Consider the following 144179-nt stretch of genomic DNA (forward strand, 5'->3'; position numbering starts at 1 on the left):
TTGATGTAAGCTGCTTTTAAAATTCTTTACAGGTATGGAGGTGGCACATGAGAAATGAATATTTCAATTATTTATCTGCCATGAAGACAAACTGTAAGTGTTGCTTATATCTGCCTTATCATATCTGAAATCAACTCTAAACAAAAATAGAACAAGTCTAGATCTCTGAGAAACTGTCTTGATGAATAGCTCAATACAGTCATAAACCCATCAGACTTGATGTACTACTATTGGTTATATAAATCTTCTAGTTGCTATAGTGAAAAGGTTATGGATGATTGCTAGCTCTTGCAGATCAGTGGATTAATAACTTACATCCAAGTCCACCTTACAAGTTGAGATCTAAGATTATAAAAATGCAGTTCAGCCCTATATTTGTTACCATATATGAATCTGATGCCTTAATGACAGATCAAGCCTTTTGAGTAGAAGTCAGTGCTAATTTAGCCAAGGTGAGAACTTCAAACCTGGTGATGGTGTTCTTGCTACGTTAAAGAATAAATTCCTAATTTTGAAGTATTTGTATTTGATTGAATTGCTTTGATTAAATAATTTGATCGAACTCTTGCATAGGAACAGATATGTATGTATGCATGAAATTCCTGACCTGCTGTGTGTCTCAAAAGGATAATTCTTCCTGTCTTGTGATTCTGCAAGTCTGGGATTTGTTGTCAGAGAAATTGTTGCAGGCAAAGGCACCACCCAGTGTAGGGCTGGGCCAAGGATAGATCTGAAGAGCAGGCAATGAGCTGGAACAAGTTACCCTTCATTTGGGATGCATGGATTTCTGAGAATGACCCTGACTGAGGAAGAGTAACCTGCCAGTCTATGTACCCGTGCACAACTCCCAGAGGAGACGGTAGCAGTGACAGGAGACCCTGTTAGAGGAAAATGAGCATAAGCCTTTTCCACACAGCATTGATGCAAGGTATCAGTGGCATATTAATGAATAAGCACTCTGAACTTGGTTACAGTCCTTATTTTTATAGAGCTGCTATTTTCCCTCAATCATGTTTGCTTGGGTATCCCCATTAGGTGAAGCGATGAACTAAGGAGAAAATAGCTCACAAAACACATAGCTCTGATGCCATGGTTTCTGTAATTTATGGGATTCAATAATCTCTGAAGATTACTAGAAGGATGAACTATGGCTGTTAAGCATTTTTAAATTTGTAGATCTCCATTGTTTTAGCAGAAATTATCTTTGTAATGCAGGAATAAAAAACTAAGGTATCATAATTACCCTGATTGACCTTAGGATGGAAAAGATCTTCCTAAATCTGATTCTTATTCATTAATACCAAGTCACTAAGCAGCACAAATACAATCTGGATTAAGTGTCAAATTAAGCAGAACAGAGTGTTCTGCTTCAATTTGTGTTGGGATTGTGCCAGCTGTGGGAGAAAAGACAATACCTAATCCAGTGTAAGTATATAAGCTATGAGATGCCCCTTCAGATTTTAAGATTTTTTTTTTTTTTAGAACATGCTCGCATGGAATGAGTTTGCCATAACTCAGCACTATGCTTATGGATTTGATCCAACAGAAATTGCCTTAAAACCGAATGCTCTGCTATACAGTAGAGTGATCTTGGTCAGAAGCTCTGATCAAGACTTTTTAGTCATAGGAATGTCCTTGTGAGAAGAGCTGTGCCGTCTTCAGTTTTCGGAGGGATTTTCAGCTTCTCTTGCCAGTTGTGGAAGTGCAGGAAGTCAGGGGGTTTGTCAGCAGGGTTGCACCACTTGTATTCTTTAACTGGCTTTCTCACAATTAGTGATGACAGGTTCCTCTCCCTGCCTCAGGCTGTTGGGCAGGCATTGCCCATGGCTTATTTTGCTTACAGTAGTAGATCTAGCCCATGGTCTTGCGGGCACATCAAAGTGCTTGCAGGAGCTGTGGATACAGCTTGATTGTCCCTCCCTTAAATGTACGTAGCTAAACTTAATTAGTGCAATTAAATGTCAGCCTTCCAAACTCGGAATTGGAGATCAGGGAGGGCTGGAAAAGAGCGAAGTGATTTTACGAGTACTTGGCACCACCAGGTGCTCTGAGCTTCTGTGTGAACATAAAGCTGAAAGCCACTGCTCCGTACTGCCGGCCTTATCCTAATGAGTTGTGCCGCTGGCATAGATCCTGGACTGCTCTCGCTGCTACAGAAAATATGGAGTCATGTTGCTAAGCCTGCCTCTTCCCTTGCAATGGCAAGCTTGCCACGCAGGGACAAAAGTCCTCTCAAATCAATGATTTCTTCAGAAAGTGGATTGAGCACCCTTGTGAGTTTGTGCTATCACATGCCCCAATTCCCAAAACCTTCCCTGATGTTATAGAAAAGTATTTTTGATATGCCAGAGGCATGGATCAACTTCTCCAAGATGCAAACACTATGAAAGAAAGCTGCTGTCATTTGTTTGTGAGGTGTATTTACAAAGTAGGTATGAGATGTTGAATTTGCTTTATTTTACGGTGACAAAAAAGCACCCTTTTGACAAGTCATTTATATGAGGGATAGCTTCTGCATCCTAATGTCTGCAAGGTTAAAATTATTGCTCTTTTTAGCTGTGAAGGAAAACTGTAAAACTAATGATACAAGGACATTTTGTGTTGGTTTAGTTTCTCAAAAAATCTCGTCCTTTTCCAAATAGCACAAATACGTATATTGCACAAGTTCAGTTTCCAAAATAGGCTCTCATCTTAGATTTGGAGAGATGAGATTTGGCTGGGAGCAGGGAGAAAGAGCAGCTATATGTTGTTTCTATGGGATGTATTTATAGCTGTTTATGAATACAACTGCATTCCAATAGTTTAAAAAAGGCTTGCAGAACAGGATATACAATGTATCTCCTTATTTGAACGAGCTTTGAAAAAACTACTGCCATGCTCCTTTTTTAGCTTTTTTTCCTCAGGAAATATGGCTTAAGAGATCATGCTCCATGCTTGTCTGCGCATCTGCACACATCTCCTTTTACTCTTCTCAGTGCTTTCACTGTTTTTAACCTAATTTGACAGAAGTTCTAAAGATAATTAGTTCTTCCGAGCCTATAAAACTGCATGACTCATGGAAGTAAGTAGAGGAGATATATTGTTCACATCCACATTGACATACATGCAGCAACTTAACTGTGTTACTGGGCAGAGGAGAGTGATGTTATGAATGTCCTGAAAGCAGAGGGAAATCTGTGCCTCAAGCATAGACAGTATTAGACAGAGTGTCTGTGGAATCCTGATTGATAGGAAACCAACCAGTTTTCATTAGTTTTGCTTCTCAAGGAACTTTTGTGCTACTGAGAGTTAGTAGTAACAATATGTCAACAGATCCCATTACCATCTATTCACCAAATTAATGTTTTTATGTCTGCGTAGATCTGGAAAAATCAGCGCTGTATTTAAAATATATTTATGTCTTTAGCTCATGTTTTCTGATGAAGTGTCTTGTGTTTGTCCTCAAAAGAGCTATATAGCGCCCTACATGAAGACACAATATATATGAGTTTCCAGACTAATTGCACCCTAAAGTAATTCAGTTTAGCTAAAAAAAACCAGATAATTTTAATGAAAAATATAATTTATTTTTCCTCTGGAAAATGAGTATAATGAAAAAAAATCTGGATTGGTTTTAATCATCACAGTGTAATTCCATATTGGGCAGAGATACATATGGAACTTCACAGTAGGTTTCTATGACCCAGGGACTTGCTTCTTTTCTTCCCTGAGAAGAGTCAACTGCAACTCCTCAAATAAAACCAAGCATCACCTCCAAGTAGATCCAAAGAGCAGGTTTTTGACTATGCAACAGATACCCTGAGACCAGGGATAAGATTGCAAGAACTGGCAAGGCTGTATGGCAAACAATCCACTCTCTAGTCCCCTCCTGTGATTTGGCATGGCCAGCACAGATATATAAAAATATGGATTGTTCTCCCAGTCTTCCTTCCAGTGCTGTAACTGAAATTATAGTTACCTACTGCTAATTTGAGCAATAACGTAGTTTAATCACTTCTTGCTGCCTGACCAAAAGATCTAGGAAGATGAATTTTTTAAGACTTTTTAAGACTTCCTGGGACACCAATGAGCTTCTCATAGTTTCTCATTTTAAAACCAAAAAAGGAAAGACTTCTTACAGAAATAGAAACCTGACAGTGCCCAATTCTACCTCCAACTGAACTCCCCAGCCCCTTCTGTTTTCATTTCCTGAAATTCCTTTAATATGAAAGTGTTTGCCTTCTTTGCACACAGAAAGGCATCCCATTTTCATCTTGCTGGGTGCTGACACTGCATTCCTGTCTCTCTGCTGAGTTATTTTCTGGATTAATATTCATTAATTATGTTGCCTCAATGAGGCTGTGCTTTGTAAACCGCTTCTTGAGGACATTACACATTTTCCTGTGGATGGTGCTTAGCGTCCAGAAGATTAAAATGTTAGACTATAGCTATAATCCAAATCCAACAAATGCTAACCTTTCTTAGATGTTTTAGAGGCTAGCTAAGAGGAAGGGAAGAGGAAGAACTACAGAATTGCTCTCACATCTATAGCAGGGTCTGCCCTGTTGTGCTGAATGGCCAATGCAGACCAGCCCACAGCATCTGGTACTGATCAGCTATGGATAAAGGGAAGCATACCAAAACAACCTTTTCCTACTACAACTCAAAACACCAAGATATGTTTTTTAATGCTATTCATGTTCATCTGCATAATCAGTTTTTCTGAAAATGATTCAGGCATTAAGATGCATCTGAACAGGCCTCCTTCCTCCCTGAAAAGGTAAATCCCTCTGGTGAACTGAGCATTATAAATTTAAATCCAAGATGTGGGCTTGGTTGACGCATTGTACTTAGCAAGACAGGTACAAATAGATTGAGAAGAAAAACTTGCTCTGAATCTCTCTGTGTTCCTATACCCAAAGGGGTTTTCTTTAAAGAAGATTATGAATGTTTTAAGATTATCTTAAGGTAATATGTAAGCAATTAAGGAACCATGAGCAGAGGAAAGTTGGGGTTTTTTAGCACAAGTGTTGATTGACAGTAATCTTTAAAAAGAATAAAAAGGTCTTGAGGGTGATGAAAGTTCAAGCCAAACTTTCCTTCTCGAGTGGGAGATAACTCAGTAGGCAGCACTTGTTAGTATGAGTATGACTTCTTGCATGACAATCAAAGTTTACTTTGTAGCATGTGGAATCCAGGGATTTTAATGTCTACGTATAATTTAATGACTGTTAGAGGTACAGTATTTACATTTTTTTATGGAGAGAAAATGCTGCCTGGATCTTGCCTGGTTAAATTGACTTTGTCCATTCAGCAGACAGAGCTAGTTTTGTTTCATTTTTTAAAATATGCAAATTATATTTCTCTATTTGTTTAAAACAAAGCCTAGATATAAGCTCAGTTGTACTTTTAAGTCTTCTTTTAAAGTGTTTAAAAATACTAGCAGTAGTTAAAAGCAGCAGTACTTGTAAAAGTACTTTTATTTTCCTCTTCTTCAAATGTATCTCTCAAAAGATAGCTACTGCTGGGAGGTTGCAACCAAACTCTTGGAAAAGTTAATACCTTGCTCCATATTTGAAACTGTTGGTGCATTGCTTGATCCTGTGCCAGCTAGCCTCCTCCCAAATAGCAGTAGTCATAACTCTGTAAAATTCACTCAAAATTAGGCAAGCATTTTGAGCTGTGCTCAAGGATTCTGTATTGTCTTTAGCTGCATTTGACTTTTCAAGTGTACTAAAAGCACTACTCACAGAACAAACCTTTTGGCAGTAGCTGGCCTGGGGAAATGAGTTTCTGTAAGAAAAAGGACCTGAACAGGCCACCTCCCATTCTTTCCTGCACCTCCCATTCTTTCATTCTTTCAGCTCTGAGTAAGAAAAGATAGATGTCAAGAAAGCTCTCTGCTTACCCTGAAGAAGAAAGGGCATCAGCTAGCTACTGACAATCTTCATTTTCATGCAGTATTGTTTGTATTCAGCATGCATATGATGCAGCATCTTATTTGAGCTTTGTCCCATGCAGTGGCGTATGTTGTGTTGTGTGACCTTCCTTTGTGCTCTGATTTTAGGAAAAGGTAGCAACTTCTTTCACTTCAACCATGAAAGAGGTGCTCAGCAGAATGCTGCATAGCCTGGATTTACATTTAATGTGTTTGTGTTAGTAAGGGTTTGAGAAAACAAGGTAAGACAGGCAGGGTGAGTGTTTCTGCTGGCCAAGAGGCCTTCTTCTGGAGAGGCAGCTTGTGGGGACGGCAAGCCTTGATTCCGAGCAGCTGCAGCTGGGGAAAGCCTGCTCTGGTGAATTAGCCTGTATATGTAAGAGATTAAGTTTTTCATTGGACTTGGTTTCACTGTACATTTTTCTGTGGTTACTGAAATTCTTTACCAGTTTGGCATTACTGCAATTTTTACAAAGAGGTGACCTTGTTGTTCCATAGCTTTAGATACCCATCATGCTGCTTAAATGAGAAAGTGGTATCTTATGTTGTTATTTACTGTTCTTTAAATATTTTCTTTTACTTCAGTTCAAAAACCCTTCCATATTTGTAATATCTCTTGTGAACCTTAATGACTGAGGAAGAGTAGATGTGAAAAAACACAGAAAGTTTCACATTTGCATTTTGTGGGCCTGGAAGTGAGCAGTGTTTCAGGTGTAGCTTTGCAGGTGGAAGTTACTTGAAAAGGTACTTACTCAATTCATCCACTTATAGACCACAGGACTTGGCCTGTAGAACTTTAGCATGTTTATTGCTATTGATGTCAGGAGTATGCTTCACAGGTATTATAAAGCCTAGCATAAATGGCCAATCTAAGTTTTCCTTAAGGAGAGGGTAAAATTAATGTTCATTTTATGTTAACAATCAAATTCCTTAGGTAATTGTGTCAATTGCTGACCTTTTTTTTAATGTCCTTTTTTTTCCATTAGTAGCAAAAGAGTGAACTTTTCAATTATTTCTTGATCAAACTAAAATGAATGGAAATACATAAACAGAGTAAAAATATATCAGGGAGTTATGATGGATTACTGTTCTGAGAAGCCAGTTGGGAAACAGCAGCAGGAACCTAAGCTACAGTTAGTTCTGCTGAAACTAGTGTTCTGATGCCCTTTAAAAAAAAAAAAAAAAAAAAAAAAAAAGCAAAAACCCAAAAACCCAAAAGAAAACAAACCCCTAAACAAAACAAGAACAAAAAAATCCAAAATAAACCAACTGAAAACAAACAACAAAACAACAATAAAACCACAAAAAAACCCTAAAACAAAAACCCCCAGGAAAACAAAACCAAAACCCTACTCCATTTATGAGCTCATCAGGAAAAGGACTTGATATCCATGTGTTAATCTCCTTCAGAAGTAGTTTACATAGCTAAGATGCTTCCTAGGCTAGGCCAACTATGCTAAGGACCTTTTGTGGCTACAGTTTAGGATATAACAACTCTTCACAGTTTGCGTTTTAAGTGGCTAAAGCTACTTAGCTTTTGTGGGCAGATCCATTAACCCACACACCGTTTTGCCCAAGTAACAATAACAGAAACTTTAACTTTCCTCTGACAACAAAGTTCTTTTGTCTAATGCAAACAAAACAAATCCTTTTATAGATAAACTGAGTGTAACCATAGTTGTATGTATTCTGTACAGTAGTGCATACACTTGAGCATAAACCGTACAGAAAATTAACAAACATGCTACCAATGCCATTGGTTGCAAATAAAATTGTGCTTATAACCCGGGTTGCTCTTTTTCAGAAAGCTAGATCTCAGTTCAGTTAGACTATCAGGATAAGAGTCTATCTGCATGATCTCATCTTCTCAAAATAATACGGAGGAAAAACTTAAGTAATGGTGAGGGTGGGGATATGTATCCGCTGGGATCCTTTCCAGAATAAAATATTAGTTATTTTCTGCTTTGAACAGAGTTTCAGAAATGAACACTAATCTTCAGTAATAGTGTGAGTGCCTGCATAGAGTAAGCATCATAGTTAACTGACTCTGTGGCTGGAGCAGATGGAAGCTTTTGTAGCACCAGCTGAGACAAGGTGGGAGCTGAGGGTAACACTGCTTTTGCAGGCCTGGAAAGAAGGAAAGCACTCTTCTTTTGCTTCTGTAGAAGAGGGACTATTGTGTTCTCTATCATGTCACTCTCAGGCTCCACTTGAACTCCCAAAGGACTGTTTGGCAGTACAGAAGCTTTGGTTTATTTAATACAGAAGGACCTTTCTTCTTCACCAATAATGTTTTGATCTTAGCTGGGATTGAGAAGTGCTTCATTCATTACGACTGCTTGGCAGTGATATAAAGACATCCAGTGTTTAGCAGGTCTTCTGAATGTACATTGCTTGGAAAGAGAGCTGTGCTTCTTCATGTATAAACATCTCTTAGTCCTGTGATGCCTGGATGTCTGTGTGTGTTCAAGCTTCACCCCTTAATGTACCTCTTGACAAAAGTCAAATTGTACCACTTATGAAGGGTGGAATTGCTTTTATTTGACCATGCCACTTGGGTCTTGTACTCAGTTTTGTTCCACTGTTTATTTTTTGAAGATATTGGGAGCTGTAAACAGCACTAAGAATGGTCAAGGAACATGTCTACTCTGGTTCCTAGTTTTATGTCTGAGCTCAAGGGAGCAGGCTATTCTTGATGGGTCCATAAAGCATTTAGTCTATTTGGGTCACTTGCAGAAGTTAATAAAAAATAAAAACGTAATAAAGTGTTTGTGCATGTTTTGTTTTCATGTGCAGAGAGACAGATCTACACAGTGGTACTGTCTGCTTTTGCCAGTCCAGGCAGTAGGATGTTACTTTGTGCACTATGCTCTGGTCACTTAGCAGTCATCTCTGGAAACAGATATTAAATAGCCCAAATACAATTAGTATAATTCCATTTCTGGAAACCTTTTTCTAATTCTTGTTCAGGGCTTGCTGGAGGTGAAAGTCATTGTCTTAACAAGTGACATTAAGTAGCTGTGTCACTTTTTGAGAAGCTGCAGTTGCTCATTGTTGTCAAGAGGTGCATCCTATCAACATGTGTCCCCCTTCCTCCTATCCTACTTCTACTGGCAACTCTCAAATGTCCTAAACATCAGGGATTTATTTGAGCCTACTACTTTGATGGGATTACAAAAGACAGAGTATTGTGCATGTCCTCCCTGCACTTAGGGGCACCTCTCTATGTATCATACTAGCCATTTGTGATTTATAAATGAGGGGAAATACATAACTTGTCATTTCTTCACACTTTTTCCAAGGCTGCATTTAATTCTGTATAGAACTGCAGATCCATCTTGAGGGAGGGGATATGATACAGTATCTTTTCTGAGAGAACTACACGGAATTACCTGGAGGCTGCCTGCACAAGTACCTGCATGAAGCACTGCTGTCTGCTTCCTGGCAAGGGCATGCACTTCTGAGGCATGGTACTCCACTTGCAATGCACCTGATCCACAAAGGGTGCTTTAGCACACCTGCTGGACTGGACTTCTCAAACATCTTGGGGTTAATTTCTACACCATGTTGGCAATTGTGAGCACCTGAGGCAGAGGGTAATGAAAACCTGGGTGATTTTTGACAGGTGTGGTCTTTCATGGAGCAGTGCTTGTTTGTGGGTGCTAAAAAATGACATGAGTATCATGGTTGCCTAGGGTTTATGGACTTTTGGATTTTGGCTAAATCTTCTCTGCAGTTTCGCAGCTTCTCAAACCATACTAATGCCAGCTTTGAAGAATGCTCCAAAGTTTCTCTCTTCCTGCTTCTCACCCTTGGTGAGAGATTTTATTTTGGAACAATTTTGGATTAGGTGACATTTCCTTGCAAGTTCTAAAATAGTAGTAATTTCCTTTGAAGGAATGATGTCAGGATGTTTAACAGCAATTGGTAAATCTAATGACCTTTGATTAAAGCCTGCTGCTGTATGATAATACAGGAAAAGACAATTTTGAAGATGGATTCAGAAGCCAGGCATTTAGAAACCATTTTCAACATTTCAGCCTACACAGATTACTAAATAAAGGGTTTCAACAAGTGAGACAATGTTTTTGTTTGTAAAAGTGGGCGCTTAGTACAGTGGGGTGATGAATTAAGGACAGCCGGAATACATCAGAGTATACTTTCCCACACATTCAGTACGGTTGAGCATTAATACATTTTCATCCCTTTGTAATTATTTTCTCTTTGCAGCTATTTCTAGATTGTTACCATCTGCAACTGTGACACTTTTACAAGAAAATTAATTTAGTCAATTCAGTTTCTGTGATTTTTATTCTTGTTTTCATTGCTTCAAATCCAGAACCTTCTAACTTGGCTTGAATTCTTCAAACCTCTTATATTGTGCAACAAATAAACAACTTTTTTTTTTTTTCCAGAAACCTGAATTTTTGTTTGTTTGCTCTTATCACTTTAGATAGGCTCCCTAACAGACAATGGTCAAGTCCTCTGGTGATATTCCAATAAAGAGACGAGCAGTTTTGCAAATTAAAGAGATTGGGGACCAAGGAGGCAGCCATTTTATAGCTGTTTTTCAAAGTTATGTGCTGGACAATGGGAGAAATAGCTGGATTGTAAACATGTATTGTATGACTGAGACAGGCTTTGCGGCTGACTAAATTGAATTCTTTCAAGACAAAGGTAGTTTGAGAAACTGTCCTTTGAAAATCCAGTCATGTTGTTGTAGTTACCTCCTTATGAGATGCTAAAGTGTGTTGCTTCCATTGAATTCAAGGGAATTGGAGTCCATTAGCACATTCAGGGCTCTTGATAGAAATTATCTAGACAACCAGAAAATACAGATTTTTTTAAAAAAACAATCTAATACACGCTGTTTGAAATGGGTCTATTTCCAATGAATTTTTCTATGCAGTGTTACACTAAAAACTAGACTCCAAATAATTTTTGAATAATTTTAAAACAACTTTTGAAAATGCCAATTCACAGAAAACAGTAGGGGTTACATTCTTTTTTAGTGAAGGCTAAGAAAAGACTGCTTCTAATGAAATAAAAATGTCAGTGATTTTGAAAATTGCTTCAAAATTATGTGAACATTTAAAATAAAATAATGGGGAAACATTTCTTGTGAAAGATGAAAAAAGAATTAGTGACAATTTTCCAGTAATGCTGTTCAGTGACAAAAGTGATGTGGGGACTATTTAAAAGACAAATGTGTATTGGGTGTGTGGGGAGGGAAAACCTTTTCTGTGATGCAGAGTTGAGTTGTGTGATTGCTGTGCTTGCTGATGCACGTAGCATAGCGCCTTTAGAGATGTATTGTTATATGTCTGAGTTAAACGGATCTAGCTGCCTGTTGTAAAGTGGTTTTCTAAGCCTGTCTAAGCCACTATGCTGAACGAGTAGCTCACCTGCAAGCTCTGGATTGCAAAGAATCCCAGACTTTTGTGAACTTCCATGTTTGGGCTGGATGAGCATCCTTGCGGATTTGCAATTTCCCACAAGAGCTCTCCTGCGCGTGCTGGTATCTGTTCGGGGAAGTAAAAATGGGTTGACACTTATTCCGGAAGTACAGTCTGAGCACCAGAAGATTTTCAGCCACTGCAATCAGTTGTCTGATGGGTAAAGCAAAACTAGACATTCTCTTACACAAAGATATGACATAGCAGATGTCATCTGCTATGATAGGTGTTGTACTTTATGTACTGCGTGCGATGTACCGTCCTCTTACCAAGCAGCCTTCCCAGTAGGAGTGTGTGTTGGTTTTGCCCCATGGTGATATTCAAAGTAACAGTTTCAGTGGCAGGTGAGCATTATTCAGGTCATAAATGTTCAGATCAGGTGTTATATTTGTAGTGGCTGTACATGTAAAAGTAAAGCGCAAGAGCAAAGAGTGAAGTGATTTACAGAGAAGGCCTCGTGATGTTCTCAGCAGCTTCGGTGATGAAGCCATCGTGGTGCCTTAAAACAGTTGCTACGAGTGTATAGATGCCATCTTGAAGAAAAATTAGGACAAAAAGAAGTGCCTAGGAGGCAAGGAGGAAAGACAAGGAGGTAGCTCTTTGGCTGCCATGAAGGGGAAAAATGCATACTTGTAAAAGTCAGTTAAAGTTGTTTTGTTGATTTCAGAGACAAGGAAGATCATCCCCAAGTTCAGGCAATTAACATTGGCACCAAAAATTGTTTGAATGATGAGCCTTCCTGGAAGTGGTGAATGTAGAATGGCTGGCAGGCTAATGATTAATGCATATTTCATATTAATAAATCATATTAATTGTTCTCTTCTTCTCTCCCTTTGTGTTTTATTTCTCCCTGTATGGAAAAAGCACTCTATATGGGTCTGAAACCAAAACAATATCTGAGAAGAGGCTATTATGCTTAGGTCCAAAAAGCATTAAAGGAGATTTAGATGAAAATTTCATATTCATTGTAAAACTACCACTCTGAATTAGGTTGATATTTGAGATTATTGAGAGTGTTGGACTACAAGCTGGATGTTCACCAGTCTGGTTTTCTAAGGTGTGGCTTTTTCGTATTTCATGTTGTTACATGACATTGCATTATTTATGGCCAATAATTGCTATGGATATGAATCATGTATTCCAAGGGGACATAAAATGGAGGTAAATATGAAAAATATGAATCCTAAATAAATAAATAAATAAAACAAAAATAGAACATGAGCATATTTTCCACAATTCTTCTGAAACTGTAAAAAAGTTAACAGAAAAAGCTAGGATGAAAGTAGAAGAGGTATTTACAAACAGATAAAGTGAAATTGAGCAGAGTAATAAGATACATGAATAAAGTCTGAACATCTGTCTATTCATGCAGTCTCTGAATCAGGGAAATGCTTTAGCATGTCCTTGTCCCTTAAACTGTGAGGGTAGAATATGAGCAAACCCTTCAAATAATCTTTTGTTTTGGAAGTTCAGCATCTGCTGAGTACTCTAAAACTCATAAAAGCACAAGGGATACCTTTTGGGAAAAAGGAGGGTAAAGTAATTGCCATGTTAGCCTGCAGTGGCTTCAGATTTGTTCCTGTTTGTCCTCAACCTCTTAAGGGAAACAGTGCAAAGTGATTACACTTTCTCCTGCTTGTACCAACAGTGGATAAATGGCCCTGTCATCATCCCTCAAGTATTTTGAAGATGATTGTTGGGCATCAGGCAGTTGACATTTATGCTTTTGAAAATTATTTCCTTATATCTACTGCCATGGTAACACTCAAAAGACAACTTGAAAACCTGGTTTTCATCAGAAAACATTCCAGAGTACTGCAAAATATGCACAGTCTCCAAGCTGTTCCTTGTGTCCAATTTTACACAAAGTTCAAATACTCACATTATTAAGAACCACTTACCTGAGTAGGATGTTGCAGGATTAAGTCTTTAGTCCAGTCCTAACATTTGCAACTGCTTTTTTTTTTAGTTTTGTACAGCTCCCTTTAGTGGTTATCTTCAACTGCCTTAAGTTTCAGGCATGAAGTCTACAAAACTAGTAATTTGAGATACTAATAAACAAGAAAGAGGCAGATAAGAGTGTCTGATGTAGAACATATTTTCACCACATTTTTCTATTCCTTTATTAAGGAAAAGTGTTGCTGTGGAACCTGAAGACTGGGCCACATTATAGGTTTTAAAGTGGATCTTTTTTTTTTTGGGGGGGGGGGTGTGGAGGGGGTTTGGGTTTTTTTTGTTTGTTTGGTTTTTTGGGTTTTTTTTTAAATTGTTTTGCTGTTTCTGTGATGGCAAATCTGGAGATTATATCTCCAGCAATCCTATGAAGTCTAATTCTATAAAAAAATAGGAAAGCTTTTTTAGGAGGTACCTAATGATAAAACAGATGAAAATAAGCAAACTGTGGCCATTTCCTAGACATCTGATTCATTAAAGGAATATCCAGATTTGGAAGAGGAAAATTTCAAAGGGTAATAAGAATTCCATAGGAAAAAAAAAAAGTCTAATGTCTGAATAGTTTTTCCTGTGTCTTTTAAGCTCTCACTTCTCACAAGGAGTCTCCCATTCAAGGCCAAATAACACTTCATTCTTATTAGTCTTTGGCCTTTGGGATGATTACAACTGGAGGCAGCATAATGATGTCCTTAAAACAGTGAAGACCTATTTTATTCATAGTGGTGAAGCATTATTAGATGAAGTAATTTAGATTTTTCACTACTGACCTTCTCCTGGTACTGCCTCTTGATAATATGTTGACTACTGAAACTAACTTGCTGAAGGTGGTACTGAGGTGGTCTTGTGCATGTAGTAAAGTACCCAGTCATGTCTTGAGGCTGGCAGCAAGTGGTGGGATACTTTTTTTAGTAATGGTGATGATGATCGCAGCAAATTTATGAGTTTACTGATGCTGTTAAATATCACTTCTCTATAATCCAGAAGAAGGAGCATTATATAATCTACAAGTAGACTTTTCTTTTTGTTCATCTTACCATTTTTCCTTTTTGGCTCTGAAGTCAACCTTCAAGTTCTTAGAATCAATTAATCAAAAAAATTTTTGTTATTTAACTTTATATGGTTTTACTACTTCCAAAATAGATGTTATTGTAAATGTGTTCTGGGAAAGAAATCAGCACCCTGAATAATTTGTTGCAAATGAATTATACAATAAACAACCTACTTTCTATTGTTTGCAGACCATGCCTGTCATCTCTGTGTTGGTTGTAAGCAATAGGTGCATCTGTTTTGGTCTATGGATTATTCATGATGGGTTCACTTCAGCAAGACAATGCTTGTGATATATAATAGATTATCCAGTTCATATTCATTCTTTCCCCATTTCCTCATTGGGTGACTGAAACTTTTCTTGAAGAAATGAATATTTGTGAAATAATCATGAGCCAGAAATATTTTGCAAATGACCTGGCAATTATCTGTACACAATGAATAATGCAACTTGGTGAATAATATCAGAGCTAACTTATTTAATGACCTAGTTCTGAATTAGTTCATGGTTTGACCAGATCCACTTACTTTATCCAACTAGTAAGGAATGCAGATTGGTACTCTTTTCTCCCTCACTGACTCCACTGGTGCTGACAGAAGTCTAATTCCCTGCTCAAAGATGCAAATGATGAGAAGTATGTTCTCTACATGCAACTGACAAACGAGTGTGACCACACTCCGTACTGGATATTGCATTTATGCTCCTTTAGTGCAGTAATGACAGGTGAGACTGGCTCAAATCTTGCCCTAATATCACAGTGTTATCCCAGAGCTCAGTTATGTAGACTAGTTTACATGCAATCTTAATTTAAAAGAACATGAACAAATTTCCCGAAGGGTTTTGGTCTGCTAGGTATTAGTTCTTACTGACTAAAGTGCTGACATGGCAATCGGATGACCTACCAGATTCTATTTGACCCACCAGTTAACACTTGAGAGTTGAAGAATTTGAAGTTGTCTACTTTCTTGGCAGCTACCCCACAAGACTGAGATTTCAGAAAGCTTCTTGGTGAGAAAAACGTAAGCAATGGTTATATGAGAAGTGCCTGTCATGAAAAATCTTCAAGATTTTGGCTCGGTGGTCAGAAAACAAACCCGTTTCCTGTGAGTTTAGCAACTCTGTCATGAATTATCTCAGTTTGTTTAACACAGTTTTCAAAGGTGTGTTTTTTGTTAATACTGTGTATGATAAGTGCTACAATGTTCCTGACAGCTTGGATAAGAAGTGATGAACACAGTGAATAAGCTCCATCAAGTAAGGCCAGGAATTATATCTGTTCTAGTAATGTCAGCTTGTCTTAATGCTGCATTACTTGGCACTATACCTATATCACATTTCATAGCTTTCTTTGCCTCTTCAATCCCTGCCCCCAGTTAGGTTGTCTTCTGACACCTACATTTCTGTCACATTTCTGTATTTCTCTCGGTAGAATCCAAGGGAATAGCAGACCTGTTGAGGTATGAGATAGATGATCAAGTTACAGCATTTCTCAAGTTTGTTCCTTGTCAAAGCTTCATCTTTTGGAGATTTGCAGTAGATCTGCTTCTCTTTATGCTTTCTTTTTTTTTTTTTTTTTAATTCATCATTTCTTGGCAAGTCACTTGTTTTCCAGTGAAAGCTGTTGCCTTTACTGTAAATGACCATTCAGAACTTTGAGCACCGCAAGAATAATGTGTCTGTTTGGCTAGAAGACATGAGCTTGGGGATAATCTTCTACCTCTTCTCGTACAAAAAGATCTGTTAATGAGCCAGCACATTACTCAAGCACTGGCAGCAGACAGCCTGCATTTTAGAATGAGATCTAATTTTAAAAATATCCTTCAACTCAACAATGTGTCAGGTAACTGTACCTCATGGCAAATGAAAGTCCAGTTTTCTAGGTCATGAAGAATTAATTCTTCTAACACAGATTGTTCTGTAATTTCTATAGAGTTTTTTTAAACACAAAATAAAATGTCTTGCACCTTTCCTGCATTACTCTTCAAAATACTATTGGTAGAAAGGAAAAATTCAGTTTTGTTTTATCTTTTGTGAGCTATAATAGAATTTTTTTATCTCCCAAATGGACTAGTTCTGAATATTAGCAGAAACAAATATGGTCTCAGCCTGGCCTCACTGCTTATTTTTTCATGTGTGTATGGCAGGAGCACAGGCTGTGATATAAAACTGAAGAAACTTTCCACAATTTATATGTTCCCGTGGCTGTGGGCTAATTTCACTTTCTAGATCTTATCTGTTGATACTGGGCTGTTTTAAGATCGTTGTTAGTGCAGAGAGCTATTTAAATAAATGCATCTCTTTGTTTAGGCAAATCACAGGACAGAAGTACCTTGTAGAGTTTGGTATATATTTCAGAAGTAGTGTGTTCATTTGATTCCTATCCACAGTAGCACATGAACATCTCTATATGACTGACCCTGCTGATTGGGACAAGGACAGTAAAGAATCCACTAGAACTACAGTGGTTGTCTTTTGGAATTTGGGGGATATTTTTACTAATTTAAGTAAACTGTCTTGATTTTTGCTATTTTTAATAACAGGTGTCATATTTCAGATAAATTGCCCAGCTCAGCTCCATGCACATTCTACGCCAAAAAGGCAAGGACATTTTCCTTTTGTAAAGAGCCACATGAGGAGCAGAAGTCATGGAGGAATCCTCATAGAATTACTCTAAATTTTCTAAATTTCTAAATTACTCCACATTTTAATTTTCAAATACAACTGAATGAGACAGAGCTCTCATTCAGGTACCAAATGAGATGATGATTCAAGCAAGGCTGAGAGGTGCAGTCCCAGAAATCAAGAGGATGTTTTAATGGCATGTTATGCAGCTCTTCCTTCACAGTTTAGCCTATCTCCTTCTGTTATGAAGGTGAAACCAGAAGTGCTTTTGTAACTGAACTGGAATTCCTCTTTCCCTACGACTGACCTGTGTCATTCATATACAGCCATGTAGCACAGGTTCTGCCACCCCAGAAAGAGATTCAGCGTTTGTGTTAGCAGCCAGAAAGAGTCCAGGCGTCCACTGACAATTCAAATGGATCTTCTGGTTGGAGAACCTCCCAACACAGCTGAAAGAGTTATCTTTTATCTGAGCTGAAATCCTGTTCTCTTTGAATACGACTGTTCTCTGACTGTTGCAAAGTCCTTGCTGTTTTGGCTTTTTTCCTGGTGTTTTTATGGTACTTGTTTTAACATACTGCCCATTTTTCATTCTGGGACAGTGCTCAAAAATTTTCCCATAAATGCCACTTTAACTGAGTGAATGCTGCTTTTTATCACTGAATTGCTAAAGGCATTTCTGGTGTTTTTCCAGACCATTGCTTTAGTTTGTTGATGTTGAAACCAATTTGAGCACAGGCACAATGGGTTAACATTTTCCTGCTTGTTTGTGTAGTAATTGATTGTTTGTCCAGGTTGTGAGACCAACCTGTAGCAGGCAACAGAATACAGACATTTTATAAGAGAGACACGTGAAGATCTGCTCACATTTATGAGAGAAGCATTCTAGGGGACAGAGAGAGGAAAAAGACAGGAAAACAGAAAAACTATGGATGTTGTCTTATTAAAAACAATGGAACAGGATTAACATTCATTTTCCCATTTTATGCCCCCCCATGATTTTTCACTGTGCAGCTTTTTGTTATATGGGAAAGGCCTCTGTTTCAAGGTGCCTTGATAAGGGGTGCACAATTTTCAGTGCACTCAGCTGGGATACAGAGTTCAGGAGGCTTGAGGAGGGGGCAGTAGGAAAGGAGGCAGTGCACACCCATGTTGCACTATGAACAGAGTAATACTGAACCATTGATTGACTCATTGTTATTCTTGCTTTTAAAAATGAGAACTAAATGGCAACAGTCTTCTCTTTGGTCCCTTTAATTTCATCTCCTTTCCAGATTAGCTGGACTGAACAGTTATAGAGTCACAGAATGGCTTGGGTTGAAAGAAATCTTAAAGATCATCCAGTTCCAACCCCCTGCCATGGGCAGTGACACCTTCTATCAGACTATGTATACAAAAGGATGCAACATTCTCTCATCTGACCCTCCATTACAGGTGCCTGGGTAGCACAGGAGACTCAATCCCCTTGTTTCACAGTGGAAGCCTGTCAGTGAGATTAGTCCAGTGAGATTAGGAACAGCAAGACTGGTCCCTGACAGATGTAGTTCACGCCAGGGTTGCTTTCAACCCCAGGGGCTGCTGAGATTTTCTCTACAATCTACTGTAGGGAAAGCCTCATCACAAAATCCCTCTTTGTTTTTCAACCAGATCAAGCAGATATTTTAATTAAAAACTACCAGTGGCAGTACTGGTATAGTAGGGCACTAGGAATCCTTTCTCTGTGGCAGTTTCTCAGCACAAATGATTCTGTGTGGTTGTGGTCACATATTTGATTGACTTGGTTCCCAAGCTGATGTTCACAGTGCTGTATTCATCTTGTTCAGATGGCTGTGACATGCTGCCTGAATGCACTGATGCTGACAGTGAATGTGAGGAGAACCAGACAGTTGACAGCATCTCCATTTTTCAGAGCTGATGTAGGATGATCTATCACAGGATGCTAGGCCACAGCCTGTCATTTATGCAGCTACAGCTGTAATGTGGGTAAAATGAGCAGAAATGAGAGAGAAGTGATAAGAGGGGAGAAAAAAAAAGAGGGGAGATGGTGACACTCTTTTGCACAAACATATTTAAATGAAGACTATATTCATCCTACATCTCAGGTCTACCTGCTGTTTCTAAGGGTTGGAACAGCATTGGCAGCCCATCCTTGCCTGCTGTTTGGGGAAATGTGTCTGCCCAGGGGCAGGAATTGGAGATCTTTTGGGCTGGTCCCATGCCCCATCCATCATGGCTGTTAGGGAAGCCTCTCTCACTGTTGCTTGGAATGCACAAGCATCAGCCAGAAATGCAGGGGATTTAAAAAAATTCTCTTGAGCTAAATAACCACATGCTCAAGCTGAGACCTGTTACAACCTTGTATATAAGAGGTGTAGACGAGGGAGAACCCTAAGGATGCATTCAATGCTGCTATTGAGCATCTAAGATGGATATGGAGGCCTCTTCTGGAAGGAGATTAATAGGTGACTCAAGTCTCCCTTTGAGGTCAAGCATATCATCTCTGTGCAGGTACTGGGGAGATCAGCATAACTGTGTGTTTACAGTTCTTTACCTGGATTTTTTCTTGTGCATCAGCTAATGCTGTTCCTTGTTTTGCTGGCCTTCCATGTAATTTGGGAAGAATAGTTCTTGTAGCTCTGGACCTTCCGGAGCTGTCTAAGGGAAATGCTGCATTGTAAGGGCAGGATTCAGGAATGTCTTCCACTTGGTGACTGCCTGTTTGCCGACCTGTTCCCACATCAACCCTGAAACAAGAGGTTAAAACCTGTTGTCAAGTGGTGTGGCATGAGCTGGGACTGTCCCAGGCTTTGTGCTAAGAGCTGTGAGGCTGAATGGTATCTTGTGAGCCCCAGCTGACCCTCTAGTTCACTTTTTCTCTAGCACGTGTTATGAATTGCTGGTGGCCTAAATGTGCAGGGAATGTGACGTGCACTGGCTGCCACGCTGGGAGCTTAGAAGAGAAATAGAACAAAGCTCCTGCCCACTCCTCTCATTCTCTGATCACCTTCTCACAAGTGAATGGAAAGTCAGTGGCACTCAGCTTACTTGTGTCTGGTTATGTGGGTCACACCACTTGCAGAGGTGGGTGTGCGTGTGCAAGGAAGGTTGTTCCTGTGCATCTTTAAAGCCTTGCTTGGCTCTGTCAGTCGTATTCTTGTGCCTAGCTTGGGTTAAAAAGAAAGCCCCATAATGTCTGTGGTACTTCTGTGACAAATGTTACATTTTTCTTAGTATCACATGCTTCTGTTGAGATGACTGGAGCACCACACTTGACAATGATAAATTATTTACAGTAGACCGGCAGCCATTTATCCTATGGTACCATCTGCCATAAAGATCACATTTTTGTCTTTGCAGTTTTCTCCCTTTGTCATTCTTGGAAAGAATATCTGAAGATGTGGAGGCAGTGAGGAATGGATAACCACCTCTGGGCCATGGTTTCAGTGGTGTGTTCAGATGCTTCTGGACAACAGTGTTAAAGGTTAAATGCTCTTGGCATTTGATTGGGAAAACTCTAGCAAAGGTGAAGTGAATGATGCAAGCCTAGCATGAGCTTTAACTGTTTAGGATGTTTCCCATGTGCATCTTTTGCTGGTCTCCTTGGTATAAGGGTCATGTTGTGGGCAAGGAGGAGGTGTGACTGGAGCAGAACTGGCAGATGGTCCCTTGAAGGTCGTTTCTTGTTGCTATCTCCTGTAGTGCTGCCATATGCTGTGCAGGGGGATGTTTCCTTCCTCTTCATGGAGTGTAAACTCATCAAAACAGCAAGTGCAGCATGCCATCAACCCTCAGCTCTTGAAGTTTCTGAATAGGTCTGTGGCTTTAAGACATTTTTAGTATGCTGTCAAAGAGTATATAGAACAAGCATTTTTGAAAAGAAATTTTTAAAAATCTGTCCATTGTGTAGGTGGAGGTTTTCTTTTAATGATGTAACAGTTTTCTCCTGAAATTGTCTTTCTGCATATAAAAATTTATATTTTTATTTTTTTCCCCCTAAGATCTTTCTTGTGACCTGTGAACATCCAGAACATGGACAGTACTATGCAAGAATTTTGGGGGAATTGAATGCTACCACTGCTTCTGGAGTCAGAGCCACTCCTCTCAGCTGCTGGTAACAGCACAAATTTACAACAGAAAATATCTGAAGCAAACAGCCACACCAACTGGGGGGTAAGAAGTGCATCAAACAGAAGTTGTTGGTTATGTCTTGAATTGAGTTAGTATTTCTGAGCTACTTATGCAAATTTAAGTCCATTTCATGGTGGAGTTTTTCTAAAACTGGGAATGAAAGCACATGCAAACCATTGTTGCTCCATATAGAATGTGATCTTTAGATAATTTGTCCCTCCTTCCTTTTCTTTTCTTAGTTGTGATTAATAATATCAAGAGAAGTTGTTTATCCTGAAAGAATAGACAAAGGTATAAATGAGTTTGTAGAGGTACAAATCCTGCTGTAATCTTTCAAGGAAATTTATTACCAGAGTAAAAGGCAACAAGTCTGAGTAAAGCAGAAGAATCAGGATGTCTTTGCCCATTCAAATGACTTGAAACCTTTTAGAAAGGGCTTGACTATCTTAGTGTTAGGCCACCTTATGCCACTGGACTTAGTGTTTAATAATACTCAGTTATCAGTGCTGGCTATGACTGGGTTGACTCAGACGGTAACTATAATCCTGAACTTTACAGCTCTTAAGCGACTCAATCAACTGACTTAGAACTACAGTAAAGCCCAAGAGTTTCTTGTAGCCAGGCCACCAAGCCTCAGAGTGATACAACTTTTCTTTAGCTCCTTGGGGTTCATTGATATATGTGTGTCCGTCTGTTTACAGTTTGCTGTTAAAGTTATTTTTGAACACAGTATTTTAATGAGATGAATAGCAATAGGTGGGTTTAGGATTGTAAGGACTACACATGAAGTTAAAAAATCAGTTAGCAAACAATGACATTTGATACTGCTATTTAAAGCTGTAATATTTATCTGTGGGTTGTAATTGAGTACTACAGAATTACAGAATCAGTTAAGTTGGAAAAGACCTCTGAGATTATCGACAGAGTCCAACCTATGATCAAACACCACCATGTTAACTAGACCTTGGTACTGAGTACCACAGCCAGTCTTTCCTAAAACACCTCCAGGGATGGTGACTGCCACCTCCCTGGGCAGTGCATTCCAAAGTCTAATCACCTTTTCTGTGGAGAAATTCTTCCTAACGTCCAACCTAAACCTCCCCTGGCACACTTTATTTCTGTGTCCTCTTGTCCTGTCACTGATTGCCTGGTAGAAGAGACTGACCCCACCTGGCTGCAGCCTCCTTTTGGGCAGTTGTAGAGAGTGATAAAGTCCCCCCTGAGCCTCCTTTTCTCCAGACTAAACACACCCAGGTCTCTCTGACACTCCTCATCAGCTTGTGCCTCACAGCCTTCCCCATCTTTGTTGCCCTTCTCTGGACACACTCCAGCCCCTCAATGTCTTTCTTGTAGTGAGGGGCTCAGAAGTGAATACAGCACTTGAGGTGTGGCCTCACCAGAGCTGAGCACAGGGGAAGAATGACTGCCCTGGCCCTGCTGGCCACACTATTGCTGACACAGGCCAAGATGCTGTTTGCCTTCTTGGCCTCGTGACCACACTTTGGCTCATGTTCAGCTGCTTTCAACCAGCGCCCCCAGGTCCTTTTCTGCCAGGCAGCTTTCCAGTCACTTTGTCTCCTATAGTGCTGCATGAGGCTATTGTGGCCAACGTGTACAACCTTCTACTTGGTCTTGTTGAACCTCATACTTTTGGTCCCAGCCCATCCATCCAGCCTGTCCAGATCCCCCTGCAGAGCCCTCCTACCTTACAGCAGATCAACAATACCACCCATCTTAGTGATACTTCCAAATCCACTAAAGGTACAATCAATCCCCTCATCCAGATTATCAACAAAGCAGGACATATATAACAGAAATCCTGACAGTGTATGCAGTTATGCAATTTCTCTTTACATCAAATGCTTAGAATTAATTTACTGTATGTGTAAGTGTTAATCCAGTGATGGATATCATCCCATTGTACCAAATTACTAACCTTGTTAAACACCTACATTTTCTGGGGGGGTAGTGGTGGTGGTATATTTAACAAGCTGCGTAATTTATGTTGCTGAACTGACCCTTTATCTATGAGACTTTTCTTCTTTGTAGTCCAAAAAGCATATCCAAAGTTCATGTAGCTCCCTTGATCACTTCTGCCTCTGCAGCAAGGCAATACTTTTGTACCCTGGTAAGTTCAGACATGTGGAAACTGCAATGCTTAAAGGAAAATAATGATCATAATAAATTTTGCTTTCTTTATCCTTTGACATTGAAAGATAATTATCACACTGACTTGAAGGTATGAAAATTTAAAAATCATGGTCTGACTTATGTTTGTTTCACTCTCTTCTCTAGAATGGCAATTTGAAACACCAGTGTGTCTTCATTCCTGACCACTGAAAATACAACTTCTGCTACTACTTCTGACATGACTTATTGTCGTGTTGCTGTTGAGGAGAAAAGTTATCTCCTTCTTATGAAGAAAATGTGGTATGATATGGCCTGGCCTTCCTCTTTTTAGGGAAGAGGATTGTAGCCAATAGTTTTAGGTGTGTTGTTGGGCTTTCCTTAGGTCTCAGAAATTTTGTTACTTGGTGGAAGCAACACTTGTGTTTAATTTGGTTGGGATTGTTGTAGTAGTATAATTGGCATGGTGGTGGAGAAGGATTTTAGAAATATTCAGAGCACCCAGGTACAAAGTGTTGTGCAGGAAGCTGGGGAGATGTAATTCATCTTCAGGAGAAATGCAACTTCTCTGGTTGAGTGCACTGATGGAGCATCTCAATGTGAAAAGGCCACCTGTAGCAGCTGCTCCCCATGCCCATCTTCCACAGCAGCCAATTACGTCACTAAGAGTAAGTCTTTGTGTTAATGGGAGTGTGTGACAATGTAATGTGACTTTTGGAAGCGTTACAACAAGTTCTGAATGATAGATGAAATGAAAAATCCCTGTCTGGTGAAGAGAAAGCATGTACTGCTCTGGATGATATACTGCCAACAGTTCTAACAAGAGGCTCCTTCACAGATTTTCCACCTCAATCAGCAATGCAGTTGCTGTCCCCTGAGCAAAATCTCTCCTCTACTCTTTTTTTTTTTTTTCTGTTCCGTGCAAGCAAAGTAATATTCTTCAGCTTTATAGCTTACCTAGTGCCTAAAATATTCAATAATCTTTCTCTCCTTCCAGTAGTGACAGTCTCTATTGGAAGCATCCTCTCCCCCAAACTCATTCAGCTTTTTCAAGTACTTTTACAGTAGTTTTTCTCCATACACTGGGGGAGTGGGACAGGCAAACCTTCATCAGTCATATAGTCAGTAATATATAGCATCTGCTGATGTATAACATCAAGTCTGAGGAAAAGGTTAGCAAGAAAATAAACAATAAGGCCAAGTAATCACCTTTAAGATTTCTCGCCTTTTAAGATCTTAAGATTTCTTAAGATTTAAGGTTAAGTTTAAAATTTCTGTTGCAACAAAAAGGTGTTTTTTAATACAATTGAGCCTGGTATGTATTGGGTATATACCCTGTTATATACCTGGACCAGTATATATCGGTTTGGAGAACAGAGTAAATCACATTTTGGAAAATAGTCGTTTATGGGTGGACTTGGGTGGCATCACAGATAATTTCTTTGATTTTGTTTTTCCTCCTGTGTTGTGGCAAAAAAGGGATGGCAAGATCCATGAAAAAGAGAGACATTTAGTACTGTTTGTAGGCTTCTTTATCAGGTGATGTGTCCTGTTCTGTCTAAGCTGGGCTATAATGTGAGTTAAGGACTGGAAAACAAACATCAGGATGAGGGGTGTCAAGAATTCAGAGTATTCAGGTAATTTGAGAGCAGGGTGAGAGGTCAATCTGAACAAGACACCTGACAGCAGAGGCTTTTCCACCTGGCTGACAGAAGCTGAAGTTCAGCTAACTCAGTCTTGAAATAAGAAGCTGCTTTCTGGCTGCGAGGTCTCTTGATAATGAGACCTCAAGCCTGGCCTGGACTGCTTGCCTTTCTCATCCTTTTCCTTAATGGGAAAGCATTCAACTCAAAAGCTTGTAGACAGCAACTCCACATTTAGACAATTAAAAGACCCGAATTTCTCAGAAGATGATCAGGGCAGATTTCTTTTCATCTTCTCCCTTGCACAAGGAGCAAAGGTTTCTGTATGAGGCTTCTTTTCTTTGTTATTTTATTAACTGCTTTCCCCTGCAGCACAAGAGATTGGCCAGAGCAGGAGATCTCTTTGTAGGTGGCATAGAGAGTCATTATGGATTGCCTTGGTTGGTTTGGGAGGGAATTTTCCCTGGGTCAGGTTGGCAGGCTCTGTGGATCTTTCACCTCATATAGCATGAGGTGTGGTTCGTCTGCTAGGATCATTTGTGTACATCTCAGATGATTAATTCCTTGCCATTGCATTGCTTCCTCAGGTCTTGCCAGCTCTGTGCCTGTAGCAGATAATTTTCTAAGAGGAGAAATGCTTTTCCCTCACTAAAGTCTCTGAGCATCAACTAGATGTTTTGGTTAAAATTAATGGTCTGTGAATACACAGTAGGTGCATCTGGTATCCTTTTTGGCCTTAACTTTTAGGAAATGATATCTATATATGCTGTCTGATTGGTTAAGGGTGGGTAGTTTATTTAGGAAAGCCCTCTTTTCTGTTCTGAAAAATGGCCTGACTCCCTTAGATGTCTTGTTCTGACAGCCTGAGAAAATCTTACTCTCCACAGAGCAGAAGTCCAGCTTGCTTTAGTTTAATTTCAAACAACAGTGAACATAGTTCAAATGATGCATTTCCTTGTGTAAAACCCATGCAATTCTATACATGGAGCTCAACTGAATGTCTTACTGCCTGAAAGAATACCCTCTTCAAAAAGCTTTCTGACTTTGTGTGGAAGCTAGCAGTGCAAAAGTAAAGGTAGCTCATGTTAAATGGCGTTCTGGTAGTTAAAGTAGCTCAACAGCCAATGGATTTCTGTCTTGCTGTGCGCTGGCACCAGAGGATCAGCCTTTCTATGGTGACTTTTTCCATTTCAGTGAAGTAAAACTCAGGTATTCCTGAGTTTGAATTATTTTTTCAGAAAGAATTTGGCCCTTAAGTCTGTCTACTTCAGCAAAATAACAAATCCTACTTTCAAAATACAGACTTTCAAGCCTAAGGGGCCCTGTGATATATGTGACACAGAACCTGATCTTCTCTGTATTCAAGGAAGTATTTGTAAGTGTTTATGTGCATAGGATTGTAATATAATGTGTATTTTAAGAAAACTTTTGCTTCACTGGAGCTAGAATTTCACTATACAGGTATGTACAGGTGTGCAAAACCAATGCATGCATGAAATGTTAAGTTGAAGCTCTGCAATTTGTGAAATATGCAGCAGCACCACAGAAACAGATACTATATAAGCAGAGGTGTTTGATAGTTGTCTTTCACATTATGATCTAAACCAGAAATATTTCAGAAGGTTTTTTTTGTTTGTTTTGTTGTTGTTGTGGTGTTTTTTTTCTTTTTTTTTTTTTTTTTTCTTTTTTTTTTTTTTTTTGTGGAGGGGCCTTTGCAGAAACACCATAAGTAATCAAGATTCACTCTGTGCATATCAGGAGAAACAGTGCCACTTGCTCGTGTCTGGCTTCATCCCATAAAGTGGAAAACAGCAGCAATTGTGTGACTCTATTCAAGTGCTATCTGTTGTTCTGCATCTTTCTTCTCTGCACCCCAAATTAAAAACTTTCAAATAAAAATAACTGAAAACCAGAATACTGTATTTCTAAACTGAGTTGTCCTTAAAAATTTGAATGAGTCATTTAGATAACATTCACAATACCAGCAGCTCCAGGGCACTTCAGAGAATATGTTTCAGCACAGAGACATTTGAAACAAAAATTGTAATGTTCTAAATGGAATTAGATGAGCAAAACCGTGTCATACAGAGATGAAATATAAATAAGTGCTTTAGGCCCACTCCATGAAAAATGTATGTGCTTTTTTAAAAAGAATTTTTATTCTGCAATGGTTTAATTTCTGTAGAAAACAGTGGTTGGTTGTGAGTTGTTTTTATTGTGTTTTCTTTTTTTCTTCCAAGTGCATTCTCCCAGAATGTGCTTTTGCCACTCCATAAAGCCTTCTTTCTACTAAATGTCTGTCTCTCTATTAAGCCCCTAAGGAACTGTACAAGCCAAAGGCAGATGGAAACAATAGGCATTCCATGTTCAAATGTACAACCTACAGAAAGTTCATTTGTCAAAAGTCTGAGGAACACTTCCAAGGAGGCTGCTTCATAAACAACATCCACATGGGGCAGATCTGACTTGTGCTACCACTTTTCATGCACACATTCCATAAGAATTTAATAGGATGTTTACTCTTTAATTAATAGTTAAAGCCACATTTACAGAAGCTTTTTCCAAATCCCAGTCTCATATCTCCTTTCCTTCTCCTCCCACCCTACATTTTAAATCTCTTCATCTTTTATGTGCACCGACTACTTTCCTTCTTTTTACTTAGGACTTATCCAGCCCCTCTGTTAAGAACAAATCAGTCTCAGACTTCTTGAACTCTTTATTCTCTTAGACTTTTTGAACTCTATTTTTATACCTGTTGGAGTTGAGCTCCACCTTCACTGGTGAGCATGCAAATCCCACCACAGTATCAGTTTTTTAGATATCAATAACTAATGCCAGTATTGTAGTGTTGAAAGTTAATCTGACTTTCTGACTCATGCCTGGAAGAGAGAAGTTACTCTGGTTGGTGCTGTCTAGCAGACAGCATACCTGCTTTTTAAAGCTCTAATTACTTATGGTAAAGATTTGCCTTAATTCCTTAGCTTTGTATTAATTAAATATTTTTAAAGTGGTTAAGATGCTGATTCTTTACAGCTGTGAAATCACTTTGGCTCCCATAGACTTCAACAGCTTCCCTGATCAAACCCCAGATTAGGGGAAAGGAAAACAGGGAAGACTTTGTTGATACCTGAATATAGAGACCCTACTTTAAATACCATCAATACCTGAACTTGTTCAGGAGTAATCCAGAGCTAAGACTGGCAGAGCTGAAAAGATATCAGCCAGCTATTCTACCCAAGCACCTTCTGCCAAAATAGGCAGCTGATTCAGAGGACTCTCATCATACAAATGGTAGTAACCACCTTCTATATTAGGCCAATTTGAATTTACCTAGGAGACCCAAATCCTGTATCTGGTGCTTAAAATAGCATGTAGTAGTTTCTGGTGCCAAAGCAAGATGATTAAATTGTGATATTAGAAAATTAGTCACCCACCAAATGCAAGATTCAGTTTTGATTCTGTACTTAATCAATGGCCATATAATTGCTCTACAAAATAACGAAGTGTTGGAAGGTGACTTGAAACCAGAGGTACATTACATATATTTCTATACATAATCTAGCACTAAAAAATGCATAACCAATTCTTAGTCTCTGGACTTCAAAAGTGGCATTTGCAAATAATAGACCTGAAAAAGTGAAAACCACCCCTGAAGAGTGGAAGCTACTCAATGGCAGCTTTGCCATGTGCCAAAGAACATTGTAATTTCTGCCCAAGAGACACAAAATTCATTTGAATGAGCCATTACTCAGAATTTGGATTTCCCCCTTTCCTGAGCTGCATAGAGGTGCACCGGTGTGAATGAATATGAAGCCAACGGCATGTTGACAGCTTTGGGTAAGGTTTCTCCAGTGGAAGTACTTGCCTCAGACACTAAGGTCACCAGTAAATTTTTGTCTGTTAGGACTATGGAAGTTGTTGTCTTTCCAGGGTCTGACCAGCACAAGAAGAGAAGTTGCAGCCTGAGCCTTGTGTAATGTTGGGTAGAAGCGCAGAGTGGATGTGATTTTTAAATGGATCCAGATCTCTTCACTGGAGCTGCTAAGTGTGTTTATGGCTGCCACAGGAGCTTTCACCTGCCAGACTTGGGGCCAAAAATCTCCATCTGCAAGATGCTGACGCAGTCTATGTGTTTCATTGCCCTCTGGTGGCTTGTCCACCAGAGCAGGAGGCTGTTGCTGGGCCCAGGTGCAGGAGTCTGTGCTACTGGTGTAAGAGAAGCAGGTCCTACAGGAAGTGAAGAAAAATCCTACAAATATTGGTCAGGGCCTTATTTTTTAGGAATTGTTGTCTGCTGTTGCTTTAGTTTACTGCAAGAGTTTAAAAGAAGAACATTGGTCTAAAGTCTGCTACCAGTTATCCCGGTGCAAATCCAGACTTCTGCTGGAGCCAGACTCAGCAGTCAAGATTTATACCTGCACAAAAAAAGTTGGAATGTGGCTTGAAAAGACAGGGAAACCTTTAAACTGCTTGACTATTACAATAGCAAAGTTACGAGTTTGCTCTTGCAGCACATAGGTAGCCTCTTAAAGCACAAGAAAGAAAAGAAAATTCTCAGTGGTTATCCAAGTGTATTTAGTAATGTATGGTCTCTGAAGGCAATATTCAAGTAGACTGAATCTAGAAAATCTTCTGTAATAGTCACTGTCTGGACTCTGAGACTGGGCACCTCACCTCCAAGGTGCCACAGGCTTAAATCACCTACAGCCCTTGACACCTTACACTGGACTTTAGCAGATGAGGTCATCTGCTTCCTTCAGTTGTGCTGGTTCTAGTACAGTCAACCTGTATTTACAGCTGTGGATCTGTTTCTGTGGGAGATGTGGGAGAACAAGAGCATTATACTGTAAAACATCACTATTTCACTCTTGGTAGAAATGGTTCTGAGGAGAAAAATATTTTGAAAAGAAGTGACAGTCCCGGAATCAGATACTGCAGTTTTTGTTTATGTTGGTTCGTTGACTTCAGTGGCTGTCTGCGTATATGTTATGGATCATTTGCATGCCTGTGGTATTTTTATAGGTGGGGAAGAAATCAAATCTATTTAAGTGTGCTTCCAGGAATGGGTCTTTGCATCCCATGGCAAAAGCATGGTAGGAAGTAATCCAGAGAAACAATAGTTTTTCCATTTATGCTGCAAGTTCTTTGTCTCCCCAAGGTTATCTGTTAACAGAAAGAAGTCCAGATCAGGAGAGGCAATGGAGAATTTTCTTGGTGGATTGTTTGTATCTCAGCTACTTTTACTTGCATTTGTCATGGAATATATTAAAGTAGTCACATTGCAGAGTCCACACAGCATGTCAGCTTTGAGACAAACACTCTGAAATGTGCTCACAGATGATAAATTGCACACTATGTCAACTACATCTTTGTCATGAGATTCTGTTTTCTATTTATAGTTGAAATGAAACACTTGAGAAAATTCTAAACCAGACCAATTTCACAGAAATCTTGCAAATTTTTCCTTATGTGTATATCAGTGAAAAGACCCTCCTGTGCTATCTCTTTGCTCTGTGGGATTCCAACAATCAACTTCTGAGATCAAAGTAGAATGCTCTCAAGATTGTGAAATTTATAATGTGCCCATGTAATCTAGCGGGTGTGCCTTTGGAGTATGTTCCCTTTTAAACATGAAGGAGAAAGAGCATGTAACCAGAGCAGAGTGCAAATACATAAAAAGTTTGATACAGTTTTTGGGAATCAAAACCTATTATCTCCATAAGAGAAGAGATTATTTAGTTCCTTTGGCTTGTTATGCTAGTTTTGTTTGAAGCTGTCTGTGCAGCACTTTGCTTTTGTTTCACCCTCTTTCTAGGATGATTCTTTTTCACTTGTGCATCTTAAACACATAATCTGCTGCAATGGAGTAGTGGGTAGCAAAAATTGAAAGAAGGCACTAGGTATGCTTTGCATCTAGAAATGATGCTCTTATTTGTTGTGATTTGTTTTTATTTTTCTCTAATTAGCAGCCTACTTTATGAAAAGCGTATATTTACTGGATAGCAGTAATGGTGCACTTTGATGGGACAAAAGCTCACACTGCCCTAGACAGGGCAGGATATCCTGTAATCTACTGAATGAATATTTAAGTTAAGTAGGCCTTGTGATGGCTTCCTCCTACCTTGGGCACTCATATCTTCATGGAAAGAAAACACAAGGAAAATTTCTCTGAGAGAATCATCCAGGCAAGAACGGGCAAAGTACATGCAGGAGAGAAGAACTGGTCAGAATCCTATGGACGGGATGCAAACAACAGCTTGCTTGAGAAAGAACTTGTATCTCTCTGCATGGTGAACAGAGCATTTGCCCAGGAGGATCCAGGATCCAGATCTCTGAACCCCACATCCTGAGGAAGCCTGGAGCAAAAGCAAGTTACAGCCTCCTTGTAGTTGTGGAAATGGTTTTGTATGTGATACCAATAGAAGTGTTTTCATTTCTGTGGCCTTTGTGGCTTTCCCTTACTACTTCTGGGCTCCTCAAAGTATGCCTTCTACCCAGCTGTCCTTTGTTAAACCTAAGAGGAGATTTGGCAGTTTATTCCAGATTTGTGTGTGTGTGTATACACATATCTCTAAGTGATTTGAAAAGCAGCTCCAGCTAGAACACTAGAATGGCCTGTGAACCTGAAGATGTCGATACTTGTTCAAAATGTGTGTTCCTACTTCTGCCTCAGCTCTAAAGCTGTAGTTTTAGAAGAGAGAGGCCTTGGATTTAACGTCCTTTCTGCTCTGTAACCTCAGCCATCCATTGACCAGAGTGCCATGATGTACTTTAGAAGTGCATATGCGGGGCATTAATTGACAAAGAAACCATCACAACATCAATGTACCAATCTGGAAAGGTTAAGACAGTTACTGGAACTCAGTTTGACTAGAAAGGTAACTGACAGTATTTAGCAAAATTTTTACAACTAGTGAGCCAATACCTTGTGCCCTGTCTTTCAAAATGGTGCAACAAGTGTCTTTCTTTAAAAATTGTCTTATGGAGGAAGAGATCTTTAAAAGATACATAAAGAAAAAAAATCCTGACGCTAATAAGATCACCACGGAAAACATAAAATCCATTTTCCTTGTTTGGAGTCAGTATCATAAAAACAGTTTGGCCTTTTTTCATAATTTCTTTTCCCTCTTCCATCTATCCTTACTAATTTCTCTTTCCTTTTGTTCCTATTCAATACACTTGCTCTGTGCAATTTTCTTTCATATTTTGGATGACCTTAGAAAGTGAACCTCCCACCACGGCACATTGGGTTTGCTCATACTGCCAGTTTTCTGACAGCATTATGTTTAATCAGGCAGCTTCCTCCTCTGCAACAGGTCTGTCCTGTTTAACTAAATCTTTTCACCCAGAGCAGCAAAAATGTTTTTCTTAACTGGTGTGTTGGCAGAGATTACTGAAGGTATCTGTTTGGATGCTGATGTGATATGCACTTGGGTCAGCACCTTTAACTTTTACTACGTGGCTTTGTTGTTAGCTTGTTTCTTTAAAATACTTGATAGTTAAATTTGCAGTCATGAAAAATAAGCTAACTAGCATTGGGCTCCAAAACTGTTGTGGGGGGAGAGTTACCCACTTGAAAACAAGCAAGAAGTCTTACAAATATTTGGACTGATTAATTCACCAGCTTTTCTTTACAGAGCTCTATTGTGCTATAAAGCTATTCATTGACCAAGAGAGTACATTGTCCATTTAGTTACTGTTTTGTATCTTGTGTCAAACAAAAGACACTGCCTCCTACAACAGTAACAGCTGAATATTTTCACTGCTCATGCAGTTTCCTCTTCTAGCTGCTGGATCATCAAAAATTCTAATCAACTCTGATCTAACGCAACGTACTACATGGCATTCATCATCTGTTTTAGCCTTTAATGCACCATGCAGGTTTTAATCAAAGGTATGCAACCATTAGCAAAAAGAAAGACAAGAATTATGATGGTGTCCTAAGCAGAGCTCTTAAGCCAACATCACAGGCAGCAGATAAGTTCACCTCCCCCTGCTGAGTACAAATACAGGAGAATAAGATGGGTCTTTTTTTGAAATAATTGCAGGAGAGCACCACTGAGGTTTCAGGGCCATGACTTCTGTTGTTTTCTCTCAGTATAACTGCTGAGGCTTAGTTGCTTGGCTTTCCTGAATATTGAAAACAAATGTTGGCACTGTCGCCTTAGTGTGGGGGGGCTGCTGGATCATCTACTCAGTTCAGCCTATGCCTGTGTCTTCTGCTGTTGCCAGAGGGAGCCAAGGGCATTGGCATTGACTGGCAAAAGAGCCTAGAGTCTTCCTTGTGGCAGACAGGGCTTTGGGTCTCTCACCTCCTCCTAAGCAAATTTCATTAGTCACCTTTCCTCTTTTCCTTAAATGCAGGAGTCACTGTTGGATCCTGGGTAGAATTAGAACCGCATGCTCTTCTTTCATGCAAGCAGCAAACTTACCCTGTTTCTCCTGCATTTGGCCTCTATTCCAGCATCCTTTACTTCCCTGCTTGCTTAACCAGAGATAGCCATCCCTAGCAAGGTGGCAAGCAGCCCCCTCCTGCCTTTGCCCGACTCATTACTCACACAACACCAGAGTTTCATTTGACTTTAAGGATACACATTCTGTATCATGTCAAGCAGTTTCTCCTCCTGCTTCCCCACCCACACCAGCCCAGTAAATCAAAGCCAAGCAGCAACCAGCATGGTGTCAGGCTTTGAATCCAGATTGGCATGGGGACCAGGCACTGGTCCATACTGTAAAACTGTTTAATTTCTGCCTAACCAAGCAAAGGGTGAAAGTAGTCTTTTTGGGGAGGGGAGCAGGCTGTGGACACAGTAGTGTGATCTTTGTCCTGCCACATGAACTCATGAATGCCACCTTGCTGGAAGTGTCTCAGGTGGGGGTGGCAGACTTGACCCTCCTTCCCGTGTCCTGAGAAATCCCATCGGATTTGAGGATTCATTCCCCTAAGAAAACTGCTATTGTTTTATCAGCCTTCCCCATTGCCCACTTCTTCCTTGGTTCTGGTATTGGCAGCACGGTTTCAGGTCTTGGCTTAAGAATAAGTGGTCGTGACCTGTGCCAGCTTGTAGTGTTTCCTTGAAGCCATGATGGCGACACTGTGCCCACCTAGCTGGTATGGGCAGAGTGGGGAGCTGGCAATTACCCATGCAGTCACAATTTAACTGAGTGATCTGGAGGCCTTTGGGCTTGTGAATCCATGCAAATGGTGCGTGGGTGGAGTTCTTCCTCAGGCCAGCTGATGCGGGGTATGAACTTTGTAAATTATGTTGACTTTGGGGTATGCAAGAATTTCCCCATACCGTGGCAAAAGTAAAGTACTTTCTGTGGGCTCAAATCTCCCTTATAAATCATTACCACTAGCTCGAGCTGGCTCTGGTCAGACATTAAAAATCAGCTTTTCTAATGTGTTGTCTGGGGGCCGATTCTGCTCGTGTGCTTTGTTCATTGCGCAGCTGCCAGTGGGGGACAGGGCTCAGTAGGACTCAATGTGTGCTTGCCTGCATCAGCTCCTGTGTTCAGCCTCCTGCCAGATGGAGGTCCCAGGCGTGCCTGGGCTTTCACACTAGCAGAAACCCTATGTAAATTGCTGGCTTTGATTTCCACATGGCCTTTAATGTGCAACATGTGCGTCTTTTAATGACCACCTCTGGCAAAAGCTTAATTTGTTTGGGGGTGGGAGGAATGGATGCTTTAAAGATACCTGTGCTTCCTGTGTCTGGCCTGTACCCAGCTATGCATGGAAGCCAGAGATTTTCCACAGCACAAAACAGTGGATTATTTATCCAATTTCCTACTTAACTAGGCTAAAAAATAAACAAGTTTCTGTTGTTTTAACCCAGATAGGTCATTAGCTTTACCCAATTTCCAAGTATTGGTTCATCATTGCAGTGTATTGTTGTGAGTTCCAGAAGTGGATAATCAGCAGCACAGTGTTGTAAGGATCTGGTTCCAGGTCACAGACAAGTAATGAAAAAACAGCAGTCACTGAGGATTTGATTTACACACTGCAATGACTATGTGATAGCCCCTTTTGCGAGGAAGAAAGTGTCCCTCTGGAGACCTCATTCTAACCAGCAGCAAACATTCGAGCTCCCTGGTGCTTCAGATGTCAATTATACCAAAGCCTCTTATTGTATAATGCAGGTCTGTCATAATAATACTGTCTGAGGCAGCAATAATAATGTTGAATGAATTTTCAAACAGTGGAGATGGGAGGGAGAGGTTGATCAATACAGTACTAATGATGGCCTTGTCTTTCACTGAAATAATTGTGATAGGGTTTATAGCACTTCCTTCCTACACCATGCTGTGCAGCAGTGCTAGTTTACTACCTGCTGTTATTGCTTTTGTATAAAAAGGTGTTAAAAAGAAACGTCTGTCAAGTTTTAAGGCTCTGAGTCTTAATGCAGCAGGGTTGTTCTACCCAAGATGGTCTGAGGATATGAGAGGTACAGCACTCACAGGGAGAAGTGAAATCTTTTATTAGGCACACTGACACAGTGAAGAATAAAGAAGCTTTTGGGCTCAGGAACCTGTAGTAAGGTCCCAATTTTTATAGCGGATTACTCATATTTTATTATAAAGGTGTCATTGATGACAGATTTTTTTTTTCAAGTGAACTAATTCTGTTTGCTTGGATATACAAAGGTATCTGCTTTGAGAGGAAATGTGAATTCTTGAACACATAAGGGTACAAAAGAAAAGCTCTCAGGCACTCTAGGAATCTTTTCTGTGACCCTATTTCTCACCTGATAATTATGGGGTTTTCTCTGTTACTCTACCATGTGTGTAGCATGCATACTGAGACCTGCAGGACCTATAGCAAGTCATATCCTTGTGTGTTCCTGAATGTTGGGGGAGAAAGCGGAGAAAATCCTGTGAAGGAGGAGCAAAACAGTACATTGGAAATTTAATGTTGGGGGGGGCATTTTGTTTGTTTTGTTGTGTTTGTCTTTGGTTTTTGTGGGTTGTTGTTTTTGGTTTTTTTTTTTTTGTTATATAATAAGTTCTAATGCTTTCTGCAGTATTTCAGAGTTACTTTATTTCTCAATATGCTGGAATGATGAATTCCATACTTTTTTATTTTGGTGAAGTGAGAGAGATTGAAAGAAAATATACCAGAGTCTAATGATAAAAATCCTCTCTGTTGAAGCTCTTCATTACAGTACTTTTCAGAACAGAAAAGACAAACTGCTTTTGCAGTGGCACAAGTCCAATCTCAAACTAGAATCAATTGCTTTGCCAACGCTGAACACAAAGGATGTTCATTGTTTGCAAACTGAATTTTTCTTAGTGTGTGTGCACAAAACCAGTGATCATATTATTATTTTTTTCCTTTAGAGAAACCCCTGCAGTGAAAAACTGCAGCTGATTCTGTGCTCCCCATCCTGGTTTGCAGGAAGGCTTCTTGCTTCACAGTGTGATTTCTTCATAATAGCTTCATGACAACAATATGCCAATATTTTGAAAAAAACAACATCCAAAGTTATACCGTGGTTGCTTATGTTAGCTACTCACTGCTGAGGTTTGTTTTTTTTTTACCTTGAGGAAATAAATTTGCTTTTGTTCATATTGTTTAGAGGCTCACCTTGCTGTGTACAACCAACCTTTTTCTATGTCTGTCTCTCCTTCTAAGTACATAAATTTTGATAGGAGTAGAGGGACCTTCCCAGGCCTGTCCCTTCCTGCAACAAGTAACTGCATTGTGTTATGCTTAGCATCAACTATCTTAAAAATGAGGAAAGGATTTCTTCCCTTGTTATATTTATGCAATATCTGCCCCAGGGTCACTTTTTTCCCTGAAGCTTATGATCTTTTTTTCTAATATCTAAACATATTTCTGGCTGACTTCTCCTTATTGCTGTGCCAACATTGTTTCTACATTCTTTTTTCCTCCTATCATGTACTTTGTCCTTGGTATGTTTGCAGAGAGTAATCACATCCCTTTCCATGTCTTTTGACACTGAGCCAGCATCTGAAAATTTAAGGTCATTATGGGGTGGCAAAAACTCACCCAGACATTCATGCTTAAACCAGGCATTCATGTTTAATCCACACAGTGGATAGGGCATCTGCCTGGAGTCATCCTGACTCTGACTGCATCATTTTGTCTCTTAGGGACTGAATCCTGACTGAACACCAGCGATGCTAATTTTGCGAAGTTCTATTTATTTATTGGCCATATCCCTCCTGCATAGCATTGCCTGGGATTCCCTGATACAGAAAGCAGCTCTGTGTAAGAGCACAGGCTCTACATGATCCACGGAAAACAACAGTCCCACTTGCTGACAAGGGAGTGAAAGTAACGTAGATGCTGCATTGACTTATGTAAGTATTAAAGCTGCCTCATTTGCTTGTTTGAATCTCGCCTCTTTACGCAACACCTCCCAGTTGGCCGCCGTTTGCTCAGAAGTCTTTGCAGCTGACTGATATGTTGTAAATTATTCTGTGGTTTGTGGAGGTGTTCAATATTGGTAATTTAAGCTGTACAGCCTGTTTGTTATTGGTCATGTGGCACAGTTTTTCTTCCCTGAGCGAATGAGCTTAGCAGGTCAAAATTTTCTGTTGAATCCTCACAGGAAGTTATTTGAAAACTTTTTGCAGAATATGCAGAGTTAAAGATTTGCTGGCTCTTGCACATTTGCACTGGTATAACATGACCACAGAAATGCTGGTGGAAAGCTTAACGGGGGGCTCTGTATATAGTAGCACTAATTTGTTTCAGGGCACCCTACAGAAAATTACTTGCAGTATTCCTGAACAATTATGTCAATACATCAGCATAAAAGCTTCCCTTGACATTTGCTGATATGTATCTCAAGCTGACATGTCTCTTCTGAGAATATTTGCTAAATATTTAACCCAGGGCTGTAATGAGAATTTCTTTCCTATGTGTTATATATTCTCATATATTTTCTGATATCTAGTGTTACAGGATATTCCCTGGTTCTCTTGGTAAGATGTTTCACTGTATCAGTTATGACATTTTTCAAGTAAAAGAAGCAGCATACATTTTGTGAAGCGTTCTGCTTTGCCTGTATTTGCAGATTTTTTTGCCCTGCTTGTTCACTAATTGGCAGCGCTGAGTAATTTGTAATCTGTCTTCCCACTGAACCAGTGAGTGTTCTGTGTGTGCATGCATATGTTTACAAAGTCTTAGGATTCATCTATGTGGTAACAAGAACCAAAGGAAATAACTGCATTCTAATTAATAATATTTTGATTAAGGTCTATTTGTAAACCCTAGTTTTGATGTAATTTAAGCTGAAAAAAGAAATCACATTTAGCTGTACTAAAATGGCCCTGAAATCTCTGTCTCATGCTAACTACTGATGAAATGTTAAGAGTGTGATTTACAGCTGATTTAATTGGATTGGTTTCATTTACCATCTAAACAAGCCCTTAAATGTTGCAGTGTTTACCACCTGTTGTGACTCGTACCTTACAGAGATTTTTTGTTCACAGGCAGGAGAATGTGCACTGTATTGAGAGAGGAAAAGGAGGGCTATAAATGTTCATCTCAGTTTGTGCATGCTAGTAAACTTGGTCTTGGAAAATTGTGAAGATTTTTCTAGAATTTATGATAATTTTTAATATGTTGGTGGTGATTTCTTCTAGTTTCTGACAAGTAGTGCATTTACTTCTCATCAGCTGGGATAATTAATGTGGAATAAGGTTTCTTTGTTGCAGTTGTGTTATATAATGCTAGCTGCTCTTCTGCTGTTTCTGTACAGATCTAGGTCTCGTAACAGGTTGTGAGCAACTCTGATAAACAATCCTGAAAATTATGAAGGATTTTTTGAAATTTATTTGAGTTGGATTTTTGGTGTTGAGTCTTTGCCATAGTCTGAGAGAAAGATACGAGGCAGAAAGGTCTATGCCAGAGAAACCCCATGAGATATTTTGGTGTAACCAGGCTAGACTGTTGACACAAGCAGTTGCCCTGCTTTTCTCATAGTCTTCTTTGCAAATATAATAAGTTGAGTCTTCCTTTGCTAATCCCCTGCAATAGTTCTGTCTTATTTGCCATATTGCAGAACAGATGGGTCAAAGGAGATGATCCTTCCCTTCCCTCTCCTCAATCTGGGTTCCTCCAGAACCTGGAGTTCTGGATCCTGTTCTGGGCTCCCCAGTGTCCCAAAAAGGGCCATGAAGATGATTAAAGTACTGGAGTATCTGACATTGGGAGAGGATGAGAGAGCTGGAACTATTTACCCTAGACAAGTGAGAGTCTAGTGGGGCAGCTCTATTCAATGTGCAAAAATACGTGATGAGGCAGTGGTAAAGAAGACAAAACCAAACTCTTCTCGATAACACTCAGTGTAAGAACAAGGGGTAATGAGCACAAACTGAAACACAGGAAGCTCTGTGTAAACTTGAAAAGACAACTTTTGTCATATAAAACTGGTTGAATACTGTAACAAGTTGCCTAGAGAGATTGAGGAGCCTCCATCCTTTGAGTTACACAAAACCTTACTGGACCAACCTCTCTAGCTGTCCCTGCTTTGGACACAGATGTTGTATTAGACAATCTCCAGAGGCCTCTTCACACCTCAGCAGTTCCATGAATCCATCATTTTTGCGCTGTTGTCTACTTAAGGTAAATTTGATTGTAGACTCTGGTAGATACACACTTTAATGGGGAAACTAAACCAAAACAACAACAATGAAAAAATTAGTCTGAACTCAAACTGAGATAGCCCAGGTCACAACACCACCAGCCGACTTGGAGAAATATATGTAAAGAAATGCAGCAATCCAAAAGAGGAAGCTATCCTCCTTTCTCCAATGCATGTTTGCCCTACTTCTGCCATCTACTTCCTTCATCTTTGACTCCAGGTAACTCTTTACTTTGTCACTTCTCCTTTTTGATGTTTCACCTTCCACTGCATATTCTCTCTCTGCAATGTTAAATATAACCAGCCTATTAGGCTCACCATTTTCTGCTGGGCCAGCAATCGCAATTAAAATGTCCTACATTAGAGTCTGATTCAAGCAGAAAGCACTACTGGGACATGAGCTCAGTGGCAAAAGCAATGATCAAGGTTTCAAGAAGATTTTCTCACGACCTTGTTGCATTCCTGAGAAGCTGAGAAATTTGGTATCTTTAGGCACCAAATTCTGTCATCTTATTCAGACTTTTACTTCCTTCTTAGCTCCTTCTATTTCCCCTACTACTTAGCCCCAAATTCCCTGTGTTCTCTGGGATGCCATGATTTAATTACCACTTCCTTTACTATTTCCCAGAGTTTTTCAGAATTATGGATCTTTCTCTCTGCATACCACTTCTCAGCTCTTAACCACCTCCTTATTTCATCCAGACTCTAAATGTAAAAATGGAACATATTATTTGGGTGGAAGTCTCTGTTGCTCATATGCTGTAATCAGTGAGCATCTCAAATTTCTTCATACATCTTCATACATTGGTTTTCACTGCATTCTTCTTTAATGGCTTCAGCACCTCCATTTTCAAGCTTTAGTGGATTCAAGACGCCAGATTCAATCAAAAAATGGGTCTCTAAGACCCATGTGTTTACTGACTTTCATGCGCTCCCTCTCATTAAGGTTGTTTGTCTTCTTGTACTCAGAATTGTGTCTATTAGGTGAAGAGTAGCCTAGATCATATCTGCCTACCTTGGACATATCCTCTGTTCTCCCAGTCTATCCCTCCTCTCCTCTTCCATTCTTCTAACTCTGGATGCATCTATTATATATTTTCATTCACAATTTATATATATATTTTATATAACAACATAGTTTATATTTTGTAGTCTCTTTAAAATGCCTTATAATTTATTTTATTCCTCCGGAATGGACCCTCAGAATTTCAAAAAGCCAGACACAGCTTTTAGGACACCAACTTGAGTCTTTAATTGGATGACCCATTTGTGCCTGCAAGTAATCATGCTGATTCTCTGTACAAACAGGTACAGAGGTACAAACTCTTCTCATACATAGAGACTGACAAGCCTTTAGTAGCATTACTTGGCATTTTCGCTGTTTTTTGGTGGTACAGAGGCCATTAAGAAAGAAACCAATTCAGTTTATAAATAGATTATGAATTCTACTGAAAAATAATCTGTCCATGTCCTCCTAATTCTCAGAACTCTGAAGTTTTATGCTGTTTGTTGTATATTAAAATAATACTAATTAAAAAGAAAAGCACAAGTTTTTGGGTGAAAGACCTCATTGTGTTTGTAAACATGTGTGTATACTGCTGGCTTTAAGACACATCTTTCTCTAAGAGAATACGCTTACATTTTCATTCTTTTAAAGGTTTTATTAGTATTAGATAGGAAATTGTGCCTGGCAGTGTTGTTCTATTTTGTGAGCCTACTGAATCCTAGAATTATTAGAATGTTCTCCAAGCTGATGAGTAGCTTCCATCTACAACCAGAGCCCATCATCACAGACTCCCTTTGTGATGAATTTTCTAGAGCCATCTAGAAATAAAAACTATATTAGCTCAATCTCTTACTTGGAACCTAAAAGCAACTTGTTTGTCAAGGTAATAATGTGGAAGCCTTGGATATACTTTTCACTTGTCCTTTTTGGCAAAGAGGAGGCAGGAAAAGGTGGGATTTTTTTTTTCTGATGTTTCTAGAAATAGCAACATTTTTAGTTTCATTTGGTAACAGCAAGGATTTCTGCTTCTGAAAGTTGTACTGTGGGGAACGTGCCCACTGACTAAATTGAAGCTAAATTTGGGTTAGAGTATGCCACAGAAAATCATGGGGAGATTTGTGTTGTCTCAGAGACATGCAGGTGGAACATGCAGGTATGAGGGCATTGAAGGTAAAACCTGACGTGCCAACAAATCTTGGTGATAAAGCTCATAGAAAGAAATTACAAAGAATTTAAATTTACACAGTGGTTTGCATCAGGATACGGACAGCAATGAGATTTTGCAGGCCTACCACTTTATAACAGATTAATCCACTTTTTTTGGTCTTTTGAGTGGAAGGTGTAGTGTGAACTGAACTGAAATGCTATAATTCAGTCTTGGTAGGACTGAAGACCCTGGAGAGAGAAGAACACGGCTGTGGTGTGGCATGGTATATGTAGTTAGGTACATTTGGCCTTTCCACAAGCTTCCTTCTGAAATCCCTTTTGGCTTTTAGTTCTCCTCCACAGGAAACTTGTAAACATTTCAGCAGAGATTACATTGCAGTGAATCTCTTGAAAATTAAGTGTGATTTGACCAAGTTAAATTCTGTTTCCAGTACTGTTTTAGATTTAGGAAAATTAATTGCAGCAACGATAAAATCAATGGAAGTTGCATGCAAAATGGGAACACTAGAGCAAAGGAATGAACACTACTGCAAATAATGGAGTCATAATAATAATAATGGAGCAATAATCATTGCCTGGCAAATGTAGTCAGAATTCTTCTGGACTAGAACCTATTCTGAACAATGCACTTAAGTTGCTTAAATCTTAGTTAAATAAACAAATTTTGAAATTGCAGGGGAATCTGACTGTTTACATAATCTTTGTAGCCAATTGATTGTAACAGACTTCTTCTGAAAAAAAAAAAAAATCTGTCTAAAGGCTTCTCCCTTCCTCAAAACTCTTGTAATTCTATTGCTCTTAAAGCTATTTAAAGCTATTTAATCACTTTAGCATAATCGACATGGAAAAATGAATGAGGTCTGCCAATGGAAGAATGAGTTAGAAGGAACTGATCTATAGAGAATGCTTTTCTAAGAGGTATCATTTGTCTCATGACTGCTGTCCTCTGCTAAAAAAAGACAAACAGCCTACTTAAAATTTCTTTCTAAAGTGAAACAGAAATAACAATAACAACCAATGCTCTCTCAAATGTTTCTGTTTGTCAGTCTCATAATTATAGTATCATTATCTGGATTTTTTAAATGTTTTTGCAGTGCTGAAATAATCTTAAAATCGTGAACACACACCTGTGCACAAGGTAAATTACATTACCCAAGGTATATCTATACTTTGTGGGTTTAAATATCAGGTTAAAGCAAATAGGCAAAATACTTCTTGTGAGCATATGCCTCTTCAGATGTCAGTATGGTTGCTGGTGAATCTTCTGTTGGTATCTTCGCTAAAAATTGCTCCACTGCCAAGTTACACAGAAACATGAAGTCCTACACATGAGATGCAAAAAAGTGTTTAGAGGTTTTTGGGAATTTGGATTGCTTTTGTGGGTTGAGGTGTTTTTATTTTTTTTTGTTTGTTTTCTGAGGATAATTTCTGCTGATTCAGTGAAATTGTTGCTCTGGGTCAATGGTGTTGAGAATCTGAAAAATCCTTCTGATGGCTCTACTTTGTTCCTTTGTCCCTTCTATCTTCAAATCCATAAGTCACTCATGCTTCTGTTTTGTGAGGGGATTTATGGTTAAACAGTCTTTCAGGCTTGGAATTTGGCACATTAGACTCCTGTCCACTTGCATATGGGCAAGAGTTATGAGCTGCCTTTAATACCAGGTGGTCTTCAGACTTTTTAAGGTTACAAAACAAACCTAAATTGCTTGTTAATTTAAGGGAAGCTGTGGATAGCAAGGCTGTCTGCAATTTTACCGTTTCTTTTAGTAGGGCTAGTTGTGGCCAGGTAAAGAAACATTGCTACTTCAGGAACATATTTAAATCATCTAGTCCTTTTTTAGAAGCTGCCAGTTGCATAGTCAGTCTTGTGTTTCATGTACATCTAAATGCTTCATTGACTTGTGCCAAGAGATGGAAACTAGCCTGCTTGTTTTAATACATTCCTGATGATTTTGATGGAAAATCTAAATGTGTGAAGAACACAAGATCCTGCCCACTAGCAGCCAAAAGGATACCATTTCACATTTGTTACTCTTGGGAATCAGGGGAAAAACAAACAAACAAAAACCCCAAACAAACAAACAAACCCCAAACCCAACAAAACAAGTAGGAACAAGCTCTTGAAATTAGAAATAAACCAAGGAGGAAAAGCTGCAGTTAATGTGAGAGCCATGCATCATTGAGATCTTCCAATCTTATAGAATCACAGAGCAGCCCAGGCTGGAAGGAGTCTTGGAAGGTCCTTTTGTCCAGGCTTTCATGGAAGAGGGGGCCTAGATGAGATTATTCAGTACCCTGTTCAATCTTCTCACACAGCAAAGCTTTCTGGTTCCCATACCCTGTAAGGGGAGAGCTGAGTGGTGCTTCCTAGGCCACTTCTTCTGATTGTTGTGTTGGTGGCTTTTGATCTGGTAGTTATTCTTTTTTTACTGCATGTTTTTATATTAGATGCTTAGCTTTTCTTTGTAATTAGACATCGTGATTATAGTATCCTTTTATATTACACTGGAGTGTTCCTTTAATGCAGAAATCAAATAAACAAAACACTTAAAATACAGAAAAAAAAATTACAACAGTAATGCTTGGGTCCGAAGGAGCAAAGAATTGGGAAAAACCAAGTTGTAGTTATTGCTTTTGGCATTAGCAACACAGTTCATATTTTTTATTATCCTCCAAATTAGGTTTATTCATTTATTACAATTCAGTCAATGAATTAAATATAAAACCAATCCAGATTTTTAAAGGCAGACATGTGTTGTAGTTAAACACAACTTTTTTGTTCTTTTTCAAATGCTGCAAAACATTTTTCTTCTTAGTGTAAATGTTTTCTGAGGAAAGGGTTATGTGGGGTGAGGAGAGAACACTCAGGGCAGAAGAATCAGTAGTAGAGTATTTAATAGCACAGACAGGGCCGTGCTGTTCCTCCGTGGCAGCATCCACACAGGGATCAGCAGTCTAACGCCTTCCCTTTATCTAAGGAACAACACATTTATTCCACGTGGTCCCATCTGGGAGTTTGTTTCAGAACAGTATTACCTTCCTCATGATAAGAATCTCTGCTTGTGAAATTATTTTGGAAAAAGGCCATCTGCTAGGGAAAATAATAATAAAAAATATGAATCCATGATTCAGATAATAAAACTTTGATTACTGCTCTCTTAGGAGGATGGATGAGGAAGCAACGGTCCAAGGAGCTGTCCCTGGAACATGTTTTAGAACAAGCTGTTGGGATTGACTGTAATGTCATGCAGAGACTTGTTGTGTGGGGTACACCACTCAGTTGGCTCCCAGGGAATGAATCAGGTTTCCTTCACCAGCCTTGGCTCCAAGTGGTTCCTAAACAGGGTGTGAGTAGTGAGGAAAGAGATTCCTTCCTGACACAAAGACAATCAGCTCTTGGTGGCATCTAGTGGGTGGGATAATAGGGTGTAATAGAGCCGCCCTGAGGAGCTAAGTCCTCAGCTGTTTGTTGTACCCAAGATGGTTCAAACTAAAATGGTTTTACAGTAGTTCATTAGCTAATACATCAGTGGCTCCACAGAAGCAGTAGTGCAGAGATGACATCTTATCAGTCAGATATTTGTCCCACCTTCTACAAAATCCCTGATCCCATTCAGCATAGAATTCTAAGTAACAGAAGATTTCAGTCCAAAGAAACCTAAAATTTGAGTGGACTCTCATTCTTACTTTATTTTAAAAACTGGTTTGATTCTCCCAGTTGCTTAAACAAGTATAAATCAGGAATAACTTCTGGAGTGATTTCATTCCAGAGGAAGGTTAGCAAATGAAATAAATCCTCTACTTTGTTGGAGACCTGGGTGGAGGAGGACAATCATGCTGGTAAGTGCTGTGTTTGAAAGTGCACAGAAGATGAGATACACCAGCTGTGTTAAAACAAGCCATTTTCATCTCACACATACACCCTGCAATTCTACTTTTTAATTTCTAGGCAATCACACTGCTGGAATCTTTTCCAGCCGTTGAGTAAAATATATGTTTGTCTTGCAATTATGTAAATAAGGTAAGTGGTTAAGATTTAGATCTAGAATAATAATGTTAACATCATTGTCCCTTCAATAAACAGCAAGCAAGTTTTGGATGTAATGCTGTTTTTGCTCTGTATGTTCCATGCCACAGAAAAACACAGGCAGACACAGAGATGATGTCTTATTGTATTTAAAACAATATTTAGCAGTGTAGCTCCTATTGCCTTTTACATGTGTTTGAAGGAAAGCCCTGCTTCATCAATGGGAATGTGTCAGAATTTTGCAATAAAGCATGCTGTGTAATATATTTAAACACAGTCCAAATTAATTAAAGTGTAGTGGACGTGAAAGATACATACTCAATGTGACATTTCAAATAGGGAGAAAATATGATAATGAGCTATTTCCATGTGTTGCCATCCTTCTGGTTAAATAATACTTCTGTTTTCAATGAAGCCACTGAGCAATAACATTCATTTTTGGAGTTCCACAGCGGTTAGAACTGATTGTATACAGGCTGTAATCATTATCCTAATTCTGCCCAGGAAACCCTCTCTCCCCACCATGGAGAAATTTGGAATAAAAAGTCTCGTTCCAGGAAAAAGAATTTCCAAATAATCCTGGGCACCAGATCAAAATATGAGCTCCAAATCCGTTCCTTTTTCTTAATAAGAATCAGCACTTTGAAAAATGCTGCTCTGCAAGGAAATAATTGCATTAGTCAGCCTCTTGGCACTGGTGTGGGCTGGAGCCTTGTCTTAAAATGAGGCCCAGCCTCGCCCTGCAGTCCAAATCCCCCAAAGATGCAAATAGCCCCAAGACCCTTGGCTTTGTTCTTACAGGCAAAAAATTAAAACATGGGACAAAAGGAGAGAAAGCAACCTGGAAACACAGCCTGTCTAATGCTCAGGCAGTCTTGGGTAACACAGGCATCTTTTGTTTGCTGAAGAGTAGAAACCAAAACAGGAACTGGAAATAAGAGGTTACTGTTTTCATGCTATCCTTTCTTTCTGAAGGATCTGATCACACAAATGCAGGGCCTTTAGCTAACTGTATAGCCCAAAGGACTGGTGATATGTGATTATGTATTTGCCTTTTGACAGGATTATAGTGCTTATGATCAGGAGAACTCCAATGCTCAGGCCCTGACAAGCACTAGCAAGATTATTTTGGTTGCTCTATGCTGGAGAGATCTTGCATTTAGTCCAGAGAGTAAGCCTATGTGTCTTTCACTTGAAGGATTTTTAGAATCACACCAAAAAATTCTGTTTCATCTGATTTTCAATGGTGACAAGGCTGCACATCATTGGTAAGGGACAAAAGACTAACTGGACTGTTGGAACCCTGGACTCTTGGAACCCTGCATTATTTGATATCAAAAGTGCAATGCTGGAGCCTTGATCTACAGGAACAGAAAGAAGACTTGCCTGGCACTGAGACATTAACCCTCCAAAAAACCAACCAAACTGACCAACACCCTGGAATTCACCAGGAGGCAGGTGTTGAAGTGTTTTTCGCGTGCCTGTTTTGTCCTTATATTGTTTGAACTTTTGAGCCATCCACACCACCATCACCAGAACTATTTCCTTCCCAGCTGCTCTTCAAACAGAGCAGTTGTAAGCAATGTAGTACAGCCTGTAATGTAAATTATTAAGATGATGTGGAACAGAATGGACAACTCATTCCTTTGTTCAAAGACTACCAAGAAACAGATCTATTTCCTGCAATGCAGGAAGAGTACTTCATTTCCAAGATAGTTGTATGCAAAACTTTGCATGTTAGCTCTATTGGATAGATGAGTTCTACTGGGTACCCAGAAACTGAGTCCCTCAGTGAGGTGGATGAACAGGGCAGGCAGTCAGTACCCACCCCCGATGCTCCTGCTAATTGCTTTGTTGGCAGTGCATTTCAGGTGCTCTATATTCCTCCCTCTTTGGGCTAATATTGTACCAACTGTTTTCTCCTATTCAGCTAAAGAACCAGAAGCAAATGCTCCTTTGTTGGCTGATATTGACCTAATGGGAAAACACTATGAAGATGCAGCTTTCAGTCATCATCTGAATGTGGTAGAGGAGGTAGATACTTTAACCTGTTCATGTTAAAACTGAAGACAGGAATGTGCATGTGTCAGTAGGGAAAGCATGTGACCTCACTATGCCAAATCAGAGCTGGCCAGAGCCCTCACCACCTGGTAGAATCATGGATGGGTCAGACTTTGTGTGCTCAATCAAGATCATCTGCTCTGTGCATTAAATACCAGACTGTGCTGGGGTTTTCTGCATTTAGATTTAGCTCTTCTGCTGCTGGAGTGTTCTAGTATTGTGGTCTCAGGTGTTACTAGCTGTCTGAACAAAGAACCAACCTGCCTTGAAGATGGTTGCTTCAGAAAGAAACACAATGGATAAAGTTCAGACCAACAGCATCTAAACGAGCCTTGCTGCTCTGGTGCGCACCTGTCTGCCTGGAAGCCTGGCAGTGCCCAGCAAACACCCTGAGGGGAAGGAGCTGCTGGAAAATGGATTGCCATAGGGTGTCTTGTCCTGAAGAAGGCAGGGTTATCCTCAGATGAAATACACAAGCCGTGTGTTTGGGACTAGTGTGGGATAATGAGCCAATAATAAACCTAATTTCTTCTGTCACCAAAGAAAGAGTAGCTCAGGAAGAATCTGTAAATTGGCAGGGGCATTACAGATATCAGTGTGAGATGTTTATGGCATTAAGGGTGTGAGAGTTTAGTACTGGTCTGAAATTTTCCCCCAAGGTGTTTTTTTCTGATGGGAAGATTACACAGTATTTTTAAATGGACAGAGTTTTGTGTGAGAGAGACTCTCGTCCTCATATTCAGTGTGCTCAGTGTGATAAGGGCATGTATGTACCTGTCCTTCCCAGTCTTCTCTTGCTCCCCAGTACCTGGGCCATAAATCTGAGATTTAAGTGATGCATGCCCCTTTGCCCAATGCAGATCAGACACTGATAACTCACTACAGCATTTTCTGTATGTTTGTCCTCATGAAGAAGGAGCTACATTGTCTCAGGCTGAATGACATTTGGCCCTCTGGCTTTGGTAGTTCAGAGATCTCTGCTCTTTACCAAATAGAAAATACAAAAAAACCTTTTCATTAAGTACTGGGAAAACTAGACTTGCTTCTGATCAATGCAGTTACCCCTGGCAGAGGGATGGTGGGAGTCGATTGAACAGCAAGAAGAGAAGATAGTGGGTTCCAAGGCAAACCCAATAAAGCTGTTTGATGCACCAAATGAGAGAGAACTGGTGGAATGATGCATGGAGGGAGTAGCATCCAAGAGCAGAAATAACACATCAGGTAGCAATGTTACTTGGAGGAAGAACAGAAGTGCCAGCTCCACAGATCAACAACTCAGACAAATTAAAAAAAAACAGCCCAGGAGAGATTTAGACAGAAGCAACACAATTCTCGTGCATTATGCTCCCAGAGCGTGGAAGAATAGCACTGAATTGAATAAGGCCCATGGGAGCACAGAAGGCAACTGTTGATAAAAACCTGTGTGAGAGAGACATGAGGACCCAGGCAGAGCTGCTGGGTTCAGAAAAGGGAGGATTGAAGAGAGCTGCAAGGGCAGCTGTTGATTTGGAACATTCCGAGCATGGAGTAGGATCTAGAGACTGTGGGGAGGGCATAAGGTGGGTGAGACTGTTAGGAAATAAATCTAAATGGGAGGGGAATGGGAATAAAGAACACAGGACCTCTGTTAAGTAAGGGAGTGAGAGGACTTGGTATCTAGAGAACAGGCAGAAAAGACAGAAGGAGGGGGATTGCCTTTCTAATTATGGGTATCTGTAACTTTCCTGAGATATAATGGGCAGAGGATGACTAACAAATGGCTGAGTCACAGAAACCATGTGACTGAGATTCTAAATTCATCTGCTAAGGGGCTTGAATATTCACACAAAGCTTAGAAATTTTCCTCTAATACTATTCTGGTGCAGGTGATCCTAAACCTCCTATACCAAAAAAAGCTTTCCAACTGCTATTTGGAAATATCTATCTCAGTAAATTGGTCAATATTCATGTTGGCAGGCAAGTATATTACCTTATTCCTCCATTCCTGGTGGAGAAAGCTACTTTTGGCCGACTAAAACATTGTCCATTTTTATCCATAGAACCTTCTGCAGGGATCTTTACATGGAAGGTTGTTTGAGCCTTCACCATAGCAATTTGGTAAATGATGTTGCCCAGCCTTTGTAAGACAACTTATTAACATTAACTGTCTACTACTAATAGGATTTTCAAATACTTGATGAGTCATGAAATAAGAAGAATGAGTGCCCTCTGTTTCAAGGTGCTGACTACTGGAAATCTTTATTTCATGCAACATTAGTGCTGGCAGAAATTGGTAGAACCATCAAAAGAAGTTACTCATGCCTTCCACTCACCCTCGTCATCCCATGTGACTTAGATTCAGGAACTGATGTAGGTTAAAATTATCTGTTGTACTGGCCATCATCTGATTAATCAGGTACAATCATAATTGTCTGAATTATTTCAGATAATATGTTTAGGAGAAAGACATGAATGTGAAATTCCACCCCCCACCCCCCTGCCCCACTGCTAAAGAATGGGATAATTTCTTTTCCTTATAGCAATTACTGAAGAAATACATTCTGATGAAAATCAGGATTAATGTCTCTCCCCAGCTGAGCTGGAGTTTCTGTGTGTACAGTTAGGGAGATTTGGACAGCAATGAGCTTTTGTGAGTACTGTTACATTAATGAAGTTTCCTTCCTTTTGACTTAGCAATCTCTAGTTTACTTGAGATGAGTGAGTTGACTCACTTCTCCCTTACATTTTTGTCATGGGGAAAGAGCAATAGAACAAGCAAGATGGCTACTGAGGGCAAATCTAGAGCAAGCAGGCTTTTAGCCTCAGGTCTAGGACATTAGTCACATGCAAATCAGTGATGATAAATCAGTTCCACCTGGCTCACAAAGCTGCCTAGGAAATCACCAAATGAAAACATGATTTTTTAAAAGTACACAGATAATCCCTCTCAACATAAAGAAACAGTCCTGACTTCCGTGTCTAGCAACATTTTTCAGAGCAGGAGCTGGACTTTTCCACAAGGTTCCCCTGGAAGTTCCAAGGAGTTACCTGACTCCTAGTCCTTCTTTAGTGCTCTTCCATCCCTTTTTCCTAAGAGCCAGAGAGTCTCAGCATCTGATGCTCTTATGAAACAGCAGAGGGGAGGTGGTTCTGATTTCTGTTTCTTTGTAAAAAGTTTCACTGCCACAATTCCCTGGATAGTACACAGTGCTCTGAGCTTCTGCCTGCACAATAACTGGTTTTAAACATTTCTGTTTAATCAAGAGTGAAGTAAATGTCAGAGATTCAATGTTCTAGATCAGCAGTTTCCAACACTGATACATCTTAATCAAGCAATTAGGTGCCTTTTTTTTTTTTTTTTTTTGTCAATGTTTGGTGTTTTCCACGCTGGAGAAGGGAACAGATTTGCTGCTTTGCTCTGATGACTGCTAGCAGCAGTGTTTGTTGTTAACAGAGACATGTACACCTAACCACCAGTTGGCAGGTGTTAACACTTTGTTACTCGCTATTCCCACATGCTGAGGATTGTGGGAAAGCTGTCAAGCTCTCTGTCTTGTGTAACACTCAGCTTTTACAATAACAACAACAACATCAACAAACTCTGAACAAATTCAGAAGCTCTGTAGGAATGCAGCAATGCAGCACTAGCAAGGGAAACAATAGGATGGATTCTCCGGGCTTTGATGGGAGCTAATGTGAGGCTTTGTGGAAAGTTTGAGATATTTCCTTATCTTTGCTTGAAAGCAGGTAGATGGAGGCTGAGTGCTCTTTTTTTTTTTTTTCTTCTTCTTTCTTTTTTTAATTGATGATATGTCTGATGTTTAGAAGAAACCAAGAATACATTGTGTGTGCGCCAGCATTTCTACTCTGCATCTCACATTTATAGTCACCTGTATTCAGGAAAGAAAGCCATGAATACAGCAAAAAAATGAGGAAATAGCACAGAAAAGGATAGGAATGTTTGTCTTTTTTGTTGTTGTTGTTGTTGTTCTTCTTCTTCTTCTTTTGGGTGGGGGGGGTGTGACTATCAAGCAAGAAATGAGAATTTCTTTTAGTATAGTACAACCCTTCAGGCAAGCTCAGATGTGCCAAGAAGAAAAGGTCCTCTGTGAACCTTAAGTATTATTAAAATACTTCTTTTTCTCTGTTGCTTGCTGTCATCCAGGTGCTCAAACATAGTCTGCCTTTGCAGCTACAAAGTCATGGTTTTATAGTTGAGTAATCCTAAGAATTGATTTATTACTGAAGAAATGAGGTTTGATGGATTTTTGATTTACATGAAGACAGTAAAGAAGGAGTGGGAGTTGCAAGGCAGCTGCAGCTGGAGTACAAGACAGAAACTCAAAAAAGCAAGTGGGCCAAACAGTGCAATGGATTAGATGAGCAACCAGTTTATATGGCTGATTTTAATAGCGCTGCACTGCAGAATTGTACCACTTCCTCCCCAACAGCATAATACAGACCACTTCTTGAACCTGCAGAATTATGCTCTGTATGAGGAGAGATTTCATGCATTTGCTTTTTGATGAGAGCGCTTCAGATGATGGGAGCATGATCAAAGGAGTGATCATGGGTTTTCTGGCATGTAGGCTATGGCTGGGCTGCCTTTTGAGCACAGTTCCAAGTCTGGGGTCATTCTCCAGTTCAGTTTGCATCCAAACTGAACACTCCTTGCACTGTGGATGGGCTGGGTTCAGGATAAAGCATTTCTTGAGATACACCCATGCTGACTTGAGTCTGCCAATGCCTGTCCTGTGAAACACGAGGAAAGGCTCCCTGACAGGTGGGTGGGCCAAGTTCTTTTCTGGAAAGGTTCCTACTGCATGACATGGGTGCTCCATGGGATATGGAAGAGGTTGAGCAGCAGGTTCTCAACAATACAGTTGCACAGTGATATTTTAGTGGCCTGCCCCCAGGTTTATGTTACACAAGGCAGTGTTGACACGGCCCTGAAGGCAGTGACTTTTTAAGTTAATTTTAATTCTGGAATACAGGTTTGAGGTTAGTCAAAAGTTAGGGGCTTAATGTAGTGGAATGTGCTAGACAACTGCAGAAACAAATGGATGAAATCCCTTGGGCTGTGTTTTGCATTGGGTGGGATTCCAATGGTCTCTCCCAACTTCACAGGTCCCTGAATCACTGCAGAAAGCAGGTTTTTTTAAGTGGACTTATTATTTTCTTAACATGAAAATCATTCCTGTACCTGTGCACTGCTTTAAAAAGCCTTACTGCTTGCAGGGCCACCTCCTGCAAGCTGGTTCTGAAAGATCTGTCTGCCAAACTTGGGGATGAGAGGGAGGTACTGGCTCACATACATCTCCAAGTTATATTTCCTAGCTTCAGAATTCTCTTAAAAATTTATTTGCTCTTGTTTGGCCACAGGAAACCAGTCAGGGGAGTCACTAAAACTGGTAAGATCAATATGTGCATCAAATATTGATAAACATCTATTTTGTGTATGCACAGTCCTGAATTTGTTCCTGCACATATTAAAGAATAATTTTGTCTTTTAAAAACTCTAGAGAGAGAAATCTTGTCACTTAGGGAAGCCATGGGGAAAGTGAGAGAAGACTGATCATTTCATGAATGGGATTCATAAGGTGGGTTCAATTTCCACCATGCACCCTCTGTTGATCAATTAGTTTGTGCACTGCTTGTCTTTTTTTAAGTGGGGACATGTAGTGTGATATTTCAGGGTCTGTTTTTTGAGGTGCTTAGGTGAAAAATAAGTGATTTGGTGCAATGAAATTGTAGATTTGATTTGAGAGTATTGCTATAGGCTGACAAAAGACCAAGTTAATGGGCAATAAGAAGGCCCTTTCTTGAGACTGGAATCCTGTCTTCCCACCTGAAGGCCAGGCATAGCTGTGAGTCCCATCCACTGACACTGGGAAAAATCCCATTTACATGATGGCTAGTTGCACTCTGCTGTGCAACAGGTTGGAAAAGATACTTGCAATTCCCTGAGTGTTCCTCTGTTGTGGGCTGAGATCTCCCTGAAACATGGCAGTAGCTTTGCTGTGGTCATATGCTCTTCTCTGCAGTTGCTATTTTCTGTCTGTACTGTGGAGGTGCCTGGAGGACTTGAACAGAACTGGTTTGGGCTGTAGGCATACCCGGGAGTCAGTTCCTCCTTAGGGATTAGAACTGTTGTGCTGATCCTGCAGACAGGAGACCTATCACTTAAGCTACTTGCTTGTATGAATTATCTGAAGGACTACAGCTGAGCTTCATGGCTTCTCAGCGCCTTAGCTACCCCAGTTTGAGCAAAGTCATCAGCATTTTACAGGGGGATTCATATTTAATTTGGATTTTTTGATCTCCATAAGCAAAACAAGGAAGAAAAGATTTCCTGAACTTCTGGCAGGATTTCTGCACATTTTTCCCCCTTCTTTAGCGACTTCATTTGTTTCTCTTTTTCCTTCTTCTTTTTCCCACCCCACCCAGCCTTAAACAGTGCCGGGAAATTCTGTACTTACCCAGCTGTACTGTCTGAGGGAAGCCAAGCTGTTTTTTTTCCATGCATCAAAATTATAATAGTTTAAAATTACTTATTAACTCTCTGAGTTTCCCAGAGAGAAGACATCATATATTTAACTGATATGCCCCTTGTACTTAGACAAAAGGCCAAAGGTTAGGGCAAGTGGATACACATGACAACTTTATCCAAGTCCTTAAGGATTTCCCATTGACTAAGTCACAGTTTAATTCTTTTTTTTTCCAATTGAAAATAATTAACATGACTCAACTAAAATGAGTTAATTTATTTTCATTGCAGGTCTCTTCCTGCTGCAAACTCTGCAGTCTGTGGACAAAGAAGGTATAGTTGTTACTCAGATGGCTGTTTTGCCTCAAAACGTGCAGTGATCACCTCAAACAGCTCACCTCAAATAGCGCACCTCAAACTGGGTCATTGCTTGAGAATGCATATTATGAAATAGTTTTAGAACAAGTTGATTTATATGTTAGCAAATGGATCAAATAAACATTTCCTTGTGTGCAACCACTGCTGCTGTGTTGATGACAAAAACGTGTTACGGATGTTTCTGTGTCACTTCATAGCAGTGTGATTTTTTTCTTGCTGCTATGACATGGAGATCCAAAATACTGCAGTTATGTGGATTAGTACTCTTTTGCTCTGCTAGGAAGGGAAAAACATTTGTTTGGACTGGCAGGAAACACTGTTATTTAATTTACGGTGCTTTTTGGTGGGCACATTATGTGTTGTGGGCTATGGTGAGTGATTATTCTCTGTATAATCCTGCAGCATTCACAAGCATTCACACCCACATCAGGATGGTGAAACATTTATCAATGAAAACATTGTGACCTAGAACTCAGTATTATTGCATCTGGAATTTCCAAAATGTCTGGGGAATGCTCAAGCAACAAAAAATGGTGTACCAAAATAGAATTCTGCATGAGAAAGCCTCCAGGCTGCAATAATATTTCCTCAGCCACCCTCACTGTTGGGCCCTTCCTGGCAGAGCTGGACCACGTCCACAGGTCATGTTGACTTTGTCTGGATTGATGGTGTTTCAGCAGCTGTCCCCTGCTGCTTTCAGGAAGCCAGGTTTGGAGCCATTAGGTGAAACAGCCCTGTAGGATTAAGAACAAGTGCCAGTGCCTTGCATGAGCAGCAGTATGATTTTATGTCTGAGACACTAGCATCCAGGAACACGCATTGTGTCCATACCCATCTCTGGGTGTGTCAGAGGACTCCATAGGAAGAAACGTGGAATTTGGGGGCAAATCTGGGGCAAGTCTATTTCCCTTGCTCTTCTGACTCCATAGAGACCTCCAGCAGATGTGGCGCATAGTTCCCAAGTCATTGCCCAGCTCTTGCCTTATGACTGTGTGGGTTCCTTACTGGGATGAGATCTGTGCCCACCCTTGAGAGTTTGGGGGCACAAAAGCTGTGCTGCCTGAATTACAGCTTGCTCTGTTGTGTAGGTTTCAGGAAAGTATCAGAAAAGAAATGGAAAAGGGGCCTGAATTTCCCCAGAACAGGAAAGTTAATGAAACCTGCTGAGCCTACAATAATACCTCAGAAATCTCTTCCTTTCTCCTGTGTTTGTTTATATCTCACCTGCACTTCGCTGCCAGACTTGGGACTTGGAGTTGAAAAACAGTTTTTCAAGCAGCAAGTTTGAACTGTAGGACTTGGGGAGTCGAGGAATGGTTTTCTTGTATCCAAAGGTCACTCCTTGAGTACAGATGTTTCACAGACCTTTGCTTTGATACCAATTAATTTTCTGGATTTTTGAATAGTTGGATCCTAAGTGGCAAATACTTGGATCCAGGTGGTAACTGGTACAGATAGCAGAAAGTGAAAAGCAACTGTGCTGCTTTTTTTTTTTTTTTCCTTGGGAACTTAAAAATTCCAATCTTGCTGCATTAAACTAAGTCATGCAGAAATGCTCCAGCTGTTCTTTGCACTGTGGAAGCCAAATTCAGCATTTTGATGGGGTTTTTTCCTTTGTTTTTGAGAGATCAGTTGTGAAACTGTTTGATGTCTTAGGTAACAAAATCATACCTGTATTCTCCTTCCAGTTATTTGGGTTTTCCTAGTTATTTTATTTAAGGTGGACTCCTCATAGGTCATTGTGTAAAATAACAAGTTCACCAGGAGGTAAACTGGTCAGCCTTCTTTGCAAGCTGGGATGTCCAATAGCACTGACAGACTTTTAGTCTTTCAGACTCCCTCTTCTTCTTTTTCACTGGATACCCTAATGGCAGCTGAACTCACAAGAATTTTGGTCAAAAGCAGTAGAACACACCAGCAAATAATCCCTGTGGCATGCATTCTGTTTCTACTAAGATTTTTATTTGGTACAAAGTGTGGTGAGCCCTTCTCAACTCCTTCCTTTTGCAGGAAGAGGCAACCCTTATTTAAATACTCCTAGAATCCATTGAAGTGGTTTTTATTATTATTTTGAAAATTAGATGTGTCCTATTTTTCCTAGCAATTTTCAGGTGTGAGAGTTCTCTGAAATGTAGACAATATTCATCATGGTGTTTAAATGAAGGCTTGTGTCTCTGCTTAACAGTGAGTTTTCTGCCCCTCACTTCCTTCTCAGTGCATTCAGGAACAGGAACATTGAGTTTGGGAACACTTACTCCATAGCATTGATGCCTACAGCAATGTTTATGCTGTGGTTTTCGGATGCATAATCAGGAGAACAGTACATGCTGTATGGATACAAGGATTGACCTAGACACTGGGTAACCTCATGCTTACATGCCACATGGGTTAGTCCTCTATCCCTCTAGTAGGCATGGACTTTCAGTGCTCAGTTCCTGCTGGTTTAAAGGAGAAGAAAGTGATCTGTGTCCATTATCAAATTATGTAGAGTCCTTTCCACAGGGCTTGTAATTTCAGTCATTCCTCTTGTTTAAGTGAAGCTATTTGAGGATTTCCAGGGTTACTAGTAATTTTAATTTAAGCCTTTTTAACTTAAAAGTTAGTCAGCTTTCATAAGGCTCGAGCCAGGTGACTGGTGAAGGTCACAGCAAAGCGACACATGCAGCATTATCTAGCCTGTTATCAGTGACTGCACCAGGCACAGTTCAGTACCTGACCATATGACAGCACAGTAGCCTGCTTTGATCTTCATTTTCTCACTTTAATTGGGTGGCCTTTCTCATGTCTCTCCCTGCCTGTAGTCTTATTAACTTGTGAGCATGGAATGGACTGGCTGAGATATCAAAAGATTGGGTACTTAAGATGAGCAAAACCATACAGCAGTTTGTAGTAATTCAAAGAATATGGAAGCATTTGCACTTTCTGATACCACCTGCTTTGCGAGCCAAAGATTGTAACAGGAACAAAAAGCTTACAAGTTTCGGGATGGGAAAAAAAGAGCTTTTTTTTTTCGTGGAAAAAAATTAAAGAAAAGGGCAACAGAAGTTGTCTTGGCATGTGAGTGAAATAGAAACGTTGGTCAGGAACTGAGTGAAGGAGGTGTATCTAATTACTATGTAACAAAACAAAGGAAGGTAGCTTAGCAGCCATTTAAATTGCAGATACTAAGCCCTACTGCAGAGCTATAGACTGGACTGTTGTAGGTAAATGTGGAAAATGTCTGTCCAGTCCTTTTTATGGGAATTGCCAGGATCACAGAGATACTCATAGGGAAATTCATCAAATACTACTATCTCTGGATATGTCTTAATAATATTCTTAATCTTCACTATATTTTCTCTTGGGCCTATATGCTGCATTAATATTTCTTGGCATGCCTACAGATCTCTAATTGTTTGTATATTTGGCTTGCCTCAGGCCTACTTTAAATGAATGTATGCAAGAATCTTTGCTATGTATGGGATTATTTAAGTGCCATTACCATATTTGTGTGGTGTTGTTTATCATGGGTCATACCATTAAAAAAAACCAAAACAACAAAACAAACCACCACCAAAAAACCAAACCAAATCAAAGATCCAGAAGGGGAATCCTGTCAAGTTTTTTATCAACATGATATATTGAGCAATCCAGTCAGTGAATTCAAGGATGTTAGGGCGACATCTGCACACTTAAAATTCTGTTGGTTGAACTAAACCACCACTAAACCACAAAACCACCATATTTTTGAACTAAACCACTAAACCACCATATTTTTTCAGAGTTACTTAAGAGGGTGTAGGGCTGTGCTTGCAACTCATCTAGAAATTACCAAAGTAGCTCTAAGCTACCTTGTCCAATAGCACCGAGTTCAGCGTGGACAGAAGCCTTGCCTCCGAAACTTGATAAACACAGAAGGGACACTTCCTCTCAGCTGATCTTATTCCTTAGTCTGAATCATAGCTGAGCTATTGTTTAAGTTTGCCTCCCTCAGCAGTCCTTCCTTTGGATGCCAGCATTAAGCATGTTGCATGAAGCTGTGTTTTATGTGCACTGGAAGGCCCTAGGTTCCCCTGGGGGTGGGTAGTCAGTGACTTGAATGCACCTGCAGCAGTGGAGACTGAACTGGGGAGGCAGAGGCAGACACAGATTAGGAAATTGGGCCCTCTAGGTGGCAAAAGAAGCTATGAAATACAGTGCCATAAAAATTCTTCTGGGGGTGCCTCAAAGGATTGGCATGTCTCTTTTGTGGTTTATGACATTTCTGGCGTGACAGAAAATGGCAGCCCCACTTTTCAGTATTCAGGCTTATTTATTGTGTGTCACTGTCTTTGAGTTGACTGTTCCAGACAGGTACTTTCCTGTCATTTCCTTATTCCAGCAGGGTTGCTCTGCCTTGCTCTTTCTGTGTGGAAAAAGAAGACAGGGTGAGAAAAATGTGCCAGTGGTGTTTGCCTGAATGGCACACTACAGGAGCCAGATTTTTCACAGAACATTTGTGCCTGTGTGGCACCAGCACCCACAGGGCAGGGCAGTTGAGTGTGCATAATAGAGCCAGTAGAAATCTGGCTGATCAGAGTCTGACACACTCTGATTCAGGCAAAAGTGCAGATTATTGGGCTAAGTGCTGCACCAGTGGCACACTCAGAAATGTTTGGCAATGGTCCTGACAGTGTTAGAGTTAAGACTACGGCAAAAAAAGTAGTACTGAACCCCATAGACTGTACATGGCCCTTGGATCACTAGCTGATCCCCCAAAATGATGTCATACCATGGTTAGTATCACTGACTCTGTTCCTGTTATGAATTCTCTCTGATGGGTCAAGTTGGACAGAGTTCCAAACTGTTCTAAGTGATTTGAGTGTGGTGATGTGCTGAGTGGGCTGGCTGCAGTTGTGCTGAAGTGCATTTGTTTGCAGTTCTTCAGCATATAGGAGTGTCCAGCTCTAAAGCAATGGGCAGACTTCCCAAAAGGCAGGGAGGCAAGCTAGAAGAGTGGCTGCTTGCCATTTCTTTTTGATCCATTCAGGCTAAAAATCAGCTTTGCATGTGAAGAAAGAGAGGAGGTCTCTGTTGGACTGCTTTTCAAGAAACTTTCACCTTTCTTCTCCTCACTTCTGCAGCAGGGTGTTGTGACTTCCTTTCCCTTTACATACCCTTGCCCCATCACAGACCTACCCTGTCTCTAAAGCTATCACAAAAAACCTCTTCTATCTCTCTGCCCTCACCCCAGTGTCTTAACCCACTCTCCCTGTGCTCCCTCACTTCTCGATTTCCTCTTCTCTCTCCCCATTTCACCTCCTGTTAGGCAAAATCTGTGCTCTGTGGAATAGAGGCTGAGTGTGGGCTGAGAGGAGAGAAAGTATTTCGACACCTCTAAGCATAGTGGGTCTTCTTGACAAATAGCCTGGTTATTCTGGATGAAGAAAGAGAAACAGATCAGATTCTTAGCCACCACCACGGAAGTCCGTGCTGCTGCCACACTTCAGGCATTGCTCAGTTCCCGTAAGAGGAGCAGGTCGATGGGAAGGTTTCTGGGGCCGGGATCCAAAGCGCTCCCCAAGAGTCTCTGGGAGTGTCAGCAGATTCCTCAGTGAGCCAAGAGAAGGGCCTCCGTGCATGGCCGGGCTCGCTGACGGCACCTCTGAACTATGTGTAGGATTAGCTGCTGTCACACGCGCAGCCTTCCTGTAAACCCGGGGTGTGCAGCTCCGTCCACTCCCTCGGAGCCTCGCAAAGGACGGGGCTGTGGAGGCGTTGGATCCGCTGGAGGCTGGTGCCGAGCTCTGGCTAGCACGGTATCTCTGAGTGGGGAGAGAGAAGGGCAGGAGTTGTGAAAAAGGTTTTTTAATTTCATTACTTTCTTCCCATACCCTGTATCCTGCCTGTGGAGAGCTCTCAGCAGACTTGTGGACCTGCCCTGCCGTGTGAAGTGAAAAAAAAGAAAAAGTGATGGAGAGTGAGAGAAAACCAAGGGAATCCATTAAAAAATGCCTCTGCTACCTCATTAATCTTTTGCAGCAAATAATATATGCAAAACTTGGGCTAGCAAAGTCTCCAAAGAATAACATTTTTTTTGGTGAGGTTTTAACAAATTAAAGAAATAAATTAAGTCAATAGCACAGCAGGAAAGTGCTTGAGGCCTCCAGGATTTGTATGTTTTACCATTGTTCTAAAAATAAACTGGGGGGGAAAAAATTTAAAAGTCTTTCAGTTGAAAAATAATATTTGCTTTAAGTAGCCGTGTTTGGGTTTTGCTCCTGCACAGTACTTCAGCACCTTCCCCAGCCCTGAGGCTGACTTTTGGAAAAAGAAGGTGGAAAATAGTAGAAGCAGAGGTCGCAAAGCCATGTGGTGAAGGGAGAGGCATGCTGGGCGTTAGCGGGAAGGATGTAAAGCAGAAATTAAAACCCTTGTGCCTCACCCCACTGCGACTGCTGAGACCAGGCATGTGTTAGAGATTAGCAATCAGCTTACTGGCACCCTTAGGCCCAAACCAGTGGGAAAATTTCTGGCAGATCTGGTCAGTTTTGGAAGAGAGGTGGCTGGCACCCTCCTCTCTTTCTGTACTGTAGACTGGTCATTATTTTAATGATCAGAACAAGGCTTCCCAGGTTGCCAGAAACCAGAGAAGTTAAAGGCTGCCTTCTGGTTTTCCTTTTCCATGCTCCTTTTTGTAATTTGCAGGAGTGACCTGAGTGAACAGCATTACAGCTCTGTCTTCTCTTCTTCCCTTAAACTGACCACTTCCCCTCTCATCCCAGCTGCTACCTACTAAGTTTTCCATTGCCTCTCCTCTCTTCCATGGGCTACCTTTCCCAATCTGCTGCCTGCTGTCATTTTTTCCAGCTCCACCCAGGCCTTGCCTCACTCTCTAGCCTGCCCCACATTTGGAACAATGGCCTTTTGATCTACAATCAAAACCTATCATTTGATCAATGATCTGCAGGCAAACAGCATTCTGGAGAGAGGTCTACATGATGGGTAGGTGCCTAGCTTCCTATTTCCTTTACTAGAAGAGAGGTATCATAAAGTTCTCCTACTCCAGCCATTGCTCATGGAATGAGCATGCTCATGCTGAAAGGGAATGCATGCACATTAAAAAAGAAACTAATTAAAGGATGCCCTCAGAGTTGCAAAGGCAAGGCTGTCGTTTTCTAGTAGGTAACCTGCAAATGACTCTAATTGTCCTGCTACTCACACAAGTTTCTCAGTAGTGGGAATTATGTATCTACATGAACAGTAAAAGGAATCACTCTGTTCTTCTGCACAGCTTTTTGTTGATAGACCTCTGACACTTGTCCTTCTAACCTCAGTTCCCATCCCTCTAGCATTCTCTCAAGGGACTGGACTAGTGATTTTGTGTAGGTGACCTGTGCATGGAGCAATCCCATGTGCACAGCCAGAATTCAGACATACAGACACCCTCATACATGCACATGCTTGACAATTGCAAGTCAGCAAGTGCCAAAGCTCCAGCTACCCCTGGTATCTTCTTTTAGTCCCTGTGGGAATGTTTTTCTGTCATAGAATTTAATTACATACGCTTCTGCTATTTTCCTCCCTTTCATCTCTGCTTTATTTCGTGCACAGCACGGGCTGTGCTGAATTACTAAGCAGCAACTCAATATTTAGTTTTCTCCTTACTGCTCACTGTGTGGCCCCTACCCTTATTGATGGGACAAGATTCAAGTCCTTCTCTGATGAGAAAATGGTTGATTCCCTCATGAGCTTTTCGGTGTCCTCATCCTTGCATGTGTATCTGTGGCTACACAAGTGCTTTATGGTGGAACTTCTTCTGATACTTGTTCCCAGACCCCTGAAAGTGCCCACTTACTGTTTTCATTCTTGAGATGATTTTAGAGTAGAAAAATATGCCAGACAAAGCTGTATAATTTGCTGTAAAGGAAGGTAGCTATTTTGTTTTTCTGCTAGTGCATGTTGTTGTGTTGTTAGGAAAGCTGTGGGTCAACAGCAAGGTGTTTTATTCTGCCTGCTTCATTTCTGAAGAGACGGGAAAACTACCCCTTCTCAGAAAGCTTTTGGGAGAGGAGTAGAGTTTTTACAGAGGGCAGTGTGGGACATCCTATTCTACCTGACACATACCTCCAAAACTGGAACAGAGCTCTTGGGAAACTCCCAAGCATGGCACTGGGCCATGAAATCCTCACTTGGCCCTCATAGAGCATCTCTTGGGAGCCAGCAGGAATGATCCAGGACTTGGAGCTGAACATTGAAAACGTCTGGACTTAGGGAAGGTATGGGAGCTCCTTAGAATGTGAATACATAACAGTTGGGAAGACGAGGTGGGGAAGGGGTGGTGAGGACTGCTGGGTTTTTTTCTGTTCCAAGTTTTGTGTTCTCTTTCTTTACAGTTGCCTGAATTCACATCTGTGCAGATCCTAACCCCTTGGCATGCTTGAGCTGCTCACATTAAGGAAAAGGTGTGAGAAGGCCACCTCAGAGTGCTGGCCAGCTTCAGATGCAGTTGCAACTGCAACCAATTTGGTAGCAGCTGCATTTCTTTGGCCACATCTGCCTGTGTTGGACACTGTTAAGTCCTACTGGCAGTCCTGGATCTGGGGCTCTGTAGAAAACTTCTGGCTCTTGCTGATTACTCTGCTGACTTCTGAGTATTTTGGGGAGGCAGGCTCTTCATGGTGCTGGCATTTTGCCCTGAGAAGAAAGGGAATCCATTTGGTTCCTCTAGGGCTGCAACAGCAAGCACAGCCTGTAAGGAAGATCTGAGACATTGTATGGTATTGGACTGGAGTGACTAAGAAGGATGATGCTTACTGGCCTGAGGGTGACAAAGAATAGTCCCACTTGTCTTGAATTTTGCTAGTCAGCAAAGTGTTCAAGGTATTGCTGGTTGGATGGAACTGAGACTAGATCAGTATTTAACATAAGCCCCCAGCAGGCTGTGGAGAAGGTCTTTGAGACAGGAATGGATGGTTGGAAGTGTGGGCTTATGTGTGAGGACGACTGAAACCAGTGGGGAGGATGCCAGGTGCTAATTGAAGGAGAATAAGTGTTCTGCCATCTATTATGTTTTACTGAGGTTCTCCTTTCCACCACCTTTGAAGAATGCTTTATGTTTTAAAGGCCAGCAGGGGTATCAAATCTAAGACATTGTTGGACGTACATGATCTGATCCAAGTATTCCAGAGATGGTGACTAGACAAAGATGTGCACTCAGCTTCTTGAAGTGTGGGAGACACCCTTTAGCAGCCATCATTTAAAACATGGGAAAACATATTTATATGAGTGATATCTCAATTCCACAACTGTGGGAAAAAATAAATACTCATTACCCTGGCTGCTGTGGTGTGCAGCCGAGGCTTGGCAGGAGCTGTGGTTCAGTCTCCTCTGAATTGCCAGCTCTCTAAGCAAACTCTATGTTATTGAAACAGAAGAATCTGTTTTCCACTGGGATTTAAAACAATTTGTGATGAACTCTGGGAGTTTTTGAGCTACCAGATTTTGAAGTTGTCCTTGTTAAAACAGGAAGTAAGGGGATCCTAGGGCATGGAGATTTTGAGTCAGTGGTCTGGATTTGCTCATCATGTGAGTAGAGGGGAGATCTTCAAGTGGTTTCAATAATCAGGCAGCAATGTTTGTCAAGGTAGGGACAGGGATGCTGGCAGAATCCCCTGTAGCACTCACCATATGAGCAGAGAGCAGATGTGTTGCTGTGTGTTCCCCTCATCACTCTGATGCCTGATTCCAGCCTCGAGTATCAAAAATCTGTAGCAACAGGTTTCTGGCCTTAGAGGGTGAAGGGCAAAGAGGTGGGCTTGCAAGAGGCTTATAAAGTTATGTCACACTAGACAACTAATATTTGCCTTTGTTTCCTGAACAGTGTAAACTAACTTAGGATAGGTTCTCTAGAAGCGACCCTAGGATGCATGTGGAAAGCCAAGCTATATTGAAACTGAGAAATGCTTTATGGTCAGCAAACTTAGAAAAAGATTAAATTTTTGTTAAAAGAGGGCAGCTTGGAAATTCTGTCTGGTTCCAAACCAGAGCTTAAGCCCTGTAAAGGGCAGACATGGGGTTAAAAAGGGTTGGTCTAGGTAAAGAATATTCCACATATAGCCTTGGATTTGAGGCTGATTTCTGAGATAAGAACCATCTTTAATGTAAAGCTGAAAAGATTTTATAAAGATGAAACAATTGGAAATAAAAGAAGCCTGGCCAAGTTTTTTATTTACATGGGCCATGTAAATCTGTCTTTTGAGCTGTAGTTATTGCTCTGTTTTTACTTTCTTTGCTTCCCGGAGGCAAAAGTAATAGCTCTATGCCAAAAAGACCAGTTTTTCCAGCACTTACCAAAACCAGCATGAGTTCCTCAATGACCAATGTCACAGAAGTTGCATGTGTAAAATTTTAGAGGGTTTTTTTGTAAGCATCGATGTTGTAGACAGAAAGAGGCCAGCTAAACCCCAAGCCCTAGAAAGTTTGGATCATTATCTACACTTGATATCATGTTATTGTGATCTAGGTTCCTATCTGCTTGATGTCTTTCCAATATTCCCCTGTATTCATTTTATCCTTGACAGGCTAGTGAACATCTACAGGCACTGTATCAAAAGGTTTGCAAAGGCAACAACGGAACATAATCCTCAGATAAACACAACATACCATGATGTGTACATCACACAAAAATGCCACACAAAAATGATCTTTTTCAAGAACAGAAAAGTGAGGCCTATAGCTCTGAAAAGATTTTGACTTAGGTTTCTCCCTAGAGTGTAGTGAAGATCAAGTTATCACAGCTGTGATCCTGTAACATGGTGAGCTGGGCTGTGGAAACTCTCAAGTATATACCTACAGCTTGGCTACCCAGAGGATTTTGAGGTTTGTGTTGGGAATGCCCTGATGGGTGGTATGCTGCCAGGGTTTCATGACTTGAGCCTTCCCCAGCTTAGACAAAAGAGAAGAAATGAGCTGCATATTCCACCCCTGATGCAGTATAAGCATATGAACAAATGTATCTATCTCTGCAGGGCCACATTCAGATGCACATGTTGGTTCCTCAGTGCCAGATCCTGCTATGAACTCTAGCTCTGCATGCTGTTAGAAATGGCAAAAACAGACAGATATCTGTATCTCTACACATGCACAGGGTTTTATCTTTTTCTTGACCTGCAGCATATGGTGATGTTTGCTTAATCCATAGAAAACTCACATACCTATACATGATGTTACAGGTTCATTTTCCTCACAGCATGCAAACCATGGTTTTGAACTGGGCTGTATTTGTTCCCAGATCCTCTCAATTTCTGCTGCATAGATAGGCAGGTATGCTTGGTATTTTGGTTCCTTTTTTTTCTTTTATTCCTTCTTTTTTTTTTTTTTTAATCCCCTAGAAAACACATAAATAATTCAGAACACATGCTTTATGTCAACTCTTTCAATTATTTTATCTCTATAAAGAGGGCAGAGGCAAACCCCATTCAAACAAGCACGGGGAGGAAGATGCACTGTAAAATGATGGCTGGGGTCATGGACAGATGTATTTCCGACTGGAAAGCTCAGCTCAGAAATGTGATACCTGCATTTTAATGCTTGTGAGTTGCTGAGTGCACATAAAGAAAGTTGAGAGCCCTCTGACAGCATCTTTGCAATCACTATTTGTCCATGACTGTGGGTCAGGATGGGCTTCCAGATGTTCAGAAATCCCATGCAAGTATGCTGTAACAAGAGACTTCATTGGAGGGTGCTAAATTTCTTGGCATTCCCTAGGAATTCAGCCCCTTATAAAATATGAATTTTGGGTCTCTTTTCGTAAGGGTGAAGCCAAGTCCAAGCTCCTGAGGTCAGATGGAAGTGCTCTGTTGAATTGAAAAAGGCGTTGGGCTGGACCCATAAGATCGCATCTTCCATGCAGATGTGGCCATTTCATTTGCTTTTCCATCTCATAGATTCTTGACTGACCGGCTGCTGAGAGAATTCATAAATGTTACTTTATTTTTCAGCACACCTTACATACTCCCCATAGTTCATGTCAGAGCCCTAGTCTCTTTATATGGAGATGTTCCCTCATGCTCCACTGACCGTGCTTCAGCATTGCTGAGACACCCTGTCCTTAGCCCTTTGTAGCTTCTTGGTTTGTTCTAATAACTTCATGAGCTATATAATTTTGTATATCTTCTGACACAGTAGACTTAAACTCATTTCTCTTTTATCATGGTGACAATAAATGTCACCACTACTTATCTACCACTCAAGTCCTGATATGTGCTGCAAAGCTAAAGACAGCAAAACAAACTAGGTAATACCCTAGGCTGTCATGTCCACAGCATAGAACACAGCAGGGCAATTCCATCTTTCAAAAGACCCATTCCTGAGGATTATTTTTCAGCCCTTTTTCAAAAACCTATTTGAAGGACAAGTCACCAGTGTTGCTGTGAATATCCTGTCCCAGTATCTCATTTCTCCACAGTCAGAAGATTCCCCTCATATCCAACACAGCTGTCTTTGATGTAAATCTTGTTCCTTCCTCAGTGACCATAGAAGCAATCAGTAAGAACCTTTTATGTACCAGACAGATGGGGGACCCTGTAACATAGATGCTTCTGCTGTGGTCATGTGGAACCAGAATTCTGAGGGCCTTTCTCTGACATATATTTTACATCTATCCTCAGAGAAGTCTGTTAATCTCTATATTTTGATACCCCAAAAGAGTGCTGTGAGGGTACATTCATTGGTGTTTCCCAGGGCACTCATATACTGCACTGACAGAGGCTACACAGGTGAACAGGGAGAGAGAGCAGGCATACATATATTAGTCTGGTAAAGGACGAATATTTAACTCAGCAATGCCCCCAAACAGATGTCAAAGACTATATTATCAGCATGTCTCTTATCTCTGGAATTTTGTTTTGTGCTGTCCTGCTTTACTGATTGTTTTGTGATTTGTTTTGCAGCTTCCTGGAAAGGAGAATTTTAAGAACAAGCACAGAAAAAAAAAAGCCTGGTAAAAGCTGTAACTGGCTCTGCCTGTCTGTGCTATGACAGCCAACAATATCACCTGCTGATGATTTACAGATTCCTGGGAGATGTGTTGTTGAGTCTCAAAGAACTGGAACATGAACAACTTGCTCAAATTGCTTCCCGTGAAACAGCATAATGTATCCACCCGCTTCATGCTCTCCTAATTTAGGACACGTGTAGTCTGTAATGAACTGGCCAACTGATTATGTTGCTGTAAATCTTGTTCCCCACCTTAGAAAATACCCCTGATTGACCCCTTTTTCATGATAGCTCAGTGCAGCATTTCCAGTCCACTTCTTGAGAGGGAGAAAAATAGCACTAGCCACTTGCAAAAGCACTTCTCAAGAGTGAAAAATGCAACATTTTGTTGTTTTTATTTCATTGGGCAGCCTTTTCAAGCTCTGTGACCCACTTTTGCTTCCCTTTAAATTGTGACCAGTATTTATTTATCCTTCTTTGAACACAATAACTTAATTAAGAAACTAATCAGCAGTGTTGAACTGATCTTTCAACTCACCCCTATCACTGAAGGAAATTTATGAATGCATAATACAAGAAAGATCCTATTATCTAAAAAGCTTTCTACTAAAAGTATTTCGCATCTAAAAAGTAAGACTTGAAATTCTGCACTAAATTTATAATGTAAGTATGTGAACATTATTTATATAGAGTCTGAAATGTACTCCATCTGAATCTAACAATTTTTTCTGGATTATTTATTAAAAATAAAATTGTTACAAGTTTAAAGGATTTAATTGTATATTTTGCAGTCTGAAGGACAGATTGTAAAGGTACCTGTGTAATAGAGAGAAGTTTAATGGTTTAGGTTGCCTCTTCCATCAGTGGAGGGAGGTTGGCATGCTCCATTTTCTTAGGCACTTATTTTTGCATGGAAATTTATTGGCTGATCATCTCAGCAGGGCATTAACAGGATGTCTGTCGTTAGTCATCATCATCATCTGTTATTCCCAGTTCCCTTGGCTTCAGACTGAGAGAATCATTCTGGATGCTACCTAGGTGGAGGCACCTGGGGCAGAAAGAGACCAGATCCCAAAAGGTGGGCTCCCACTGTGCACTCTTGCTCAACCCTGGGAACTCAGCTGCTGCTGGCTGTTTATCAAGACAGATTCAATAGGACTTTCTCCCCTCCACCAGCCATGTGCTGAGTGAATGTCAGCACTAAAGGAACTGGTTCATAAGTCCCAAATGCCTTCTTGGGTAGGATGGCTCCAAGATGTTTGGCTCAATGTAGCCAAAACATTTATATTTCTGGACATGCTCAGCTGATGAATTTAAGGTGCCTGAGTAACTGCTTTGGAGGAGAACTGAGTGGTTAGAGAAGGGGTAGAAGATCCCTTGCTATCAGGCCTCTTCACCTATCCAAGTGGACACCTAGCTGCAGGTTTAGATCCACTCCTTTGTCCTTCATGGACTTGAACAGACAGGTAGAGATAACAATTTGTTCTATCCAAAAGCAGGCCTAAAATTAGGGTCTGATTGCTAGAATTAATGAGTCGCCCATGAGAAGCCCGTTTTTCTGTGGCTTTGGATCTTGTGACTGGATTAACCTGTGTCTAAGAAGGTATGAGCTCTATTCCCTGCAGTTGGGAAACTCCTCAAAGTTCTTTCCTCTGGGGATTCTCTGGTGACTAAAAATCCAGTGAAAGAGTTCTTAGAGGTCTCTTTTGTTTAACAAACTACAATTATTTTCTCCCTTCTTACTTTCACATGATTTGTGGGATTTCATTTTTTACTTTCTAGTCCTCTAGTAGCTGGCTTGAAATGTGCCAACAGGCTCAAAAGGCTGGGGTGGGGAAGAGAAGATAGATAGATAGATAGATAGATAGATAGATAGATAGATAGATAGATAGATAGAGGCCAGCATGCAGTGCTTTCCTGAGAAAAGTAAAATTAAAAGGGTGTAGTGTCTGTCCTATGAAACCTCCTGTATCCCTAAGGGATGGGCTAAAGACAAGAAAATTGACTGAGGGAGGTATGACATATTAAGGACTCATGTTGGAAAGAGCAGGTAATTCCTTTAGCAGCTTGAGGAGCCCCCCCAGTTCAGTCTGCCACTACCTACAGTGCTGAAGTCTATTGAGCTTGCACAAAGGTGTGATGCAGGAATTAATGACCTCACGCTTTATGTTGCCCCATTTGCTTGGTTATGTACTATATACTCCTCATGAGATCTGTAGGGAAAAGAGAAATGAAGATGAAAAGAGAGGACTGCCATTTTTTCCAGAAAGAGCAGATTGCAAGACTATGGCATTTTTCCCACACATCTTGAATAGTTTTGTGCTTGAGCTTTTTGAGGAGTTTTTAATTAATTTATTGTTTAAATAACTGTAATGAGAAGAGCCCCTGCCACACTGATTCTAATGAGGATTGCATTTGCTCTGTATCTTTCTAGTTGTGGACTGTATAATTTAAATATCTTAGCCAACATGTGCCGTGGCAGATTTCACTTATATCTGCTTAAATTAAAGCTTTGTCAGTTTAGGAGCTAAGAAGCATGCAAATATTTGAGACATATTTGACATTCACTGCTGAAATCATTGCACTAAATATCTGGCATCAATGACTTTACTTGAGAAGGGTTAAAAATTCTTGCTGTGTTGTACAGGCTGGACATTCTGGACTTAATGAAGAAAAATGCGCTTATCCTTACGTGTTCGTAATTAAGGTCTCCACCAAAATTTCAGCTTGTTTTTCTTCTATATTTTCTCTGAGCAATATGTGACTATTTGAGTATCTCAAAGTTGCTGCTAGGAGAACAAACAGTACCAATCTCTCAGAAGTAGTTGGAGTAATAGCACAATTTAGCTGTAAAAGGAATGGCATTTCCTTATGTTCTCATCCCCTAGAAATGCAAAGGAAGATGGCGCTAAGCTGGAAGAGTCTGATGGAACCTTGGACGTTTGAACAGCTCCAGGAGATGGAGATTAATTTCCTGTGAGTGTGTCTTTTTTCCTATTATGGGTCACTATATCAAAACACCATACTATATGTAGTACGTACAGCATGCAAATTTTCTGTGCTGAAAAGTACTGGCTTGTCGACACACTGAAGTCAAAGCTGGATATTAAAATAGAGGTGTTAGACATCTAGGTGTAATCCCAATTGTAATGTAATTGTAGTGGTACGTAATTGGCCATTACAAAGGGCAGAAGGACCCAAATATTCTTAGACAGAGACCTTGCTACCAATTATAGAGCTGCTTTCTTTTCTGATACAGGATCAGTTAACATGCAAGCGCTATCAGAGAAAGTATGATCACACGATAATTAGGGTGGAAAATATCTCAGGAGGTCTCCAGTCCAACCCCGCACTAGACAGGATTTGCCCGAAGATGAGACCATGCTGCTCAAAGCTTTATCTAAGTGAGCCTTGAAAGCCTCCAAGGAGGCTGCACAATCTCTGGGCAACTCTGGCTGTCACCAGGGGAAAAATAAATATCCTTATAACCAGTCTGAACTGCTTTCCACTTATGCCTTGGATTCCCACCATGCACTGCTGGGGAGAGCTGGACTCTTGTCTTTTTGGTGACCTCTTTGCTCAGCAACAGAGTGCTCTGCTGACCACCCACTTTTGCTGACAGAGACGCAAAGAGGAAGCCCCGATGTTCTCACATCTTACATGGTATAAAAGCAAGTAATGGCTGGTAAACACAGCATTTCCTCTTCCAAATTCCATGTACTGATCTACTCCCTCACTCTAATCACTCCATTCATTTTTTTGTTTAGCCTTAGACTGGTGGGTCTTCTACTGTTCAAAGGTTTGAGAGCTAGGGAGAAGGACCATTTTCTTTGATCTCTGTTGATTTATGTTTTTTGCAGTTAGGCACAGGACAAAACACCACTTCCCCCGGAGAATTTTAGTGTTCCATTTTCCACAGTTATTTCCCCATTTCCTTCAGGATCTGACTTTTAGCCATCATCATCTTTCTTATTAATTGTGAAACTTTGTATAAGTGGTGGCACAAGCCCTGGGCACGTCCTACTCTGCAATCTCATCAGAGCCAAGGAGAAGAGTCATGAACTCAGCTCTTGGCTCTGCTACCTGTTCACTCTAACATGAGTCGGCTCCAATTATTGTCCCTTACACATGCAGCACACTGCCATGTCCAGGTTACCAGCTTTGAAGGAGCAGCAGCCTGCCCCTATAGCTACTAAAGTCAGCCTAGGTGAAGGTCAGATCTGTCATGCTGATCTATGTATAATTTGAGAGATACTGCAAAGAACTTGGTGGGCAGAACACTGGTGAGGAAGATGGAGTCGACAGAACTGAGGCCATCTTTTGTAGCATTTGAACTTTCTTGTAAGGGATTTTGTTTTGTGTTAGAATTCAGGGCAGATCCGAGTGGAGGCGTTACTCAATCCAGCAGAAACCATGGGCAGGAGTGGGTTCCTTCACCCTAAAACACTGTGCAACTCTAACACTTTGACTACACTTCTTCGTGCCATGGACTCACCTCTGTGATGCTCTCCCTTTCCTCCTGCTTGCCCAGTTTCAGGTCTGGAACAATTCATGTTGGCAGCCTCCTGTAGCACCAGAATGCTGAATGTTTCAGGCTGGCTGGTAAATCTTCACTTTTTGGATAACAAAACTTGAATATAGAAATATGAAATTTCATGGCACTGCCCCATGTGCTTTTCAGAATGGCTGTTTACTGTTGCCTGAGCCCCTGTCAGTTGAAAAGCTTAGGAGGGGTTCAGGAACTTCACACACCCAGGGTGCCTCTGCACTTTGTTCTCACTGATGGCATTCAATTAATTTGTTTCCTCTGAAGAATTGGACAGGCTTTCTCCAGATTTGGTGATGCACATTAATGCTTATGCATAATGTGGCTTAAAGAAAAGATGAATTGGTGAGCAGTCTGGAAACCTGAGGCACATTGCCCTTTTGAGTAATGATTCTGCATAGGGAAGGCAGAGGAAAACATTGCCATAGGGCCTCTATGACCTGTTCATGGGTAAATAATTATTTAGAAAACATTGATTTGGAATGAAAAGTCAGCTCAAAGGCCTGATGGTTATATAGCAGTCCACAGGGTTAATCTGGGAAGGTTGTGAAATCAGTCAAAAATCAAATTAATCCCTGAACAAAACTGGCCTTGTGAAGTTTTTATTTTGAGAACTAGAGAGAAAAACAAAGTGCTGTTGATTGCTGTGGGTGGAGAAAAGCATCCTTCAGGCTTTTGACATTTTTAAGATGCAATGTTGTACATCAGATTAATTAGGCCCAATGTTCTATATATGCACAGGAGCAACATTCTTGTGAGTGGTGAGTGGGTAAGTTCTCTGAGCATTTCCAGGACATGGAAGACTTTAAAATGGACTCATCTAAATTTTTATGGTGTGCCGTATAAGTCAGCCAAGTTGAAGAATTGGGCAAGGCACCTAGGAAGTCAGTGGCCTCACACTAATCTTTATTATCTTAGATGTTTCCTTTTCTTGGCTCCTGTTTCCCAACTGAAAAATTATGATAATGCCAAGGTTCAACTGACAGTGTCTGTTTTACTTATCCTCAGTTTAGAGTTTAGATGTCTTTGTAATAAGATATAGTTGACCCAATTGCAGCCCTTGTGAGAGGAGGATGGTTCCTTCAACTCTTTTTATCCATGAAGAGTCAAGGAAAAGGTGACTTCAAAGAAAAGAGGTAGGGTATGGCAGACAGGAAGGAGCAACCGCTTACTAAAAGAGGCTTCCAGTGGGCAGGCTGGGACATAATGGATAAAAGCAAGAAGTAGATTTGTAATGAAGTGTCTTTGGATGGGAAGAAGAAGCTTCATGAGGACCAGGGCTGGTTATGCATGGCCTGCTCTGGTCCAAAGATTGACTGAGTCGAATGAAACCAGGATAGAAGGCATCCCTGCAAGGATGCAGTGGGCAGGGGGAAATGGATTTATGTCATCCATTTTATGGTGGTTATGTTTGACCTAGTCAGTCCAATTTGTGGAAAAACTGGCTGGATGGTCTGGCCCAGAGAGTGATGCTGAGTGGAACTTAATCCATTTGGCAGCAGGTCACCAGTGGTGTTCCACAGGACTCATCTTCTGGTCCTGTTTTACATCTTTATTGACGATTTGGACTAGGGGACTGAGTACATCCCCGGCTAGTTCGCAGACAACATCAAGTTAGGAGGGAGGACTATACAGAGGTCTCCATGGACTGGATCAATGGGCTGGGGCCAGTTGTATGACCTTCAATAAGGCAAAGTGCCCAGTCCTGCACCTGACTCACAAGAACCCAAATCCACCCTACAGGCTTTGGGCAGAGTGGCTTGAGAACTGTCACTGAGAGAGCAGAAAGGGACTTGGGGTGCTGGATGACAGCCACTGAAAATGAACCAAGGTGTGCCCGGGTGGCCAAGAAGGCCAATGGCATCCTGGCCTGTAGCAGCAATAGTGTGGCCAGCAGGAGCAGGGCCTGGGGATTTCCCCCCTGTACTTAGCACTGGTGATGTCTCAAAATCTGTGTTCAGTTCTGGGCACCTCACTTCAAAAAGGTCATTGAGGCTCTGGAGCATATACAAAGTAGGACAACGAAGTTGGTGAAAGGTCAATAAAACCTGTCTTTTGAGGACTGGGTGAGGGAGCCTGCAGAAAAGGAGGCTCAGGGGGGACATCATTGCTCTGTACCACCGCCTGAAATGAGGCTGTAATGAGGTGGGAATCTCTTCTGCGGTGTATCAAGTGAAAGAACAAGAGGAGACAGCCTTAAGTTGCACCAGGGGAGGTTCCAACTTGATATTATAAATAAAAAATAATCATTGAAAGAGTGGCTAAGCCTTAAATAAAGTTGCCCAGGGACATGGCAGAGTCACACCTCTGGAAGTGTTGGAGAGACTTGTGGCAGGTGGGGATCATGTTTAGGGGTAACTGCAGCAGCGCTGGGTTGATGGTTGGACTAAATGACAATTAAGGTCTCTTCCAGCCCTGATAATTCTGTGAAAAATTAATAATTCTCATTTATATTCTAGTAAAACCCAGTTGGTTTTTGTTCAAAAGCCTTTCTTTTAAGGGGCTCTGAATAAGGGAGGTTTACCTGCTGAATTGGGATCTCATAACACAAGAAAGCTCTTTCATTGCAAGATGATTTGAGGTTATTGGAATGAAAAGTACCACAGAAGTCTGTAGAAGAAGACATAGTAGTTATTGAACTGCTGAATACTCCCTCTGGTCTAGAAGCCCATTTCCTGTGCTCATATGCTGCTCCTGCTAGCTGATGAGAGCCTTGCTGAATTTTGCAGAGATTATAGGAAGTTAATCCTTGAAGGTATTCTCTTCTTCTCTATTTAAGCCAAGTACAAGCAAAAGCAGTGAAGTTTCTGCTCGTCTTGACTGCAATGGAAATATCTTCAGTCAATTAAACCATTAAAATTATCTTCTGTCCTTGGATCCCTATTTGTACCCACCTGTCCCTTTGCTATATCTTATCTAGTGCTGAAGAGAAGGCTCATTTGCTTCTCCTGATTCTCTGGAGCTGGGCAGCTCACTGCATGATGCTGCAATGGAATGGTTTCCATCAACTCCAGGTCCCAGTGGGGTGTATTATTCTTCATGGAAGAAAAAATAAATGGATCTAAATAAATAAATGGATAGAAGAAATGGAAGAAGAAATAAATGGATCTAAATGGAAAGGCAACCTTCCAGGCTTTGCCCCAAAGAAACACACAAAGGAAAATGTGCAATATACAGTTCTCTTTCTTTTGATCCCTTTTTCTTTAGATAATGCACATCAAATTTAAGTCGAATAGTCCCAGCAAGATCCATTTTATTAACACTAATAATTTATATGTTTTACAGATATAAACTTATCTTCCTGCTCATTTCTGAAGAAGTCAGTACACTAAATTCCCGAAATATAGTCTGAGCCTACACAGACATCAAGATCCTAGTAACTGGAACATATTGTTTAAGTCAGTGGGAATTCTGGAAGTCTCTTCACACCCAAAATCACTCATTGATAGTAAGTAATAATATTCATTCTTATTAATTATGGCTATAGAATTATATTGGACCCTTTCCATTTTTTAATGCTTTAGGCAATGTTCCATGAGACTTTGACCAACATTTAGAAAAAGAAAGGCCCGTATGTCTTTTTCTCAGAGCAAATAAATTAATTTTTATGGAATGGTAAGTGGAGGGTAGAACTGAATAAGCTAGTTGCAATGGAAATAATCTTTCAAAACATTGGAAAAGTTAGACACTTGCAATAGCATGTGGTCTAATTTCCTGAACCTTTGAGAAAGGACATGAATTATTATATAGCTTACTGCTGAACATGTGTCTGATTCCTTATGTATGTAGAAAGCAAGGGCGGAATATGTGCATGGGTCAGGTCCAGCCTTTCTCATTCTGTCTCTTACAAGTTTAAAACCAAAGCAGACAATGTGATTGATAGGAAGGCATGCCAAGAAGTAAGCCAGAGCAACTTAGAGTAGTCTAGATGCTTCTAAACTGGACTGGACAAGAAGAAAAAATAACTTTTTCTAACTTCTCTTATTTGTAAATTGTTATTATTGTATTTTGTTAAAAAAAAAAAAACCAAAAAAACCAACTTGTCAAAAGTTTTGGAATGATATTTTTTCAGTGTGTATTAAAATGCCCAGTGTGGTAATTTTGCATGTGAAGCATACTCATCCACTGTTCCTCTGGCATGGCAATCTTTCTCTAATATTCCTGCACTGTTTTCACAGCATTTACAGATAAGTTTACTGAACCTTGTCATAGGGGTGGGGTCAAAGATGATGCAATGAGGTTTTTTAGAGGATTTTTTTCTGGTTGGCTGGTTTTCATTTAGTTGGGGGGTTTGTTTGTTTGGAGTATTTTTTAAGGAACATATACCTGAATTTAAAATTCAGGTAGACTTTTGTCTCCTTTAAGGTCACATCAAGGTGGGATCCTGCAAGCACAGGTTTGGTTGCCACCTAGGGAACGTAGGATGTTCACAATTCACATTCAATTTACTGCTTTTACGTGAAAGGTTTCTGGATTTCAGAGCTGGATGGTGGGGTGACATTGAATACAAGATTGTGTAGCATTTATAGAACTTTTCTTTTATTACCAGCTTGATAATCACATTAAGTTAGACTGAAAATTTGAACTAATTCTTTCCCTTGAGGCCTGGGCTCTAATAATGGTAAAAATCTGTGAAATAAGATGAATACAATTCAATAATTATATTGATAAATAAAATGAAAATCAACTAATTGTGTCATTCAGTCAGTTGCCTGCCTCTGTTGTTGCTGCCTTTCTGCATCAGCGACTGCTAAACTTTTCCTGTCACACTTCAATAAATTTAATTGTGCAGAATAAATGAGCTAATTTTTGAAGTCACAGGCACTGTTTGCAAGATAAGGATGATGATTTATTGACCTCCTTCTAACTCCGTAAGAATGTCACCCTCCTTTTTCCTGACAACCATAAAAAGGGGTTTTGTCCCTCTTCACCCAGCATCTTGCTAAATCCTACTTTGTATATTTACCTTCCCATCTCATTTTCTTGAAATCACATAATGCAGCACAATAGATCAAAGATCCCTGCTCGAGTTTGGTGGCCACACAGAATATTCCAAATTATTATCAGAACCATGGGGATTTTTTCTTTCATTTTATGCTACTTACTTCTGATGATCTTTTCACTTTCTGTATTTTGGAAGGGTGTAGGCTAACAGGAAGTACAAGAAAAAAGGCACAGATTAATGCCTGTTTTTTTTTCTGGATGCTATGTTCTAATCCCAGTCATGGTTCTGTGAGTTTACATACCCTGCCAGGATGGACATTCACTCCAGTGCTCATTCACATTGATCGTTTGACAAGGAAAACAGGTTAAAAGGCTGATATTAGGCATTGGACATGCCTCAGAAAAAAAAAAAAACAAGCCAGCTTTTAAAACTTTTGTTTCTGTTTCTTGGCCTTAGATGATGAGAAGGCGAGAAGATGACACTGACTATTTTTTCTGTTGATACTGCTGCAATTTGACAGCAATGGCTTTGTTAAACTCACAAGAAATGGTAGGAGTGAATAGGCTGCACCCATTCTTTCCCACCTCTCTGGTTTTCTTTGTGAGTTAGGACTTTTTTCAGCAAAACATCTGTATGAAAGCCACAACTACCCTTTTTCATAAGACTGGATATTTTGTTCAGTTCTTTAAATTAAAGCCTCCAAGTAACCTCTATGTGTATGAAAAGGGTTGATTAGATACTTTGGTGCAGTTGTGGTACAAGTGTGTCTCTGTTACAGCAGACAAATTGGTTGTCATGCTGTAGCAATGTGATCCCTGAATCTAAAATCTTGGTAATCTATTGAGTCGATAAAACTCTTTAGAGAAAAAATAAGATCAGCATCAACACATCAACTGTGTCAAAAAATGCTCTCAAAGTTTCTCCCTCCCTGTCAAATAAATCCAATAAATGACAAGGATGGGGACACCTTCTTTGTGCATAAAATGGCTACCTCCTGAGGTGCACTGGGCTGTGCAAACCATCTCGGTGTGTACTGTGTTTCTTCTTCACACCGAGATTGAATCTACTATTCTTTGACTATGATGCTAGGCAACATGGTAGGTCAAATATATGTGAAAGCTAGCTAGACATTGACAAACCTGGCATCCTAGAAGTGCATAGTAAAAGAGTAAAAGACTTTTTATGGAGCCAGGATTTCAGCCAGGCACCTAGAACACAAACTGTGAGAAAGCTTTTTTTCATGTTTTAGTTGTTATATTGGACCTCTTCCTGCTGTAATTTTCTTCTAAAGAAGACTTATAACCTCCTAAATATTTCCTGTCAGGTGTTGGCTAGGTGAAATGCATCCTAGGGAATTGCAGCTGGAGGAATCACAACATCCCACATACAGAGCAGTCCAAATTTCTGCCAAACTCTTCACTGTGTCTTAAACCACTTGCACTGTTTGTGACTGATCCTTGTAGCAAAAAGGCAGACCTAACTCAGAAAAGTCTTCTGCATCTTAGCTCTGCCTTCCTTCAAATAAAAACTTATGCCTGCCTGGGAGCTGCCTGGGAGCCTGCCTGGGAGCTCCACACGAACCTAACACAGACAGCCTTTGCCAGATTTTGCTTTTTTGCTGGTAATTGCTGTCCCTCCCCGTTTTCACTGTGTAGTTGGTGTTTGTGCCTTGGTAGCTGTCGCTCACTTAATTTACACTATCTCAGGAACCTGTCAAACTGCACTGGAGTGATTGTATTGATTTTGGGAGGAGCACTAAAAGCAAATTAAACCTGAACAAAATTCACTCTTTGGTGAAGAAAGCATTGCCGACTTTAAAAGGACAAGATTCCACCAGCATGTAATGTTTTATTGGGCTCTAATGAAATACTTCGGAAGAAGATTTCCACTTCATAAAGCACTTCCAAAACATTGATTGACCTTCTGTTTTGTGGACCACTATAATTTTTCTTTTTGCAAACCAAGTTCCAACTGTCCCGCAGATTTCTTGCATCAAGAACAAGAAAATGAAGTATGTAACAAACCTTGGACATTGTGGGAGGTACAGGAGATTTCTGAAAATGCTAAGTCTGATTCAGATCAACATTTCTAAAGCCACGGCTTCCACTGAAGAGGTTCTGTGTGCTTCCCTTGAAAGAAAGAGGAAAGTCAGTAGTTTGCAATTGAAGTAGTGCTAATTTTCCAGTTCAGATTTGTTTTCTGCTGTGCCATTCGCCAGATCTTAAATTGCAAGTAGATGAGTAGAACATATTTTATAATTAATCCAAATTGAACATATTCATCATGCTCTGGAAATTGTAACACAGTTCTGCCCTTCTTTATCCTTTTTTGTTTGTTTTCTGATTATGTGGGTATGACTGAGCATTGCTGGTCTGCTCTGGAAGTGACTTGGCAAAATGCCACTCGCTTGTCACTCCAAATCTGATTTACTGACTAGCTGAAGGATACAAGCTTTGGTGAAGTAATTCATCCACAGATGAAACCAAAGTTAGGCAAATAAGGGCTCCTCATGAAAGAAAACCTATCTTCCTTGTTGCTGAATGTAGAAGCTGAACTTTTCAGGTGTGGGGATAAATCAGAACCAAGTACAGAGATAAGACTCTGGTGAAATGTTGTTGCCTTTCTCACGTACCAGGCTTTTGTTTTGCTGTGATGAAGATAGGGAAGCTCCATTACCAAGGCAATGCATGGACAAGACGAGGGTTTAGGTTTGGTATCTTCCTAAAAATACTGGGCTTTTTGTTCATTCTTCTGAATAAATGGAAGCCAGGAAGCCAGGGCCATTATTCAGGCAATGCATGGATTTGAGATGATTCTGTGTTCTTTGATGTTTGAAAACTAAGTTGGTAATAACAGAACCATCCAATTATGTAAAAATCAGGAGCTTGAGGGTATATTGAAGCCCAAGTGAAACAAATAGAAAAGAATGTCTAGAGATAGGAACCATTCAGTGTCCATGACTGGCTTGGGTTCCCCTATTGCCAAACCATTTCCAGTCCTCAGGACTGGCCTAATATGATTAGATCACAGCATCCCCTATTTCACAATATATACTTACTGAAAGACACTTGTCTCCAGTTGAGATTTTTTTCTAATATGTTGTGGTTTTGAGACTGCCTTGGAATATTTTATATAACATCAGCCACTGTGCAGATTTGTCTATTGTACAGTAATTACTTAAATAGGGGATTTTGTATGCTACAGCCAGTGATTCATGAACTGCAGGGTATCTGCAAAAGCAGGCTTTCATTGGGATTATGGGATGCAAAAAGCCTGAAGGTTTTTGCCTTTGATAGCAGACCTGCCATGGCATCCACATAGGGTTTGTCTAATAAATTGTATTAGTGCTGATAACTTCCCTCCCCCATCTCCTTACTATTCTGAAGTGTTTCAAAGAAAACTGTTTCTGTGTGAATTATTGCTGTGGCTATCATTAAAGCATGTGTTCACCATGCATGCTGTTGACCATGAAGTATAACAGAGTAGTTGAAAAAGTCCTTTAGAAAATACTTAACAATGTGAAATTTGCAATTATGTGATTTCTAACTAGAAACAAGGGAGCTGTGGAAAGTGTGAGAAAAAGAGCACTGTTCGATGTTCTCAACGTCTTCAAGAGGATGTGGTCTCTTATTGTCCATCAGTTTAGGGTTAGGTAGCTAAATCTCCTACCTGCTTTTAGAAATACTCTCAGCCACTGACAAAAAGGGAGCTACTGATTGATTTAGGGCATTGTCTAATTTAGCATATTGAATTATTTCAAGCCCACAAGAAGGAGGAGGATATGCTGATGACAGCATGTTCAGGCCTGTGTATTCAACCAATGTGTTAGACTAGGGATCCATGCCAGACACAGGTAAGCCTAAAGCTTTTTCCTTCTGTGAGATCCAGCAGGAACTGGGCAAGAGGAATCATAAATATTATGATAATGGCTTGCTGCCTGATAGAAATACCTAATTTTTCCAGGGGATAGAAAGTTTCTGGTGAAATTTCCTTGCTGAATTTTCTGTCAGTCCATTTCTAAATCTCTGCATGTTTCATGTCATAAAGACAGAAACAGTTGTGTCGTAGTGGCTCGTGAGTTTTAATTATAGCCGGCAGAGAATTTCAGACATGCTGATGCTTGTTTTTATGTTGGGATCCAAATGGCTGCATTTTGTTTCCAGGGGCTGGGAAAGATCATTTTCTTAGTCATATTTCTCTGAGATCTAGAGCTGTGCAGATAAAAACAAAAGCGAAAAAGAACCCTTAGTGCTATTAACCCCCTTTCTTCTGAAGTCACCGAAGTTCAGATTAAGCAGCTCAGTAGAAAGTAAATGCAAGTTGGAGTATGTAAAAGCAGGGTGCATGTTTGGTACCTGAGATTGTTCACTGACTTTTATTGCCATACAAAAGGGTCACATCAGACATTAGCAGCAAGAAAATTCTAGATGTCCCAATATCTATCCACCCTTGCTCATTTTTGGCTGTGCCTGTTTCAGGCTGCCTAGTGTGCAGCAGGTTGCTTGCTATTTTAAAAACTCAATAAAAATAAGAGGACAGCAAGCAGTGAGTGTATAGTTATGCTTGTATTTTGTATGTACAGACAGAGCTGTATATCCTCAACTGAAATCCTCTGTTCAGCAGAGGTTCCCTGGGTTAGGTGCTTTGTAAAGGTTTGGTTTTAATGTCCTGTCTGATTCTACTCTCACTATTCTCAGCTCTATTTTGCAGCACTTGGCCATGCAAAGTGATGCTCCCAAACAGGGCATTGGAGGAGACTCAGCTCAGCAAAGCTGCAGGTAGAGCAGAACTCGTTGCCACTGTTTTCCATATGTTCCTCTCTATGGGGGCCTGACTGGACCTCGACCTGAGGAATACGCAGAATGGAAACTTAATGGAGAAGCAAGCCCCACCTCCAGGTATATGAGGCAGCCAAACTCTTTTGTTCTCATTCTCTCATTCTCTTTGGTTTAGAAAGTTTCTGTCCTGGGGTAGGAAGGTAGGAATCTCTGTGTGCGTGTGTGAGTGTGTGTGTGTGTGTGTGTGTGTGTGTGTGTGTGTGTGCATACTACAGGAAGCACATTCATCCCTTGTTCTGCTAATTCCATGAACACATGTAATGCTCAGCCTTAATCTGCAGCCCTCAAAAAAACCCTTCCCCTATTTCCTTTTCTTCTTAATTTTTAATTAAAAAAATTCTGTTTTACTTTAAGTTAGTTCACATTGGTTAATCATTTTAGAAATGTTTAGGGCTGGGATTGTGAAACCTTTGCTGGCAAGAGTTTTTCCCCTGGAGTCAAGGAGACTACTCATTAGCATGACTACTTGCCAGCATGAAGGAGGGATGGGATTCACAATCTGGACGTTTGTAGTTTTAAAAATATGTCTCTATTTAGCTGATTTGAGCAGCTGAACAGGGCTAGTTATGGAAATCAGGCTGTCACACTTGGTGTTTTGCTTCAGAATGCATCTTTGGTGAAGAAATGCATTTTTGCATAATACATGCACACACCACAAGTTTAAACAGTGTTTTAGTTATCTGATTGGTGCCTTCACTTTCACCTACAAGCATTGTGTGATGCCCAGCAAAAACCAAGTCATTTGTTGATAAATCCCTGCTCTATACCCCTCTTAGCTTACATACAGTGCAAAAATGTATGTGGGTCAGTATTGACAGAAAAGCCATTATGGGCAAACTATGCCAACCTCTTGGATGTGGGTAGTGCTTGCAGGACATCTGTTTATGAGCCCAGTGGGTGGAGGGGGTAGAAGGTGAGGAGTTGAGTATGGTTGAATCTGCAGGACATGAAGGTGGCATGGCTGTACCTCTTGTTCCTGCTCGCAAGAAGCAGAACTCAGAGGAAGGAAATCTGGCTCTGTGACAGAAAACCCTGTGCTTTATATTGCACCGGTTCCCTACTGCGAGTCAGTCATTCCCTCTTTTTTTTCTGAGGACAAGTGAAACAATTCTGCTTCTGCTCTGCATGGCTAACAGCAGCAGTGACCTTCAGGCTTGCCACTTAAAGCTGGTGTGGGATCAATCCAGGGAAAGTTCAAAACAATGGTATCTTTCCTTTTCCCTGCTGCTTCTCCACCCCACTCTGCTACGTGTCTCCTCTGCAACCATCAAGTCTGGGTACTGGGCTGCTGGAGCACCCGAGTTCCCTTTTCTTTCTGCCTCTCCCGCCACCTTCCACAGAGCTGACAAGGGGATTTTTCACCTCCTCACTTTCCTTTTTCCTCTTTGATTAACTTTGGACCAGATGGCCAGTCCCCAATCTCTCAGCATGCATTTGACTGACAGGAGCCTTTGATAAACCTCATAAGAATGAAGTCATCTTCAGGTCACCTCCTCTCCCTGGCCTTTAGCATCCCACACATACCACCATTATCTGCTGAATAGGAGACAAAGGAAATTAGCTCCAATTCCCTATCATCCCCATTATTTTCACACTGATTTAAACAATGAGGCAATGAGATGCCCTTCACTTTCCTTAGAAAGGTACAAATGTCAGCTGTTAAGAAATGCAAACAAGAGGGTTCCCATGTTAATGGATGGGCTTCTTTGTAAAGCCATGAAGTGGTAAAGTGGATTTATTCACCGCCTGCCTGGAAAATGCTTAACACACTTCTAAACAAATTCTTTAATGACTTTTATTTTATACACAGTGTGGAGTGCTTGAGAGGTCTCATTGTTTTGTTCTGGATATGTACAATGAGGTGATATACTGCTCTGTTGTTTTTCCATATGCAGTTATCAACTGAAATCTTGGAATCTGAATTCCCTGATATACAGAAACACTTAGCTGTATATAAATCCGAGTACTGCAATGTAGGAAACTACCTCCAGTTCCAAGTGAGGAAAAAATTAGTATACTCTGGACAGAGGACCAAAGTGCATGAATCAAAACATCAATTCTGCAGAGATTTGTAAATAGCAACCTCATATTCACTTCGCTATTAACATTTTATCTGAGAAGAAAAATAACAGTACACCTTAGGAATTATTGCCTGTGGGGCATTTTAGGGCAGACATGCTAGAAAATATCTGTGAAAATATTTATTTTGATGTAAGTTATTTCCCAAGATTGTAGTCTTCCACTTGAATTGATTTGACTGTCAGTTAATTCTGGTTTTTTAGCAACTGAAAGCGTCGGGATGATTGGGCACTTGCATGAAAACATTCTCCAGATCACTGGCACACCCAAATACATGACAGGAGATTAAATCATCAGTGGTCTCCAAATTAACACTTGGGAAAACTGATCCATAACTTGGACAACTATAAGTGGTCCACCATTAAAATATAACTTGTTTTTTTCTTCTTTGCTTACTCTGCCTAGTAAAGCAGTCAGCATCTTGCCTCCAAAATGGGAGCTCCTACAAAGCCATCTCCTGATGTACACTTGAAAAGTCCCACACAAAACTGTATTTATATATTCCTCACAGCAGCAATGGCACTGGGAGCTAGAAACTGGGAGCTGTATTCATATTGCCCAGTATGAAACAGGAGCAAGGACAGTGTGTCAGGTCAAGAGACCGGTGAGCAATTCTGCACACCTTGCCAAGTTGCTAGACCTTGGCTTCCTGTGCAGTCAGTGGAAACAAAAATCATCTTGGTACCCAAGTCAGGCATGTAGAGAAGTCAGTCCTGCCTGCTTGATGCATCGTGACCCCTGCTCCCTAGAAGTCTGAATCACTCTTTGCTTATTGACCTTAGATGCCACTGTAGTGGGGGTTTCTACATTAGACTTACATTGAGCAGCCTAAATGTGGTGGCTCTGAAAGTGATGGTCTGTGAAGGCCTTTCTGTTGTTTTAAAGTCCTAGGTGGTGTTTGCCACACCCCTTTGGCCACCGATGAAGTCTGGTCTTTTTTTTCACAGTGTTATCACAAGTACCTCACTTCACCAGTGGCAGAGAGAATTCAGATGATGAATTGTCTAGGCTCATTTATGCTTCTGGGCACCCATGTCTACCCTTTACCATGAACTCTGTGTCTAGAGAAGGACTGCAGAATTGGAGCATGAGAGGACATCTAGCTTTCAAATAAAGGCCCTCTCCATGTGAATTCAAACATACTCTTGCTGCTAAAGGAGGATGTTAATAGGGAAGTCAGGCAGAACCTATATTGTTTTGCTTGGTGAGTCTTTTTTCTGTGACTTCTGTTACTGGTATAAGAAGATCCATTCTGTGGTACTGCAGTAAATGATTCCCATTCCAAGCTGGGCACATGAACCCAACAGAATTCACTAGTTGAGAGAAGTCTTCAGAAAAGTGAGTTAAGCCTAATTAAAGTATTAATTCTTCAATCATTCCTGCAAAAATGAAAAGAAATTTTTTCCTTCTTTTTTCCTTCCAGCTAAAAAGCTTCCAGTGTGGCCTGTACCATCAAAGTATTTCGACTGCTTAGCACTTACTCCTTGTTCCTCTTTCCTCTATATTCCATCTTATGGGGTGAACCTGAAATCACCACAATTTTATGGGTGCTGACAATAAAAGGATAGTCTCTCAAGAACCACTAATTCATGTTACTTTTTGGAGCATTTGAATAGCTAACACAGAAGGCCAGATGCTTGCTTCCATTTATCAAGTCTTACCTTCTTCATGCTGTTGTGTTTCTATCTTGATCTGAATTTCCACCAAGTTGTCTTTTTTCTGACCCTTGACAGTCAATCCCCAGCCAGTAAGCTGGCTGAAGATGGGCACTAAGCTTAGCCAGCTAGAACATGGCACAGGAACAGATGGCTTCTGCCCCAACAGCCTCAGTAGTATTTTAACACTTCTGAAGACACCTTTGCACTGGTAAGGGTGGGAAGCTCAACACATTTCCATGCATCCTGCTGCACACTTTCTGATCAGAATCTGGAGGAGGAATTGAACTTCTGGCAGCAGTTATGAACTTGGCAGCCAGTCAGTTTCTTTTAAGGACCCTGCTGTGTCAGGGTGCAGATCAAGGTGCAAAATGAACCCGCTGAAAAGAATATTTTCCTTAGATAGGGAAGAATGAATTGCATGCAGCTAACCTGTGGCAGGGATTGAAAGCCGTCTGCAGTACTTTTTTTTTTCTAAGCACCATTCGCTCCCTCAATTTGTTTTTCTCATGCAGCCTGTCACTACTTGGTGTATTTGTCTGTCCATCTCTGCACAGGAATGGACACACCAAGAAGATGGACTGATCTACTGGCACCAACAGAGTGTGACTTAGGTTGCATTACAATAGAAACTCGAACCAAACTGAAGAAGCAAGGACATGGCAAAGCTTCTAATCTCAAGGTTTTGACTTTTGGGGATTTTAAGCAGAAGTATTAGCAATCTGCAATTCAAAGTGAGGGGTTGAGGGTGGGGGGCTTATGCTTCCCATTTTGTTTTTAAGAAGGTCACAGTGAAAGCTTGTGATTGAATATTTTGCATGGAACTGCCTATGACAAAGAGAAAGACGAGGGGTTTGTCAGAGTACTATGAAAAGAGAGAAAGATCTGTGTTAGATTTTTAAGGTATATTTGAAAGAATGAAATAAAAAAAATGCTTTCAAATCCTCAGGGACTTTGCAATTTATCAAGAAAGACACATTCTTCCTAATGAAAGGTTACTGACCTTCATGAATGTGACAGTTCAATTACAGCCCATTCATATGCAGAGCAGTCGTTGATAAAGGATTTAGGAAATGTGACTAGCATAGCAAAAAAAAAAGGGGGGGGAATGTCTAGAAAATTATTTTTTATTGTGGAGGAAGAAATATAAATAAGATTCAGTCAGGTAGTAGAACCTTTTCTTCTCTGGCCCAGCAACCCATTAGATTTGCTTCAGTGAATACATTGACTTTTTCCTCTTCTTTTTCTACTAATATTTCTGTCTTTTTAATCCTCTGAACTACTAAACCTAACAAATCATAAAGCCCTCGGGGTGCTGAGATGCAGGGTTTCAACCATTTTTTCCCTCTGACTGGCAGAGAAAGCTGGAATGTGTCCTAATGTTTTTTTAAGTGCTTGAGTAGTATTTAAACTCTTAAATGGATGGAAAGTTAAAGCAGCAGCAAATGCACATGCACATACATGTAACCCCCCTTCCTTTTCCTTCCACCTTTTCCTCCCCCTGCTTCCCCACACACACTGAGCTTGGCCTCTCCAAGGCTGTTAATAGCCAAAGCAGATATTGGCTAGACTCTCTGGAGCCAGCCTTCAGCCAATGGAGTGTGACACCTGTGAGCTGATGTTTGTTGAACTCCTCCAGGTGTAGGAAAGATGCTTAAATTGACATAAGGCAGGAGCTGTGAAAACAGGCAAGTGTGTCACTCATATATACACACAGCTCCCTGGAAGATCCCGAGGCCAAGTTGTTGCAAAGAGGCTAGAAAGAAAGAAAGACAAAAAGAAATAAAAAGAAATGTTTCCCTTGCTTTGAAACAATCCCAGATTATCTGTTTATCTATCTGCATGCACACACACTCATGGATTTGGGCCGATGCGCACATAAAGCGTGCACAGAAATAACTTGAAGTACACATGTACAACCCATCTTGTGTCTTAAGGTGAAAGCAGGTTGAGCACTTGTGGAGTTAGATGAGCAGAATCCTTTGAGTAAACCCTCTTTGCAGGTGGTCCTGGATGGAGAGGCTGTGGTGCAGGCTGAGCTCTCAGAACCTTACATCTACACTGGGTCAGGGTTATATGGAAGGCATTGCCTTCCAGAGAACAACAAACAGATTCCCTACTTTAACCAAGTGCTTGAATTCAAGAGCAGTCAGGTGGGTGTGAAGAAGTGCCAAACCTGCCTTTGGAAGCAAGAGCCAAAAGGTACTTCCTTGACCCTCTACTCAGTATCTGGGAAATCGCACTGCCCAGGCACAAGGCTGAGATTTTCTGCACTGCCCAGGCAGGGAAGAGCTGCAGGGACTGACACTGTGAGATCTCTGTTATTCTCAGAGGAGCAACTGCAGGGACCAGAAGTCAGTGCACAATGCCTTCTACTTCTGTTATGGCCATTGATGTTTTTCAGGAAACCAAAACCACTCTGAGTCCTTCACGTTGCTGCACAGTCTGTCTCCCCTGCCTAGTTTCCTTCCTGGATAAATTTCAAGCCCTATCCTTAGTGGATATTTTGAGCACTTTGCTGACTGGGTGCTGAAATTTGTATATGTTCTCAAGAAAGTTCCAAGGGGCCTGTTTGGAGGTCCTGTGGTTTTTCGTGAGCAAACACCCATTGGTATTGACTGCTTTATGGTCTCTCAGCCTCTGTTGGCTCATTTGGGTTTAGGTGATCATTGTGGAGGAAAGAACACTTCCTTGTCCTTACTCTAATTTTAGATCAAGGGCTGGCATGGAACTGGCTTTGGCAGCATCGAATGATAATGTCTCATAGCAATGTATACAAATAAAGTAATCAATCTGTCTTTATTGGTACTTTCAGATGACTTTGAAATGCATAATTGTAATGTATTGAATTATGGAAATCATGGTAGATATTACAAGCATCCCTTTGGAATGGTCATATTCTTACTTCTCTTTTAAGCTGAAGTTCATCTGATCTTTTTTGAAGGGCTTTTAAAAGCAGAATTCTTTGTTCTCCCTTTTGTTTGGCACCTACCTGAGACCTTCATGGGGGTGTTAGGAGGCCTCAAGAGAAATGAATCCAATCTATTCCCACAAGGTCTGTTTCCAAGAAAACCATTGATGCAGTGCACCAGGCAACCAAGCATCTGTCTGGGACATTCAGAAATTTTTTATAACCACCTTGCTTTTCTTGGTGCCCAGACTGCACTAGAAGCTCTGGGCAAACTCTGACAGTCAGATGACCATCTCCCCTGCCATAGCTTTTAGTTATCTCATAGGGTAGCAAGACTACAATCAAGGCCCTTCGAGAACTAGAGTTTTCTAGTTGTATGTACACCACTTGCTTCTAATGTTGAAAAGGAAAAGAAGATAAAGGGATTGAAAATTTGTCATTTTTAGGTTAAGACCTCTTTGGAGACTGTCTGTGCTGTCAGAGTAGTCAGGGTCACAATCCAGCAGAACAATTAAACACTGAAATTGGAACATTATTGTATCTGAACTGAGGACTGAAAAAATTATATTTAAATGGAGAAGGTACAAGAAGTAATCCAAGTATGTTCTATTAAATTCTGTATGTCATTCCTCAAATATATTTTCTACAACCTGCTGTGGTCTATTTGGACTATGAAATTATATAAAGGATTTACTGGAATCCATCTGGGCTAACCTTTTTGCAATGTTTTGTCTTTGCCCGTTGTAGATAATGCATGCCATCTAAGCTTGTTTTTTCCCCTGTAAGATCCCCAAAACAAGACTGTAAAACATTTGTCACAGAAGGGTTCTCTTTTCACCAGTAGTAAAATCTATTTAGTCTATTTACCAATGGCAATCTTATCAACTCTCATTTTTAGATACCTTCATTTTCATGACAGATTTTAATATTCAAACTGAGTTAAAAGCCATCGTTACTGAATGCAAAATAATAATTATCAGTAGCAGCAGCATGAGAACATTTCTGACCACATTAGCTTTGCTGAAAAATGAAGACTTTGTTTTCTGCTTACATTTAATTGGCAGGGTTCCTTCAAAGTTTACTCTTGGCCCTGAGACTTGAGAGTGCAGTCAGGCATGTGGCTGAGAGCAGTCCTAATAGGCAGGGCTGCATAACCTCACCAGCTAAAGCTCAGGGGCTGAGAGGGGGGTGCTCACCAGGGGGAAAACACAGTGCGCTGACGCTCAAGCTAGCATGAACTTTACATACTGCATGCCTTGCTGATTGATTAAAAATGTAGTCATCCTTAAAGGCAAACCTCCTAAGGACTTACAGTAAGTCACAAATACAAAGATGGTTTTATGTTGTGCGCTTTTATGCAACAGACTCTTTAGGGATGAAGACTTTGTTTGCAATCAGTGCCAGTTGGTTGGTGGCTCCTGTTAGCTCGCTGGTTGAAGCAGGTTCTCCTCAATCAGTCCACGTGGAAACCAAGCTGCACCTGAGCAAACATTGGAAGGTGGAGAAAGAATTGCTTTCAGTTCACAGCCACAAAAGTTGGAGTGACTTATGCATGTTCCAGTAGGGAAAACTCTCTCTCATGGCTGATTGTTTGATAAGATATGGCAGGCATTAATTTTAGTGGGGCTCGTAATCATGAATTATTGTATGACTGGCCCCCTTCTAGCTGGATTTTGAGGTGTATCTGGAGGAAAAACACTGATCAGACTTTGTCTCTCAGTTACTCTGGTGCCCTCAGTCAACTGGTATGAGATAAAGCATTTGCATCCATACTCTCTAGACAGCAAAAAAGAGGGATGTGTGTGACAGACCATGAGCATTTTAGGGTAGGGTTAATGTCTTGTAGCCACAGTTTCAACTCAGCCTGGAAAGCATCAGGGACTGAATAGCAGGTCAACATGCAAAAGCACATTGGGACCAGGGTAGGAAAATGGCCTCTGAGGGAATACTCATACCACTCATAGTGACTGGATCAAACTATTGATAGATTTCCTTGTGTGAAGTAAGGCTGAAGGGAAGAAAAGGTTTCTTTTCCAAGCAGATGTGATGTGCCAGCACTGCGTCCTGGAACTCCAGTTTCAACATGGGCATAAATTCTTTCAGGTGCTGTTCATTAAAACTGTGGTGAAGGAGGTGAAGGCACAGAAAGTTGAGTGTTTTACTGTTATTTGTCTGGCCTAGTGCATACTCTGCCTGTTAGAGTAGACACCGCTCTGCCTAGTGTCTTACAACATATTGATAGGAAGGACTGGATCCAGAGAAGGCAATGTTGGCTCACATTCACAAATGTTATAACTACATGCGTATATATGTCAAATTTGAAGTATTTAAACAGACCCCAATTCTTGTGTATCAAAGTGTCTAGAAAACACATTTCTTCAAAAGAACCTTTTCTACTTTGGAAGAAGCAAGAAAAATAGTAACAGGCAAGATATATTACAAAATCTGGGCCTCAATCCAGGAAAAGCACAAGTTTCCAAGATCCTCACATTTCTACATTATGGCCTATATTGAGGTCAAACCTTTTTAAGGCGCAGATTTTTCTTCTGGGTACTTCAAGAGGAAACAATGTGGGTTCATTTCCGGTTTTTTTTGGTTTTTTGTCTTTATGGTGAGTAAGGGGATCCTAGCATCCCATTTGTTTTTTAGAAGGTTATTTCTTCTTTTTTATTGCTGGGTTCTATTCTTGTCTTGTTTTCTGGTTTGCAATGAGTCTTGATGCTGCTCTTAAGGGTTAAGAATTGTGCATTTCCCTTGAAGAGGAAGGATACTGAAACTTTAACAGATTTTCTCCAACATGCTTTTTTAGCAATCAATGAAAACCTATGAGAGCTGGAAACTTCTGAGTGTTTGCTCATCTAAACCATGTTTTTCTTCCCTTGTAGTTCATAATCCTACCAGTTTTCCTACAGTCTCACTATGCCAATGAGATAATTAAAGTATGAATTATTATTGTCAAACAAGGAAATAGCTGGAATACACTGGAAAAATATCTCTAAAATAATTTTAATGAAAGTTTAAAAGTTGAGAAAAATACCCTATCCTTTTATCTATGACAGAGATGGCCCTTAAAGATTGTTGTAGGATAAAGAAAAATCTCTTCAGTGATTTCAGCAGTTCATTTCTGCTGATCACAGGAAGGGAAGGTATAGCTGAGAGATTGCTCTGCTCCAGCTACCAACCCCTTAAGAGAGCAAAGTAGCAGCAGCACAGGGTGGTATCCAAGGTTACTTTCCAATCTGTCTCTTGATTTCCTTGAGGGCAGTGCTGGGGTGACTCCAGATCAGGCCTGTGTTCAGCCTGCCAGGGCAGTGAGTCCTGCCCCACTGGTTTGTACCAGGTAAGAGCAGCTGTATAATCTACTCCTGTCTGCCCTTGACCTTGCTGTGTAGACAGCGATGAAAATCCTTCCCACTCATCCCCATGCCTGCCACAGTTAATCCTATGCATTCACTCCTTTTAACACTGCATGTGAATACATGCAAACGTCATTATTGAGGTCCCTTATTGCCTGTGAGTGCAAAGAGGCCCAAGGGACTTCATGCAGGGGCACATAGTGACCATTCAGTGGTGCTATTAAAAAAAGAGAGGTAAAATATGATAGAGGTGGATGTCTTTCCAGCCAGCCAGCTGGAAAGTAAACATAGTCTTACACTGGTGGTACTTTCAAGTTTTGCATGAATTGCTGACTAGGAGTTTCATGTGGCTGCTCTATTATACATTAGTAACAGATACATTCCATGCAAAAGCAGGCTTTGTCTGTGCCCAGACACTGTTTGAACATTTACAGCTATTGACAGTCTGTGGGACAGCCAGCTTATCCTTATTTTCAGACAGATTTCTGGACAGATAAAAGAGGACATGTTTGGTGAAACCAGCCCCTAGAGCATCTGTAGAAGCCTGAATTGCTGCTAGTAAAGTCCAAGGTAAAGAGGCAAAAGGGCCTTTGCATGATATCCACAGATGTTTAATTCAGGTGAGATGTTCAGGTCCAAGGCACATGCACACACATTTAGGGTCCAGCTCTCTCCCTCCAGGGCCCCTAGGGCTGATCCTGGTCTGGGGGCAGTACAAAGATAAGGGCTAGTCAGGGAATAGGGAGGGAGTGGCTCAGGGACATAGGAACAGATATAGGAACAGGGGAAAGAGCCAATGGGACGTACCAGCTTTGAGGGAAGCTTCTTGGGTCTCCCTAACTTAGGGGATGCTCCCCACAGGGTCTCCACAAGCATCTTCAGTAATCTGTCAGTTCTTGGCCTCCTGTCTCCCATTTCAAGGACAGGAGGCCAAGACTCCACTGTGTCTTGGTGTCTTCTCTCATGCAGTTCTGGAGTGCCCCGGAACTAGTCTGCCTTTGTTCCATGCATCTCCTCTCCTGTAAGGAAGGCCAACAGAAGGAAAAAGGTTAATAGGAAATGGGTTGTCCCATGATCCCCAGTGACTGGAGTAGCCCTGCAACCTTGCTAGGGACATCGAAATTTATAGTAAAAGTTGAAGTGGTGCTGAAGATTCAGTCTTCAGGTTTTAATTCTGGGTACTTTCCAGGGTCAACTCTCTGCATTTCCATAGAGATCTTGTTGTTCCCATTCATTTTTTTCCCTGGCCTTTTCTTGAATTAAGTGACAGCAACTACTCTCAGTGTCTCACACTGAGTAAACTGGGAAGTCCATGCCTTCTGCTTCATATCAAAGTTTGTTGCCCATAGAATGAAAGATAAGGGGACTTGTTTTTGGTTTTTGTGGTTTTTTGGTTTGGTTTTTTTTTTGGTTATGGCTTTTTTTGGATTTGTTGGTTGTTGGTTGTTTTTTTTTTTCTGACAGAGAATGTGTGGGTAGGAAAACATCTAATCTGTCAAACTCTTCATGACTAATAAATATTAACTGCTTCAAGTATTCTAATTATCTCAATTTTTTAAAATCTGTGGCCAACTACTTAAATATTTAACCATCTGCCAAAAAGCACTCTTGGAGGTTTATTCTGCAACATAAAGGCACTGTTGTTGAAAATGGAAACTTTTAATATAGTGTTTAGATTATTATGACATTGACTTTTTTTTTCTGCTAGTGAAGACAGTGTCTTAAATTTTGTCAGGGTCTCCACATAGTGACACTCCCAGTCTCCTCTAAACATTCCTCCATTTGAATGTGCTCAAAGATCAAATTGGCAGAGAAAGGTTTAAAAACGCCCTGTGTTGGGATATTGCCCTGTTGGTTAATCCATGTTGAAGGCAATGGAGCTGGCCACAGGATATGCCCATTGCCTCTTCTGTGTGATGCAATAACCAAACACAGTAGGATGCAGCAGAACAAGAATAATGATACTTATTTTCAATTCAAGCTTAGCAAAGCAGATCTATGCCAGCTGGGCTTGCAACTCCTGGTCTCTCACTTTCACTTTCTTTTGCATTCTTTGCTTCTCTTGATCTGGCAACGTCTGTAAGACATTTGGGGGAAAAAGGGAGACAGAGAGACTTTGAAATCCCAGGTAGCAAGTAGGAACAATCCAGACAGCAGGTGATATTTCAAAGCTTCAGGTCAAGAAGAGTCATCAAGCCCCGAGGCCTTATATCACTTCAGATCCCCAGAAATCTTCTGAATTCCAGAAGCTTCCTGACCTCTTTAAAGGTAATAATGAATAATCAATACTATATTTGATCCCTTGCATAAAGGCACTATAACAAATGGCAGCAGGTCTTTTGAAAGAAAGAATAACATTTTGATCTTACATTGTAAAATTGCCATTCTCACGACTACCTCCTGGCTCATAGGCTTAATTATGTAATGACATCCAGCTGGACTACAAAGGGCTCTTGCAGAAAGCCAGGCTCCGCTGGGAATAAAGTGCCTGAAAGGAAATGTTTAGGTTCAGAGATTCTCTGGAACAAAATGATGTTTCTGAGGAGATCCTATGTTGTATCACTTTTCTGGTGTTCTACTTAGGACAGGGCAATCAAAACAAGTCTATTTTCATTGCAAGAGGCTCTGATTTTTTTGGGAGACAGTTGCACCAACACATGAATAAAACACTGTTTTATTCAGATTCTCTGAAGTGTTACAGAAGTGATGAATGTAAATTCCCTCTTTTCCTACCAGTTATATGTAGTTATATTTGCCTCCATTGTTATGTTGGAATTGTCTACTTATGGACAAAAAGTGAATTACACCAGCTTGAGCTGACGCCTCACTAGTCAGGGAAAGTAAGAATGTCTTTTAGCTGCGGCATAAATGGTGTTGTGTTACAAATGTCTGAGCACACATGGACTTATGATGTGCATTTGTTATCCAACCAAGGCAAGGAGCCCTGCCTAATTGAGGAAGAAACCCTGGAGAGGTAACTGCCTCTTTTCAAGATGTTGAGGTAGAATTTCCTTTTTTTCTTTTTTGTTTCCTGGTGAAAGCTCCGAAAATGTTCATTTTATGAGTTAGGACACTGGGATGCCTGTCACATTGGGTAGTGTTTAAATCTGAATTACATGTGGGACTTGCATGTCTTCCTTGTTGTCTGGGTTGGGATATGTACATCTTTACTGATTTATATAACAGTTGTCTCTTATACATCATGAAGTGCTAAGTATGTACAGCCTTGGGTCTGGAGCTTGAGATTCCAGCATTCACACTAACAGTGCACCAACAGTGTCCTACAAAGCTGTATTGATCTAGACAGGGACTTCATGCCATTCCTGCCAGTTGCAAAGTCCATTGGTGCAGTGCTGACTCTGGTCCTGTGTTGTATTAATGGCTGAAAGCTCTGAATTCAGTGAAGAGGTAGAGCAAAGCAGCTTTGCTTCCCATCATTTTTTTGGCTGAGGATAAGGACTAAATGATATTTCACAAGCAGTGATTTCACAGGTTCTCCAGATGAAGAGTCCTGCTTTTATCACCTTTAATGAGACTAACAATTCTGTGCTGTGCTTACGAGGTACAGCAATTACTTGTAGGTGACTTTCTTCATTTTTCATTCATTCTGCTTGGAACTCCCTAGGTGAAATACACTCCCTGGGTGTATTGTTACAACTCTTGTAGATATTTCTAAATTTGTAATATAGACAGAACAGTTTTCTAAGATCAGAAACCTAGTTTTTCTAAGTCTTAGGGACAGAAGAGCTGACACCAAGTCTGGTAGACTCCTGTTAAATCACATTTGAATCATGCTCTGCTCTCCCAGTCCCATGTCTCCCTTGAGTGAAGTTTGCATCCGTATCACTACTAGAAACAAATACTTATGGAGGCAGGTATTGCATGGGAAGAAAGTACAGCACAGGAACAAGTCCTAATGTTGGACCAAAGGTCTTTGTAGTTGGTGGGAACATGTAAAATGACTTCACTGAGCTGCTATTCTGGCACGGTTAACTTGAATTTCTTTGAGCTTTTCAGCTTCTGCCCAAAGACAAAGGCTCCATAGCTGTTACCATTCTCCACTGACTGTGCTGTATTCTTAGCATGCTCTTTTCAGTCTCTTGACTCCAGTTTTGTTCTTTCCCTCTAAAAAAACTAGTCAGATCTTTCTCTGTATCCCAGATCTTTCTCTGGGATCTCCCAGAAGGACTATCTTCCTAAAAGATAGGTATGCAAAAATAAAATGTCATAATCACAGAAACAGAATGATGACAGAAGAACGAAATGTAAAATGTGTCTAATATCTAAGCTGTGCAATTTATAATTCAGTGTTAATTTTCTCCTGTTTCTGAATATGCTAGGTTTTTTCTTGCCTTCCAGTAAATTCTGCTATTCACTGTCAGGTTTTATGTTTATGTATATGTGTATTTGTGTGGGGGTCATATATATACATGGATTGGGGTAATATATAGAGAAAGATATGCCACAATTTGCTTCAAGGTAAATTTATTGTGTTGCTGATAGCTGAAGTAATAAATGGAGGGAAATTAATATATAAAGAAATGGAGTTATTATTGGTTCTATGAGGCCAAAATAAAGGAGCTTTCTGTTTCAAAGAAAATTCCATGACTGTGCATTTAATGAACTCTTGAAAGTCAAGACACCAATGTGGTGGAATGTGTTGACAAGGAATGTAACCCTCTTTCAACTGGTGATAGATTTTCTGTAGATGGTATCAACAGGCACAGCAGAAATGAGATGCAATGTATTCCTTCCCTGTAAGAGTTGCAGCTTTTGACTTCTGTGACTGAAATTTTTCACTCTCTTTTTGCTGCTTTGCTTGTCTGGTTATGCTACTAACTTCATGGGAGCTTTTTATTTAGGGTTGATTTACCCCCTCTCTACATTTTCCCTCCATCCCCCAAGACCCCAGTATTTCCTTTCATGCTTTGGCTGAAAGTGTAACTTTCTGACTGTCAAGCATAGCCAAAGCAAAACTTCATCTAAATGTTAAACAAAAATCCAAGAGGGCTCAGTCATGTCCTCTAAGTCCACATTCAAGGCTCTGATCTGCATGGTTCTACCTGTCTTGAAGGAATCTTTCCCAAGAAATAGCCTTTCCCTTCTCTGTGATCAACAGTGATAAAACATACCCGGCTTTTCTCTCACCCTGCCTTGTCACCTCTCTGAAATCCTGTTTAGACTAAAAGAAAATTGCAAACAATCCACTGAAGACAAGCTTCTCAGTAAATAAAAATGTATTTTTATAAGAATAGGGATAAAAGAGTTTAAAAAAGTAAAACATCCTCCATTCCAAGCCTTTACATTTTGAAAACATTGATTAAATTAGTTTTTCACAGTTTTACCAGCACTACTTTTAAGCTTGCTTCCCACGCTGTTTTGCAAGTTACTTGCCGACTACTCAGGGATACAAATCCTCACCAAGCCTGACTCCTGGTGCCTCTGACAAATGCTCATGCTGTGAGAGAAGGAAGAGGCATTCGGCTGCTCAAGATTGAGCAGGCTGTCAGACATCCTCAGAGAAGTTACCGTGAAAAGAAACTCCAAAACTTTGTTTAAAGTGAGGGCTGTTAATCAAGGCCTTGATGCTCTCATTAGACAGGGGAGGAACCATTTAAAGTTGGGAAGCTGCAGTATATGAAAGTCATGAAATCGAACTGAATGCATCTTTTGCCAGCTGGTTTCACACCCCCAGTTGGCAATACACAAAGGTTTAGAGGGGGAATTAAATCCATTTTTCAACAGATATAGCTATTTTTGTGATTATCATATAGATTCCATGAGCTGCACTTTGGTCCTATCAAGACAGGAAGGCAGCTGCATGAGAGGTGGAAAGAGAGAAAATGATAAAGATGAAATCAGCACCAACAGCTATCATGAGCAGGGAAAGCAGCGTTGGATCCCAGCAACAATAACTTTGCAACCTGGTTTGAATGGGCCTGATGGGATGCTATAATGTAACCTATACTGAACAAGGTACGTGGAAAGCTGTCTGACATGGGGCTCTATTTCAAATAAAAAATACAGATTCCTTCCAGGCTCTAATTGTTTTTATTTTTGCTTGTTTTGCTCTTGGGGCTAACATTGCCTTCAATAAAATGAGATTAAAAAAGTAGAGTGAAATAACACTCTAAACCAGATTCAAGCGAGAAGAACTTGAAGGAGAGATTTCCTCAGCATCAGTCTTTAAATCAGCTGAAAGGCCAGAAATAAATGTGACTGAAGTCACTCATTATTCTATGGGGTACAGTTCTGTTCTAATTTGTTGTTTTGTTGTTTCTTGGTTTATTTGTTTTTTTTTCCCCAAAAAATCACTGGTCAATGAAGTATTATTAGGATTGGAGGTGGTTATGGTCAGGAGACTGCTGCCTCCTCCTGAAATGATGACTCAGCTCCCACCTTTATCAGCTCTGGGTGCAATCGTACCCTCCAAGCACAACCACGTTTCCAACTGACAATAAATTTTTTTGTCTATCAAAGGTCAGGACCAATTCCTCAGCTGTGAACTGCAGGAGTATAAATACTTTCTGGCAATTGAACTTTTGTGGTCTGATACGTCTTCCTAGCCAAAAATTTTGGCGCCTGCTGTTTCTGACGGCAGTTTCCCCAACCCCTTTTGGATTATCAGAAATTCATCCCTGTGCAATGAGCACATGTATCTCTTGTAGTCCCAGTTTAAGTCCTGTTGTGATTATTTAAGAAGTGCCTGGGAGCCTTGTAGGGACAAAGTCATGGGAGGAGCTAAAGATTAGTTTCTATTTACTGCAAAAGGTCCTTAGAAAGCGTCATAGCAAAACGCCCCTGTCAGGAAAGCAGAGAACTGCAGCACTCCAGCTGCCTCCCCATTGGTCTGACCTGAGTGCTCAAAATGGCTCTGGCTGCATAAACAGGTGGCAGGTCTGTGTTTTTTTCATGTTAAAACAGAGAAAAAGGAAGTTAAGAAAGAAAGAATAAAATAAAAAAAAATGACCCGTTGAAGCTCTCTTAAAAAGTGTACTGATTTAGTCAGCAAAAAGTGAGGAATACCCATAAAGTCCAGGAAGTGGTCTAGTGCTTACTAAATAATAGGGAGAAAAAAATGCTTTTCTTTCTCATAAATGGCATATCAGACCTTGAAACTTACTAGGCTCCCTTGTACTACCCAGTTTTTCAGAATGTCCAATGTGGATTTGTTCTATTGAGAAACAGAAATACAAATAGCAGGTCATGGTTTTAGAGGTCGATTTTAGAGACTTCTTTTTAATTCTAGCTAGACTCTAGAAAAGTCCTTGTTAGGCCAGTCAGACTCTAGAAGACTCCATTGATTTATCCAGCAAAAGGGAAGGCAGATATCCACAGTCTCTTGTTGCTGTCTTGCCAGTTATTGAACACTATACAAAAAGTGCAGATCAGTAGTACACAACCTCTTCAGAGCCCATGTGTCATTCTGACAACTTTCCAGGACCAAGGGGGGCAGGCCTAATCTGCATACATATTAACATAAATTTACATAGGAATTGAATTGGAGATGAATGTGCACAGTTGTTATTATTGTGTATTTACAATAAACTTCACTGTAAGTGTTGACAGCACTTCACAAAACAGAGAGGAAGACAAAACATTCTTTGAGAGTCAAAGAGTAAATGAAGCACCATTTTCCTGATAATGGCTCTTCATGGCTTCCCAAAAATTTGATATGGCCACAGGAATTGAGGAATGCAGCTTTGAGGCTCCTAGATGGCAACTGCACTTGCATGAATGGCAAAATAAATCTGATTTTCCACAGATAGGAACTTGCTGTGGTTTGTGGTTGGAGAGACTGATTTTTTCCGGGACAGAGATAAGGATGATGGAATTTCTGCATCCTCCTCCAACACTGTATTTCAACACCTACTTTTTTACTGGTCTACATGAGTTCCACCTCCCTCTGCACTGTGAGAGGAAAGGTTTCACTTATCTCATGATTTTGTCTGCTTGCTGTTTATACACTGGAACTGGCATTTGTGAGTCAGAGGTGTGTTCTGAGCATGTGCTAGAAGAGGGGTTGCAACTGCAGATTCAAGGGCAAGATGGGGAAAATATTTTATCTCTTGATATGGAAGATTCAGTGCTGCACAAGAGGATTCCCAGTATGACTCTTTCATTCTAAAAGAGGACCCTCTCTGAAAAGACTTTTAAAGAGATTAATTTTTGATGTGAAGCAGAATGAAAACATTCTAAGGTTGATTCTTTCCCCCACCAAAATTAATCTGCAATGGCCAGTGACATTTAATGACGTGGCCTGTAGCATCGCTGGCCATAGAAGATCCTGGAAAAAACTCCAAAATGCCAACACAATTACTGGATAAGCCAGCCTAACAGACCCAGAGGGCACTGCCAGAAGAAATATCCCCTTTTACTTTCAGCCATGGTGACGCTGTGCATTCATTACCAAGGAGGTGGAAGAACAGCATGATGTGCTTGGATAAGTTGTTCAGTGTACTTGTTTTAGACCATGGAGTTGGCTTTAATTTAAGGTTATTACACTCAATGCCTTTTCTCTTTAGAAAGTGCAGAATAACAAGGAAAAGGATGTCCATGTCTGGCACAGGTCTCTCTATACTATGTGTTTGGGGGTAAAGTTGTTCAGGATAGGGAGAAAAATTAATTCAACCTCAAAAGCATACACCTGTCAGAGCAGATAAATCTGATTTAGACCTAGGGCTGAATGTGGCAGCTCAGGAAACATTTGTATTAGAACTAAGTGGATCCCACCAATGTTTTGAGGGTCAAAAGTGACAGAGGTATAAAACAGAGTAAGCCCTTGCAATGCTTATGGGAAATGTACCAATATGGTTACCTGGTGTTCTTCAGAACATCTTTTGGCATGACATCCATTAGGACCTTGGGATTGAGAAAAAGTGTGCGTGAGTTGAAGCTCACAGTCCCAAGCCTTTGCCATGGAAGATAAAAGAGTTCACCCTGCATCAGCTACTGCTCATATGTGAGTCCTTAGCCTGCGGTGAGTCTGAAGTACTGCAATTTATCCTAAACTTTTTTGACTCCAAGTTATCTCTGTAAGCCTAGATCTGAAGACAGGGACAATGGCCTTCTTAAATATTTCTCCAGAAGGTGCAACTTTAGGCTGTAACCAGACCTAGAGAGACAGTGCACTGATATGGTAGCACATATGGTAGCACATTCTTGGTTTAGAAAAACTTTTTTCAAGTTTTTCTGGGCTATTTGATTTGTTTGACTGGCATATGTCTCTTTGACAAGTTTCTCTGAGCTGATTCAAAAGCTCATCTTTTGTACCGTATGATTCACTTTCCTATTGGTACCCTAAAAAAGGAGAATGAAAACCATCCTCTTGCAAATCTTGTGACAAATGTTTGCCATCCTGAAACATGTTAATACCTGAACAAGAAATCATAAATAATATTATCCCCATGAATCAGAGTGTCCCAACTCAGAAATTTTGCTTACAAATCTTCTCATGAATTATTCAGCCAGTTCCAATTTTGGTGACTTGCTGAAGAGAATCTAGCTCATAAATTGATAGATCCTAAATTGGGTCAGTGACAGGGTAGATTATGAAAGGACTTTTACTGCCGATTCCCAGGTCCTATACCCTGCTGCAATAAATACTCATTTTTTTATGGAGTGTGAGAGAAATCCAAGAGACTGGGAAAGCTTTGGTTTGAAATACAGTATAGACTAGTGGTAGAATTTCCTGGGAGAGACAGGCTCAATTCTCTAGACTAAGTCAGACAGAAGAGGGAGCTGAAACTAATCTCCAGCCTCCCCAGGGACAGATCCAACTGCAAATAGACAGGAAGGTGGTGAGATTTCCTCCAGGTGCTTTCTGAGAGGCACCCACCTAGGAGACAATTTCTGGGAACATGAATGTGGGGCAGAGGAATGCTTAGTTTGAAAGTGCAGATACAAGCATCAAGCTCCTTAGAGCCAGGGTATCACGTGTCTCCAGCAACTGCAACATAAGATAATTCCATCCCATAATGTTAAGCATCTGTAAGCTTAGTTGACCAAATGGGAGGGGTCTGGAAGACCTAAATTTTAATTCAAATGTCTGACATGGCAGCTTGTTACTTTAGCCTGTTTGGGAGCTCAGTATCATGTGCTTTTATGCTTACTATCATCTTTTCAGCTCTTTCCCCAGATTGCTATTTTGAGCCAACCTCAGTACCCACAGAGGGCTCCATGACCCATCCACCGACTGCTGAGTTTGCTATGAGACTAACTGCAACTCTGAGCCTGGTTTTTCCCTCCCATCTGGCAGCAAAAATGAACTGCTGCTGACTGAATGACCACTGATTCTCTTGGAAGCAGAGCAGTACAAACAGCAACAGCCAACTCTGTCACCATTTGTGAGGATTTGTAGCTCGGGCCCTGAGACATCTGGCTGAGATATTTACGCAGTCCCGTATTGCACTCACTGAGGCTCTGCGTTCACATCTGGAGTCTAGACTGAGTGACTCTATGGGCTGGCCTTCGAGCCTCTTACAGCTCATGTCCCCCTTGTTCTCCAGCTTGGTCTTTTTAGTGCTTTATTCATTTATTTATTTGCTGTAGGTGCTTCTATCTCATCTCCGTAGACATTCCTGTCACAGCCATGTGAGAGATTTAGGGAGGAATGGCAGTGACTGACAGAGAGCAGGTGAGAGCAGGCAGGAAAAGGCTGTGCTGTGGCAAGGCACCACTTCTCATGGGTGCAGTGGTGGGGGATGCCTGAATCTTGTTTACACTGTTTCTTTTGAGTTCTACAGCTGTGCTGTGGGAAATGACAATGACATTGCTCAGCTACACAGTTTGCATTCAGCACACGTGGCAGGGAGCAGGGGTTTCTGTAAGTTTTTAGAGGTGGCCAAGTGGTTGAGCCAGGCCCACTACCCTGGGTTAGATCATCAGGGAACTGCAGGTACCACCTGGGCCATCAGAGCTGTTCTATCTCAAGCTGGTTGAAGTTGGTCCCCATTCATTTTCTCAAGCCTGAAAAGGACACGGTGGTTAGTATTCCGTAGGCCAAATGTAATGATCTGAGACATTGGCACAGGCGTAGTAGATGCATCACAGGTCTCTTGGGAGAGACTTAGAATTGAAAAGAGACATCTAGGTTTAGAAAATTAATCCCTTCAGTTAGTCATATGTTCTGTCTCTGTGTTTAGTTTTGTATAATTTTGAACATGGGATGCTAATAACTGTACCCTGTGCTGGTATTGTGCTTTGAAACCAGGTGAATTCCTGGCTGATCTGACTGACACTGTCCCTGGCAGAATTAGCAGTTGCTGTTGCTGCCTGCCCAAATCCTCTGAAACGTTGCTGCCTTTATTCCCAGCCTCAACCTAATTTCTTTCCCCTGGGCCTTTATTCTGTTATTTCCACTTGCTCTTCTGTCGGTCCCATATTCTCCTTGTAACAGTTTTTCTTTGTTTTAGATTTCCTGGTTGCCCAAGAGCCCTGTCTGCCACTACTGAAGAAATACTGCCAGAGTGTCAAGGGCCAAGTAATGCTGACAACAGTGGGGTTATGACCTGGAAATGCAGCGGAGAAAAGGAATTGGCTAATAGTGAAAATATTTGTAGTACTTGAAAAGATGGGTACAACAGATGTACCTATTTGTGTATCTTACATAGATAAGCCAGAATCTACATTAAGAGAAAGTCACAAACTGTAGAATTACAGGCACTGAAATGCAGTTCAATTGATTCTCTAAAAGAGAGTGAAAAGGGATTTCAGATATTCTCTGTGTACCCAAAGCAGCCAGCAACAGCATGATGGCAGTTCTAAGTAAAGGGCCTTAATCAGAGTATATAAAAAGACTGGAATGATGTCTGAACAACATGTCCAGCTCCCAAGCATTGTCTCTTTGCTGCTATCAATGACACCCATTGTGCAATAACAACATTTGCACAGAGATATGTCCCCTTTTGTGCACAGGGAATGTATTGAAGCAGCCATAGGGCTGCACCAGCCTCAGCTAGAAAAGTCCCCAAGGGCCCGTCTGCCAGCTGCTGACTGATGTCGAGCTGCTGCTGCTGATAATAGGGTACATGTGCTGGCGTGGAGCTGAACTAGGCAATCTGGGGCACAGTCAGATGTGCTCAACAAGGATCAAGTTCAAACCTGTTTAAGAAGTTAGTTCCCGTCAGTGGTGATTTAAGCTAAGTAGCTTTGCTGTGTATTGGAAAGGACAAGGAATGCTCACATAGTCAGCTACTTCATCTTGGCTGTCGCTGTGGTGATTTCAACACAGCCAGGGGAGTCAAAAGACAGCAAACAGCTGAGATCTGTGACATCCTAAATCACGCAGACACAGGGTGGTAAAGGTGTATTTCCATCATATGTTTGCCTGTTTGTATGTAGCAGAATTATGCTACATACTTTACTTTCTCTTTCTGAGCAGTAGAAACCAAGAGGTGTGAATCACTGTTCCACACTGAGAATGGTTATTATTAGTGGAATGTTGCTGATCCATTCAGGAGCAGGCAAAATGTCAGTGTAGGTGAGACTAGAAAAAGCAGATTTTTTGCCGTAGAGATTAATGTACCATCACTGGAGAGCAAACATAAATTCCCCCCCTCTGCTAAATGCTCTCACCGGAGAGGAGATTAAAAAATGATCACTGCAATGTTCAAGAAACATAAATACACTATTAATTAGGCAAATGAGCACTGTAAATGACATTTGTGTTAATGTCATGTAAATATATCATCAGCCATGTTCCTCCTAGAGATATCTCACGTCTTAAGCAGGATATACCATTGTGTCAATAGTTCACACCATCCAGTACCACAGAGATTGGCTATATTGTTTTCCAGACTTAGAAACCAGAGTTGGCTTTGGATCAGAGCAGTCATACTGTGAAGTTGCTGAACGTAGCTCCTTTGTGTTTCCCAAAATTATTCCATTCCTTCATCTGAAGAGCATCTTGCACAGCAGGAAACACAACTGAAGACCTTCCTAGTGATTATTACACTGGAAGAACTAATGCCATATTAATTCTGATGGAGAAACTGAGTTCCAGAGCAGCAGTTTAGCTGTTATTCAGCTTTTTTTTCTGAGAGATGCCCAGTGAGGGCTCTTTCAGGTAGATCCACAAAAGTCTGTAAACCTTAAGTAGAGCCTTACATTATAAATAAAAATCCAATTTCAAGATTCCAGCTGGTTGTGTCAACAGGAGTTTGGATATTATTATTATTATTATTATTATTATTATTATTATTATTATTATTATTATTATTATTTTTAAAAGGCAGAGTAACTAAGTACGTTTCTGGCCTGGACAAACTATGATTGAAGCACAGATGACTTCTTCCTGAAATAATTTTTTCTGTCTGCTAAACAATCACTTCATTATTATTATTTACTTTATCGTTGCTACTTTACCACAGAAGTAGCAGTTGAGTGAATACAAGGAAAATGGTTTCAGTCTTGTTACCCTGGCAAGGATCCCACTGACCACAACAGTACTTTACCTTTGCATGGGTTAAGAGAACAGTAGGATCTGAACAGCTGGCCACTTAGTTGGGTTGCTGGTATTTCTAAACCCATAATAAGGCAGTGCTGAATGCAAGTATCTTGTAATCTGAATACAGAGATCCTATAGCATCACTCAAGGCCTCTTCAGTGCAGTGCATACAACATATGAAAGGAAGCTGTAATCTGTAATGCCACAAATCCTTTATGTGGATTATCTCTCTTATCTCATCTGGCATCAGAGAATTACATGTAATATAGACCCATAAATGGCATAGTCACAGAAAGGTCCTTTAGTAAAAAGTAGCAGAGAGGGATTTTTTTTGTTTCTAAGCCAGAGAGAAGAGGACAAGCTCTGCAAATGACAAGCACATGAGAGCTAAAGTTGTGTTTGGATTCAATTGGGAGAATTTGCCAAGAGAGCTTGGTACTCACAGCCTTGCTTTGCATGTAGTCATTTACAGCCATGCAAAGGGAGGCTTGTGCCTCTATTTCCCCAAAGTCAGCCAGTCTGCCTGAGTGTCAGGGAAGTGTAAGACAATGATTAAACCCTGTAGTTCCACACTGCCAAACAAAAGCCATAGATTTGAATAATTTGAGCTCAGGATAGGATTGCTTGATTTATGAGGCTCAGTTGCATACCTAAACAGATTTACTCATTGCAGAGCCAGCCTAGATTAATCTTTGGTAGTTCTCTCCTACTGCCTTCACTTATTTTTCTTTATAGGACCCTAGTGGTTTCTCCAAAGACAAAACTTACTTAGTACGATGCATTTTCCCTGCTTGTAACTTTTTTCCTTGTAACTCCTACCTATCTTGTCTCTTTTTCCATGTGTGAGGTTCTAACCCAGCATTGTACACTTCCTCTAGTTACCTTATTCCCCTCTTCTTCACCGAACCTGTCTATAATCACATTTTTCTTCTTAAAATCTTACTCTGGCCTTTTTTTGTTTGTTTTTTAATTAACAATAAAGAAGTTTTGGGCTTTCCCTTCCAAGAAATTCTTATCAACATCCTTTCCCTCTCCACTTACCAACTGATTACCAACCCTTTTCATCCTTTCATGTCTAATTGCATCTTAAACAGTGCTGGATCTATTATTTATTGTCTATAAGCCAATGTCAGGGGCTGTATTAGGCTCTCTCCAGTCCAGCCTCTACACTTCTTATTTATGCCAAACCACTCTTGCCAAGCTCTCTAACAATGGTGGAAAATAAGAGAAAGTACCTGTTAGCACACCTTGATGTTACAAACACCTATGCTTATATTCTCCTGTTTTGGGAACTGATTAAAATCACACTAAATTAATGAAGACTTTCCATTGATGTAATGATCCTTTGGTGAGGACCAGAAAAATCTTACATTATGTGAGTCAGAGTTCAAAAAGGAGTTCCAGTATTTTCATTTATAGATGGCTAATTTCCTGTAGCTTTCACACTGTCCTTTCCACTTGACTGACCTCTGTCTGATCGTATACAATCTCCTTTATATCCCCTCTTACAGGATAAGTAGTTGGATATGCATAGAAGAATGTTCCATTTTCTGAAAGAATTTCTTGGATTCCCTGAAGAGATTAGTTCAAAATTTTAATTAGGGGCATTGGCAGAGTTCCCAAATGCTGGTATATTAGGCTGTGGTTTTAATTTTCATCACCCATTTTGGTTCCTATACAATGCATAGGATTTCTGATGAGTAGTTTACTTGAAATGATGCACGTTTTGTCCCTCCAGTTTTTATTCATCCTGTTAACACAGATGAGTCATGATTGGCAGCAATGTCTTGTTTGTTCCTTCCAAAGACTGGGGAGGTTGCCCAATATTCTGAGGACAATTGTCCAAAAGATGTCAAAGTTTGAAGTGACCAGTAAAAGTTCCACTAAAACTCTGGAAGGCATACAGGATGCAAGTGTCATTAATTAAGCTCTAAAAACCTACAGTGCTGTGGGAACCTGGCATAAAATACACAAGCTGAACTTTGTTTGCAACTTCCTTCTATTTAGGAATTCATTAAAGAGCTGGAGCATTTGCAGAGATTTCAGGACCCAGTGCTCGAATGGCTAATTGCTGGCTCAGTCTTTTGTGTACAGTGCAGCACATAAAAGGACTGTGATCAAAGAATGCAGGTGCTGCTGAGGGCAATGAGAATGCAAGTACAGTGATTGCTTGCTGGATACAATATACAACGTTTCATTTAGCCGTGCTTTGCTTTGGTCCATGATAGGATTTTGTAGGGACTGCTGAATGATTTTGACTGGAGTGATTTAGCAAATGCGTTGTTTAAGCACAACTAAAGTTTATTTCTTCTTTAATCCTCCTCCTGTTTTTTCCTCTTCTAGCACCTGAGGGAAACATACCCACTACTGCAGATCTTACTTAGATAAAGGCTTCAGTAAATTTCAGTCGGTTTCATATTCTTCAGTATGTTAGACATGGCTATCACAGTTAATTTTTGCTGGATCCATGATCTTGTAGTGGAGGAGAGTGAAGTTACACAGTGCATCTTGCCTAACATATCCTCACAGTGAGAACAGAAGAAGTCACAAGAAATTTTATGGCCATTTTTACCATACCTAGATTTTCTTCAGTTCCCACTCTGTTCTTATCCTGCCAATCTTTTCATTTATTGTTCTCATCAAATAGCAAAGTCTTTTGTGAAGCCTTCTCCTTTTTTAATAACTATCCTATTTGATCATTCCCCAAAAATAGCACAAGCCATATGAAACAAGTGGAGCTGTGGACCCTGTCTTGGAGAGCATGCATGAGTAATTAAATAACATGTCCTTCTGTCACCATTTTTGCAGGGAAGGGGATTAAAATTTGTGTTCACAGGCTGAGAGCAGGTGTCTGTGATGAGACCCCATGCTGTGACATGGTTGCAGCACATTCTTACATGAAAAGCCCTGGCTGATGAAGTGACCACAGGAAGACAACATGGAACCCTCCCAGCACAATCAGAAGAAGCTTAATTAAGCTCTGTGGTTAAATTTAAAGCCAGTGTGTGCCTGTTTCAGAAGAGCATTAAGAAAACTGAAAACATGGCATTTTAAAAAATAATATTCTGGTCTTCCTGATATTCTTCAAGCAAACTGTCTTGTTTCTTGCATGGTCAAATGATACAGTGACTCAGAAATGAACACACACGTGTTTACGTAGATGGGATTTAGTAACTTGTTCAGTGCGGTTTTGGAGGTTTTTTCCTTAGTTGTGGACATTTTTTTCTTTGGCAGAAGGCAGCTCTGAACCCACTGTTTCTGCAGTTATTCTCGACACAGTTGTTTTAGTTGTAGTTATATGACTGAAAGCATACAGAGACTACAAATTCCCTATAATCTTGTTACAACTTTCATTAAAGAAGGTAAAAAAAATAATTGGCAAACTCAGAAAAAAGGATTAATGCTTGTGTTAGAATGATTTAAAAAAAGACAGTACTACTGATGTCAACAGTATTTTGCCTTGTATTACATGTACTTTTCCACTACAGAACTTAAAAGGCTTTCCTGATTTCTGTGAAGCAACATGAGAAATTCTTTACATGTACATGTGAATGATTATGGCTGTTGTAACTCTGGTAAAACAGAGGTTTGAAAAAAGAACCACTTATTCTGACAATGCAGCAAGTCAGTGTTGAAACTGGAAAATCAAGACTAAAGTACTCATGCTCACCTTAATGCAGAATATGGGGTGAAAAACTGTGACCTAGCTATATATCATTTGATAGAGTGGCAAAAGAACAGCTTAAAGCTTCTTAGACACTTTTGCTTTTCTCAGTAGAAGAATTTGCTCTTTCTTTCTGGTCCATTTTTTTTTTCCTTCAGTGTGGTTTAGTTTTTTTTTCTTTAGCCTCAATACAGGCAAGGTCCTCAAACATGAAAGAAGGCTCTGTCTGAGAAATTCATTAGCCAAATTAGAGATAAAATAATGAGGGGGTGAGAAGGAGGCAGCAAGGGATGGGGGTGGGAGGGGAAATGTGGACAAGGATAGCTGGAGACAGTTCTCTGCTAGGGTAGCTGATTAAAACAATGGTACAGTACCTTGACTAATGTGAAGCTAATTAAAACTGTATAGGACAAAGCACTTCTAAATATACTATAGGGATCAATCTTGCTATGGCAAATCCATCCCCAGTGAAATTTCATTGACTTCAATGGGTTTTCTTCTGGGATGAATTTGGACTGATAACCTAATAATTCTTTCCTGTCTTTAATTTCTAAGGACTTTTTGTCAGAAGCATGGCAAGGAACTTCAGTTTGGCTTTCAAAAGTGCTGAACACCCAAAACTCCTACCAAGGCTTCCTGGAATTACAGGTACTTGATACCACTGCTAATTTAAGCTGAATTAACTGTTTCACGTTTGCTGTGAGTTTACTTTGTGTACCGTGCCAACACATCTGCAAAACGACCCTAAGGTAACCTCCTAAATCTTCTGAGGAAGAAACTTCCTATGCATAGGTGCAACACCTCATACAATGCAACGCGGAGCTTGGCGAATGCCTCTAGGCAATAATACAGTAAAATTAATTAGTAAAAACAACAGTAAATTATAAATTCACAGCATTTGTAATTGCAGGGCAATGGAGAATATGTACTTGGGCTGGCATACTTTTGTTACCCAATTTCCAACTGACTGTCCGTGGTCTGATCTGTCAGATAAATTGTGTTCAATGTGTTCGTAGTTTCTGTGGACTTAAAAAATGTGTCTTTTTATGCCCCTGCAAAAACCATATTGAGAAACAGGAAAAAATAAATGAAGGCATCTTACAGTGGAAGTTACAGCTATCATCTCTGAGGTGTCCAGGACTATCATGTAAAACCACATCACTCTTTTTTTTGAAAGCTTCAAGTGAAACAGAGAACATACATTTTGGAACTTTTTTTTTTTTTTTAAACTGCACTACTAATGTAAAGCCCCCTCTGCTTTGGGTTCCACTCCATGGAAGATGTACATCATATAGATGATTATAGTGTTTCAATGGCACACTTCTTTCTCTTGTTTAACTTTTTGGCTTTAACTGAGAAAAAAAAAACCCAAGCAAACTAATTTCCAACAACAGAAACCCTCACCATTCAATGAATTGTGCTCTGGTTTTATTCTGAAGGCTGACTCTGAGAGGAGGATTACTAGTTTATCTCTGTTACTTCAAAAAACAGATCTGTTGGATTACCCAAATGTTTGGTTTTAAAAAGAGCAGCTCCTGGGGATCTTAAAGAAATCCACAGTGCAACAGGGAAGGAATATAATAGACTGTTTTGGAAAAAAATACAATGAGGGGAAAACATAACATGCAATACATTTGGTGTGAACTTTTCCCAGAAGATTGCTTGAGCCTCATAGTTCACTTACAACCAAAGTACAGCGATGCTGGGCAGCCTGCCAGTTCTTGTTATTGTAGTACTGTGTGAGCCAGTTCCCTGCTGAAGAAAGAAAAGGAGAGAGAGAGGCAGAGAGAGAGTTTTCTTTGCCTTTCATAACTGTCCCATACTTTCCTCTCTGCTTTCTCTGAACACCCAACCGCTCTTTACATCAAGGTGCTCTGGTACATGCTACACTGTGCAGATGTCGTGCTCCTCGTGTCGCATGCGGTACTGTTGCAGTTCAAGAGGGCTGACACAGGGCTGCATTGCCTCACTGCACTGGGGCTCTCAGATGACAGCTCTGCCTGACACTCTAACAGTAAGGCGCCCTGTGATATGCGTAGTGAGGATGAGTAACACCTTGTCCTCGCAACAGAAGTATCTGGGAAGGGAGGCATTCCTAGGAGTGGGTGCCAGGCTAAGTTGCATGTCTACACTGAATTTTGCAGTCAGATGTGAGCCAGGATAGCTTGGGCTTAATACCATGCTACAGATGCCACTGAGGCATCTCTGAGTTGCTCAGAGCACTGGCAGACCTCCTTCGTGTCAGCATAAAAAACAGCACACAGACACAGATGAGTTAAAATCTCACAGGCTTGCCCTGAATGTACAGCAAAACTGAGTATGGATGAAAGAGGCCTCCCACATTCTTGCATCAATATTCTACCTGGAAAATCATCCAAGAACATTTGAAAACCAGCAAACATGGCATGGGGTTGTTATTCCACCCCTCCACATCCATACACCTCCTCTTCATGCTGATACGCTGCCTTGAACCCTGAAACTACAGCACTCTCTGGGAAGCACTTACACAGCCTCTATCAGAAGCATGCTGGGCTCCCAAATGTGATAAGAAGCTGATAAAAATTATCTGGGCGTTAAAACAGCCTTAGTGGAAGAATGTTTAGCTAAATAGATACCATCTGTCCCTTACAGAGAGCATGTCCTTGTTCTGCCCTGGCCTGACCACTGTGAGCTATTGCTTTTGTGGTGCAGTCCATGTGTGAACGGGCTGTTGTTCCCAGGACCTGGGGCAACTGTTTATGCAATGTGGACTTTATGAGAAACAGTTACAGTTGCAGGGATTCTTTTTTTTTTTTTTTTAAAGAGTTAAAGATTGATAATGAAAACAACATTTTCGCCTAATACAGAAAAGTACTGGACTGGATCAGCTCAGCTGAATGCTCATATTGGCCCGTACAGCACATTTCTCTGGGGTAGCCAAAGAGGGAAGGAATTCTGAAGAACTATAAGCAGCACTCCAATTACCAAGAGAACTTTCATGCCAGTAACAAACAGTGCAAATATTTTCCAAGGGACACTAGCAGCTGGCACACAGCACTGACTACAGCTTTTTAATGTGTTTTCTTTACCTCCTCATGACATAGTAGAACAGAGCATGGATAGACTGGCACTACAGATGGCTCATTGAGCCACTGTGTAAATACATAGGAAAAAGGTTAAAGACAAGAATCAGAGGGTAATTTACTCTGAGAATGACTGAGGAAAACTTTGGAATTTGTAAGACTAAGGAGAGGGTGCAGTCTACCTAGAGGAAAATCCAGCAGAGCATGAGTCACAAGTACAGAACTATTATCATACTTTCCCAGACAGAGACAGGTAGTGAGATCTGCATTGAGACAGTCACACCATCCAGCTAATCTAAACAAATTCCAACTGTATTGTAGAAATCCAAATGTCTGCTGTGGGTGATATTGAGAGGTCAGGCTGGTTCAGCTACCTCAGTGGGTCACCTAAAGGTAGACAGATCAATGCCCCAAGATAGATGCCAGAGCTCTGAGGACACTAATGATCTTTAATGCTCATGACTAGCCTAACTTGTGGCATCTGCTCACACCTCTTCCCATGGACCCAAGAGCTGCATCTCAGCTCAGGCCTGGGCCTCCATCTTTGTTTGAGCTGTGTTGTAGGTAGAGTGGAATGGAAGAGTAGTAATGGAAGGGACATACAGTGGTCACTAATTCCAACTGCCTGACCACTTCAGGGTGGACCAAAAGTCAAAATATTGTATTAGGGGCACTGTCCAAATGCCTCTTAAACAGTGACACTCTCAGGGCATTAACCATCTCTCTAGAAAGGCTGTTCCAGGGTTTGACCATCCTCTTGGTAAATAACTGCTTCGTAATGTCAAGTCCAAATTTGCCCTGATGCAGCTTTATAACATTCCCACGTCCTGACCCGAGATCCCAGGGAGAAGAGCTCAGCACCTCCACCTACACTTCCCCTCCTCAGGAAGCTGTAGGGAACAGTGAGGTTGCCCCTCAAACTCCTTCTCTCAAAACTAGACAAGCACAAACTCCTCAGCCGCTCCTCACAGGATATGCCTTTCAGCCCCTTCTCCAGCTGTGGTGCCTCCTCTGGGCACATTCAAGGACCTTCATGTCTGTCTTACATTATGGGGCTCAGAACTGTACACAGTGCTCAAGGTGAGGCCACACTAATGCTAAATACAGTAGGAAACAAACAGGTGTGCCTGGGTCTAACACTGACCCTGGAGCTTTCTCAGACCTATGCGGACCTCAGACCTATACTGTAGGTGGCTTGTTTTCTGGATGGCTCTCTCATACCATGAAGGATGATTTCGGTTTTGTTTTTTTTTCACTCCTATCTTTGGTCCTGTCTACTTTGAACCTGACACGTTGTTATGGCCAAAGTGCAGGACGTGGCATTCTCCTTGTTGAACCCCATATAATTGGCCTTGGCCTGTTGATCCAGCTTGCCAGATCCCTGCTTAGAGTTAAAATCTCACACAGCACCTCATCATCACAGCTGCTGTGGGGCCAGTGGTGGTATTTCTCAGGGCAAATGATTTGCTAAAGGGGGCAGGCAGGCTCCAGGGAACTGGTTGTTCCTGTTCATCAGCAATAGGTTTTGAGCTTTAATTGTCTGAAGATGCAAGAAGCAGGCTGCTATAAAAAACTGGGATCTCAGGAAAAGGGACAAGGCTTCTTTCCTTCCATGTCTTTACATCTGCAGAGGAAAGGAGATCCCATAGAGTCACAAGAAGAGGGCATTGGCTCTGCAGAGGATTATGAAGGCTTCTGATGATTTACTTGGAGAGCTTTATTGATGGTGTTTTTTGATAGTGAGTCCCCTCTGCAAGCCTGTGTTCCTTTTTCTCTTAATTACTTTTGATTCCAAAGTGAATCTATCACCCTGGAGATGTGAGGTCTTGAGTAGGTTCTTCAGGCATGAGCCATCTCAGCAGTGATTTTAAGGCCTGGAGCGGGAGGATTGCAGAGGCATCTCTTCAAGGGAAGAGCAGTCAGGAAAAGAATCTTCACATACAAACCATTCTCTGATCCTGAAGTTAGAAACACTTCAAAGGTCAGACTAAGCCCCAGCTGCCCTGGGAATATGTGAGATTCCTATTCAAACCAATTCCACTGACAAATAAGACCAAAGAGTCTATGCAAAGATTTATGGCAGTTATAAATGTGTAGAACCCATATATTTTGGAAGAATGTTACAAGATGGAAAAGATATTCTGTAGCTCTGAATCAGGTATTTCTGATGGAAGGGATGCAAGAAGAAAATGCAGAATCCAAGTTCTTGGAATATTTTGTTTGAATATTTTGTATTTTGATTTTTCCTTTCCACCTTCACAACAGAAGATGACCTGTGCAAATTGCCTCCAAAGTGGCCAGTGATTGGCCTGCAAAGGGGTGCAATGGTTAGAAAAATGGGTCCTTGAAAGCCGCTTCATTTCTGTGGCTATTTAAGTAAAAAGTCCAGCAGGGCTCTGCTGAGGACAGATGCCTGTCAAAGTGACATCTCTCTGATCAGTTTGGGGAACTGCAGCACAGCACTAACAGGTTGTGATTTACAGAGAGCATGTATAGCAGTGATATTATTCAGAATAGTACTTTGACCAAGTAATCTTTTGATTAAAGCTCAAAAATCCAGGTCTTGGGATGAAGTGCAGAAGCTGAAGCCTGCAAGCCAGTTGACTGTTCATACAAGATACTCTTCGAATGTTCATAGCTATAGTCAGAGGACAGCCAGATAAGAGGTAAAATTCAGTTCTGTTATTTGACATTTTCAGTATCAGACACTAGTGAGCACATTTCTTTCTGTTGCGGAGGGTAAAATGAAACTTCTCTTTGATGGGTGTCTCAGCTCACCCTTTACGAGCTGGTTAAAAAGGCTGATCTAAAAAGGCTGATCGTAGGACCTGATCTATTTCCATTGCATGTGTTACGCAGATTTCCTTAAAAAGGAATCTTCTGCCTTAGCTAGGAAGATAAATAATGAGAAAACATCTGCTCTTTAAGCTCTGGACTGACCTATAAATCTTAATGACGTATGCAATCCCAGAAGCAGAAATCATCTACGGATTGCAAAATTCTCTCATTTTCTCATTTGGGGTATTTTATTCTGTTTGTTTGGGGAGGGGGGTGGTGTGGGGGGGGAGGGGTTGGTTGTGGGGTTTTTTATTATTTTTTAAAGCAATTTTATTGTTGTTCCTCTAATTCCTGGTAATTTGGAAGCCTGAGTGTGGGTTTTTTCCCCTCACTGTGTCATTATAAGTGATAGGAGCTGGTGAGAGGGGGGCATGGCAACCATAATAACACAAGAGGGCTGGAACAGGCAGCCCTTACAAGGAGGTGACAGGCAGGGAATAATGACAGAGTAGAGCATGGATAACTAATAGTTTGGATGATTTACTCTTGAGAAGCTCTGGAGGGTGGGATGCTTCTTTGCCTGTTTATTTCAACCTCTCATGCTGAAGAAATGAGTTTGCTTAGCTACTTTAATATTTTGCTGCATTTTATCCTGCCAGGGAAAGGGAATCTGCTTCTCTCTTTAGTACTTCCCTGTGGCCTGCCTCACAAAGACAACATTGCTGTTAATAATGACGAGAGGTTCCTATCTCCTTTTGCCTCTAGAGCTGCAACAGCAGCAAACATTTAAAACAATGGTATCAGTGATGACCATAAAATTAAAGAGGCTAGAATTCAAACTGCTGTGGAGAATGTCAGGTTCAGTATTCAGAGAAGGATATTAGTGTGGGGTATAGCTCACCTGCAGCATGAGCTAAGATAAGGAAACTCCTGACTTGATGATCCTTGTGGGTAGAGACCCACAAGGATTTCTGAGTTTTCCAACTCAGAAAATTCCATGATTCTGATCTTGAATTGCCCTGAGATGCTGCAAAGAAGTGGAGAGCCTCTCATGTAGCAAGTCATTCTGATAAATCCTTGCTTACTGCAAGGTCAGGCTAATTTTATTCTCCATTTCATGTTGCTTTAATCTAAACATTGGAAGAGGTGATGCTAGGGTAAAAGTCTCAGGAGACTGTGAGCAGCATATGGACCATTTCTCTTGATAAATCATAGAACCATCTGCATACAAGTGGGCAGGGATGGAGTAATTCTTCTCCTGAAGCTGTTAAAATATGCTTACTTCTCATGAGTCAGTATCCTTGGTCTGTAATTTCACAAACAGTTTTGAGGGTAAGATGCCTACAGAAATCATTCACTTACCTGTCCCAGATTGGGACAGGTGGGACAAGTAAGGTGGGCAGGAAACTCAACCATCTTCTGGGAGTGGTGCTCCCAGGGTGGAAATCACCCTGTTCTGAATTGCACTAGAGAGGCATGACTTCAATTCTGGAATGGCAAGGCACACAAGCACACTAAAAGTAAGATAGTGTTTTATAGCTCGAACAGCAATTCAGGGAGCAAGAGCTAAAATTAAACACATGGCAATGCTCTGTTTTGTTGTTTCCTGTGCCCTGAATACCATCTGCTTGAAAATCAGGTGAACCAAAGTGTTATTCTGAAGGGCTGCTCTTATTAGATTGATATTTTCTTTAGGTGGAGCAAAGAATCTTGTCTAAAAGAGGACATATTTAGGAGCCTAATCCGTAAATGCAGAAGAGACTGCAAACTGATCAGTGATCAGAGGAGGGGGCATGGGTTTGACTGACATCTGGAGTAAAGCAGTGCTGTGCTCTTTCAATTACAAGTTTAAGACTGCTACAATTGACAGATTAAAGGTGTTCACCCTAATCCAAAATTATACTTTCCTCAGTCAAATTGACCATTGTGTCAGCTTCAATTTGTTCAGATACGTCACCTACAGTGAGTGATTGGACTGATTCACTTGCACACTCTTTGACAAGGTCCCTGTTTTGTGTTCACTCCTTACTCTTGCTATTCCCCTTGTCAGACAGATACTCCAGAGGCATTTCCATTATCTCCCATGTAGCTGTACCTCAGAAATGTACTGGACTGGAAAGAAAAATCCTCAGGCCAATTATTCTGACATAAACTCTACTTATCAGAAAGCACTAGAATATGAAGCATAAGTTAAAATAGCTCAAAAATAGGACACATCCATACACACATATACACCCCAGGCATACACCTAAGTAATGCTGTGCTCAGTCTCTGCTGTGACTGAGTATGGATGAGCACTTTTAAATAAGAAACAACAAAAATGTTGCCTCAGCACCCAGATCAAAACAGTCTCTCTGAGAATGAAAGTGCTTTAATTTAAAACAGAAGCAAGGAATTGTTTGCAGGGACCTGTTCTGGCTTTTTTTTTTTTTTTTTTTTTTTTTTTTTTTTTTTTTTTTTTTTTTTTTTTGCTGTTAGAAGCAGAAGTGCCCTAATGCTTGGGGAACAGTTACCCTGTAATCTTCCTGACTCTTTGAAAAAGGAAGAAAAACAATGTGTACAAATTTCTGAGAACCTTGCTGATGCTGATTCTCCTTGGCTGATGAAACAGGTAAGAAGAGATGAGTCACATTTCTTTCCCACAAGCTGGAGGAAAAAGAGATAAGCACAGAGATATGAAGTGGTACTCAGTTCATGAGTTTTACCTTCAGCCAGGCTCATCAGGTGGGCTCTCCCTTCCTAGCCAGACTGAAAGCATGTCACATTCTCCTGCAAAAGTTTCACATTGGGAGGGTTTAGAGAGCTGTTAGTGGTGCAACCCATTTGAGTCTTATTTTGAGGTGACGTATAAATAATGTCATTGTCCTCTCATACTCTTTTGCAACTCTGCTAGTGTTTTGCTCTTTTTGGTTGAGGCCAGGGTCTTGTGGGTTTGGAAGGTTGTTTGGTTGAGTAGGGGTGGGGGGTTGCTGTTATTTTACTTCTCAAAGTATCTATGGACATAAAAATGAAATATTTTTTATCAGGTTGCAAGTACATAAAAATTTTCAGTGTAATCAATCTCTATAATCCATCTGTCAGAGTTACACACACACACACACACACACACACACACCACACACACACACACATACACACAGCCATTAAGTAGAGTTTCTGGGCACAGCAATTCGTAACCTTTGAAAGCGATACTACAGCCAGAACAAACATAACTTGCCTGTCCACCAAGGAAGTCTTTGCTCTAAAACCGAAGAAAGTTTTTTCCCCTCTGCTTGCCACATCAGTGCTGAGAGGGATGCATGCACAGGTTTTGTGTAGCTTGCAGGACAGTGGTACGCTACAGAGGCTTGTGAAGCAAGATACTAAGGAACACTTGTTACACTGCTAGAGAATCCTTTGCTTTTCTTTCCCCATAATTAAAATACTTTAATTCTACAAGGCATTTGCAGAATTTTCATAATTCTGTTGACATTTTATCCAAATTATTACATATTTCTTGAAGGACCCAGGGTGAAGTTGCTGAATTTTGTTTTGTAATTAAGGTTTGAATTTAAAAAATGGGGTGTAGGGGGGTGGGGGAAGAGGGGAAACTGCACTTTTTCTACTATGTTTCTTAGGCAATTTTAACACCTTAGAGAATTGGTGTAGCTCTTTGAACTTTGACATATACATTATCCCCAACCACAGTAATGACTTTGGGTTTTCTGCATAGTTAAAATTATCAAGAGAGATATGAAATGTGAAATATAAGAGTGCAGCAGTACCTAGTACTATTTATCCAACAGTTTCCAACCTATCTCTATGAGATCCTAATCACGTGCCCTCATACATAACCCTCAGTATTTGTGCAAAAGCAGAATTTATTTTTAATAACTGATTTTCCAGCTTTCCATAGCCATGGCTGACATTATGTGGGGGGTAAGGAAGGTGGGAACCATTCCCTCTATCTCTTTGGATGAGCTTGCAGCCTTCATGCATATGGCTGAGCAGATACTTTTCATTAGGAGATATGCCCACATGGGATACAAACCATGAGGGGAAGCCTTGGAGCAGATACGGGCCCTTGTGTGTTTGTTGACTGTGAAAGCAAACGGTACCACTGGAATCATTTCTGTGACTCAGGGTTCTGTTTTAACAGAGATGAGCTGCTGCTGTCACTCCCACTTTAAGATGGAGGTGAGAGATTTTGATAGGCAAGAAGGCAGAAAGAAAGAGAGACCACAGAGGTGAGCTTGTAAGGTCAGTAATAGTGATGGCTGGAAGCAGAGAAATAAAATCATCAGAGATTCAGCAGAGGAAAAAAGCAGAAAACCATCACTGACTTGTCAAGCTCTGAAAACCTTATGAGACGACACAGAGAAGAGGCAGGCAGTGCATCAACAGGACTGAGCATCTGCATGTTCTAAGGAGAAACAAAGGTTGACACTTCTCTGCTTGATTGACAGCACCTTGGCCAGCAGAGACCCACAAGGTGGCTGCCCCATGGATACTGAGCACATGAATGCTTAGCCTAATAATGTTAGTCCTGGCCTATTGCTGTGTGTGTTAGCAATCAATAAGACTATTTTTGGATATGGACAGTCCTGCTTTTGAGCCTCTATGCCAGTAAAAGATGCTCAAAACACCAAGGGTTACATTTAATGTGATCTGCTTTATTGTGCAGACTGCAGTACTGGTCTCAATTAATTCCTCCTTGAATTAGAGCATATCTGTTTGGAAAACAAAACTCCACCCTCATTCTCTTTTGATTGAAAAGTTTTCCAGTGATGTATACCCTGTTGTAGCCCTTGGGAAATAATTCCACTTTCATTATCCTGAATGTTAAAAATATGCATGTCAGTTTTATTCTGATTTTGACTGGTTTCAACTTCCAGCCACAGAATGTTGTTACATATCTGCTAAATTGAAAAGACCACATATTATCAGGTTTCTGCACCCTGTTTGAATGGGGATTAAATAAGTCTTTCACTTTCTCCTTGACATGCTAACCACACTGTGCCCTTCAGTCTGTATCCGAGACATGCGCCCCAAGCCCATCATTATCCTGAATGGATACTTTCTGAATGCTTATCAGTGCTTCGACACCCAGAAAGACAGTATTGCAGAGATCATGCCACTACAAAACACAGGGAAGATGCATGAGTGCCAGGAGAAACAGTGATTCCTGTCCATAGAGTCATAGAATAATTAAGGTTGAAAAAGACCTGTGGGATCATCAAGTCCAACCGCTAACCCAGCATCAACACCATGTTCACTGTTAAACCATGTCCTCAAATGCCCTATACGCTTGCTTTTTTTACACTTTCAGGGATGGTGACTACAACCACTTCCCTGGGCAGCCTGTTCCAATGCTTTACAACTTTTCCTAGAAAAAAAAAAAAAATTCCTTATCTCCAAACTGAACCTCCCCTGGCACAACTTAAGGCCATTTCATCCTGTCACTTTTTACCTGTGAGAAGAGATTGACCCCCAGCTCACTACACCCTCCTTTCAGGCAGTTGTAGTGAGTGATAAGGTCCCCCCTGAGCCTCCTTTCCTCCAGGTTAAACACCCCCAGGTCCCTCAGCTTATCCTCACAGGACTTGTGCTCCAGACCCTTTCCCAGCTCCACTGCCCTTCTTTGGACATGCCCCAGCCCCTCAATGTCTTTCTTGTGGTGAGGGGCTCAAAACTGAACACAGGATTGGAGGTGTGGCCTCACCAGTGCTGTATATAGGGGGAAAATCACTGCCCTGGTGCTGTTGGCCACACTATTGCTGATACAGGCCAGGAGGCCCCTAGCTTTAGGTCACCTGGGCACATGTTGGCTTATGCTCAGCCAGGTGTCGACCAGCACCTCCAGGTCCTTTTCCATTGGGCAGCTTTCCAGCCACTGCCCCCAGGCATGTAGCATTTTATCATCATAGACTTCTTTTCCAAGTGTAATGACACCATGATTCTATGACAGTCTGTAATACAGATGTGTTTCCTTTCATGTCATTGATAAAAGTGTTTGATGGCAAAGTGACAAAATTAATTTTTAGGTGTCAACCCAAGTCTCACCTCCTTGACAGGTGTCACTCTGCTTTGACTTTTCTGAATGGACTCTCATAGTAGGGAGAACTCTGCTTACCTTGACACCAGCTGAAGCAAACCTGGAACCGTGACGTGCCAATCACTGCACTGCAAGCCAGGTGACGTCCTGCCTATCTCTCAGACCAGCTCAGCCCATCTGGATCTGGTTCTTCTTACCTTTTTGATGTTGCTCCTCGAACCCTTAGACTGAAATAGGCCCAAGAACTGATCCTTGGTTACTGGCATTCAAAACTTAGTGACTCCTGCTGCTCTTGTGTTTGCTGGGGCCAACAGGCTCACTTTAAGGTTGCTAGCTTACGTTTATGGGCAAATTGTGACTTTAATGTTTCCTGACTTCCTACTGCTTGTTCTTGCAACCTCCATGTTGTTATGGCAGCTGTCATAAAACCAGAATGATAGATAAATGTGCAAATTATTCTGATAAAGCAGCAAGCAATGTAGAAGACAATGAAGTGCAGGGGATTACATGCATCTCATATGGGGAATATGTTCCATTAACTAAATACAAACATACATTTTTCTCTGTTTTGTCTTTTGGAATGAGAATAAGGGGGACAAATCAACAGAACAGGGATACCCCGGTGAAACTTCACTGAAGTCAGTACATTTGCACACTAGGGATGCCTTTGGCTGATTCTTTTGCTAACGGCTGTATGAAAGCCTTAATATAGAGTTTTTGCATGTGTGAAGTGTATGCCAAGACAAACGCAATGTGCTACATGAAACCTCTTGATTTATTTAAATAAAAAAAATGTTACCCAAAAAACAGTGGATAATTGTAGTGGAATGGATCCAGACTGGAATCATCTGTCTCGTGTCTCCAGAGTGTCTGAGGGAGGAGCTGTAAGGAATATCTTGCTTGTATACCTAAGCAATGTAGGATATGCAGATAGCAGATAATTTCTTGAAACTGCTAAGATCCACCAAGGGACTCAGAGCTCTCTAGAAGACAAAGGTTATAATTAGATGTAAACCAGCTCTTTTGGCTGCAGCTGATATGAACTAAGAAATTATCAAACACAGCCCATTTTCATCAGTTATCTTCTTTATAGGCACTTGCCTCCCTCTCCCCTTGAGTTCAGATCTGCTGCCAGTACAATCATCACTCTCTGCCTGGCCACAATGTTCAAATTACAAAACAAAAAAAATTACTATCAAGAGTGTCAATGATAAACAAGCACAGTTTACCTTAACTGGGTCGGACTGTGATCCTAGAGACGTGCTGTGGGCATGGTAGCCAATATTCATGCCTTGGGCTGGGCTAGAAGAGGCAGTGTCTTGGTGTGGATCAGCAGCAACCAAAACAGCATCCCTGAACACAGTCTTACTTCAGTGTTGGAACACCATGGACTTTCTCTTTACAATGCCTGATTGCCTGCTGACTGTGGAGATAGCTACAGCCCTGCACTGGCCTCCCTTCTGCCTCTGCTGACCTACTAAACCCTTTAAACCAGGTAACTGTTGAGCCGTTCTTCAGAAACCCACCTCACATCAGAAGTTTGGTGGGTTTCTCAAGCTCTGGGTTTCCCCTATGTTTAATAGCTGGAATTAAAGCCCAGCCAAGCAAGGGCTCCCAAAGTACACCTAAATTCTACTTGAGGGCTAGTGCGGGGAAGAAGGAAAGGGAGAAGAGATTGTGTACCTGATATCTTCAGATATGAGAGACCCAGTTTTGAAAGAATGCCAGAACCTAGTGCTCCCACGTGCACTGTTGGAAATGGTGCAACAAAGCTTCCTCAAGACATGAAGCTGTTCTACTTAGCATGAAATAATTATGCAAATACCTCTAGGATGAGGTCAGGGCAATGGTAAAAGCTAATGCCCATATTAACAGTACATCATGCACACGGAGTGAGTGCAGCTCCCAAGAAGGAGTGCAACGGAATAGAAACCCTCAGCGAAGTTCTCAGCCAAGATGGGTCACTGTTAGGGATAATAAGGCAACTTCATGTCTACATATGCACTCACAGCCGGTGGCAGACTATTTTAGCTTTAAGGGACTGCCTGTGTTAGGAGGCAACCAGCAAGAGGAGAGTGGGAAACTAGATAGGATATAAAGCACTCCAGGAAATTCCATCGAATCCCTGGATAGACGTTGTCTCACATGTTGAGAAGTGTGATGGTGCAGTACTGGAGGAGTTATCTTGGTTACATGAGTATTTCAGTATTGCTGTCTTTGGTGAAAATACCTGTTAGAAGAGCAAGATGGAGTGACAGTGCTTGCATAAATGTATTTGGATGGAAAAATACTAAAATATGGTTCAGAGAAAGAATTAAAGGTGAGATTTTCAAAACTAGTTTTAGAAAGTTGGCACTCAAGTCTCTCTCATTTCTAGTGGGAAAAGGGTATCCTAATTGGACAACTTTGAAAATGTCCAATGAAAAATGCCTCCTTTTTTCAAAGGGACGTAAATTCATTTTAATTAGTTTGTGTTCTTCAGCTGTTTAGGCACTTCAGAAAATGTCACCATGAGTCAACAAAGATGCACTAATCAATTACATCAGTGAGTTTAACATTAGCATCCCAGTATTAAATTATCCTTCAACATTTATTATATGGTTTCTAAAAGAAGTTGTCTCCTATAAGACTGGATTATATGAAAAATAGTGCTACCAAATCCAACTGCCTAGGGGCAGTGTAAATATCCTAACTCTGACATCCTGAAGTTTGAATACTGACATGTGAAATCATAATGTTCTTTCACAGTCTCATCCAGGGTCCACAGAAGTCAGACAGAAAATTTCTGATGACCCATGCAGGTCTTGTCTCAGGCTTTTAATATGGCTTTTTCCACCCTGTTTAATGCCTGACCCCATACAGCTTTGTTCCTGTAACAAAAATCCTAGGGAATCTCATTCTGTCCGGTACCTGATCTGTGCCTGATTTCTTAGAAATGTCAAGGTAGTTTGCTAGCATGGTTGAACTAAGAACAAAGCCTAAAGGATGGTGAATACTGAGATTTTTTAAAAGAATACACTTTCAGGCAATAAAGTTTTTTAGATTATGCCATACATTAGGTTTTGGCTAATACTAAGCAATTCTGGTGAGAGAGTGAGAGCTTACTGTTCCAGTTAAAGTTTGTGTGATATAAGCATCACGCACATCTTAAAACACTAAGTAAGTGTGGTGCAGAATGGGGCCTGTAAAAACTTCTGATGTTGGAAGCCCATCTTGCAACAGGAAGGGACACCACTGCAGTTCAGCAGTCAAAGTGCTGGACTGGGCCCTTGGAGCTGCATACTTCACTCCTGGCCTACAAACCACATTGTATGAATTACTACAGCTCTGCCAGCCTGAATTTCTCCTGAATTGTTTAAAGGGAGAAAATGCTAATTTTGTTTCACAAAGCTCTATGGTAGGTGATTGTTTTGTTTGATTAGGACCAGCTCTCTAATTATTACTCAGACAGCAAGAAAAATTCAAAGAAGCGAGAATTTTTTAGACAGTGCCATTAATTTTGTTTATGGCATGTTTTGCATTGGTAGTGTAACAAACTGAAAAACCACAGCTCCCTTTGAACCTCACTTTCCTCCTTCACACAGAGTTTTTCAATTTCACAGCACACAACTGATTCTGGAGGGGGGCGGGCAGAGGGGAGAAGAAAAGTGATGATTTTGGCAGCGACACCGTTATGATTTGCTAAAATAGCAGCTTGGCAAATGTGGTTTCTCAAATATCTCATGTTTTGTTAATTACTGACAGCTTTGTTTTTAACTGAACGTGAAACAATGTGGAGAAATGGGCAAGCATGGCCCCTGACTCACCACTGCCCGGCTAAGCTCGGCAGGTGGGAGCAAGCTGTCTCCAAGAAGGGGCCCGAGCAGTAATTGCTGCCTCAGTTCATGAGGTTCAGCAGATAGACACAAGGGGAGAGTTCCTGGAACCCAGCTATGAGATGCTCAAAAGGAACTCTTCCCACCCCATGCTCACTGGGCCAGTAAGAGATTAGAAATCTTGCCAGAAGGGAATGTGAAGCAGGCTGGAGAGGTACCCCCTCCCGCAGACATGGTTTGATCCAGATAACAAGGCACGGGATGACATGGGTGAACCATTGGCCATAGTTCTGTCCCATGTGGGGAACTGGGAGGGATCTAGCTGCTCTAGACCACCAGGGGCTGGAAGCATCCCTGCAGGAGCCAGGGGTTTACCTGGAAATGCATCTTCAGGGGTAGGTGGAGCCCAGCCACTTTACCCATGTTTGCTTCAGACTAGGGACCACATCCCATGAAAAGCAGCAAGGTGTGAGACTTCAGGATGCCTGAAGTAAATATGGGCAAAATGGGCCAGAGCAGACACTCCTCTTGCAGTTCATCTGTCAGCACATCCTGGCCACCTGGAAGTTCATACGGGAGCATATCTCCACATACATTCATCCCCACAAAATCTGAAGGATGCTCAGTCTTCCAACACAGGGCATGCAAACAGCATGAATTCCCTGGGCAAGCTTGAGAGATGCACTCTGGACTGGGATCTCCCGGGCACAAATACGGGAGCTTTGTATGAATAGAAGCTTGTTCTGCAGGTCCTGCCCTCCCTGCTCCTTTCCTAGTGAGCATGATGGATTCTGGTACCAGAACATGGGGAAATTCAAAGATGTAGAAAACTGAAAAATTCAAATCGAATGCAAGACAGATTATTTCTTCTGCCTGCATGCATGTAATGAATCTTTTCTCTGCTCCAGGAAATCTCAAGGGCCAAGAACATAGCAGAATTTTTTTCAAGGACCTGAAACTTAATGATGTAACAAAAATATCTAGCCAGGTTAATAAATTTTACAAAAGCAGTAAAAACACTTCAAGGTTTATTCCCGTTTCTAATGAGTAGAGCCCAGGACTAAAATATTACGGGGAACAAGGATTCCTAAAGATGCTTGTGTGATGACAAGATGCTGGAGCATCAAGACTGCTGGCCATGTAAAGCTATTCATGCATAACTGTGCTCCTAATGATCCTGTGGCAATTTATTTTTTGACCTGTGTTTATTGTATTGGGTAAATGTCACATCCACTTTTTGTTTCTTTATTAGCACAGCTTATCAGGCGCTCTGTGGGTGTGTGTGTGTGTGTTTGTATATGCACAACACATAGACATAATTACACATAAGTCCTTCGGTGTCACTTTTCCCAGAGCAGACTAATACTTTGCATATTAAATGAATTTTTATAGAAATAATGCTACAGAGGTAATTTTTTCCAACCATTTTTTCCTCTTTACTAATCCATAAGAGAAATGGAAATAGTGAGTCAGAACATATCTGTGATCACATGGCATGAAGAGAAATTAAATTTCCAAAGTGCTGAACTTTGTGTCTCAGCATAGAAGGAAGTCTGTAAACTTGGGCTGTACAATGCACATCACAGATCTGGTATTCATGACTGATAAACTGTTTTGAGAAGCAACAGCATCTCAGCTGTGTGTGGACAAAGACATTTTGCAACTGTCCTCTCATTGAAGTCAATTGGAGCTCAGGAAGTGATCTGGGAAATTGAGATTTTACAGTGAAACCATGATGCTAGGAATACAGGCTGAAAACTTTGGCTCTTTCACAAACTTGTTGCTTGACCTTCAGCACAACAGAAGAAGGACAGGAGTCCAAGAGTGACCTGGGGCTGCTTTTCCATAATTGGGCTGTCCTTCTTTAGCTAGCACTTGTTTTTCTTGCTATGGATCAGGATCTTATTTCCTCAGCCAAAAATAAAAAGACAAGGAAAAAAAAAAAGTTATACAAAGGGATTCTGAATTACGAAGCCTAAGCCCCAGACCCAGAAGACCTCACTGACAGGTTTCTCCCCTTTTTATACAATACAGAGGAGGAAGTATTACTCAGTGAACTAAGATTTCACTGGATGAAGTACTGGATAATGAGTTAGCCCGACTTCTCATCCTGCACAATCCTTGATGCACCCCTGACACTGCCTAGAGAAGAAAGGCAGCCCTCCTGCTCCTCAGGTGGGGAAGCCTCCTTGTCCCACTGCCCAGTGCTCCTCTGGGGTGCTGTCACAGCTGTCCCCAGCTCCTCCACAGCATCACAGGCAGAGGCACCTGCCACGCTTCCCTCTGGCAGGTCGTTACCTTGACCTCTAAACAATGAAACTTTATGCAAAGAATGGAGGGAGAAAAAGGGGGGGGGGGGGGGGGGGAAGAAAAAAAAGAAAAAGAAAAGAAAAAACTACATGATGGCTGGGATTGAAGCAAAGAAAAAAAAATACAGGAGTGCAAAGTACAAAGGAGGTTAAAAAAAGGAAAGAGAAAAAGAGATGGGAGACTTGAATAGCATTGAATATTTGAATTTCTTTTGTTTGTGAGGGGATTTTTTTAAGGCTGCTTGGAATTGTAAAGGGCTTTCTTTTTCTTATACAGGTGTTCTCTATACATTTTTCCAATTAGAAGAATCTCCTTTATATATTTAGCACTATTTAGAGGGGACTGGGAAGATAAGGCTGCTGAGGAATGCTGCAGGCTAAAGCTAGGTTCTCCAAACTGGCTTTTGTTGCACCAATGTGAATCACTTAATAATTCATATTTCAGAATACATTAATGCAAATGATAATTTTAGCTTGCTATTGAATTTTTAAATATGCACTACAAGCAATTTATATTTCTGTTCCTTTTGCCAGGTAAAACTGTTTAGACATTTTTAACATATGCTTGGTTTCATTCATCATATATCATTCCATTGTTTTAATTTGGGGTAATTAAAAATTAGGAACATCACAAATAATACATGGAGCCCTGTGCTCACGGAAAAATAACATGGAAATTATGCTCAATCTTGCAATTTGAATGAAAGACATATTGCAGTGATGCTGCAGTAAAAAAATAGCAGTGTCCTGTGTTTCTGAAGATAATCTATATCTAAATAATAATTACTGTGATTAATTGGTATCCCTTTTTCTTTAAATCACTAGTGGGTTTTTCTGGATTTTTTGTTTAGATTTACAAGCAATATTTGGTGTAGGAAGGACAAACATGTTGTTCCTCTCCTACTGATCTGGCTAGATAATTAGAAGTCTCAAAATCAGAGGTTATTGAAGATTCACTTTCTCTTTTTTTGTTTCTGGAAACTAATTGTCAGCTTTGACCCCACATTTCAGAGGCACAGTGGGAGCTCAAGTGGCACACAAGCTGTAAGACACAGAGTATGCAAGCTAGGCTTTAGGCTTTGCCCAGGGAAAGGTAAGCAGGTCTGGGACTCTTGCATTTGTCCCTCATCCCTCCAATGTCCCCAGCGAAGCCAGTCCTGCCTGCCCAAGTGACCGTGGCCCAGCAGTGTGCCACTTGGTAGGGGTATATTTAAAGCAGCAGAGGGGGACAGGGGATGCAGGATCCTGCAGCATCTTGCTCTGCCTCTGCGACTTGTTGCAGAGAAATAGAATGTCTGTAGAGAGGGCCAAGGAGTTGGGAGGCTATCCTGAGGCCCAGTTGTGCCTTCTCTCTTCCTCACATTTCTGACTGTAGCTCTCCAGCTCCAGCATGTCTGGGAGGGTCTTGCCATGTTCGAGAGGTTACGTAACTTCTCTCCCATTCAACCATGCCTGTAACAAAGGACAGGAAGGAGACTTATGCACCCCCTTCTACACCTCTGAGGAAGATGCACCATCACCTTACCTTCCCACTTAATCCTGCTGGGCAAAGGAAATAAAAATTGCTGCCCTTCATCCCTTTTCAGGACAGCAAACCCATCTTTTACCACCAATAGTGCCAGACTGCATTCCACAAACACCTACTCACCTCGGCTTTCCTTTGGCCACCATGAGTGCTCAGCTATGATAAGGTGGTAGCATTTCCTAGAGACGAGATCTACAGACAGATATGACCCACCTAACAGTGGGACATATCCCAGAGCTCTCATATGCAAATCTCATCCTGTACTTAATCAAATATCATCCATCTGGGAGGCGAGGCAAAGAAAAAAATGGAAGGGCTATTAGAAAAGAAACAGTAATGGGAAGAAAAGAGATATCAAGGAATGAAAACAATTTGTTATAAATTAATATTACAACCTGGGGATATAAATATGTCTGGTTATTGGAACGCACACTCTCCCCCTTAAACCATTGCTTGAAGCATAAAACTTCCCACGACATGCTGTATTGGTCAATGTATCTCTGTAAGAAGGTGCTTTGTATCTCAGAGGTAGCATAAGAGCCATTAGATGTGGGTGTTGCTATGGTAACTGCTCTTTTTTTTTAATTGAATAGCATAGTAAGTAGTCTTGTAAAACCCACCAACCCGTAACTTGCTGGTGCCCTGAGGCAGCGTTAATGCAAGCACCTTTTCTTTGTCTTATTTCCTTCCTAGAGAGACACAGGTACCTCAGAATAAGCTGCATCCTTACAAGGGTAGTAACTGTGCCAGGAGAATATGTTCCCATGTCTTTTATTAAGGGGATGGTAAACAGAAGGTCAGGTAAGATATACCAGTTTTATTCCAGGTTGCTTTTTCATGTGGTATGGTAGACAGGAGACTTTCCCCTTCTTTTTCAGCTGAGATGGAAAAGCCAAAATCTTTTGCTAATGTGCCATCATTCACTTCTTTCACACACTGCACACCCCCAACCCCCACCCCAAGCCATGGTGCTGTATTGCAGCCAGGCAGTGAAGCATCCAGAGGAAGCCTTCCAGTACACCAGCCATTTGGATGAGAGGAATTTTGTTTGGTGTAAGATTTACTGGTTTTCTCTTTCTGTTGACGTGTGTCAAGGGGATACGTGTCTCGTGTGACTCTTTCTAAACCTCTGAGACCTTCTTCTTTTATCATACTTTTCAGAACGTCAGTGCTCTATTTGAATGCTGAGCTGGGTCACCTGCCTGCATTTTGGATTCTCCCTGTTCTTGCCTCTGTTCATGTTTTAAGTCAGTAGCAGAGTATATTTCTACGCACATGAATACCACTCCTTCTCTGAGCAGGGAGACTGTCTCTCTGGTTGAATACTTGATAATTTGGTCAATCATACCAGTTTTTCAGCTTCAGCTCCAGAATTCCCCCTGCCACTGCTGATAAGCATGCCTTGTCACAGTTTTGCTGTGGGATTCTCTGCATGAGGCTGTATCTCCAGTTTCAATGTCCTTGTCACATGAAGTGTGCTCCTACACCCTCACCCTTTTCCTCTCAGCCCAGCCCCTTGGCCTCAATGCAGTTGTGACATTGTAGATGGTCTGCAAGCAGGTCCTACCCCTGGATGACCAGAAGAGCTTCCACAAGAACCTGGGATTGCTGCCATTTCTTTCTTCTCTGTGTTTTTATAACTCCCTATGAGCAATCATCCCTATATTATTCTGTGCAAGCCCACTGAAAGGAGCACTTCATGGGGATGAAAAGGAGGTCACTGTCTTTAATGCCAAAATAATAACTAACCTTAAGGCTTCTTTTGTTCAGGATTTTCATTTATATGTTTATATGGCAAAGTCTACGGCTGAGATTTTGGTAATCCCCATTAAGGTGCTGCCAAACAAGGGTGGCACTGATGCAGATATTTGAGATAAGCTTTTTTTTTATCCTAAAGGTTTCCCAGTCATCTAAAAGTTCTACTTTGATTGCTGCACAGTTTCGGTTTTGGCAAGGCTCAAGCTGATCAGCTCCAGAATTATGGGTTATTGTACCTAAGTCTTCCAAGAAGCTCTTAAAACACCTGACACATGTCCTCATAATCTGATTTCTTTAAAGTGCTGTTGAGGGAGTGGGCACTCTCCCACCTCCAGTCTGTGTCCCAGGTGGGGCACAGCAACCCTCAAGTTCTCCTAGCACAGTTGTTCCACTGTGGGAAAAACAATGTGGGATTTACTGGGTTAGACTTTTCTCCAAGACTATGTAGTTTTTTGTATTTTTTTTTTGACATTTTGATGTCAAATTAAAAAAAAGCCAGAAAAGCTGCCAAATACAAATCTCAGCTTCAGACAGCTGTAAACCTTGGGTACATTAGAGATTGGAGCTGAGCAGTATTGTCAGAGCCTGTGATATATTTATTAACCAAAAGTGAGAAAATTTCTCCCGCTTCAGAGAACTGAAGTGAACTTTGGGTGTCATATAAGCCTGGTGTTGCTCTGCCATTTGGGAAGTTAATTTCCCCCTAGAAGGAAGTTACGGCCTTTAATCAAAGGCTTGTGAAAAGTGACTCATTTTGCTAGGTCAGCAAAGGTTTCTAATTTGTTTTGATATTTTTGGTCCTATCCAGAGAATGTCTCTTATTGGAAAAGACAGATTAAAGAAATAGATAAAAAAAGAGGAGGAAATGCTTGATGTGCACTTGAGGTGCCTGGATTTGTTGAAATATGAGCTTGGAAAGTCTGAGTGATCTTCACATTCATATCACAACTTCACTGTAAAAGAAAGGTCACTTTTGCTTGTATTCTGGGGCAGCTTTTTCTCTTTTGTCCCCTTGTTACGATCTCTCCTTTTGTATTATTATGGATGTACCTTGGTTTTGAACTTTTCCTTTTTTCTCTCTTTTTTCTCTTTTTTCTTTTTTTCTTCTTTTTGGACAGAGAACTGATATTTCATCTTTTAAAAGATTTACAAGAAAAAGAAATAATATATGCACCACAGTGGAAAAGCATGTCTCTGTTCATACCTTCGCATTTTACAGGAAAATATGTCATTCCTTTCAGATCCATGAATTAAGATGCACTATTTTTTGCTGAAGGCTATTTTAAATTAGGCTAATAAATTGCTGCTCTCTGCCTTGCGTGATAATGCATTACATTATCTACTGATGTACACGTATTGTTTGACTCTAATGGTGTGGAAATTAAATGTTAGACATGGGCCAGATGTTCCTATAGATGAATATGAAGTATGACTCTGTCGTAGCTGAGTCTCAATGGGACAGAAGGTAGACGGTGAGGTTTTTTGAACAACAGCAACAAAAAACCCTAAGTGGGTCACTTGCATCCACACCCAAGATCCAGCCCTAACACTGAGCTGTTGAGCAGCATTACCAACCTGAGCTCTGCTGTTATTCCTCAGCCAGAGCCAGTGTCTTTCTTACTTCTAATGCCTCAATGCTTGTAAAGCCACAAAGAATGGCTCATAGAGATGGCAAATGCTTGCTGTCCTTGTCAGACTGACAGACACAGCTCAGGGTGCATCCCTGCCTCCTGCCTTAGCTACAAACATTTTGAAGCTCTCCCTCTGCTCTTCCCCCTCTCCTTGTATATTTTCATGCAGGGCTGAGGGGGCTAACAGATGTATGTTACAGTGCATATTAATGAAGGTCCCCCACTGGCATCTCCTCTTGGAATAGGCAGGGGGAGAACAGTTTACAGTCTCACTCGCAGGGCTAAATTACCCAGTGACTCATAATCTAAGTACCAGCAGAATGCTGCTGAACATGGGTATTTAGGATATTTGATAATGATGGACAGAGGCATTTTCAAAATTGGTAATAAAGCAGTTTTGCTTTGGGAATGCTCTGACTCGCTACAGATCACTAGCACCTACAAAAATAATAATCCTAACCGTGAGATTAACCAAATGTTTATGTTTGTGTGTGAGGTGGGAAGGAAGGACAATTTTTTCATTATCAGTAGAGGTCTATAAGAAAACCAGGACTTTTGGGAGCACTGAATTGGTAATGGATGGATTCCTTATCACTAAAAAGCCATGGCCACAGCACCACATTGCTGCTGAGTGGGCAGTGGTCCTCAGCTATGTCCTATGAGGGGATGCAATGGTCAGGTATTTCCAAGGCAGAGGGTACATTGGCTTGAGAATTCTGAGCTGCTACTGTGTCCTATCCCAGTCTTCTGTCAGGCTCATATTTCTGCAAATATTTTGTGTATCAGCTTGTTTTTTGGTGCCTGAGCTCACCAGAGGCCAGGGATTGTAAAGAGTTTTGTTATTTTCCCTGCTGAATATGTCAGTCACATCCAAGAGCATCAGGCCCTGACAGCAAGCTCCTTGCCACCCACATTCATGTCCACCACAGTTCTGTGAGTAAAGTGGCATGGCAGAGGGAAGATGAGCACAGTGTGTATCCCACTGCAGCCCACAAGCATCAGTACCTGTGTCCTGGCTGTCAGAACCATGAACAAGCCCAAATCCCCACCAGGGATGATGCCCCAGCACTGCCCCAGGTGAAAGGCAGCATCAGGTCTTCAGTGTGTTTGTAGAAAGCTAGGATCACTCCCCATGGAGCTGAAGTATTTCTTGGGCCTCTTCAGTGGCAGGCACTGTCAGATATACAGGAGAATGTTTTCATCACAGCTAACAGAGGGCTATCCAGATTGCTCGTAACTGTTTTTAGCACAGTAAACATGCAAACCAAGTGCCTGGGGAAAGAAAAAAAAAAAAAAAAAAGAAAAAAAGAAAAAAGTCTGTCCTTGCAGTAGCTGATCATTTTTAATTAAATCTCAATCTATCAATCTAGTTACTGTGTGAGAAGAAGAGAACCAGCCTTGAATGGTTTGGTATGCTGGTGATCTGAGATGCTCTGTGACCCTGTGCAGGAGCTGACATGGCCAAGGCATTTCTGCTGCCAGCATGAAGACAAGGCACAGGGCCAGAATAGTCCCATCAGCCTGGCCTCCACCTTGCTGCTCACTGCATGAGAGAGTCTGCCAGAGCTGGACAGAGGTTTCTTCAGGAGGTGATGTGTTCCTTGCCTCAATGAGTTCCCCTGGAAAGCAGGGTTTCTGGCATTTGGGTGTCCTGGATGGTACCATGAGAAGCATGAGCACTTCTGCCGAAGCTGCTGCAATGCCAGCTTCCTCCCCGGTTAGATGGAGCTGAGCATGGGCCAGAAGAGTTGACTGCCATGGCAGGTGGGCACCATTTGGGATGGGACAGAGCTTGGGGCCCCTCCTGGGGACCCTGCACCCTTAGCATGTGCAGTGCCTCTCCTCAGTGGATAGGGATAGAGTGAGTGGGGAGTGAGTTACCTTTTGGCCTCTGGACTCAAGGATTCTAAGGAAACTGGTCCAGAGTACCTTAAAATGTGAAGGTAGAGAGGGTTCACCTGATGAAATGTGATATTTATTGTCTTCACATCTTTTCTCTCTCACTGTTAGCTGTGTTGTTCATGAATGAAGAATGAAAGATGTAAAGGCAGTTGGCAGTTTTGATACCAGTTTTGGGTCTGAGAGGAGGCGGGAGGGGGAGGGAATGGCATGTGTTCATCTGCATTTCAAGAACAATAAGCCTCAAACCTGAAATTATTTCCTATTTGAAAAAAATTATTAGCTAGAGCCAGTTTAGCCTACTGTATAGTGTCCAGCATCTGAGCATCTGAGCTGCAGCCCTCTTTGAGTAAGATGATCTCCAGAGATCCTTGCCAATCTCCATCTTTCTGTGATTCTGTGATCTTAGAGATATTATAAAGGTGAGTAAATGAAGCCTCTGATGCCCTGTTGCAACAGGGAACTGAGGCACAGAGTAATGTACCTAGGTATACAGTAGTCTGGTTGTCTGGTGAGAAGCACTAACATGACATGACTTAACATGCAGCCCTGTTCCCTCAAACAAGCAGTCACAGATGGTCATATAGCCTTTGGCTGGCACTTGTGGCTCAAAATAAGGGTAGAGGCAGCCCTATCTGATCTATAAGAGTGCCTGCAGTGGCCTTGATTTCCCATTGAGGTACCTCAATCCAAGAGAATGAGTTTCCTATCCATCTCATAACACCTCCCTTGTTTTTCACATGGAATGTGCCTTATATGTTAATTCATTTTTTTAACTTACATTTCAAAGGTCTGTAGCTTCTTAATACACCTTAAGAAACCATCAGGTTTTCCATGCTCAAAAAGTAGCAGGTATTTTTGCAACAGCACCTCCCATTTACTGCAGTGGAAAAAAGTCATCAATTCTTAATTCAGTGGAAGCTACTAAATTAAAAATCCTTAAATTACCTGGACCCAAGGAAACTCAGGGCTTGATTCTGGATCTATCAACTGAATGGGAATATTAATCGATGGAGCCAAGACTACCCCCGATTAATGAAACTTTACGCTAAATAAAAACAGTATGTAGTGATAGGGAGAGGAGGAGGGAGGAAGCAGCCACCTAAATATTATCTTTTTCTTATAAAGGTGAGTAGTTATCCTTCTGGAAAACTCATTTTGCTATAGGTCTCTACGTTCAACTTTCCCTGAGTGGGATGGGTGGGGGTTTTCTACATATTTGCCTTATAATTCTACATCCTTGATGGTTGCATAAGTTAAAGTGATATGATCACTGCGCTTTGTTATCATGATTTCTTACAGCTCAAAAGAACTCCTGTGGCAATCAGGCAGTAATACAAAATTGAAGTCAGGCATTTTCTACCTCTTCACCAGAGGGTGCCAAATGATCCTGCACAGGAAGTTCTCTCCTATCTGAGAGGTTTGTGATGGGCTTGCCTTCTTCTGAATGGCACATTGTCCGCTTTGAATGATTCTCTCCTTCATGTCTGTGCTTTCATGGTCTCTGCAGAAACTTCCACAGAAATTCTTAAATGATAGCTTGTCCTTCCTTCCTTTCTATGATAAGGATTTGTGGCCAAGGAAAGATGAGCCAAGGTCTCCTAATTGACAGTCATCACAGCAAGCAACATCCGATCAGACCCGCTACTGTACAAGGCTGAGCGCATTTCAGCTGGTGGCCTGACTGACTGACCACTGTTCACATAATCCAGCCAGCCCTCTCATTGCTAAACATCTTCTGGTGGAACCATTATTTAATTAAAAATGCCTTGACCAGTCCCATCAATGTGGGACACCAAAACCACAAAGACTTAATAGGAAAAGTCAGTGTGACTCCAAATGAAAAACCTATTCCTGCTTTTCTCTTTGCTCTCTAATTTCCACTGCCGATTCATGTCCTGGTGAGCCATGACATAAGCACAGCACATTTGTATATGAAATAACTCGCCTCTTCTGCTCTTCCCCCTGCTACAGCTGCTTCCTCAGCCCCCACATCTCATTCTTGTTCCTAGACCTTGTTCACCAAAAATCTTCTAATAGAAAAAGAAAGAAAAAAGGAAAGACTTTTCCAATGGCTGTCAGGCTGTTACAACAGTTCAAGGGTTTCGCATGGATTTAACTTTCAGCTTCAGCCCAGGACTGTAAGCACAAGCTCTGACTGATGATGTGAACAACCCCTCTGCCACACTAAGCTAATCACAGCAAGACAGCTTGAAGCATCAGTGTATGATGGACAAATGCTAAAAGGCAAAACAGATGGGAAATAATAAGTCTTTATTTTACGTTGTAAACCCACAGTACAGTTTGCTAGTGATGAAACCTCTGCAAATATATCCCTGGAGATAGCTTGAATATGGCCTCAGTTCAGAGCTGCTAAGTGAAATACTGAACAATGGATTCCTCTTTGAAAACACATTTTTGTTAAAGGAGAAAGTTGAGGTTAAACTGTTCAAATGTACAAAGTGCTTCAGATTAGACTCTTGGCCCCAAATGTTGGAATTCTGTCCCATTGAAAGTGGCTTTGGCAAAATGCTTCCAATCACTCTCCTCCTGCACCACAGAGAGGGCGGCATGCCGACACAAATAAATAATGGTTGCATCTAAAGGAGAAAGTTCAGTGAGCTGGCGTAAGAGATGGTAGCAGAGAGAGCTTTGCTTGTTCTATTAAGCATGAGGGCTTACTTTTGGCCCTCAAATAAACAGAATTTGCCTGCAAATTTATCTTCCTACAGTGTTAAAATATTTCCCTCCTTGTGAGTCTATAGAGACTTGTGAGTCTCTATATTTTTTACTAAACTCCATGCTTCTGCTGCCTGCTGTTCTCTTTTCTCCAATGGTTCTCTTTTCTTCCAACTTCTCTTCAATATTGCCTCCTCTCATTTCTTTTCCTTTTGTGAAATATCCCATCACATACTGTGAATGTTTTACCCTCCCTCTACTTTATAGACTCCAGGTAGTTCTTGTAAACTCCCATGGGCAGCTGTCCTGCAGCAGTGTTTCCGTACCAGCTCTTCCTTCACCCTTTGCCCCAAGCCAACTATGGACATTTGTTTGTTTGCATAAGCTACAGGCACGTACTTTTTTAAAGATCTTATTGCGCAGGTAAGTCAAGTTCCTAATGCAATTTCATCATTAAAATGCTTCATTCTTCACAGTTGAAGCAAGAGCCTGCTGCCTGCTTACACTGACTGATAAAATGGTAACCACAAGAAGTCTAAAATATAACATTAATCTGTGTAGGCTGGTTCATGGCCCTGAAGAAAACATCCATCCATGTGATAATACTTGTCTTCGATCTACCACTGATCTAGCCATAAAGAAATTGACAGATTTTTGTTACCTAACAGCACCCTTTTCTAGGAGATATATAAGGAAACTTAAATAACAGGTCTCTCTGGGAAGCATATGGTACAGCAGCAGAAAATTGTGACTCTAGCAGTGGGACTCTGCCATGGTAACCTCCCTCAGCAGGCGGAATACTGTGTCTTCTCCTAGTTGGTCTGTGTTTTCAACCTCTTTAAAAGAGACAATAAATTGTTTCGGTGGACAAATCCTCACTAAAAAAAACGGTCGCTTTCCCAGGGCAGGACTGGACTTCATTATACCCTACTGAGGGTCTGCTTAGGCTCCACTCTTCCAGGAGAGTGGATGGTTCTCTAGTGCATCTCAGGCTCAGAGAAAATCTGCGCTCACTTACTTTAATTTGTCTGATCCGGTTGCTTAAACACAAACTCAGACGCTTGGCTGTTTTTGCTCATACAGCAGCAGCCAGCAACTTCTCCTGCACCCTCTGACACCTTGAGTATTGGCACGTCCATTCTTACTGTTATAGGTGAAATGCCAATTAAGCCAAATCAATAATTTGAGAAAGCCAAATTATTATAATCATAAAAAGATAAAATTTATTTCACATTCAGATTACAATTTATGCCAGCCATGAGTCAAAAGGACAGAGTCAAGCCCGGAACTTTGACTCTGGGTGAAACACACAGTTCTGACCCCCTGGCGCATCAGAGTGGTGAGTTCACGAATTGTGTGTGTTTCAGTCCAAGTTTTATACTCTTTTTCTTGCCCAGAACCACTATTTCCTTTGTTCTTTTCTCAGTCTGATGAGCTTTCGATGTTTCTCCTGTGTAGGATAAGTATTTCAGATGAGCAAACAGTCCAGTCTCTGGAGCTTCGGGAATATTCATCTCGTTCTCTTGTTTTTCGTCCGGTGAGTGTAGAATCCTGTCTTTCCTTCAGACAAAAACCGCCCCGCAATACACAAAACCGCGTCCAGGAATACATACAAGCTGAATAGTGTTTACAGGAATCAGGTTTTTACATGCTAGTGAGGTTTCCAGAACTGGTTATTCATGTTAAGTTGATTATCATAAAATATGCTATCTTTAGTTATCAGTAGCCAGATGGGCCGCTGATGTCTAGTCGCATGGTTAAGATGTCCGGCTCTTTCAGTGCCTCCCCTCTTCACTTGTAAATTTAGTGTGTGTCTATAGGTACTGTGTATGAGGTAACCCGTTTCCCAACTTTGGTAAATGTTCCTTTGTAAGCTCCGGGGGTGACATGCCTGGACATGTTTTCCTTAGTGTGTTATACCCTTTATAAATGTAATTATATTTTATTCGACCATGAATCTTGATATATTTATAACATTACAATGAGGACAACTGGCAGCAGGAAGCTCAAGACAGGCAGAGATGAGAAGAAAGAGGAATTCCTGCCAGACACTGCAGGAATGTTGAATTGTCTATTTGTGTCTACGTCTGCCCACTGCACACATGTCAATCTACGGAGAAGAGCTCACAAATCAACCCCTTCTCAGGTGCTTTGAGCCAACTCTTAAATTTCAGGAAAAGCCACACTTGGATAAGCAGTGTAAGATGATGCACCAAGCCACACACATGGGAGTGCCAGGCAAACTGTTCAGGGTGGAATGTTGTGAGTGACAGGAGACAGACGTACGTAAACATTAGTGGACACACAGGTCCCAGTTTCCTTTGGTGCTTCTGAGAACACACAGGTCCCTGTTTCTCCGCTGAATATCTTCCCATTGCAATACTCTGCTCTTACGTCCTCAGAACTTTGCCAGGTTAAGGTGTTTAAACATTTAATCGTTAAATCATTAAACTTAATATGTTTTCTTTCCCTGTTGTCCATCCAAAGCATAGGATTTGGTAGAAACTCAATCAAAATATTTCAGGGTTTTGGGTTTTTGATGAAGTTGAGATTGAAATCAAGGAAAGTTATTTGTTTGGAAAAACAAAAAGCATACAGCCTTCATTCAGTTGCCCTAACACTGTGCTGCTTGAAACTGAGTATCTGCTTTCAGGATCTTATTGTGCATATGCTTGTTTGCCATTTTAGTGGACATTTTTCTCAAATGTGGCAAATTGTATACATATATATACATATATAAAATGAAAATCACCATATGCCTGTGTCTGGAGAAGACTTTTTGAAGCTTAGCAACTGAAGTATCTGAAGAATCCCACTTTCAGAACCTTCCAATGAGGATGCTTCATCCTCTCATGTCTAGAGACCAAATTATGCGGTCTTGTTATCAGGTGCCTGGGCATGCTCCAGCCAGCAATACAACCTAGTCCTAGTCCTTCCTTACAGAGAATGAAGGATAGTGTGCTACTGTCAATGGAGCACAAAAGCTAGGGAATTTTCTTTTTCAGTTACAATTTTTAGAGCTGTTCACACCCAGAGAAAAAAGCATGAATGGGATGAAATAAGGTTTTGGGCAAAGGTCGAGCAAGGGAAATAATATTAACCTGAATTTCAATATTTTCTCATTTTTAAACTGTTTTATTCTGGCATCTTTGTATTCTTTCCTTATGATGCAATTATGTGCATTTAAAATATCCTTATTATTTACAGGCAATCATAATAGTAAAATATATGCATCGTTTTCTTTGCACTGTAGCTGCTTAAAAGGTTTAAGAAATTGTCTATGACAGTTCCTTGACAGGAAATACCAGAGATATTACTATAGTAACATTAAAAGGTGATTGCAACAAAAATAAATTAATTCAAACTAAGGCAATATTTGCTCACAGAAAGTGAGTCATTTGGATTGTGTATTCCTGACAATGGTGAAGAAGGAAAAAAATCATCAAGGAAGAATGACAATGTGTCCTCACTCTATACTGCAGAGTCCAAAGACTCACTGTCAACCAAGGAAAAAACAATAATACAAAAGGGGAACATATATTCCTGTTCAGCAGACTTAAGTTATTCACTAAAAGTGGGCTGAGTTCACTTTCACATATGCTTTGGGTTTCCTCTTGATTTCCATGCAAACACCTGTTTATAGTAGGGATGTATCTGTGCAGAAAGGGACCTAGCACCCCTTGGATCAGGCTGGGAATATGAAAGACACGACAGAGATCTTCATCACAGATCAGAAACATGCAGAAAGACTCTGAAAGCAGATTTTGCCCTGCACAAGAGCCTGGCATCAAATGTGGGCATTCCTGTTCTGCTCCCAGCAAAGTACACATAATAATGAAAATAAACATACAGCCTTTGTGCTCCTGCAGACCTCTGAGCTTTTAAACCATGGCGCCAAATTCTGCTCTTCCTGTGCAGCTCCACTGATGTGCAAGTGGTACAGAGTCTTACATTAGATTAGCACAGTGCAGGTGGGACGTGGAACATAACAAAAGGACAAGGTTATGATTTTCCCATACAGAAAGACTGAGGAGGGGCTCCTACTCTGAGTGATTTCACTTTAGATGACAGATAAAGAAAAAATAAATAGAAGACCGTGCATTTCTCTCTAACATGCTGTAGCAGTTTGGCTTGATACAATGGCAGTTGTGAGTTTTGGGAGATGCTCCTCGGAACTGTGAAGGCACAGAGAAAATGCAGCCATATGAAACACAGAATTCCCTGTCTCTCTGCCCCTAATATATGCTACATTTACTCAAGAATGGGCAAAATACACTTCAGATGCTATTAACACACCAAAATAAATTTAGATGTCTTGCCTCGTAATTCAAGGAACGTCACTCATATAGAGTGATTTGCCCATTCTCAGCCTGCCTAAGAGTCTGAATCCAGGAGAGGCAATTCCACAGGCAGTTAGCTGCCTTGGTGGAGGGGAATGCCATGCATCCAAGAGCCTGTGGTGGGGAGGTGGAAGAGAAGGACAGGACAGAGACAAGGGAAAGAATTTAGCTTTACCCTCTAAAATCCAACCCTCTCCTTTAAGAGAAAATGTTTTTTAATCACCTTGACAGCCAGTGTAGCCAGCTCTGAAGTAGAAAAGTTCAAAGAAATCGTGCTTCTATTGCCTAAATTTTAATTAGTCTGTGGGTAAACGGGAGCTTTGAAGTTGTCTACACAGCAATTTCCATGTGCCCTGTTGACTTGAAGAGACCAAATACTCCAGCAATATTCAAAGCTGCCCTCTGCAGATGTGTAAACGATTCCACGAAGTGCAAATGTGTGCATTTAGGTCTTAGCCTGAGAGATCTTTCTAAGGATGTGCATACTAATTCCAAAAAAGAGACCTTCCACATAGACCTATAGGTCTCCAAAGAATAGCTGCAAAGTCAGGTTCCCAAAAGTGCTGAGACCTGCCGACCCAGAGCAAACCACTGTGTCATTGTTCTTAGGCCAAGAAGCTCTGAGCAATAAATTTGTGTAAGTGACAAAATCCTCCAGATTGTAGAAAAATCAGATGGTGTTCATTTCCATGATAATTCATGCTTTGGTTGAGCTACTTTTGACTTGTAGTGAGAGATGAATTTGACCTGTTCTCGCTTTCTCATCTGCTGGGCTGCAGCTGTGCCCTCTAGCACTGTATATGTATTCCAAGCTCATCTAGATGTTGAAACAAAAGCACAAATTAGACGACAATCTTCCATTCTTTCTGTGTGCTGCCAATACCTGTTTGTCACTATAATGGTATTAATCATCCTTTATTTATAGCAGAACATTGGAAGCTTCCATTTTTCCCTTTTGATTTATTTGTAGGACAACAGGTGCACAACTTAAGCAGGTGTATGGATGTGTGCATATGTTGTGAGTTTGCTGATAGCCACAAAACATCTTTAGTAAATTATTACTTGTATCAAAGCTGCCATTATTTTTATTTCATGCCTAAACTTAATTCCACAGCTGTTAGCTCCTGCACTCCATTAGCTGCTTTGTGTCACAGCTGCAGTAATGCAGCTCGGGGGTGCAAGACCTCTTCTCTCACCCTCCAAAACCCACATAAACAAAACATCTCTAAACCATGCACTGCTTCCAGTTTCTTCTGAAACTTGGGAGAGGCACTGAAAATGTATCAACAGTCTCCATTGGCAACTGCTGCAGAATAGCATGTTACCGGTTCAACAGCTGACATAAAATGCCTTTCCATATGTAAAGCTCTGCCTTAAACACACAAGGGACATGAAGAAAAAAAACTTTGTACTTTCTTTTTCTTTTGTGAAACAGTAAATGGGTAGTGTTGAAGTGCTGGATGCTTAAAAAAATGCAGTTATAATTTTGGATCCAAGCTGTGAGAACACTCATTGGAGACAACTGTTCTCCCATGGGTTAGCCTTGAATAAACAATCACAGCTCTGTGTGATATTAGTTCTTAACCAGATTCTAGCATTGAGCTGTTGCCTCGCCATGGTTACTTGCCTTTTAAACCAATGTTTCTTTTCCTTCTTTTTTTGCCAAGATTCTTGCTTGCTTGGCAGTGGCTCGCTCTCATTTGAACTTTTGCCCTATTTTAATCTCCACCAAATTTTTACTCTAAAAGAACCTTTTCACTGATATCTCTTTGTTGCCCTGAATTTCTTTTCTGTGTGTGAGAACTTACTCAGGGACATGGCTTATGGGAAAGGGCCCAAGTGACTGCCTTCTTCTGAGTATCCAGCAGCTGGCAGACATCTGTGAGATTAGAAAACAAAGCCGCAACAGCACAAGACAGTAGCCACTCCCAAAACAAAATTAAATAGGAAATAAGGAGACACACAAACTACCAGGTCATTCATTTGGAGATTTATTTGTGCTTGTCAGCTCCTGAGCTTGCCTCACTCCAATTCATCTGAGGATAACATCACTAAAACCCATGTAAGAGCATCACTCTAACACACAGGGCTCCAACCCAGAATCCCTCACTTGTCCTGTTCCTCTGGAGCTGGCAGAGCACTGGGGTCCCATGGACCATATTAAAGCCCTAAGGAAGGGGAACATAGCTCTGGTTGTTTTGAGGCAATTCTCCAGGCAACCCAGAAGAAACAAACCAACAGCTTCTATAAAAAAATCAAAAATTCCTCATTTAAAAGAAAAATCTGTTATCTTAAAATATCTTGACTATTTTTCTTTTGTGGAGATTCTTAAATGAGAAAATTAATGGGGACTTGCTGAAGGCCCTCTCCAAAAATTTCTAGCCACATAGATGATTAAAATTATTTCCACTGCTGAAAAAGAAAAAACAAAACAACAACACAGCTTTGTCTTAGTTGCTCATTCAGCTTCTTATTCCTTGGAAAATGTCACTGCGTGGTTGCCTAAAGGAAAGGCAAGTACATGTGTATAATATACATGTGCTTATGTGGTTGCATACATACAAATGTACAAAACCACAACATAAGTATTTCGTACTAATAGTTGGTTTTGGTACAATCCATTTTCCTACCAGAAACATAACTTCCAATTTTCCAGCATTGATAAAAGCACAGTTATTACAATTTATTAATCTCTCAGTCTTGGCTGTATCATTTGGGCTGAATTTTTAGCATAAAGTAAAACATAGTTTAAGCCTGTCGGACAACATACCCCTTTGGTGTGCTGTATGTAAAATGAACCAGAGTAACATCCTGCTGGTATGTGCATTCTGACACAAAAACAAGACGCCAAGGATTCAGTCATCTCTATTGACAGAATAATACGGAGTCGTGTTCGCTTACCTAAGACCAACTTTTCCCCATTTAAATTTTTTTAACTTTCATTTAAATGTAGGAAAACCAGCAAGTTACATCTTTCTTTTAAAATATAATCTGACTAATACTGCATATGTTAGAAGATTTTAAATGAAAGCAATTAAAAGTGTATCCTTGTTTGCTTTTATTTATTAACTTTTAGAGGGAAATTTTCTTCACAGCAGCAAAATCAATACTCTGATATAAAATGTCTAACAAGAATTTCCTTTCTCATGAAATTTTATTGGCAATTTAATTTTTCATCTCTATTGGAACAGTAAAATGTAAAAAACAATGCTCCTTTTTTTCTTGTAAAAGGTCTTTATTTACTTTAGAACTCAAGCAGGAGGTACATGTTCAGCTGAGTTCAATCAATTTCTGCATCTTTGATATCTCTTCATTTACACAGATTCCTGTCTGA

At 40.9% G+C, this 144179-nt stretch overlaps 1 long non-coding RNA gene across 2 annotated transcripts; it reads left to right on the top strand.

Moving 5' to 3' along the window:
* The first annotated feature begins 36792 nt into the window (after nucleotides 1-36792).
* Nucleotides 36793-109632, top strand: LOC119697902. Of its 2 annotated transcripts, XR_005255992.1 has the most exons (5): nucleotides 36793-37221; nucleotides 70463-70550; nucleotides 75406-75568; nucleotides 81763-81963; nucleotides 109571-109632. It is a non-coding gene; the product is annotated as an uncharacterized LOC119697902 (long non-coding RNA). The 2 variants fall into 2 exon arrangements; XR_005255991.1 differs by lacking the exon at nucleotides 36793-37221 and having other exon boundaries at nucleotides 70376-70550.
* Nucleotides 109633-144179: the final 34547 nt, after the last annotated feature.

This window comes from Motacilla alba, chromosome 2 (assembly GCF_015832195.1).
Source record: "Motacilla alba alba isolate MOTALB_02 chromosome 2, Motacilla_alba_V1.0_pri, whole genome shotgun sequence".
Classification (NCBI taxonomy): Eukaryota; Metazoa; Chordata; class Aves; order Passeriformes; family Motacillidae; genus Motacilla; species Motacilla alba.